The 144,179-nt window shown below is 42.1% G+C and overlaps 3 protein-coding genes and 1 long non-coding RNA gene across 10 annotated transcripts in view; 3 read left to right on the top strand and 1 right to left on the bottom strand.

Moving 5' to 3' along the window:
* The window catches only part of LOC115168983 (TAR DNA-binding protein 43), a 24,288-nt gene extending 24,026 nt beyond the window's left edge, over positions 1-262 (top strand). For both annotated transcript variants that reach the window (XM_029724581.1, XM_029724580.1), the window contains one exon: positions 1-262. This exon is cut by the window's left edge. The gene's annotated coding sequence lies outside the window, so the exon portion shown is untranslated.
* Positions 263-16,417: 16,155 nt separating this feature from the next.
* Positions 16,418-21,535, top strand: LOC115168982 (uncharacterized). Its single transcript, XR_003870784.1, has 2 exons — positions 16,418-16,568; positions 21,020-21,535. It is a non-coding gene; the product is annotated as an uncharacterized LOC115168982 (long non-coding RNA).
* Positions 21,536-45,584: 24,049 nt separating this feature from the next.
* Positions 45,585-132,905, bottom strand: LOC115168980 (ubiquitin conjugation factor E4 B). Of its 6 annotated transcripts, XM_029724573.1 has the most exons (28): positions 132,591-132,905; positions 131,507-131,714; positions 128,105-128,234; positions 114,322-114,412; positions 101,602-101,749; positions 101,123-101,348; positions 95,896-96,037; positions 93,937-94,037; positions 87,390-87,501; positions 87,042-87,125; positions 86,452-86,508; positions 82,012-82,128; positions 81,479-81,577; positions 81,087-81,200; positions 80,557-80,755; positions 68,708-68,846; positions 68,406-68,505; positions 67,811-67,938; positions 65,245-65,343; positions 64,194-64,429; positions 63,862-63,988; positions 63,510-63,654; positions 63,254-63,388; positions 58,772-58,963; positions 50,792-50,966; positions 46,031-46,177; positions 45,745-45,832; positions 45,585-45,648 (listed from the first exon to the last, which is right to left on the bottom strand). In XM_029724573.1, the coding sequence occupies exons 1-27, from the start codon at positions 132,609-132,611 to the stop codon at positions 45,765-45,767; spliced, it is 3,540 nt and encodes a 1,179-aa protein (XP_029580433.1). In that variant the 5' UTR covers positions 132,612-132,905; the 3' UTR covers positions 45,585-45,648; positions 45,745-45,764. The 6 variants fall into 6 exon arrangements, with proteins under 6 accessions (XP_029580433.1, XP_029580432.1, XP_029580434.1 ...); XM_029724572.1 differs by having other exon boundaries at positions 45,587-45,832; XM_029724574.1 differs by lacking the exons at positions 128,105-128,234; positions 131,507-131,714; positions 132,591-132,905 and adding an exon at positions 124,941-124,972 and having other exon boundaries at positions 45,587-45,832.
* Positions 132,906-143,389: 10,484 nt separating this feature from the next.
* The window catches only part of LOC115168981 (transcription initiation factor TFIID subunit 10), a 2,016-nt gene continuing 1,226 nt past the window's right edge, over positions 143,390-144,179 (top strand). Inside the window, exons 1-2 of the mRNA XM_029724579.1 lie at positions 143,390-143,762; positions 144,068-144,179. The exon at positions 144,068-144,179 is cut by the window's right edge and continues 43 nt beyond it. Coding sequence (XP_029580439.1) covers positions 143,633-143,762; positions 144,068-144,179 — 242 coding nt within the window. The 5' untranslated portion in view covers positions 143,390-143,632. The remainder of the gene's footprint in view (positions 143,763-144,067) is intronic.

Genomic DNA, 144,179 nt, shown 5'->3' with positions numbered 1-144,179 from the left:
AAGTAAAGGCTTTTATTTCAAGTATTCCGTAGATTTCTTTTTGATTTGCTTAAAAATGTAAAATTTCAGTCGGATTGACAGGACATTCCTGAATTATTTTACCGCCGTAAAGGGGAATGACTTGTATGACTTGAGTCAATTCTACAGGGTTTTGGATAATTTATGATTGAACTCGCCAGCAGGAATCATATCACTTGTGTACTGATATTGAACTCTTTAATTTTAGTTCTCTAAAATGTAAAATAAAGTTTAACATTTTGAATCATTTGTTGTATTTGTCCATTTAGACAAGCTTTAAAAGTTTATCAGCTGCCAGCACCATATTTAGTGTCTGGTCAGAAATTACTGTTGCCATGTTTACAATTTATTTTCAGTCAGTGTGGCAACCTTATGGCAATATTAGATCAACGTTTTTTATAGATCAACTCCGCAATTTGTTGAATTTAGATTTAGGCTTGTCTCAATTCGTATCGTGGAAGTTAAGTGCGATTGCAATTTAAAGGCAATGTTCTCGCGTTCGCAGCGAATGCGTTCATGGTAAACACTGCATAAATCGTCTCAATCGGAAATTACCTTTACATGTCAATCGCGCTTGAGTCCAGCCCTTTGCCTTGCTGTCACACTCCAATTCTCTCCTTTTAGAATGGGAGCAACTTGCTTATTAGCCGTCTCACAGCCTCGTACCCAATTAACTTCTTTCATACAGCCAACATAACATTTGAACCTCCAGGGGGTGCCAAATCATAATGGAAGGTAAGACCCTGATATAATATAATGCCCACGACTTCATGTGGCACCAGAGGATCATTAATTTCATAGATTAAGAAGTCCTTTTGAATATGCATAAATCATTGAAATATATTTCAAAAGTTGCTAAATATGGTGGATAAATAGATTCAAAAAGCAGTAACTGATAAATGGGTTATTACTATAATTGCCTATGGTTGATTGAAGTTGCTGATTTTAATTTACATTTTGGCCGATGTCCACAAAACCCAATTGCCAAACTGAGTATCATGCTAAAGGTGGTGTTGATTTAATGTAATGGGTACATTTGATAGACACTTGTCTAAATTTAACTGCCCAGGAATTGTTTTAACAGGCTTACAACCAAATTATTATTATACTACTGGTATTATGATTTAATGCCTAAATACCTTTTTTTTTTTTTACTTTCACTCTTTATAATGGCTTCCTAAAAGGGTTTTCTAGGTTGGTAGAAGAACCTTCACTGCATTTATGTCTAAAGTTTTGTTTATATTGGAAGAGCTGGAGGGGCACCAAAATGGCTGAAAGATGCCTTGATGCCCTGATCTCCTAACCCCCTCCCCCTTCATGGAGTAAAGAGCAATGAATTTGTTAGTCTAGGTCAGTGTACCTCTCTTGCCTAACGAGCACCAGTGAACATTGTCATCCCTACCTGTGCTATAACTACTTAATAAGACCACACTTGGGTAAATTGAGTGAAGGAAGTATTGGTTATGACAATATGCACTAAATCAGAGCATAGTTATTGTGAACGATAACAGAAGATATGTAAATTGAATTGTGACTAGTACACTTAACATGCATTGTACATTGATGATCTGTGTGTTACGTTTCCATCCATACTAACCTCTGATGACCTGTCTCCAGAGCTGATAGAAATGGTATCATTGAGGAGGATATTCCTTGATTTCTAGCTGTACTGATGAGGAAGGCTTGTCCCTGAACTGCTTGAAGTGTAGAGTCAATATTACAGCACGCTCTGTAAAAATAATAATACAGAAATCTTGCTCTTCAATGAGGTTCTGCCAATCATGTTGGAAACCATTATCAAGGAAACCTAGTGTAGTTGGAACACTGTAGATAGTAACTTTGTTTGTTGAACACCAGTGATTCGAAGAACAAGAGTATCTTATCTGTAAGACAATGTCTCTATCACAGTTTACCAAGGGTAAGGTAAGGTATATGCTTAATATAGTTTTTTCATAAGTATTAGTTTGTGCATACCTTTTTTGATTTTTCAGTCGACATGTAACAACTTAATATGAAATATAGTTATACCTATGGCTAGTGCCCTTGTTCAAGTCATATCAAGTTGTATTTGTCACATGCACTGAATACAACAGTGAAAATAGTCTGGGTAGCCATTTGATTAGATGTTCAGGAGTCTTATGGCTTGGGGGTAGAAGCAGTTTAGATGCCTCTTGGACCTAGACGTGGCGCTCCGGTACCGCTTGCCGTGCGGTAGCAGAGAGAACAGTCTATGACTAGGTGGCTGGAGTCTGACAATTTTTAGGGCCTTCCTCTGACACCGCCTGGTACAGAGGTCCTGGATGGCAGGAAGCTTTGCCCCGGTGATGTACTGGGCCGTACGCGCTACCATTTGTAGTGCCTTGCGGTCGGAGGCCGAGCAGTTGCCATACCAGGCAGTGATGCAACCCGTCAGGATGCTCTCGATGGTGCAGCTGTAAAACCTTTTGAGGATCTGAGGACCCGTGCCCTCTCCTGAGGGGGAATAGGCGTTGTTGTGCCCTGTTCACGACTGTCTTTGTGTGCTTGGACCATGTTAGTTTGTTGGTGACGTGGACGCCAAGGACCTTGAAGCTCTCAACCTGCTCCACTACAGCCCTGTCGATGAGAATGGGGCCATGCTCGGTCCTCCTTTTCCTGTAATCCACAATCATCTCCTTTGTCTTGATCGCATTGAGGGAGAGGTTGTTGTCCTTGCACCACGCGGCAAGGTCTCTGACCTCCTCCCTATAGGCTGTCTGATCGTTGTCGGTGATCAGGCCTACCACTGTTGTCATTGGCAAACTTAATGATGGTGATGGAGTCGTGCCTGGCCGTGCAGTCATGACTGAACAGGGAGTACAGGAGGGGACTGAGCACGCACCCCTGCGGGCCCCCTGTCAGCGTGGCGGACGTGTTGTTACCTACCCTTACCACCTGGGGCCCGTTAGGAAGTCCAGGATCCAGTTGCAGAGGGAGGTGTTTAGTCCCAGGGTCTTTAGCTTAGTGATGAGCTTTGAGGGCACTATGGTGTTGAACGCTGAGCTGTAGTCAATGAATAGCATTCTCACATAGGTGTTCTTTTTGGTCAGGTGTGAAAGGGCAGTGTGGAGTGCAATAGCGACTGTATCTGTGGATCTGTTGGGGCGGTATGTAAATCGTAGTGGGTCTAGGGTTTCTGGGATAATGGTGTTAATGTGAGCCATGACCAGCCTTTCAAAGCATTTCATGGCTATAGACGTGAGTGCTACGGGTTGGTAGTCATTTAGGCAGGTTACCTTAGTGTTCTTGGGCACAGGGACTATGGTGGTCTGCTTGAAACATGTTGGTGTTACAGACTCGACAGGGAGAGGTAAAAAAATGTCAGTGAAGACACTTGCCAGTTGGTCAGCACATGCACGGAGCACACGTCCTGGTAATCCGTCTGGCCTTGTGGAATGTTGACCTGTTTAAGGGTCTTACTCCCATCGGCTGCAGATAGTGTGATCACACAGTCGTCCAGAATAGCTGATTCTCTCATACATGTTTCAGTGTTACTTGCCTCGAAACGAGCATAGAAGTAATTTAGCTTGTCTGGTAGGCTCGTGTCACTGGGCAGCTCTCGGCTGTGCTTCCCTTTGTAGTCTGTAATAGTTTGCAAGCCCTGCCACAGCCGGTGTAGTACGATTCGATCTTAGTCCTGTATTGACGCTTTTCCTGTTTGATGATTCGTCAGAGGGCATAGCGGGATTTTTTTATTAGCTTCCGGATTAGTCCCGCTCCTTGAAAGCGGCAGCTCTACCCTTTAGCTCAGCGCGGACGTTGCCTGTAATACATGGCTTCTGGTTGGGGTATGTACGTACAGTCACTTGGGGACGAAGTCATTGATGCCCTTATTGATGAAGCCTGTGCCTTATGTGGTGTACTCTTCAATGCCATCGGAAGAATATTCCAATCTGTGGAACATATTCCAGTCTGTGTTAGCAAAACACTCCTGTAGCTTAGCATCTGCTTCATCTGACCACTTTTCTTTTATTGGCCCACACTGGTGCTTCCTGCTTTAATTTTAGCTTGTAAGCAGGAATCAGGAGGGTAGAATTATGGTCAGATTTGGGGGGCAAATGGAGGGCGAGGGAGAGCTTTGTACGCGTCTGAGTGTGTGGAGTAAACCTGGTCATTTTTCTTCTTTTTTTTCACTCCTCGGGTTGCACATTTAACATGCTGGTAGAAATGTGGTAAAAACAGATTTGTTTCCCTGCATTAAAGTCTCAGGCCACTAGGAGCGCTGCCTCTGGATGAGCGTTTTCCTGTTTGCTTATGGCGGTATACAACTCATTGAGTGCGGTCTTAGTGCCAGCTTCGGTCTGTGGTGGTATGTAGACAGCTATGAAAAATACAGATAAACTCTCTAGGTAGATAGTGTGATCTACAGCTTATCATGAGATACTCTACCTCAGGCAAGCAAAACCTTGAGATTTCCTTAGATATCGTGCACCAGCTGTTTACAAATATACATAGGCCCCCACCCCTTGTCTTACCAGAGGCTGCTGTTCTATCCTGCCGATAGTGTATAACCCACCAGCTGTATGCTATTCATGTCATCATTCAGCCACGACTTGGTGGAACATAAGATATTAGTATTTAATGTCCTGTTGGTAGTTTAATCTTGCTGGTAGGTCATCGATTTTATTTTCCAATGATTTCATGTTGGCCAATAGAACGGATTGCAGTGGGGGTTTAATCGTTCGCCTACGAATTCTCAGAAGGCAGCCTAACCTCCGCCCCCTTTTTCTCTGTCTTCTCTTCACTCAAATGACGGGGCTTTGGGCCTGTTCCCGGGAAAGCAGTATATCCATCACGTCGGACTTGTTAAAGGAAAAATCGCCTTCCAGTTCGTGGTGAGTAATCACTGTTCTTATGTCCAGGAGTTATTTTCTGTCATAAGAGACGGTAACAGCAACATTACAAACAACTCAAAAAAAGGAACGAAATAACAGTTGGTTTGGAGCATGTAAAACATTAGTCATCCTATCCGGCGCCATTCTACTTAAGCTAGTGGCATGTCTTTAGTGAAGATTGAAAAAATCAAGGGGCCTAAACAGCTACCCTAGGGAATTCCAGCCTCTACCTGGATTATGTTTGAGATGCTTCTATTAAAGAACACCCTCTGTGTTCTGTTACTTGTCTAACTCTTTGTCCACATTATAGCAGGGGGTGTAAAGCCATAACACACATGTTTTTCCAGCAGCAGGCTATGATCGATAATGTCAAAAGCTGCACTGAAGTCTTAACAAGACAGTCAATTTCTCTCAGCCAATCATCAGTCATTTGTGTATGTGCTGTCCGTGCTTGTTGAGTGTCCTTCCCTATATATTTTTTTATTTTTAATTTCACCTTTATTTAACCAGGTAGGCAAGTTGAGAACAAGTTCTCATTTACAATTGCGACCTGGCCAAGATAAAGCAAAGCAGTTCAACAACATACAAAAACACAGAGTTACACATGGAGTAAAACAACATACAATCAATGATGCAGTAGAAAAAAATAAGACTATATACAATGTGAGCAAATGATGTGAGATAAGGGAGGTAAAGGCAAAAAAGGCCATGGTGGCAAAGTAAATAAAGTACAGCAAGTAAAACACTGGAATGGTAGATTTGTAGTTTGAAGAAAGTTCAAAGATTAAAATATAAATAATATGGTGCAAAGGAGCTAAATAAAATAAATAAATATAGTAGGGGAAGAGGTAGTAGTTTGGGCTAAATTATAGATGGGCTATGTACAGGTGCAGTGATCTGGGAGCTGCTCTGATAGCTGGTGCTTAAAGCTAGTGGAGGGAGATAAGTGTTTCCAGTTTCAGAGATTTTTGTAGTTCGTTCCAGTCATTGGCAGCAGAGAACTGGAAGGAGAGACGACCAAAGGAGGAGTTGGCTTTAGGGGTGACCAGAGAGATATACCTGCTGGAGCGCGTGCTACAGGTGAGTGCTGCTATGGTGACCAGTGAGCGGAGATAAGGGGGGACTTTACCTAGCAGGGTCTTGTAGATGACCTGGAGCCAATGTGTTTGGCGACGATTATGAAGCGAAGGCCAGCCAACGAGAGCGTACAGGTCGCAGTGGTGGGTAGTATATGGTGCTTTGGTGACAAAACGGATGGCACTGTGATAGACTGCATCCAGCTTGTTGAGTAGGGTATTGGAGGCTATTTTGTAAATATGCTTGCTGGAAGTCTGTCAATTTGTTTTCTGTGAAATGGCATTGTTTCTGGTCAAACACAATTTTATCCAGAAGTTTACTAATGGTTGGTAACAGGCTGATTGGTCGGCTATTTGAGCCAATAAAGGGGGCTTTACTATTCTTGGGTAGCGGAATGACTTTAGCTTCCCTCCAGGCCTGAGGGCGCACACTTTCTAGTAGGCTTAAATTGAAGATGTGGCAATATCGTCCCCTATTATCCTCCAGTAATTTTCCATCCAGATTATCAACAATGACAAGTCACCGGGGTATCATAGACAATATTGTCACCTCTTCCACCTCTTTAATTTTGATTTTCCTAGATATGGCTATTATATTGTGATCACTACATCCTATGGATTTGGATACTGCTTTAAAGCAAATTTCTGCAGCATTAGTATGTTGATTTTCATTCCTGAACCAGGTTGCAGGCACTGGTTAGTTTGAAGCTTTTTCTTGAGTGGGCAGCTTGATGAAAGCCAGTCAATATTTAAATCACACAGAAAATGTACTTCTCTGATATCACATACATTATCAAGCATTTCACACATATTATCCAGATACTGACTGTTAGCACTTGGTGGTCTATAGCAGCTTCTCACCAGAATGGGCTTTAGGTGAGGCAGATGAACCTATAGCCATATTACTTCAACAGTATTTAACATGAGATCATCTCTAAGCTTTACTGGAATGTGGTTCTGAATATAGACCGCAACACCGCCCGTCATCTTTTCTGTAAATGTTATAACCATGTATTTCTACCACTGAGTGAGTTTTAGAATATGAATGTTGTCTGTTACAAGCAAGTTATTGGCTTCATGAACCTTGTTTCTCATGCGGCATATGTTAATATGGGCAATTTTTTTGCACTTTTCTGGGTGGCTTGGTTGTTTTACTGGGAAGCTTATCAGAAGTAGACTTGATAGTGCAGGGTAAGCTGCACGAAGTGGACTTCCTACTAGGGCATATACATTGTAGTTATTACCATGAATGATATTCCCACATTGTAGCCTGTACATTGAAAATATCCACTGATCATGTACTCCTCCATGGTAAATAAAGGTGCAGTTCAGGTATGAATCTGAGACATTCTTTTTCAGTCATATCAAACTCCATTCTTTGAATGATGCTGTGTCTGCATGTATGTATTACAATTATACACTTCAACAGTGTTTACCACTCCTGCTCCTGGGACATCAATAATTACACATTGCATAGTTACAATAGACTAGCAATATGATTTAAGTAAAGGCTGATTTGTAATTCATATATACAGAAATATAATTAAAAAAACAGTACACTACATTTCCTATGCATCATGTAAATACTCTAAAACCGGTTCATCTCTGTCTAATGCCCTTCATCTGCATTGATCTGATAAACATAGGATAGGTGTAGTATTTCATCAAATGAGACTTAATTTCAACCAGTAGAGAATGTGTGATGCTTTATTGAAAGAAATTCATTATCCAAGAGTTATAAATAAATATTACATACAAGTTCAATCTGTACTTCAATGCACATCTGGTGTGCATTATAAAAACAGGAATAAAGAGGTGACGAGATGTATGACTACATCGGCCCGAAGGTTATCTTAAGAGCGGGTGAGGTGGCGATGACAGGACTTGGCATCCTCTCTCACAACAAAACATACCTGCAGACGAGAGAGAGAGCATGTTTAAGCGTTGTTTTTTTCTATTCTAACACTCAATCATCAGGAGGTGAAATGCAAAACTGACCTTGGATCATTAACGCTGGGACTACTACATCTCTGTAATAATACTTCCTGTTGACCTGACCAAGTGACCTCTAACCTCTGATCATGCTGTGCCCTCTATGTAGCCAGTTCCGATGCGGGAGGGGTTTACCGTCACAGCTGATATACCTAGAGGATTTAGGGAGAAGGGGAGAGGGGGATGAAGTGAAGGAGAGAGACTGTTATTGAGGAAAATAAGATAGTTAGACTGTTCAACAGGAATCTGTGTGTGTGGCCTCACCTGGTGTCCACACTGTCTGCAGAGTACTTTATGCTGAAAAACATGCACAGACACACGAGGACAAACAATATAGCATTGTTATAGAAATAATGAAGTGTCTTACTCTTCTCTATGGTTGGCCCTCTTGCTTATTTTTTGTAGGTGGAAGGAGCCACAGTTATAAACCTGAGCCTGCTCACGGCACAACACAATCCATCAATCAGATTGATACACGAGTGTGTGGGTGTCTAATTCTTCCAAAAAATAACATAAATAGCCTGTTTTGTTTTTGTACAGACATCCTTACCTAAACAGCACCATCACCTGAGAAGTAGAAATCAAAGGGAGAGAAACTGGGAATTGAATAACTAGTTGACATAGCTAAGTAAATGGAAGAATACTCTTATTGCAATGTAAATGGCTCTTAAATGAGCCTTTGGTTGTGCATAGTGTAGTCTATGGTGTTGCCAGGGAACAGCACCCTCTTTGAAGAAGTAGGTGAAGATCTCCCGCACACGGATTGCCTCTTGCTGCGTTGGTGGACCCCATCCTTGAAACATCCTGCAGAGCTGCAGACTTCTATGGCACACAGCGGCGAGCTGCAGGTCCCCTCCTGGTCCTCGTGTCCATCCTCATTAAGTTATGCAGGACACAGGTAGCCTTCACACACCTGAATTCCCCCAGGAGGCAGTCTCAGATGGCCCTGGTCACCCAACCTTGCAGTGCCCTACACGGTAACTGTAGGCAATCGTTTTTGACGGGATCTCCAGCTACAAGGTATCTTTAGGACTATGGAAGACAATGTAATTATTAGGCTTTTACATCACCAGGTCATTGTGGATTACTAAAGTATAATATCCCTGATAACAAATCATGATAACATTGGATTGACAGATGCATATGCACACGCATGTGTAGCATGTGACATTAGCAGGATCATATCAAGGATAGCATCACAAATTAATACATAAATACTACTTGAAGCTTGATCATTTGAATCAGCTGTGTAGTGCTAGGGCAAAAACAAAAATGTACACCCCTTTGAGTTCCCAGGAATGAGAACCACTGCTCTTCATCTGTCAACAGGCTTGTTTGAATGTTCACAGCTCTCTTTGTCTGAGGACAGAAAACCTCACAAGAAACAGACTTCATTATACAAAAAGTAGACCGCACAGAATATTATGTTACTGTTATCTCTGTCCTCACTTCTAGGGACTGCAACTACACAAAAGTACCTGCCCTATCCAGAATAGCCTACTCTACTACTTTGACAGTTGGAGCGGCGATCCTAACACCCTCCTCCATGGCTGTTAGCTAGCTACTTACAAATGCATTTGGAGTTTGTTTTTTACAGTGATACATACAACAAGATAGCTAGCTAATATGACGTTAGGGAGCTGGTGATATTTAATTCACTTAGCTAGCTATCTATACAGTATTGGAAGTTGGCTAGATAGCTAGCTAACTACGTTAGCAGCTCATTTGAGTTAGCCTGCACTGTAGCTAGTTAGTTTAAAGGCAATGCTATCAAATACTAATTGAGTGTATGTAAACATCTGACGCACTGGGAATGTGATGAAAGAAATACAAGCTGAAATAAATAATTCTCTCTACCATTATTCTGACATTTCACATTCTTAAAATAAAGTGGTGATCCTAACTGACTTAAAACAGCGACTTTTTACTATGATTAAATGTCAGGAATTGTGAAAAACTGAGTTTAAATGTATTTAGCTAAGGTGTATGTAATCTTCTGACTTCAACTATACTTGTCCTCTTGCTCAGTTGTGCACCGGGGCCTCCCACTCTTTCTATTCTGGTTAGAGCCAGTTTGCGCTGTTCTGTGAAGGGAGTAGTACGCAGCGTTTTATGAGATCTTCAGTTTCTTGGCAATTTCTCGCATGGAATAGCCTTCATTTCTCAGAACAAGAATAGACTGACGAATTTAAGAAGAAAGTTCTTTGTTTCTGGCCATTTTGAGCCTGTAATCAAACCCACAAATGCTGATGCTCCAGATACTCAACTAGTCTAAAGAAGGCCAGTTTTATTGCTTCTTTAATCAGGACAACAGTTTTCAGCTGTGCTAACATAACTGCAAAATGGTTTGCTAATGATTGATTAGCACTTCAGTTAGTGCTAAATACGGCTGCTAGAATCCTGACTAGAACCAAAAAATTTGATCATATTACTCCAGTGCTAGCCTCCCTACACTGGCTTCCTGTTAAGGCAAGGGCTGATTTCAAGGTTTTACTGCTAACCTACAAAGCATTACATGGGCTTGCTCCTACCTATCTTTCCGATTTGGTCCTGCCGTACATACCTACACGTACGCTACGGTCACAAGACGCAGGCCTCCTAATTGTCCCTAGAATTTCTAAGCAAACGGCTGGAAGTAGGGCTTTCTCCTATAGAGCTCCATTTTTATGGAATGGTCTGCCTACCCATGTGAGAGACGCAGACTCAGTCTCAACCTTTAAGTCTTTACTGAAGACTTATCTCTTCAGTAGGTCCTATGATTAAGTATAGTCTGGCCCAGGAGTGTGAAGGTGAACGGAAAGGCTGGAGCAACGAACCGCCCTTGCTGTCTCTGCCTTGTCGGTTCCCCTCTTCCCACTGGGATTCTCTGCCTCTAACCCTTTTACAGGGGCTGAGTCACTGACTTACTGGTGTTCTTCCATGCCGTCCATGGGAGGGGTGCGTCACTTGAGTAGGTTGAGCCACTGACGTGGTCTTCCTGTCTGGGTTGGCGCCCCCCCCTTGGGTTGTGCCGTGGCGGAGATCTTTGTGGGCTATACTCGGCCTTGTCTTCGGACGGTAAGTTGGTGGTTGTAGATATCCCTCTAGTGGTGTGGGGGCTGTGCTTTGGCAAAGTGGGTGGGGTTATATCCTGCCTGTTTGGCCCTGTCCGGGGGTATCATCGGATGGGGCCACAGTGTCTTCTGATCCCTCCTGTCTCAGCCTCCAGTATTTATGCTGCAGTAGTTTATGTGTCGGGGGGCTAGGGTCAGTCTGTTACATCTGGAGTATTCTCTTGTCTTATCCGGTGTCCTGTGTGAATGTAAATATGCTCTCTCTAATTCTCTCTTTCTCTCTTTCTTTCTTTCTCTCGGAGGACCTGAGCCCTAGGACCATGCCTCAGGACTACCTGGCATGATGACTCCTTGCTGTCCCCAGTCCACCTGGCCATGCTGCTGCTCCAGCTTCAACTGTTCTGCCTGCGGCTACGGAACCCTGACCTGTTCACCGGACGTGCTTGTTGCACCCTCGACAACTACTATGATTATTATTATTTGACCATGCTGGTCATTTACGAACATTTTAACATCTTGACCATGTTCTGTTATAATATCCACCCGGCACAGCCAGAAGAGGACTGGCCACCCCTCATAGCCTGGTTCCTCTCTAGGTTTCTTCCTAGGTTTTTGGCCTTTCTCAGGAGTTTTTCCTAGGGAGTTTTTCCCAGCCACCGTGCTTCTTTCACATGCATTGCTTGCTGTTTGGGGTTTTAGGCTGGGTTTCTGTACAGCACTTTGAGATTTCTGCTGATGTACGAAGGGCTATATAAATAAATTTGATTTGATTTGATTAGCCGTTTAAAATTATCAACTTGGATTAGCTATCAACGTGCCATTGGAACACAGGAGTGATGGTTGCTGATAATGGGCCTCTGTACACCTATGTAGATATTCCATAAAAAATCTGCCATTTCCAGCAACAATAGTCATTTACAACATTAACAATGTCTACACTGTATTTCGGATCAATTTGATGTTATTTTAATGGATAAAAAAATGTGGTTTTCTTTCAAAAACGAGGAAATTTCTAAGTGACCCCAATCTTTTGAACGGTAGTGCATGTGTTGCCACCCTAGGCTCACACACTGAAGCTCATAAAGCATATTTTGAACTTTTATTCAAAAGCATAAAATACCGTCATACCGTCCAATTTAAATACATGATATTTTGTTGATCCCCCCCCCCCGCCCGCCCTATTGTAGAGCAGCTTTACAGGAACACAGAACATTTAATTTCACGAGGATAGGACTTAGCATTGCTGAGATCTTATTTTCAAGTGATCGGAAAAGGTTAAAAAAAGAGTAACAGACAGGTCAATGATATCCCTTGTCAAAAAGGCACCTAATCACCTGTCTGGATTTGTAGTTTCATTATGTTTTGTCCACTTAAAATAGTGGTTATATTGTTATGCCGTTTTCAGTGATGATGTAGATCACAGATTCAAATAAAAGTAAAATGTTGGAAATTAATACAAATATGCACTGTGCATGGGCTCATCGGAACCTACCTCAAATCATATCAAATTGTATTGGTCACATACACATGGTTAGCAGATGGTAATGCGAGCGTAGCGAAATGCTTGTGCTTCTAGTTCCGACAGTGCAGTAATATCTAACAAGTAATCTAACAATTCCCCAACAACTACACAAAAATCTAAAGGAGTGAATGAGAATATGCACATGTAAGTATATGGATGAGCGATGGCCGAGCGGCATAGACAAGGTGCAATAGATGGTAAAAAAATACAATATATACATGTGATATGAGTAATGTAAGATATGTAATTGTTTAAAGTGACCAGTGATCCATTTATTTAAGTGGCCAGTGATTGGGTCTCAATGTAGGCAGCAGCCTCTCTGAGTTAGTGATTACTGTTTAGCAGTCTGATGGCCTTGAGATTGAAAAACAGCTTCTATCTCTCAGTCCCAGCTTATATGCACCTGTACTGACCTCCCCTTCTGGAAGGTAGCAGTGTGAACAGGCAGTGGCTCGGGTGGTTGTTGTCCTTGATTAACTTTTTGGCCTTCCTGTGTACGCTGAGGAAATTATAACGTTCCACCCTCTCCACTGCTGTCCCTTCGATGTGGATAGAGGGTGCTCCCTCTGCTGTTTCCTGAAGTCCACGATCATCTCCTTTTGTTTTGTTGACGTTGAGTGAGAGGTTGTTTTCCAGACACCACACTCCGAGTGCCCCCACCTCTTCCCTGTAGGCTGTCTCGTCATTGTTGGTAATCAAGCCTGCTACTGTTGTGTCGTCTGCAAACTTGATGATTGAGTTGGAGGAGTGCATGGCCACGCAGTCGTGGGTGAATAGGGAGTACAGGAGAGGGCTGAGCACGCACCCTTGTGGAGCCCCAGTGTTGAGGGTCAACGAAGTGGAGATGTTGTTCCCTACCTTCCCCACCTGGGGGCGGTCCATCAGAAACCCAATTTGCATAGGGCGGGGTTGAGACCCAGGACCTCCAGCTTGATGATGAGCTTTGAGGGTACTGCGGTGTTGAATGCTTAGCTCTAGTCAATGAACTGCATTCTTACATAGGTATTATTTTTGTCCAGATGGGATAGGGCATTGTGCAGTGTTATAGCGATTGCGTCAACTGTGGACCTGTTGGGGCGGTATGCAAACTGAAGTGGGTCTAGGTTTGTCGGTAAGGTGATATGATCCTTGACTAGCCTCTCAAAGCACTTCATGATGACAAGTGAATGATACGGGGCAGAAGTCATTTAGTTCAGTTATCTTTGCCTTCTTGGGTACTTGAATGATGGTTGCCATCTTGAAGCATGTGGGGACAACAGACTGGGATAGGGAGCGATTGAATATGTCCGTAAACACACCAGCCAGCTGGTCTGCGCACGCAGCTAGGAATGCCGTCTGGGCCAGCAGCCTTGCGAGGGTTAACACATTTAAATGTTTTACTCACATCAGCCACTGAGAAGGAGGGGGGGGGGGGCGCAGTCCTTGTTAGCGAGCCGCGATGGTGGCACTGTATTATCCTCAAAGCGGGCAAAGAAGGTGTTTTTCTGGAAGCGTGACGTCGCTGTCCGTGACGTGGCTGGTTTTCTTTTTGTAGTCCGCGATTTCCTGTAGACCCTGCCACATACGTCTTGTGTCTGAGCCGTTGAATTGTGACTCCACCTTGTCCCTGTACCGGCATTTCACTTGTTTGATTGCCTTGCGGAGGGAATAACTACCCTGTTTATATTCAGCCATATTTCCAGACCTCTTTCCATGGTAAATGCTATGGTCCCGCTTTCAGTTTTGCGCGAATGCCGCCATCCATCCACGGTTTCTGGTTAGGGTAGGTTTTAATAGTCACAGTGGGTACAACATCTCCCATGCACTTCTTTATAAACTCACTCACTGAGTCAGTGTATAGGTAGATGTTGTTTTCTGAGAATGACCGGAACATATTCCAGTCTGCATGATCAAAACAATCTTGAAACGTGGCTTCAGATTGGTCAGACCAGTGTTGAATGGTTCTCGTCACTGGTACATCCTGTTTGAGTTTCTGCCTATAAGACGGTAGGAGCAAGATGGCGTCGTGGTCGGATTTGCCGAAGGGAGGGCGGGGTATGGCTTTGTATGCATCGCGGAAGTTAGAGTAGCAGTTGTCGAGAGTATTACCCCTGCGCGTAGTGTAATCAATATGCTGATAGAATTTAGGTAGCCTTGTTCTTAAATTTGCTTTGTTAAAATACCCAGCGACAATAAATGCAGTCTCAGGATATGTGGTTTCCAGTTTACATAGAGCCCAGTGAAGTACCTTGAGGGGGAGTGTATCCAGCTGTGACTATAACTGACGAGACTTCTGGTAGGTAAAATGGCCGACATTTGATTGTAAGGAATTATAGGTCGGATGAGCAGAAAGACTTGAGTTCCTGTATGTTGTTATAATTACACCATGAGTCATTAATCATAAAGCATACACCGCCCTTCTTCTTCCAAGAGAGGTGTTTATCTCTGTTGGCGCGATGCATGGAGAAGCCCGGTGGCTGAACCGATTCCAACAACATATCCCGAGACAGCCATGTTTCCATGAAACAGAGAATGTCACAGTCTCCGATGTCTCTCTGGAAGGCAACCCTTGTCCGAAATTCGTCTACCTTGTTGTCAAGAGACTGGACATAGGCGAGTAGTATACTCGGGAGCGGTTGGTGATAGAATATGTTTTGTAATTGTGTATTTTGTATATTGTTTGTGTTTCATCTGTAAAAGAGACCCTAGTGTCAGTAATACTTCCCTGTCAAAATAAAGGTGAAATAAATAAAATAAATGGACTCCTGACACAACAGGAACCGCTTTCGTCGGACCAGGCGATGTTTTTCCACTCTTCATTTGTCCAGTCTTGGTGATCGCGTGCCCACTGGAGCCGCTTTTGTCGGACCTGGCGATGTTTTTCCACTCTTCATTTGTCCAGTCTTGGTGATCGAGTGCCCACTGGAGCCACTTCTTGTTTTTAGCTGATGGGAGTGGTCATCTGCTGCAATAGTCGAAAAATATTTCCACTTGCCATTGTTCTTTATTGTAGTAACGCTAATGTTAGAGATTGAAGATATTTGCCATGCAATGCAGCTGAAGTAATTTAGCAAACTATTTTCTTGCTTATTGTGTAGTCGTGGAGGATAAGAAGACCTGTATGCCTATGGATGTGTATAGCCATGCCTATGGATGTGTATAGCCATGCCTATGGATGTGTATAGCCATGCCTATGGATGTGTATAGCCAATCTGGACCCTAAAACGTTTGGTATTTATATAGTTCAGAACAGTGGTTTTAATGGTTCTACAATGCTTCCACTGGTTAATCATTAATCCTCAAGAATTCGCTGAAATATTGAAGGAAATGTGACTATTACATGTCAAGCTGCTATTATGGTATGAAAGTCCTGCTTCAAGAGTACTACTCCACATTGAACCACAGCCAGAGGATGGGTACATTACAAGCACATAGTTGTTTTTCTGTTCTCATGTATTCCTCATATGGCACATATTGCATGATAAATATAAGGAAAGCCATTACTAGTGATGGGACGACTGATACCAGAGCTCCGCCACTCCGATGCAGTTTTCAAAGCACTGCTGATTTGATACAACATAGTGATGCTTGTATCAAAGTAACAATACCACGTGATGATGTTTGAAGCTTCAGACGTCACACTACCATCTGACAGGTGACGGAACTGAAAGTGCCGACCTCTGCTGGAAGCTTTTTGTTTTTATCTACATATTTCAACTTAACAGGTGGAAAGATAGCTCAGGGTGTAGAACCAGACGGAATCTATCCTGAAATCATAGCACACTAGTATCAAATCTTGAGAGCGCCTATTATTATAATTTTTTTCTTAAACAATTATTATAAATTAAACTACTCATAGTTATTGGTAATTATCAAATTATGGATCCAAAGTTTTTTGTTTATATGTAAAAGTGAATTTAAAAAGATTCATTCAAACCCAAAGCAAAGTTGACAAGTAGTTACCACGTGATAAATGATCAAAGCTTAATTTGATCACTCAGTCATTGGATCCCGCTGTGGCTTCCAAAACATCGACCTCTACTGGACACTAATTACAGACTTTTGTGCATTTCAGGTAAAATAACAACCCAATGTTTATATCCCAGGACAAATTAGCTAGCAACAGCAAGCTAGATAGCTAAATTGCCATACATGTTTAATGCTTTTCAACCTGTCCCCAAATTAATATAGTTGGTTCAGAGTTCGTTTTGCTATTTCAACCTGCGTGTCCTGATCGAGTCTGGTGTGTGGGGACAAAATCAATACGCGTGAGGATGCATGCGCTGTGTAGTCAGCACATGTGCTCACCGGGAATGATTATTATTTTGGTTGGTTTTGAGCCACTAGTCTGATTTCGCATAGAGAACACTGTAAACAGGAAGAAGTGCATATTTAAACCCGTTTGAGGTGTCGAAAATGGTGAAGTATGCGCTTGGAAAAGTGGAGTCTGTCAGAGTGACCAGGAGTGGTCTTATTTTGATTAATTATATTTCTGAAGAGCAGAGGAAGATTTCAATGAGCCTCAAAAGAATCCGGACAACAGAAGTTTTGAACTTCAGAGTAGAGCACCCGTCAAAGGAGTCATCTCAGGGGTGACGAAGGATTCTCAGGTTCAATCCCTAAAGAGAATTCCTGGTGTGGTTGGTGCCTGGCGTCTGACCTGCTGGGTGACTGAAGGAAAAGAAGAAAGTCTGTTGGTCCTGTTGTTTTTTGATGAAGAGCAAATACCTATGCATGTGAAGCCTGGTTATGTAAGGTACACCGTAAAACTTTCGTCCCCAAACCACTGCAGTGTTAGAATTGTTAAGGATTTGGCCATGTTTCAAGTGTGTGCCGACGAACAGAGTATACTGAAGAAAGGTGTGTAGAAGGACTATGGCGTGGCAATTGTGGGGATCATGATTCTGAGCTCCTGGAGTGCCCTGTAAGGGTGAAGGAGATTGAGGTGGCAAAAGTTAGTGGTCAATCGAATCTCCTATGCGGAGGCGATTTAAAATAATTGAGAAAACAGTTGATACTAGTGAATATATGGTAGTGGATACACCACAGCCTGTAGTAAATGTTTGCTGCCAAACAAAAGACATCCTGTGTGTTAAAAAGGTGGATTTTTTTTGCGTTCATTGCCACAGTTATAAACTGTACAGCACAAGTCTCAAAGAAGTCGAAGAAATTAGTTCCCCTTGAGCCTGTGTAGGGATCAGATCTGTTTTATAAATTTTTTTAACAGAAAAGTTAATTGATGTTTTATTTAGAAAATCCTGTTTCCATCCCGCATAGCAGGTGGCGGGATTCACATTAACTTGTGTGATTGCCAATATACCATAGAAGAGGCACATATTTATTTGCCAAGCAGCAGTCACTGGGTGCAGTCCAAACACTTAAAAGACACACCCTATCACCTCAGCCCTCAAATTAAGTGGACACTTCTGATGACGTATCAGGATGTCTGACGAGTATACTCTTGGGGCGAGGGAGGGAGGGAGGAAGGAATGATTTTTAAATGGACCGCCCTTGGCCGGAAATTCATCACTCGTTCATCCTGTGATGATTGTGTTTTCAGCCATCGGTAGCTTGTGGGTGCTTTATATGCTCTACAGTTAATTATGATTGCATGTCTACTTATATTAACTATATAATTATTCATATATGCCTACTGTTAGGCTGGACAATAGAACGAGTCAAAATTCACCCAAGGCTGAAAAACAGCAAAAGAACGTTGGCTAAGCTGGAACACTAGCACGAGCCCATAGCAAATGAATGAAATCGAACGTTCACAGAGCCTGTTTTGACTGGAGTGAAGCTTAGAATTCCATTTTGCCAAAATGGCACAAAAAAAATGTATCCTTTTTATTTTACCACTCAATCTGTTCGTCGGACGAAACTGGAAAAAAAATACTTGTGTAGAAAGTAAACATCCACACCTTGATGGTGTCAACTGTGCTTATGTCTGCGTAATGAGAAAGTAGGGAAAAAATTAAAACTTTGACTATTTCCGGTCTAGCGATCGATGACAAACGAGCTCGCTTCCCAGACTTACATAATTACAAAGAGGAGATTCTCCTGATTAAAATGGTGCACGACTTGAAAAAAATCTAAATATAACCATTGTGAGATACTTGGCGAAATAGACCGGCATGCCTCTCAATAGGAAAACATTGGGGGGAGCTCAGCGTTCCAAGGGAAAAAAGTATTTTGGGGCTAACATTTGATGACAACCGAGCTCGCTGCCCAGACTTACATAATTAGAAAGAGAAGATTTAGACAGAAATAGACAGACATGCCTATATTTCCCCAATAGGAAACAATAAGGCGACCTCAGAGTTCCATCAGTAAATTTTTGTTGTTGTTTACATTTGAACTATAAACAACGTGAGCAGGTCTCATTGCCAGCAATAGCGAAGCAGGCATTGTGACGTTGAACAATAAGCTCGGAATAGAATGTTCGAAAGGCGAGTTGGTGCCACGGTGCTCAATAGAACTAATAGGAGCTGGCAGGGTGAAAAATGACCTAAAATAAGGCCTGTTTTTTCATGATCACTTCAAAACGACGTCAAGAAGCTGGGAAATATGGTCATATTATGAAACTGGGCTTCACGGCAGATGCAATGAATTAGTTATCAGCAAAAAGCGTTGTTAAAAATGTAACGTGTCCAGCCTACTACTGTATGACAGCTAGCAAATTAATTAGCTAACTAACGTTAGCCTGCCTAGCTACTTCTGAAGAAGGCACATTTCTAAAATTTCCAAAAGCTGATCAAACAAAAACATAATTACTTTTACAAGACGTGTATTAGTAGCACACTTCCTAACTTATTTACATTAGATTTTACTTACACTTTTATGTTGACTCCATGTTGAGGTTTTAAGTTTTAGTGGACTTTTATTAGCGGATATACAATCATCGCGAATTGAATTATGGGGAATTTCAGGCCCCGAAGTGAACATAATTGTACACTCGCAAACTCCATTAAAAACAAGGGCTGAGGGGCTTACGTTGCAAACTTCCCTTGCTTGGCTAATCAATTGGACCGACAACAAATATGGCCGCGGAGATTCCCCCAAGGGCATAAGGCGAGGGTAAGTGTACCAGGGTGTGTCTTTTATGACTTTGAAACGCAGCCACTGAGTTAGCAAACGAGATAGTGTGTCACAGAAATGTACGTTCAGCCTACCGAGGTAAAGACAGTTTCAGGTTGGATATTTGCCTGTAGTTTTCCTTATGTCCACCAACAGCAGTTAAGGACCGTCAACATAGTGACAAATCTAATTTTTGAAATTTCAATAGCTCTTTAACCATTACTCATAAAACTTTCAAAACTGGTTGTAGCTAACCCGATGGCATAGACACACATTGCACATTTTTTTTTTTTTGTCGATTTACATCTCGCACTATTTTAAATGTATTTATTAAAATGTTTGAATTTCAATAGCTTTTTTGTCATATGACCTACTGACTTCAAACAAGGCTCAGAATGTTCTCTCAGGGTGCCTACACATTGCACACCCTTTCATTTATCAATTTTCATCTCACACGTTTTTAGATGAATTTTTCAAACTTTCAAATTTCAATAGCTCCTTGGTCATTTGACCTACTGACTTCAAACAAGGTTCAGACTGTCCACTGACTATCCTTATAGTCAGTGGACCATTGTACTGGATCTAATGCATATTAGCATTTAACGTACATTCAAGTGTAATCATTTTTTATGACATACTGTGAAAAACTGTTAGCTGCTGGCTCTGTCACTTTCAGACATGCGCAGAGCAGACTAAAAGGGGAAGGGTAGCTCTTGACTTGAACCACAGGGGTTCTCTGTAAAGAGAGAGTAATCCAAAAGGCACAGACACACCCCTTGACTTTCAATTGGCACCCTTGACCTGTATGTATTCTCTCCTGATTGGTCTCCGTGGTGCTTACTCAAAGGGAACTCCATTGCCGGCCCCATCATAAAGCTTTTACACAGTCTGGCAGTCTGACTAAAGTGCCAGAGGTATGAGGAGAGACATCCTCTGTATTTATGGGAACAAATATTTCCTAACACTTTGGATCCTATTCTTGGACAGTTAGACGACACAATGCGTCAACGCAACATTTTTTTTGTTTTACTGATTACTGTCCACGAGTAACCTCAACCTTGTGTGTCTGTTGGTGTGTGGGCCAATAAACTGCCAACTCACTTCTACCACTGACTAGGGCAATAGTTTTTCATCTAAACCAGCCCTTTTTTACTAGAGTACACTAACCCCTAATTGGGGCTCTTTTCTTGACACACAGTAGCAGTTAACCAGATAACAAGTCAAGAAGATCAAAAAGTAGATTGTTGTAAGGGTGTATTACGTCCTATGCTGGCCCCATTGTCATATCTATTCTGGATTATGAGTGGTAAAATTATAGCTGAAAAATGCCTCTTTGTATGTGTATACTGTATGTGGGAATGTCTTATGTCCGTCCTACATGTAGAGTTGGTACATGGAATATTCATCAACTGCATTCAAAGTAAATGGCAATTCTTTATTTTTATGCAGTTGTGTGGGACAGCCATATGTTGAGTTCATGCCTATGAGTTCAACAAAGCCAACAACTGCTTCTTGTGTGCCACTGATAAAGAACCTGGATGTGGCCCAAAGACTGACTGGGTTAGTAACTTTATTTAACATGTTTATAATCTTTGGACAACAGAGACTGCATGTAAGACAATTTATGATATAACACAATGGATGGCTAATTCGTCATACTGCATTGATATTTGCTATTATTTATAACGTGTTATGCTTTGTTTTGAATTGAATGTTTTGCATGCCAACGGTAGTTCCATGTGCTGTGCCTAGGAATGAAGACAAAAGAGTTCAACAGAGTGAAGAACACAAACTGGAAGTGCAGTCTTTGTTGTTGAAAATGTATGCTATGCCCCATCCACACTGAAAGAGGCTCTGAAATGTACATCAACCAGGGATAAAGAGAAAGTTAACACTGTGAAATGTTTCATACTTATTTGAAGTGTCTGACATGTTGGAAAAGATTAAAGGTCTACAATTTCTGTTTAATTTGTCAATATTCAATTTTAATTCATTGATTATCTGGCTACCATTATTGTGGTTACATGTTCAGTATATGTATTGACTAGCAAACCCACTGCAGCCTACCTTACTAGCTCACTCTCCATCCCTGCTTTGGACAATAAATAACATGAGTCTCATACTTTGCCCTTTTCTTTTATGGTTGATATTAACGATGAAAGGAGATATTATCTGTCTCTCTCCTATTGTGTACTGCTGTTAAATACTGTGGAAAAATAAAAAAACAGGGAAAATAAGTACTTAGAACTACCAATTATTATAGATAAATATTAAAGAAACGGGTTAACACAACACTGGACTGAACCCCCTAATTGTCAAACTAATATTAATGTACAACAATATAGAAGATACAAGACTAGAGGTCATGCAATATGGGTATATATCCACTGCACGGTTCTTAGGTGTGTAATTGACATGATCAAGGAGCTGTTGAAATTTAAAACTATGAAAAATGTATCTTACACTGCGTGATTTTACAGTACACAAACAAGAGTGTGCAATATAAGGCTAGTCCGTAGACATTCTGAAGTGTGTTTGAGTTCAGTAGGTCACATGACCAAGATGCTATTGAAGTTTGAAAGTTTAAGTAAAACCGTGTGAGACGAAACCTTGTTTGAGTCAAGTAGGTCACATGAACAAGGAGCTATTGAAATGTGTTTACGCTCCCTAACTAATTCAACTAGGAATACAAAATGCTACTCACATTTCCACATTTGTATTAGCTTTGGAAAGCGAATTAATGTCCTGTGCAATTTTTCCAACATCATGACACTCATTTGAATTCTGTGAAAGCGCTAATATCCGTCGAAAACCTAAACTGTTTTTACCTTGGTATTCAGCCTGTTAATTATTTCAGTCCTATTGGACTTATTTTACTAAATCAGCATGGCTTAACAGTTTCTTTCGTTTTTGACCTCGAAATTCTTGCTAGATAGTCTGATCTCTAGCGCTGCTAGCTAGCTAATGCTAACGGCGCTAGCTAACCTCATATGCTATGTGGATGCCTCCATCTTGTTCCCAAGAGCAGCAGACCAATTAGTCAACTTTTCTTTCAAACTTTGTAATCATCTGTAAAGTTGTTTTACATGCAATCATGCAAGCTAGATAGATAGATATTTTGTTTAAAAGCCTGTTGTCATTCATTGGTTGTTTCGTTGGCGCTAGCTAGCTAAGCTATCACTAGCTAACTAGGTGGATAATAATGTGATGTACAGTATGCTAAAGTACCGTTACAGTATTACTGAATGACAACAATATAGCCTTGTCACTACTAGTTGGCTGATATGGGGTGCAGTAGAATACAGTAACATTACAACATTACTCAATTATAACAACGTAGCCTTGTGACCAGCTAGTAGTTGGTTGATATGGGGTGCAGTAGAATACAGTACAACGTAGCCTTGTGACCAGCCAGTAGTTGGTTGATATGGGGTGCAGTAGAATACAGTACAACATTACTAAATGATAACGTAGCCTTGTGACCAGCTAGTAGTTGGTTGATATGGGGTGCAGTAGAATACAGTACAACATTACTAAATTATAACAACGTAGCCTTGTGACCAGCTAGTAGTTGGTTGATATGGAGTGCAGTAGAATACAGTACAACGTAGCCTTGTGACCAGCTAGTAGTTGGTTGATATCCGGTGCAGTAGAATACAGTACAACATTACTAAATGATAACGTAGCCTTGTGACCAGCTAGTAGTTGGTTGATATGGAGTGCAGTAGAATACAGTACAACATTACTAAATTATAACAACGTAGCCTTGTGACCAGCTAGTAGTTGGTTGATATGGGGTGCAGTAGAATACAGTACAACATTACTAAATTATAACAACGTAGCCTTGTGACCAGCTAGTAGTTGGTTGATATGGAGTGCAGTAGAATACAGTACAACATAGCCTTGTGACCAGCTAGTAGTTGGTTGATATGGGGTGCAGTAGAATACAGTACAACATTACTAAATTATAACAACGTAGCCTTGTGACCAGCTAGTAGTTGGTTGATATGGAGTGCAGTAGAATACAGTACAACGTAGCCTTGTGACCAGCTAGTAGTTGGTTGATATGGGGTGCAGTAGAATACAGTACAACATTACTAAATGATAACAACATAGCCTTGTGACCAGCTAGTAGTTGGTTGATATAGAGTGCAGTAGAATACAGTACAACATTACTAAATTATAACAACGTAGCCTTGTGACCAGCTAGTAGTTGGTTGATATGGAGTGCAGTAGAATACAGTACAACGTAGCCTTGTGACCAGCTAGTAGTTGGTTGATATCCGGTGCAGTAGAATACAGTACAACGTAGCCTTGTGACCAGCTAGTAGTTGGTTGATATGGGGTGCAGTAGAATACAGTACAACATTACTAAATTATAACAACGTAGCCTTGTGACCAGCTAGTAGTTGGTTGATATGGGGTGCAGTAGAATACAGTACAACATTACTAAATTATAACAACGTAGCCTTGTCACCAGCTAGTAACGTTAGTTGGTTGAAATGGGGTGCAGTAGTACAACATTGCTAAATGATAACAACATAGCCTTGTGACCAGCCAGTAGTTGGTTGATGGGGTAGGGTACAGTATACACCAACAATAGCCTACCTACTGTTTTGTTGTGTCCCTTGACAAAATGTTATTTTTGCCTTGGTAAAATAAGCTAATGGTTGTGTGCACTCTCACTAGATATAATTGTGTGGTTTGGTGGCAGATTTTCAAAAGAAAATAGACATCGTATATCAACATCAATTCTCAATCAGATGAGATACACAGCTAACCCATATTGAATTTCATTCATAAATGTGGACACTAATTATTGTTAATATTCCAATTTTCTAGGCCCTCCATTCCCTAACCTGAAGCCTCCTGTCCCCAGCAGGAAAGACCAGGAAAAAGTGTTCCCTCAACTTCCTATTGAGGAAATGTAAGATAACTCAATGTCATATTTAGATTTACAGTTACTGACATGAATGGAAGCATATACAAGCAATCAATCAAATGTATTTTATAAAGCCCCTTTTACATCAGCAGTTTTCACAAAGCGCTTATACAGATTCCCAGCCTAAAACCCCAAACAGCAAGCAATGCAGATGTAGAAGCACAGTGGCTAGGAAAAACTCCCTAGAAAGACAGGAACATAGGATGAAACCTAGAGAGGAGCCATACTCTGAGGGGTGACCGGTCTTCTTCTGTCTGTGCTGGTGGAGATTATAAAAGAGTACAGGTATTTAGGCCAGATGGTTCTTCATGACGTTTAAACGTTCATAGATGACCAGCAGGGTCAAATAATAATCAGTGGTTATAGAGGGTGAAATAGTTAAGCATCTCAGGTGTAAATTCCATTTGGCTCTAAATAACTGGGCAATTAGAGATTGAGACAGCAGGGCCGGTAGAGAGAGACAGCATCAAACAGAAGGTCTGGGACAAGATAGAACTTCCGGTGAGTCCTGAGCACGTCAGGGTTCCATAGCCGCAGACAGAAAGAGCAGAGACTGAATCAGCAGCACAACCAGGTGGACTGGGGACAGGGATAGCCAGGAGTCATCAGGCTAGGTAGTCCTGCGGCATGGTCCTATAGCTCAGGTCCTGCATCCTTCATTTAATTTGTGTGGACTAAGCTCTAGAGGTTTTGTAACTTCACATGATTTAGCGTACTTGTCAGTCCATATCTGAATATTTTTACTGTACACTGTTCCCCCCCCCCCCCCCCAAAAGCTCATCGCTGAATGTCCTACTACAAGGATGTGGTCAGGTTGACACACTTCTGAGTCACAATAATACACATCACAGATTGCGAGGGCAAGTACAATGAGCAGTTGGGAAAATTAAGTCTGCTGTGTGATCACCACACACACACACAGACAAAATGTAGGTTAGTGTGTAGTCAAGACATTGTCATTAAATAATATTGTGCCTATCTTTCAGATCTGCCAACCAGGCTCGGTGGGTGACAGGTAACCGTGCTTCCACCAAGTTGTTCAAAGCCTGGAGTGGCATGCCGGAACTTCCAGAGGCTTGTAGACCTAAAGCAGTGTGATGTGATCCAGGTAATTATCACACTCACGTATACACACTCATCCTGTTTTGTTTTATAATTATTTTCACTTAATAAAATTGTGCCTTTCTCTTTTATATCTGACACCCCTATTATCTCAACCCCAGCCCTCACAGCTGCAGTTGTCTGCCCCTGCATCTGCTGCACCTGCTGTGACAGGTAATTATCAAATACATGTATACACACGCCTACTCTCCCTCACTTGGGTCTATTCAATCACATCCGCTTTAGCAGCATAGTGGTTGTTTTGGCAGTGTCTGAGATGGAACTGTGTTAAAGCTGTCAAATCCACATAGTGGTTGTTTTGGTGGAACTGTGTTAGAGCTGTCAAATTCACATAGTGGTTGTTTTGGCGGTGTCTGAGGTGGAACTGTGTTAGAGCTGTCAAATTCACATAGTGGTTGTTTTGGCGGTGTCTGAGGTAGAAATGTGTCAGAGCTGTCAAATCCACATAGTGGTTGTTTTGGTGAAACTGTGTTAGAGCTGTCAAATCCACATAGAGGTTGTTTTGGTGGCGTCTGAGGTGGAACTGTGTCAGAGCTGTCAAATCCACATAGTGGTTGTTTTGGTGAAACTGTGTTAGAGCTGTCAAATCCACATAGTGGTTGTTTTGGTGGAACTGTGTTAGAGCTGTCAAATCCACATAGTGGTTGTTTTGGTGGAACTGTGTCAGAGCTGTCAAATCCACATAGTGGTTGTTTTGGTGGAACTGTGTTAGAGCTGTCAAATCCACATAGTGGTTGTTTTGGTGGAACTGTGTTAGAGCTGTCAAATCCACATAGTGGTTGTTTTGGTGGCGTCTGAGGTGGAACTGTGTTAAAGCTGTCAAATCGGTAAGCAGCTGCTCTTGATCATTGTCATGAAGCTACACCCATCCTACTCACATAAGTTCAGAACGAGAAATTGTGGGCTATATAGAAATAATGACGCTCAAATTGAAAATCATTAAACAAAATAATGAGGATTTCTATCAGTCTAATCAAGGTGTAGATTACATCTCACATTCCAGTGTTTAAACAGGGCTGCATGAGTTTTCTGTTAATGCAACTCTGTGCAGCCAATGGCAATATCTGCTTTAAGTAAAATGCCAGGATCTGCTTGTGGATTTGACAGCTCTAACACAGTTCCACCAAAACAACCACTATGTGGATTTGACAGCTCTAACACAGTTCCACCAAAACAACCACTATGTGGATTTGACAGCTCTAACACAGCTCCACCTCAGACACCACCAAAACAACCACTATGTGGATTTGACAGCTTTAACACAGTTCCACCTCAGACACCACCAAAACAACCACTATGTGGATTAGACAGCTTTAACACAGTTCCACCAAAACAACCACCATGCTTCACTGTGGGGATGGTATTCACGGGATGATGAGAGGTGTTGGGTTTGTGCTAGACATGTCGTTTTCCTTGTTGGCCAAAAAGCAAAATTTTTGTCTCATCTGACCAGAGTACACGTCATGGGCCATAGACCGTTTCCCTGCGGCTCAGCATAATCACAGGACAAATTCCATGACATCCACATCATCCTTGGACATTTTGAGTACATCCAGTGGCGAGATAGGAGTAGCACCACTCTCTTAGCGAACATGGGGCTGGGCCACCTTGAGCTAGACTCCAGCTGTCCTATTATAAAAAACAAAAATATAAAAAAATGGACTGTTAAATTGTGTGATTAAACAGTGAAATGACGGTGGAGAGAGACAGCATCAAACAGAAGGTCTGGGACAAGATAGAACTTCCGGTGAGTCCTGAGCACGTCAGGGTTCCATAGCCGCAGACAGAAAGAGCAGAGACTGAATCAGCAGCACAACCAGGTGGACTGGGGACAGGGATAGCCAGGAGTCATCAGGCTAGGTAGTCCTGCGGCATGGTCCTATAGCTCAGGTCCTGCATCCTTCATTTAATTTGTGTGGACTAAGCTCTAGAGGTTTTGTAACTTCACATGATTTAGCGTACTTGTCAGTCCATATCTGAATATTTAATATCCTTTTTACTGTACACTGTTCCCCCCCCCCCCCAAAAGCTCATCGCTGAATGTTCTACTACAAGGATGTGGTCAGGTTGACACACTTCTGAGTCACAATAATACACATCACAGATTGCGAGGGCAAGTACAATGAGCAGTTGGGAAAATTAAGTCTGCTGTGTGATCACCACACACACACACAGACAAAATGTAGGTTAGTGTGTAGTCAAGACATTGTCATTAAATAATATTGTGCCTATCTTTCAGATCTGCCAACCAGGCTCGGTGGGTGACAGGTAACCGTGCTTCCACCAAGTTGTTCAAAGCCTGGAGTGGCATGCCGGAACTTCCAGAGGCTTGTAGACCTGAAGCAGTGTGATGTGATCCAGGTAATTATCACACTCACGTATACACACTCACTCTGTTTCGTTTTATAATTATTTTCACTTAATAAAATTGTGCCTTTCTCTTTTATATCTGACACCCCTATTATCTCAACCCCAGCCCTCACAGCTGCAGTTGTCTGCCCCTGCATCTGCTGCACCTGCTGTGACAGGTAATTATCAAATACATGTATACACACGCCTACTCTCCCTCACTTGGGTCTATTCAATCACATCCGCTTTAGCCGCATAGTGGTTGTTTTGGCAGTGTCTGAGGTGGAACTGTGTTAAAGCTGTCAAATCCACATAGTGGTTGTTTTGGTGGAACTGTGTTAGAGCTGTCAAATTCACATAGTGGTTGTTTTGGCGGTGTCTGAGGTGGAAATGTGTCAGAGCTGTCATATCCACATAGTGGTTGTTTTGGTGGAACTGTGTTAGAGCTGTCAAATCCACATAGTGGTTGTTTTGGTGGTGTCTGAGGTGGAACTGTGTTAGAGCTGTCAAATTCACATAGTGGTTGTTTTGGCGGTGTCTGAGGTAGAAATGTGTCAGAGCTGTCAAATCCACATAGTGGTTGTTTTGGTGAAACTGTGTTAGAGCTGTCAAATCCACATAGAGGTTGTTTTGGTGGCGTCTGAGGTGGAACTGTGTCAGAGCTGTCAAATCCACATAGTGGTTGTTTTGGTGGAACTGTGTTAGAGCTGTCAAATCCACATAGTGGTTGTTTTGGTGGAACTGTGTTAGAGCTGTCAAATCCACATAGTGGTTGTTTTGGTGGCGTCTGAGGTGGAACTGTGTTAAAGCTGTCAAATCGGTAAGCAGCTGCTCTTGATCATTGTCATGAAGCTACACCCATCCTACTCACATAAGTTCAGAACGAGAAATTGTGGGCTATATAGAAATAATGACGCTCAAATTGAAAATCATTAAACAAAATAATGAGGATTTCTATCAGTCTAATCAAGGTGTAGATTACATCTCACATTCCAGTGTTTAAACAGGGCTGCATGAGTTTTCTGTTAATGCAACTCTGTGCAGCCAATGGCAATATCTGCTTTAAGTAAAATGCCAGGATCTGCTTGTGGATTTGACAGCTCTAACACAGTTCCACCAAAACAACCACTATGTGGATTTGACAGCTCTAACACAGCTCCACCTCAGACACCACCAAAACAACCACTATGTGGATTTGACAGCTTTAACACAGTTCCACCTCAGACACCACCAAAACAACCACTATGTGGATTAGACAGCTTTAACACAGTTCCACCAAAACAACCACCATGCTTCACTGTGGGGATGGTATTCACGGGATGATGAGAGGTGTTGGGTTTGTGCTAGACATGTCGTTTTCCTTGTTGGCCAAAAAGCAAAATTTTTGTCTCATCTGACCAGAGTACACGTCATGGGCCATAGACCGTTTCCCTGCGGCTCAGCATAATCACAGGACAAATTCCATGACATCCACATCATCCTTGGACATTTTGAGTACATCCAGTGGCGAGATAGGAGTAGCACCACTCTCTTAGCGAACATGGGGCTGGGCCACCTTGAGCTAGACTCCAGCTGTCCTATTATAAAAAACAAAAATATAAAAAAATGGACTGTTAAATTGTGTGATTAAACAGTGAAATCACAGTGGAGAGATGCAAATCTGAAAAGACCATTATCAAGGTCACTGGTAGAGTACTTTGGGCTTTTCTCTTTCTGGCCATCTTTGCCCACAAAGAGGCGCCTTTCAAGGCCACTTGTCATCTCTAGGGGAAAAACATGAGGATATATTCCTGTTTATTCAGATGGGCATACAGGAATTCATACAGGTTCATGTGTGTATCTTTTAAAACTTACCCGTCAAAAACTCCTTCCGTAAAGCACTCGAATCCAGCCTCACCAATAAAAGTAAGGCTAAATTTGTTGACGGGGAACCTTTCTTTTGTCTTTGCCACTGTTTGAGTCCCCTTGCTAGGAGATTGGCCCGTGAAAGACAAATGTGGAACTGATTTTCTTCATCCACTCGGTCAGCAAGCAGCCTCAGCACATCATCTTCACTGTGCCGGCGCAAGAGAGAGAGAGCGACACACATTTCTCCTCACATTCATTCATTCATGACAACACTACATTATGTAATTATATAATCATGGAAAGGAAAACTGTTAATATTACCATAACATTACTTTAGAACCCTTCTTGCCTGCTGTATCATCGGTGAGCAAAGAGCTGTACTCGGGGTTCCCAGAAGAGCTGTGCTCTGGGAATTGCACAGGGCTGTAGTTTGCGCAAACCATCAATTTATAAGACAAATAGTCATGGAAAATAAATGTAAGCAATATCACCTGAAATCTAGATTTTTATTGGCAGATTGATTACAAGTTTACACCCTGTGTCCCCTGGACCAGGGTTAACCCATAAAGAATTATCCACAAAGGCTTGCATGCAGTGAAAGTTCTTCCACAGGAAACTTGACCAGACAAAGTGGGCACTGCCAGTCACACTATTAACAAGAGACCAGGGTTAAAATGACAGCAGAAAAACACATCACAGTGATCATCTTAAAGCCACAATCAAGGCTCAGTGATAAACCGCTATGGCCATCCCACCTTTTTGCATAGGGATGGAGTTGGCGTCTAAACCTGGGTTGCACCACTCAGAAAAGCTGTGTCAGTTTCGGCAATCATAGATTGTGGCTTTGACAAATAATTCTGATTCATTTTAGGCTAATGTTACCTCAGTGGGATATGATTCATGTTGTATCTCTTCTAGCTTCATTTCAGAGATTAACATAACTTCGGTCTGCTCCTGCAAAACAGTTGATATCATGTGGCTCTGATCAACAAAGCCCACCCTGAGTAATACATTCAAAACCCCCCACCAAACAGAACAATAACAAGTATATGAAACTACGCTGCTCACCTAGAAGAAATTAAGTCAGTAGATGATAGATGGGCTATATCAAAGTAGTACAATGTTTCTACTTGTGCCTTTATCAAAGAAGCTGGTAAACGCTCCCGTGTGGTGCAGCGGTCCAAGACACTGCATCTCAGCACTAGAGGCGTCACTACAGACCCTGGTTCGATTCCAGGCTGTATCACAACCAGCCGTGATTGGGAGTGGCCGGCGTAGGTTGTCATTGTAAATAAGACAATGGTTTGCCTAGTTAAATAAAGGTTAAATAAATCAAATAAAAACGAAGTACACAAAAGCAACAGAGCAGAGGGTGTTGATGAGGTGATACATTCCATGACATCTGCAACTCTACACTTACATACATTGTATCCAGACACCTCCCACTAATCACACACTTGCATCTCATACCACACACCCTGCTCTTCTCATACTGTTGCATCTCATACCACACACCCTGCTCTTCTCAGACTGTTGCATCTCATACCACACACCCTGCTCTTCTCATTCTGTTGCATCTCATACCACACACCCTGCTCTTCTCATTCTGTTGCATCTCATACCACACACCCTGCTCTTCTCATTCTGTTGCATCTCATACCACACACCCTGCTCTTTTCATACTGTTGCATCTCATACCACACACCCTGCTCTTCTCATACTGTTGCATCTCATACCACACACCCTGCTCTTCTCATTCTGTTGCATCTCATACCACACACCCTGCTCTTTTCATACTGTTGCATCTCATACCACACACCCTGCTCTTCTCATACTGTTGCATCTCATACCACACACCCTGCTCTTCTCATTCTGTTGCATCTCATACCACACACCCTGCTCTTCTCATACTGTTGCATCTCATACCACACACCCTGCTCTTCTCATACTGTTGCATCTCATACCACACACCCTGCTCTTCTCATTCTGTTGCATCTCATACCACACACCCTGCTCTTCTCATACTGTTGCATCTCATACCACACACCCTGCTCTTCTCATACTGTTGCATCTCATACCACACACCCTGCTCTTCTCATACTGTTGCATCTCATACCACACACCCTGCTCTTCTCATACTGTTGCATCTCATACCACACACCCTGCTCTTCTCATACTGTTGCATCTCATACCACACACCCTGCTCTTCTCATACTGTTGCTTTTGTGTCCACAAGCCGAAACATCAGGGCTTGATAACTTTGATATATCAAAATATGTACAAGAGCCTCATCTTAGCATGTATGTGCCCTATCTATCATATGGTGAGTAATAAATCAAACTATTTCACATCTCAAATTACTCAAGAAAAATGCAAAATTACTACAATGCCTCGACACCTCTTTCCTATCTGACCTAAATAACTTGGATGTATACTGATTTGTATGTATGCATGTAACTGATAGATGTTAAATGCATGAAATACCTTTTCATCCAGAGATACATCCATTCTTGCAGACCTGGATATGGAGAGCCAGCACCTGTAATGGCATGCTTTGGTTGCACATATGACATGTTGCTTAGGCATGTTTTTCAAATTCTCTGGCATCTGCAGGAAGAGGATTAAGATCTAGTTCCTCCAATATAGAGGATTGTTTTCCCAGCCCCTGTGGCCGGCTTGACCTGGGATCTTGTGTATCCTTCTGAATCTGGGAAAATCAAAGTGAGACGTCTTTTACCATTTCCCCTGAAAACAAAGATAACATTACCATGAGTTGAACAAACATTTTCTATCTTCTGTGATAATACTTTGAAAACATATTGCCTAAAGAGAGAGTATAAAATAATTTCACCCAATGCCTTATGAAAAAGCCATCCTCCAGTCAACCCCGTCATTTTTGGGAACTAGGTAGACAAGTTAATTAGCAGGTTATGTATTTTCCTTTGAAGACAACATACAGGTGTCTGCCCAATAGATCAAAAAGAACAACAAGGAACAGTGCCACCTTTGGCTGTACTTCTGAATATGTTGTATGATTACAAATTATTGGATGCATTTTTAGATGACATTATTCCGAGTTCTTTAGTCAGAGTTCTTTATCCAAGTCCTCTGCAGGTGAAGGGGTACTGTCTGTGTTTTTATTTAAGAGGTATACACTGAAATAAAATGTTTCCAGGCCTTTGTAGTCTTGCGTGGTGTCCTGGAAGAAGGGTTTAATTTTCTTTTCCCAGAGAAAGACTGCCCCCGGATGAGGTTTTGGAAAGGACCTGCAAGTAAAAGGGAGAAAATTCACATTGATAAATCGAGGTTTTAGTTTATTTAATCTCAAAATTGTAACGAGAAACAGTGTAGGGAAGGGGAATAGAGGTATACGAGAAAGTGACGCACACTTAAAACTATGTATCAGAGAGAGAGAGAGCATGTCTATTCATCTTATTTTGTGTGTGCAAATGTATAAAGTGCCAAACTAAGAAGCACCAACTTTGGATGCATAACAATTTCAAGGTGTGATATGATCATGAGAAAAGTCACACATCATTTACAGATTATTGTCTGAATTAATTAATTGTCAAAACAGTGGGTAGACCTATGATGGGTTGGGTATAGACCGCAAAATGACACATTTATTGTATTCTGGGACCATTGATATGCACCTGACCATCTCCTGGTTACTGGAGGAATGAAGCGGTCTCTGGGTCTGTCACTGCACCTGTCTGCTGATGATGCCCCTGACCATGCATTGATGCATCTGAGTTTGCTGATGCAGTGGCACTGGACTCAGACCCTGATTAATAGTCTGGGTCAGCACAGAGATGAGGCTGTGTGCAGCCGAAACCACCTCTGAATACTCTCTCTGCTGAACACAAAGTAAACATTAGCTGGATATAGGGGAAAAGCGTCAACCGACTTGACCAAATTTGAATGTATCTATCTTAAATAGCCAGCTAGTCCAGAGGGTAATTGAGATACAATCAGATATATTTCAATGTATGCTTTCCGTTAACCAAGTAGCTGTTCATAAAAGGCGAAATGTGATTTCAATCTCATGACGTAAGAGTATCGTTGTGTCATTTACATTTACATTTAAGTCATTTAGCAGACGCTCTTATCCAGAGCGACTTACAAATTGGTGCATTCACCTTATGATATCCAGTGGAACAACCACTTTACAATAGTGCATCTAAATCTTTTAAGGGGGGGGGTTAGAAGGATTACTTTATCCTATCCCAGGTATTCCTTAAAGAGGTGGGGTTTCAGGTGTCTCCGGAAGGTGGTGATTGACTCCACTGTCCTGGTGTCGTGAGGGAGCTTGTTCCACCATTGGGGTGCCAGAGCAGCGAACAGTTTTGACTGGGCTGAGCGGGAACCGTGCTTCCTCAGAGGTAGGGAGGCGAGCAGGCCAGAGATGGATGAACGCAGTGCCCTTGTTTGGGTGTAGGGCCTGATCAGATCCTGTAATATTCATATGTGAATACATACTGAATTATAATTGGATGCATTTTACCGCCGTATCCTACTGTTCAGTGATTGGTTAAGACCACCCAGACGGTTAGGGCATCGTCAGTTGATCGCGGTTGTTGCTAGTTAATAAAGAGTTATGTTAAGAAACATCCTGTAGTTCTGCGTTTTAGTATTTGTAAAGCGTACAAAACAAGACATGGTGTCAGAAGTGGGATGGTCTTAAAAGATGGATTTTTATGGAGTTCCTTCACCTCGAATGGACTGGGAGTCTACAAACTTACCCGATGCATGGCGTAAGTACAAACAGCATGTGGAGCTAATGTTCACGGGTCCTCTGAAGGAAAGAGGAGAAGAGGAAAAATGTAGCTACCTGCTCCTCTGGATCGGTGAAAAAGGGAGATATTTACAACACATGGACACTTACCGAGGCTGAATCAAATGTACTGAAAACATACTACGATCGTTTTGAAGCATATGTTGTGCCGAAGACTAATACAATTTTCGCTAGGTACAAATTCCATGAGAAAGTACAGGGAGCTAGCGAGTCTTTTGAACCGTTTGTGACTGGGCTGCGTCTGCTTGTGAAAGACTGATTATGCAAACAAGGATGAGATGGTCAGGGACCGTATTGTATTTGGAATACACTCACCGCGAGTGAGAGAGAAACTTTTGAATGTTGGGTCTGAGCTAACGCTGGACAAAGCTATCGACATAGCCAGATCTCACGAGCTAGCACAGGCTCAGATGAAAACCATTTCGCGCCGCAGCACGAGCGCATCACGTGAACAAGCAGTGCGCGCAGTCAGGCAGACATCAAAGCACACCTCCGGTGCCCAGAGAGCGCGTTTCAGAACGGAGAGAGACATAACTCCAAAAAAGAGCGACACAGACTCAAAACGCCCCAAAACATGTGGATATTGTGGATACAAAGTGCATGGCGAACAAGGAAATTGCCCAGCTAAAGGCAGACAGTGTACTACATGTGGTAAATGGAATCACTTTGCATAAGTGTGCAGAGCTTACCGTGGATAAACAGTACACACAGTGAGTGAAGATGAAATTTCAATCAAAGAGTCAAATGATGATGAGCTGTTTATTGATTCAGTGACACAAAAAAGTCACATATCAGAGACAGAGCAAGCCTTTGCTGACATTGAGATAGGAACACAAGGCACAAAGCTAAAGTTCAAACTAGACACTGGTGCACAGTCTGCGCACACTAGACACTGGTGCACATTATTCCTCTGAATAAGTACCACAGCTTGACATCTGAGTGCGAGCTACAGCCCACCATGCGCAGACTGACTGGTTATGGTGGTGAACAGCTCCCAGTAAAAGGCACATGCACTTTCAAATGCAAATACAAGGAAAGTGACATGATGTTGGACTTTTACATTGTTGACACTAGAGCACCTGCAGTGCTAGGTCTTAAAGCATGCTTAGACATGGACCTCATCAAGCTAGTTTTATCAGTAACAGCACCAGTAGAGACAGAAAATGTACTGGAGGAGTTTGCTGATGTCTTTACAGGAATAGGATTATTCCCAGGAGAATGTACCATTCACCTTGACCCAGACGCAACCCCTGTGGTCTACCCCCCGAGAAAGATTCCCCTTGCTACTGGGCTATCAAGCTCACAGAAGAGTCATCTAAGCTCACAACATTCAACACACCGTTTGGACGCTACAGGTTCCGTCGCCTGCCTTTTGGGATTATCTCAGCCCAAGACGAGTTTCAGCGAAAGATCGACGAAGTGTACGAAGGCCTCGACGGAGTTGTGGCAATTGTGGATGACATCCTTGTCTATGGTCAAACCAAAGAGGAGCACGACCGAAACCTCCGCGCGATGCTGCAAAGATCCCGCGAGAGAGGAGTCCGGCTCAACCCAGAGAAGAGCACAGTCGGCGCTACAGAGGTCAGCTACTTCGGACATCTTCTCACAGCGAATGGAATCAAGCCAGATCCACAGAAGATCTCAGCCATAAAAGAAATGGAGCCACCAAAAAACCGTGCAGAGCTGGAAACAGTGCTTGGCATGGTCAACTACTTATCCAAGTTCGCACCCAGCCTCTCCAATGCTAATGCACCCCTGCGTCAACTGCTAAAGCAGTCCAGTGAGTTTCTTTGGGACAAGCAACACGACATTGCTTTCCAGAATGTGAAAGACTTGATCACGAGAGAACCAGGACCAATCCTTGCCTACTACGACCCCAACAAAGAGCTCAGACTCCAAGTGGACGCGTCGAAGTATGGACTAGGTGCAGTGCTACTGCAAGAAGGAAAGCCCATCGGCTACGCTTCCAAATCTCTCACAGACTGTGAAATCAACTACGCTCAAATTGAAAAGGAGCTCTATGCCATTCTATTCGGATGTAAACGTTTCCATCAGTACGTATATGGACGACAAGTCATTGTGGAATCCGACCACAAGCCCCTTGAGTCAATCATGAGGAAACCACTAGCTGCAGCCCCGCCAAGGCTACAGAGAATGATCCTTCAACTACAAAAATACGACTTCACAATCACTCACCGTCCAGGCAAAGACATCCCTGTCGCAGACACACTCTCCAGGAAGTTTCTTACCTACAAGGACAGCAGCCTCAGTGAAGGCATGGACATGCAAGTACACACTGTGTACAGCAACTTACCAGTTAGTGACACAAAACTGAAGGAGATCCAAGCAGAAACAGGAAAGGACTCTCAGCTCACACAGCTGAGGGAAGTCATACAGGATGGATGGCCTGAGGAGAGGAGAAAATGCCCTCGGAGCGTCTCAGAATTCTGGAGCCATCGTGATGAACTATCACAGATCAACGGAATCATTTTCAAAGGAGAGAAAATCATTATTCCTACCAGTCTCAGAGAAGAGATTTTGATATCTGACAATGGGCCCTGTTACAAATCAAATGAGTTTGAATCCTTCACAAAAGCATGGGAGTTCACACATGTCACCACAAGCCCACATTACCCTCAAAGTAATGGCCTTGCTGAAAAATCTGTGCAGATTGCTAAATCACTCATGGACAAAGCAAAAGCAGACAAGAGAGACCCCTACCTCAGTTTCCTTGAATACCGCAACACTCCAGTTGACAACTTCAAATCACCAGCCCAGCTGTTGATGAGCCGCAGACTTCGCTCAACCCTTCCCAGCACCAACCAGCAGCTGCAACCTGAGGTCGTCAGCTACAATGAAATGCATGGAAAACGTGCACAGAGACAACAACAACAAAAGCGATACTACGACAGGTCAGCTAGACCACTGCCACCACTGATCGACGGAGAGTCAGTTAGAATCCAGGAGCATGGCCTCTGGAAACCAGCAGTCGTCATCCAGCCAGCTGACACTGAGCGTTCATATCACGTCCGCACAGCAGAAGGAGCAGTGTACCGCCGCAATCGTCGTCACTTACTGAACACAAAAGAACAACACACTGATGAGATGAACTGTTCCCCTGAAAGAGAACGTGATGGACTAAACACACACACAGCACAACATACACCATACTTACCTGCAACACCACAAGAGCTGTTGACTGACACAGAAGCATGCTCAACAGCATATCGCACAAGGTCAGGAAGAGAGGTCAAGCCCAGAGCTGTCCTCGACCTGTGAAATGTCAAAGGGTGTAGGCGGATCGCTGCCCTAAAAGAGTTCCAGACTGTAAACTTGTTATTGAAAGTTCACTTGAAATGCTTTAGTATTGTATTTGTTTGAAATGTTAAGATGTCATTTCTACAGTGAAAGCTGAGTTGCTGAGAATCCCTTGTTCTAAAAGTAACAGTATGTTGGATCATTGTTTCAGAGTCTATGTTGATTCAGTTGGTGTATTATGCAATATAAATGGTTACTTACCTTGAGTTCAAACTACAGAGCATGTATTCAAAAGAAAAGCTTAGAATATGTAAACATTTGTATTTTGTTTTAAAAGAAGGGGGATGTAATATTCATATGTGAATACATACTGAATTATAATTGGATGCATTTTACCGCCGAATCCTACTGTTCAGTGATTGGTTAAGACCACCCAGACGGTTAGGGCATCGTCAGTTGATCGTGGTTGGAGATAGGCGAACATGCGGTTGTAGCTAGTTAATAAAGAGTTACGTTAAGAAACATCCTGTAGTTCTGCGTTTTAGTATTTGTACAAAGCGTACAAAACAAGACAGAGCCTGAAGGTACGGAGGTGCCGTTCCCCTCACAGCTCCGTAGGCAAGCACCATGGTCTTGTAGCGGATGCGAGCTTCAACTGGAAGCCAGTGGAGAGAGCGGAGGAGCGGGGTGACGTGAGAGAACTTGGGGAGGTTGAACACCAGACGGGCTGCGGCGTTCTGGATGAGTTGTAGGGGTTTAATGGCACAGGCAGGGAGCCCAGCCAACAGCGAGTTGCAGTAATCCAGACGGGAGATGACATGGTGGATATATGGAAGCTAGCTAACTGGAGACATTCGTGAGGGTCTAAAATCACAATGGCCTATTTCGACGTGACTTGGTTTAATAAAATCATAAGGACAACCCTACCGCCTGGCAGTGGCTAACTACAGCCTGGTAGCGAGTAGTTACGGGCATGCAGTGTCTTGCGATTCATTCCATTTGGCTAGCTAGTCAGACAACTTAAGCCAGCCGACTAAACTAGTTAAGTAACGTACTTCAAAATTGTAACAGGTCAATATATTAAGCGTATCTTTATACAATACATGTCAGGCAAGATTGAGTCTAGCCTTCATGTATTGTTATGGGAAAAGCCATTAGGGTTTTAGCCGGTTTTTTTTTTCTCTCTCTCTCACACACCTTTCAATACGGCTGGCAGTGGCTAGCTGTAACTTAACGTTACAGGCATGCAGCCTTGCGATTAATTCCATTTACATTTGGCTAGCTAGTCCGACACCGAAGCCAGCCAACTAAGCTAACGTAATTCACAATTGCAAGTCACAGGTAAATAATGTAGGGATATTAGAAGCGTGTCTATCTAATACATTTAATGACAAGCCATCTAACTACTTAAGTTAACATATAAATTACCTGTTGCCCAAAGTTTGGGTAACTGGTTCGCCATGTTTAGAACATGCGGGCACAGGGGGGAAAGATTTGGCAAGTAGTGGTGATGTCAGACCGTCTGGTTAAATAGCCAATAGAAAAAAAGCCTGTCTATCATGTTCATTGATGGGGTTAAGATGAACCGTCACTCCAAAACTAGTGGACCAATAGAGACTCATTGTCTACGCCTCCCTCTAAACATCACCCTTCACGGAAAAATGCCAAAACTCGCAATTGAAAATACTGGCAGTGAAAGCCGGGGCGGCAGGGTAGCCTAGTGGTTAGAGCGTTGGACTAGTAACCGAAAGGTTGCAAGTTCAAATCCCCGAGCTGACAAGGTACAAAGCTGTCGTTCTGCCCCTGAACAGGCAGTTAACCCACTGTTCCTATGCTGTCATTGAAAATACGTTTGTTCTTAACTGACTAGTTAAAAAAAGCAAAGTAACCCTTTTTTTACCAGGTAAATTGACTGAGAACACATTCTCATTTACAGCAACAACCTGGGGAATAGTTACGGTGGGATGAAAGAGCAGCCATGTTTATGATTCGGCAGCAATTTAGCCAGAACACCAGGGGAAAAAACACCTACTCTTACAATAAGTGCCATAGGATCTTTAGCGACCACAGAGAGTCAGGACACCTGTTTAACTTCCCATCCGAAAGACGGCACAGGGCAATGTCCCAAATCACTGACCTGGGGCATTGTGATATCTTTTTAGACTAGAGGAAAAGGGTGCTTTCTACTGGCCCTCCAACACAACTTCCAGCAGCATCTAGTCTCCCATCCATGGACTGACCAGGACCAACCCTGCTTAGCATCAGAAGCAAGCCAGCAGTGGGATGCAGGGTGGTATGTGGCTGGAAATACAAGTAGGGGAACCAAAAGGTAGTAAATGCAGGCAAGAGGGTAAGCAAAAGGTAGTAAATGCAGGCAAGAGGGTAAGCAAAAGGTAGTAAATGCAGGCAAGAGGGTAAGCAAAAGGGATTTAATAGGATTGGTTAGTGGGAAAGTTTAACCAAAAACTATTTTTGTATTTGTTTAAAAATAATATTTCAATAATTTGTCATAGAGTTTTGTTCTCGCTTTAAAATGATTTGCTTGCAAGTTTTGGGGTTTTGCTTTCGATGTCATTATTTTTGTTCACAATTCTATACATTTTGTTTTCAATTGTTTGGTTTTTGATTTCAATATCCATTATTTCACCCGTCCTTGAAAATATCATGTTTACATTTTCAACTTTATTTTTCATGTTTACGATTTATTTTATTTTAAATTCAATGCGTAGCGTGAAATTGACCCCGTAGAGATGCCTTGTTAATTGATCTTTCAAAGGCGTCCAACACGGTTGATCCTTCTGTTTTGCTGAATAAGTTTTCATCAAGAATAGGCCTGGGATATACAGCTTGTTTATGGTTTCAGAATTATCTTAGCGACAGAACTCAGGCCATCTTGACAGATGGGGTTAAATCTGAATTTCTTGAGATTCAAAAAGCTGTTCCTCAGGGTTCAATTTTGGGTCCATTATTGTTCACCTTGTATATTAATGACATAGGAAACACTGTCAATACTTGTAACATTCATCTCTATGCAGATGACAGTTTTGTATCCCTGTGCCACCTCGGTGCAGCAGGCCATTCGTGAACTTCAACATTACTGATTCAATTCAGAAATCACTTAGATCTTAAATTAGTGTTAAATACAAGTAAAATCAAGCTCAGGCTGTTCTCTAGGTCACGAAATGTTGACCCTGAGGACCTGCATATTTGGCCTACAAATGGAGCCCAAATTGAGCTTGTTTCTCAATATAAGTACCTGGGTGTCTGGATTGATGACAAGTTGTTCATCTTAATGCATATAGAAAATCTGACTAAGAAGCTAAGATCCAAGATTGTTTTTTTATATTGAAATAAATCATGCCTCAGTATTGAAAATAGGAGAAAGATTGTTCAAACAACGCTTCTCCCTGTATTGGATTTTAGTAATATTGTTTACATGCATGCGGCAACCTCTGTTTTAAAACCCTTGGACGCGGTCTTCCATTCCACAATACGTTTTATCACAGGGGACAATTTTAGGACTCATCATTGTAGTCTGTATAAAAATGTGGGATGGACCGCTCTCTGTAAGAAGAGCGCTGCATTCTCTTTTATTTATTTACAAAGCAATCTGACAGAAACTCCCTGCATATGTAACTTCATTAAGTTAAGAATCATAACTTACCAAACCCGTTCTCAGGAATGGATAACACCAGGGATCCCTCCAGTCTCCACAGATTTGGGAAAATCTGCGTTTTGTTTTTATGCCCCAAATTTGTGGAACAATCTGCAGAGTTCACTGCAGTTAGATGTGCTGGTGACACTCAGGCAGTTTAAATTATCATTGAGAACCTCTATGTAGTTGAATGTGATTGCTTTTATTAAACATATTTTGGTTTATTGTGTGCTGAATTATATTGTTTTATACACGTGTATCTTGCTTTATTATGTTTTTATTGTAAAATAGATTTTTAATCTCAATGTGACTCCCTGTTTAAATAAAGGTTCAATAAAATAAATACAATTACAACTGTAGCAGGCCAATCCTTCTTCTGGAAGTATGCTGGGTGTGTAGGCTTTTGTTCCAGCCCAACACTAACACACCCGATTCATCTTATCAAACCTAATGAGCTGATAATAATGTGTATAATTGGAACAGAATACCCAGCCAGTAGATCAGGAAGTGGAGCAGGGTTGGCCACCTCTGGCATGGACTTTTTTGTTCATGACCCACTGGGAATGTGACGAAATAAATAATTCTCTCTACTATTATTCTGACATTTCACATTCTTAAAATAAAGTGGTGATCCTAACTGACCTAAGACAGGGAATTTTTACTAGGATTAAATGTTAGGAATTGTGAAAAACTGAGTTTAAATGTATTTGGCTGAGGTGTATGTAAACTTCCGACTTCAACTGTATGTGGATGACTCAAACTATACACTACTGCAGTGACTGAAATGACTGCAACACTTAACAAAGAGCTTCAGTTAGTTTCAGAATGGGTGGCAAGGAATACGTTTGCCCTAAGTATTTCAAAAACTGAAAGCATTGTATTTTGGACAAATCATTCACTAAACCCTAATCCTCAACTAAATCTTGTAATGAATCATGTGGAAATTGAGCAAGTTGATGTGACTAAACTGCTTGGAGTAACCCTGTATTGTAAACTGTCATGGTCAAAACATTTTGATACAACAGTAGCTAAGATGGGGAGAAGTCTGTCCATAATAAAGCGCTGCTCTACCTTCTTAACAACACTATCAACAAGGCAGGTCCTACAGGCCCTAGTTTCTACCTTCTTAACAGCACTATCAACAAGGCAGGTCCTACAGGCCCTCGTTTCTACCTTCTTAACAACACTATCAACAAGGCAGGTCCTACAGGCTCTAGTTTTGTTGCACCTGGACTACTGTTCAGTCATGTGGTCAGGTGCCACAAAGAGGGCTGGCCCTTGGATGTACACAGAGAGCTAATGTTTAATAATATGCATGCAAATCTCTCCTGGCTCAAAGTGGAGGAGAGATTGACTTCATCACTACTTGTATTTGTGAGAGGTACTAACATGTTGAATGCACCGAGCTGTCTGTTTGAACTACTGGCACATAGCTCGGACACCCATGCATACCGCACAAGACATGCCACCAGAGGTCTCTTCACAGTCCCAAGTCCAGAACAGACAATGGGAGGCGCACAGTACTACTTAGAACCATGACTACATGGAACTCTATTCCACATCAAGTAACTCATACAAGCAGAAAGAATAGATTTGATAAATGTAAAAATATACCTTATGGAACAGCGGGAACTGTGAGGCAACACATAGGCACAGACACAGATGCATACAATCACACAATAACATTGTATATATGTGGTAGTAGAGCCGGGGCCTGAGGGCACACACTTAATTTGTGTCCCCTCATGCACATATTAAGAAAGCACTGTTCACTGTTTATCCTCTATCATTTTAAATTGAGAACATATAGCCAGCTCATCAATATGCTAATTATTTAAGTTTAGTTATACTCTGCTTCAGATGTACAATGACAAGGGGCACATTGATTGTACATGCCAGTTAGGCCGTCATACTGTTGGTGTTAACTTGCAAAATTTGTTCACGTGGCTGACATTCTGAGACAGTGATAATCAAATAAAACCGATTGAAGAGCTCACAACTGGATAAAAAGGTAATGTTCATTTGAGAAAGCAACACGGAAACAGACAAATTAGAGACAGATACCCTTCACACCTTTTTATTGCAGAATTGTGATCTGTAATTAATGAACACGGACACTAGTTCATCTTGAATAATGTTTTTAAGTTAACAATTAATACAAGTTTAAATATTTAAATGAATCAACATTGAATGAAAATGTAATTTTTTTAAATGTACAAATAATCAAACTTGTTTGTAAATGTTAGACGTCTTAAGCTGTTATTATTAAATCATAATTTCGGGTGCATGGAGCCCCAGGCCGAGGGAGATTGACAGTTCTTTTGTGTTTCTTCCATTTGCGAATAATCGCACCAACTGTTGTCACCTTCTCACCAAGCTGCTTGGCGATGGTCTTGTAGCCCATTCCAGCCTTGTGTAGGTCTACAATCTTGTCCCTGACATCCTTGGAGAGCTCTTTGGTCTTGGCCATGGTGGAGAGTTTAGAATCTGATTGATTGATTGATTGCTTCTGTGGACAGGTGTCTTTTATACAGGTAACAAGGTGAGATTAGGAGCACTCCCTTTTAAGAGTGTGCTCCTAATCTCAGCTCGTTACCTGTATAAAAGACACCTGAGAGCCAGAAATCTTTCTGATTGAGAGGGGGTCAAATACTTATTTCCCTCATTAAAATGCAAATAAATTTATAACATTTTTTACATGCGTTTTTCTGGATTTGTTTGTTATTCTGTCACTCACTGTTCAAATAAACCTACCATTAAAATTATAGACTGATCATTTCTTTGTCAGTGGGCAAACGTACAAAATCAGCAGGGGATCAAATACTTTTTTCACTCACTGTATGTGGGACTGATACCAGTGTGGAAGAGCTGGTCATGTCTAATAGTTATCTATGGGACTGATACCAGTGTGGAAGAGCTGGTCATGTCTAATAGTTATCTATGGGACTGATACCAGTGTGGAAGAGCTGGTCAGGTCTAATAGTTATCTATGGGACTGATACCAGTGTGGAAGAGCTGGTCATGTCTAATAGTTATCTATGGGACTGATGCCAGTGTGGAAAAGCTGGTCATGTCTAATAGTTATCTATGGGACTGATACCAGTGTGGAAGAGCTGGTCATGTCTAATAGTCATCTATGGGATTGATACCAGTGTGGAAGAGTTGGTCACTTTTAAAGGACTTTGTGAATGATTACCTTAACAATAGGATGATTTAATATTATTGTCTTGCAGACAAGTGAAAGATGTTCGAAATGACTTTCCTTGTGAGTTCCCTCCTAATACAGGATGTGGGTGGCGTTTCCATTTCTGACACAGAGATGCATCAGCAGGATGAGGGACACTCGGGCGTCAATACGTTTCTAGCTCTCCGTTCACACTATGCCACAGTAGTCAATCAAAGTAGTTGTTGGGTTTGTACGTCTGCTCCATTCACATCAAGGGCAGGTATCCGTTAAGGAGTATTCCTTTTAACCAGTGACATGATGGGTATATGGAGAGATGTTAATTGGTATAAGACGATTATTGGTACTAATTGGGTTAAGAATGTTGAGTATCAACATGCGAGTGTACCTACAATTTTTCACAGATTATTTCACTTAAAAAGTGAAAATCTGACAGGGGAGACTGAAGATCTGACTACCAGCACAACATTTAGATTTGTCCTCTCTGAATAAACGTATTTTTCTCCCCCTGACTTGCTTTGGAGTTTGTGTTATTGAAGAATAACATAAATTGCTAACAGTGGCTTGTCATTGTTGATAGACAATCTTTTTTATGAACTGTAACTATGAACTGTTGCGTTTTTATATTTTTGTCCAGTGAAAGTTTTACTACTTAACCAAAATGGATCTCCATTCCCATATCCTAAATGTATCACCCTCCCTACAAAACTCAGATAAAATGAACAATGAATAAGGCGATTGACTGCATTCTGCTGCTAAAACCTGTAGGCTGTGACAACTGCTTATCTTTGCAGCGTTATATGCATTCACTCCGTTAAATATATGCATATGTAGATATATACACACACAGTCATGAGAAAAAATGTTTAAAAGTCGTAATTTTATTATGTTTCATTTTTAGAGCCAAGGGCCTTCAGATGACCATCTGAGAAAATAAGGATAAAGGGAGAAAAATCACATTTCTTTTATTCTATTTTTTCTTGATGGCATTGAATTCAGTCGTGGTGATAACATCCCTTACCCCCGGAGTTGGGGGTGTCACTAGAGGAAACGTCCCTGGCCTTGCTTCTCTCTCATCCATGCCTGGATCCTCTCCTTCAGTTCAGGGACTGTGAATAAAGACACAATGACACAGCAAAACATGACCACAAACCCCTGAGGACCTTAACAGTTAATAAGGTGTGCTAGTAGGACATGTTGCCTAAAAGAAAATAGAAAATAAACAGACTTCAATTGCAGTTAGTGTGCTGTTCCCCATCTTTCATGATCAACTCTTGACTGGAAGACCATGCTGTGTGTGTACATACGTGACTCCAGCATGCTTTCGTTGAGAGGCTGTCTGTTAAAGGGGTCAGTTGGGGAGTTGAGAAGGTGGCGGAGGATGATGGCTCGGTCCATGATGTTCCCAGAGGGCAGTATCACAGGGTCAGTCATTAATGTGTCCATCAGAGGGTCTGTGGACACACACATACAGACAAAAACAAAGATAAAATTACATTTTATCTTCAATTAAAATTAAATTCATAAAATCAACATATATTTTCCTCTCTTCAGACATTGTTATTACGCTCTCTGCAATTATTTTTTCATGCAAGTGTCTATGCTAAAAATAAAGTAGACTATAGAAACGCAAAAATAAATCTTAATTAAGATACGGTAATTATCTTTAAATTAAAAGTTGTGTCCTATATTGAAAGGTTGCTGTACTGTAGTACAGGGCTTTATATGTTACACGTGAGGACTGTCATGACTGGCCTGTTCAGGTCATGTTACCATGGATCACAGTCCTACAGAGACATCTCTCACTGCCGCAGAGGTGGGGGTTTATGACACCGAACGCCCATTGTAAATCTTAAGGCAGCAGACGAATCCTTTGTCCTCTCAGTATGGAGGATGGAATGTGTGAGTGGGCCACATGGAGAACCTACCTCAGGACGGTAACACGCAATAAATGGACTTCGGGACAATATATTCCATCAGCCAAAATGTTGGTAACAACGATAGATGGAATATGAAAATGAATGCCGTTTTTATGTTATTAAAAGTTAAATGACGACGTTATAACGAAAACGTAACTTGAGGAGTTTTCATAATAGGTACCCAATGTTTGCATACTGTGCATTGTGTGGAAAGTCTCCAGATCAAATATAATGTTTTTGGTAAAGATCAAATGAGAAGTTAGTTGTCTAAACCGGATCTGAGTAAAATACAGACCTTGCCTCGTAACTAGATACGCCATAAAGATGGAAACACCCCTTTGTGACCCGGGGGTATAAAACATGTGAGTTAAGAATTTACAAGCAGACTAGGTGACCACGAGCTGCAGCCGAGTTGTCGCAACCCCAAAACTCAACACGAGGTTGAAGTCAGAGGAACCTCAATCAATTCTACGGTTGAGTAGCTGTATCTAAGGTGAATTCAAGCAGGACCACCCGGTTATTCTCTCCAAGGAATTGTGCGTCTACACTGCTTTCATTCCCACGCTGGAACCATCTACACGGCTGACCGTCCTCAGAAGACCCCTCTTACAGAACGAGGGTGAGGAAACAGACCACTAAGAGAAAGGACACTGACATCGTGTGGACAAGCAGAGACTTACACCCGGTAACAAAAGAGGTGCCGCCATCAGAGGAGAAGGCGGAACTCGGTCCATGAAGAGATACCCCAACGGAGACCTTCGACAAGTAATTACATTATATTCTGACCTGTAAGTTGGCAGTTCGGGGCAAGGTGTCAGGGCTAAACCAAGTATAGTTTACAAATGTATCCAAGTGTGCTTTTGTCTCATGCACTCTCTCTCTAAATCCCCATTTTGTGTAACACATGTCATTGTGTTGGCTCGCTAGGGACCTGGTTCATTGTACTATGTTCTAATCAATAACCTAGACTGTGTGTGTGTGTGTGTGTGTGTGTGTGTGTGTGTGGTGTATGTGTGTATATATATATATATATATATATATATATATATATATATATATATATATATCTTATATTATCATTTAGCTCGTTAGTAAATAAATAATCAACTCAATTGGTGTGGTACGGAATGATTTAGTGAGAGCCGGGATTTTGCAGATTTACAAACTATGCGACGTTCAGGACGAGACTGTAGAGGAAATTAATTAATTAGCGACTGCTGTAAAAATCAATATTCTGATACTCTGAGTTAATATGGGAAACGGAAACTCATTAAAACAAACTTTTCCCATGGTGCCCCAGGTTACAGAGTTAATAATTACCTGATTAGTTTAATCACGTAGTTATAAACATAGTTAATTATTGGATAAACAGCAGTCGTCACATTAATGAGACCAACGTTATGATAGGACTCAATCACGATTTATGGCATTGTCTGGATGGCTGACCATACGTTCGCAATCACAAAAGTCAAACACCTTATCCATGGCTTTTTTATGGGAGAGACGTTCCCCATAGAACCCTGGGAGCACGGACACCGTCGGGGGTATGAAGACATGGGTATGAAGACATGTCCAGTTGCGAATTTTGATAGGTTTTATTTTACTGTAAGTGCTATAAATGTATTTTTACAGAGTTACTGTCTTAATCTGTCCGTTGGACGGCAGTCAGTTCAAAGAGGGAGCGACACAGCTGTCCTATAATTTAGATAATTGAGGTTCAAGAATGTGTGTGGTGTTTTTAATCCCTGTTGTTTATTGTTTTGGCCAAACAAAGTGATATTAATTAGACGATGGGAGATAGAGATTTGGCGCTCTGGGAAGAATAAAAGACAGGTGGAAACTCAAGGAGCCATTGTAAACCAATCTCCTGGTGTAGTGTTCCGTTACACAATAGTGTTTTTTATACTTTGAGATATCTTTTGACATTGAAGACTTCTGGTACGTACCGGTAATACATCGGAGTACTTTGAAATGGATACGAACAGTATATTTCTGATTAATATTCCTTGAATTATTATATGATCTAATGGTAAATGTTATTCACATTACACATAGCATATATACAGTGCATTCCGACAGTATTCAGACCTCTTGCCTTTTTCCACATTCTGTTATTGTACAGCCTTATTTTAAAATGGATTAATATTTTTTTTTTACATCAATCTACACACAATACCCCATAATGACAAAGCAAAAACAGGTTTTTAGATTTTTTCTTTTTACAGAAATAAGTATTCAGACCCTGTGCTATGACACTCGAAATTGAGCTCAGGTGCAGTCGGTTTCCGTAGATCATGTTTCTACAACTTGGAGTCCACCTGTGGTATATACAATTGATTGGACATGATTAGGAAAGGCATACACCTGTCTATATAAGGTCTCACAGTTGACAGTGCATGTCAGAGCAAAAACCAAGCCATGAGGTCGACGGAAGTGTCAGTAGAGCTGAGACAGGATTGTGTCGTGGTACATATCTGGGGAAGGGTACCAAAACATTTATGCAGCACTGAAGGTCCCCTAGAACACAGTGGCCTCCATCATTCTTAAATGGAAGTTTGGAACCACCAAGACTCCTCCTAGAGCTGGCCGCCCAGCCAAACTGAACAATCAGGGAGAAGGACCTTGGTACGGCCCAGTACATTACTGGGGCCAAGCTTCCTGCCATTCAGGACTTCTATATCAGGCGGTGTCAGAGGAAGGCCCTAAAAATCGTCAAAGACTCCATCCACCCCCCACCCCCTTTACACTGCTGCTACTCTGTTTATTATTTATGCATATTCACTTTAACTCTACCTACATGTACATGTTACCTCAACTAACCGGTGCCCCCACACATTGACTCTGTACCGGTACTACCTGTATATAGCCTCGCTTGTTATTTTACTGCTGCCGTTTAATTATTTGTAACTTTTATTTTCTATTTTCTGTTTTTTTACTTAACACTTAACAAAAAAAATCTTAACTTCTTAAAGTATGGTTGGTTAAGGACTTGTAAGCAAGCATTTCACTGTAAGCTCTACACCTGTTGTATTCAGCACATGTGACAAATAAAATTTGATGAGTCGGTCAGGGAGGTGACCAAGAACCCGATGGTCACTGACAGAGCTCCAGAGTTCCTCTGTTGAGATGGGAGAACCTTCCAGAAAGACAACCATCTCTGCAGCACTCTACCAATTAGGCCTTTATGGTAGAGTGGCCATGCAGAATCCACTCCTCAGCCCGCTTGGTGTTTACCAAATGGCACCTAAAGGACTTTCAGACCATGAGAAACAAGATTATCTGATGAAACCAAGAATGAACTCATTGGCCTGAATGCCAAGCGTCACATCTGGGGGAAACCTGTCACCATCCCTACGGTGAAGCACGGTGGTGGCAGCATCATGCTGTGGGGATGTTTTTCAGCAGAAGGGACTGAGAGACTGGTCAGGATTGAGGGAAAGATGAATGGAGCAAAGTACAGAGAGATCCTTGATGAAGTCCTGAGCGCTCTGGAGCACGTTTTCAAGACGACCCTAAGCACAGAGCCAAAACAACGCAGGAGGGGCTTCTGGACAAGTCTCTGAATATCTTTGAGTGGGCCAGCAAGAGCTCGGACTTGATCCCGATCGAGCCTCTCTGGAGAGAACTGAAAATAGCTGTGCAGCAACACTCCCCATCCAACCTGACAGAGCTTGAGAGGCTCTGCAGAGAAGAATGGGAGAAATTCCCCAAATATAGGTATAAGATAGCCCAGTCTAAGCGGTCTGTGTGACCCTCATTACTCACAAAATGTCACGTATTTTGCCACGATAGAGGGTCTTCCTTTTACTTGCATGTCCCAATCAAACTGACTTAAAGTCAGCTCATTTGACCGAAGTCGTGGACTCATGAAAAAATCCTACGGACGTTCAGAACATTGCGGACAGATATGTAAGGTACAGAACAGACACGGTGCTGTAGCAGGCCTAATGTGGAATAGAGGACTGTGACCAGTCTTAGTAATTTAAGTCGTACTGTGACGTTGCATCCAAATGAACATGCTGCTGCGGTCAGGGGCAAATACTAACACAATAAATAAAATATGTTTTGTTCCAAAACTTGCCAGTTTGAACACTAGAAAGTGAATTTAAACACTTGCGAGTTTGAACACTGGAAAAGTTGAACACTTGCCTTTAAACTCGTCAGGTGCGTCACTGTAGTCCATTTCGGACTGAGAGTTCCTGGCGACTATCTCCTCCACCTTCTCCGATAACAGCTTGAATTTTTCAATGGTGATGGTGGACTTGATCCCGGCTTTCTTCATCTTGGAAATCACTTCCTCAAAGAGCTCTCGGCTGTATGACCGCTGGAAAGGGGAGAGAAAGAACACCATGTAAGCCTGTGGAGTGTTTATTACTACACACCATAGCAAAATGTTCTGCAACATTAGATCCCTCCACACTTTGGCCTGTTTGGTTCCTAGTGAATACATCCCTGGAAAGGGGGTAAGGGGAGCAAACAAACAGCCTTTCGGGGGAATTTTCCGTGAGAGGCATAAGGATGTAAGTGTGTCATTCTTCCAAATTATAACCAAATTGAGATGTCAGCATGGTCTGTACTGACAGCACAGTCACTAGGACTGCTATTTCTTCCCCAGGCTTTGTATTGTGGCTAACAACTATGTGCCTCGAATTTCATAATTAAGTACTTTACGCAAACCTGGTATAATGACATACACTCCCCTCCATGTACTTGGACAGTGAAGCAACGTTTTTTTACATTTGGCTCTATACTCCAGCATTTTGGATTTGAGATCAAATGTTTCACTCGAGGCAACAATACAGAATGTCACCTTTAATTTCAGGGTATTTTCATACATATCCGTTTTAATGTTTAGAAATGAAAGCACTTTATGTATCCAGTTCTCCCCCAGATGAAGTCTTTGGACAAATTCACGTACTGTATTAGTCAGTCAAAAGATTAGTATTTCGTCCCATACTCCTTGCTTGTGACTACAAACTCGGATGCATTTGTGGTTTGTTTTGGGTTATGTGTTGCCCAATAGTAACAATGGTGAATGGAGTATTTTTTGTTTTAATAAGTGAGTAGATAAGACATTTCTGAACACTTCCAAATGAATCCTGATAATAACATGATTTAAAAAAAATCATCAATAATGACAGATGTCGTTCAAAGGCTACAACAAAACGCGCTAAACTCTCACCATTACCAATAACAGGCGAGAGGTTAGCATTTTTTGGGGGGTATGCTCTTTGTGCCTCTAACTTTCTCACTCATCATTATCCATGTGTTCAGAAATACACTACCGTTCAAAAGTTTGGGGTCACTTAGAAATGTCCTTGTTTTTGAAAGAAAAAAAAGAGCTTTGTCCATTAAAATAACATCAAATTGATCAGAAATACAGTGTAGACATTGTTAATGTTGTAAATGACTATTGTAGCTGGAAACGGCTGATTTTTTATGGAATATCTACATAGGCGTACAGAGGCCCATTATCAGCAACCATCACTCCTGTTTTCCAATGGCACGTTGTGTTAGCTAATCCAAGTTGATCATTTTAAAAAGGCTAATTGACCATTAGAAAATCCTTTTGCAATTATGTTAGCACAGCTGAAAACTGTAGTGCTGATTAAAGAAGCAATAAAACTGGCCTTCTTGAGACTAGTTGAGTATCTGGAGCGTCAGCATTTGTGGGTTCGATTACAGGCTCCAAAATGGCCCGAAACAAATACCTTTCTTCTGAAACTCGTCAGTGTATTCTTGATCTGAGAAATGAAGGCTATTCCATGTGAGAAATTGCCAAGAACCTGAAGATCTCGTACAACTGTGTACTACTCCCTTCACAGAACAGCGCAAACTGGCTCTAACCAGAATAGAAAGAGGAGTGGGAGGCCCTGGTGCACAACTGAGCAAGAGGACAAGTACATTAGTGTCTAGTTTGAGAAACAGACGCCTCCCAAGTCCTTAGCTGGCAGCTTCATTAATAGTACCACAAAACACCAGTCTCAACGTCAACAGTGAAGAGGCAACTCCGGGATGCTGGCCTTCTAGGCGGAGTTCCTCTGTCCAGTGTCTGTGTTCTTTTGTCCATCTTAATCTTTTATTTTTATTGGCCAGTCTGAGATATGGCTTTTTATTTGATGAGTCCAAATTTTTGGTTTTTGGTTCCAACCGCCGTGTCTTTGTGAGATGCAGAGTAGGTGAACGGGTGATCTCCGCAGAAGCATGAGGTGGTGGTGTTATGGTGTGGGGGTGCTTTGCTGGTGACACTGTCTGTGATTTATTTAGAATTCAAGGCACACTTAACCAGCATGGCTTCCACAGCATTCTGCAGCAATACGCCATCCCATCTGGTTTGCGCTTCGTGGGACTATCATTTGTTTTTCAACAGGACATTGACCCAACACACCTCCAGGCTGTGTAAGGGCTATTTGACCAAGAAGTAGAGTGATGGAGTGCTGCATCAGATGACCTGGCCTCCACAATCACCCAACATCAACCCAATAGAGATGGTTTGGGATGAGTTGGACCGCAGAGTGAAGGAAAAGCAGCCAACAAGTGCTCAGCATATGTGGGAACTCCTTCAAGACTGTTGGAAAAGCATTCCAGGTGAAGCTGGTTGAGAGAATGCCAAGAGGGTGCAAAGCTGTCAAGGCAAAGGGTGGCTATTTGAAGAAACTCAAATATAAAATATATTTTTGGTTACTACATGATTCCATATGTGTTATTTCATAGTTTTGATGTTCTCTCTATTATTCTACAATTTTGAAAACAGTAAAAATAAAGAAAAACCCTAAATGAGTATGTGTGTCAAACTTTTCACTGGTACTGTTGTACCCAACATCCTACCGCAGAGCAAGACGTGGAATAGAATCAAATTGTGAAAAGCCACCCACGGAACCCCACCCCAACAACCCTGTATACAGTATCAGTTCTCTATGTCTGACAAGTAGTATGGAGCTGCAGCTTTGAGTATTGTTTCTTTACCCTATGTGATGTACTGCCTTGTGAATCTGGTGATGTTTTTTTTCTGCCTGTTCAGAGAAAATAGCCATTGAAGTTAATTGCATTATTTACCATGAATTAGTGTTAAAGTACCAGGTTTTGCCCACTAACTAGATGCCAATGTTCCTGCTACTGCCATACCCTTTTTATCAATTTAGCTGGTCTAGTGTTTATTAAATGGATCACAATATTTTCTTTGCAACTTTGGGTAGAAAACCAGTAGCTTTTGCTCATGATGAAAATATATTGTGTGGTCATCCTCACATGTCAAGCCAGTCCTTAATGAAAGCAATTCAGTTTGCCCGTTTCTTAAGCTGGGTGTACACTACACGATTTTGGCACCGATTTAGCAGTCCCGACAAGTTTTTGAGATGGGGGACAAAATCCCTGTCTTTGCCTATTCAGGGAGCACGGCCTTCACAGACACTCGTTTAACGTGAGCAGGTCAGAGACGCAAACTGAGGGCTACCGATCTCGTCTTTGAGCTGTCCCAGACGTCCGAATATTTTCATACATTTGATTTTATCAGCACAAAATCTGCAATGCTCTTGTAGTGTGAGATGTGCAACGACAAACTGGTACTGGAGTAAAACGTGCTTTTATAAGCCCAGTCATTGCGCAACAAATAACCATTCTAAATGCAACCACGTGTCAAACATTTGAGGGATGGCCACGATTAAAAATAGCTAGTACTTTTGGTTCTCAATATCAACTTGTAATTCAAGCATCTTAGTCAACAGTAGGCAGGCTAATAGCACATCACCCACTACTTTGCAACGTGAGCTTGAGGCAGTAGAATTGTTTGAAAGCTTAACGTTTTACTTATAAATTTCTTTGCTTCAAAGTAGCCTAGCGAAAATCCAACCATAGAAACGTGGAGGCAATTTCTTTTATAAAGACCCTCATGCCATTAACAATACTTTTTTTTTTAGTTGTCCAGAAGACAAAGCCACAATCCTAGTCATATTAGCAACCCATCCTAGTTGTTGCTATTAGATTCCCCATCTTTTTAAATTCTAATAGAGATTTTCATCTCTCACATATGGAACCACGCGCTGTGCGCTGTTTAGAACTGCGTTTTCCCACGAATTGCCTTTTGGTAAATGTGAAACTTATGTTTTATTAGCTGCTTCATTACAGGAGTTGCATGTTCAACAATTGGCTATAGCCATTTGACTAAGATGACAGGCTTGCTATTGTTGCATGTTTCCATTAAGCTCTTAATTAAAAATGTCAGTTCCTTGTATGCAAGGATAGTAGGCCATTTTCTGTTGGTCACATCATTTTACTGTTCGAAATGTTGTTGTTTGTTGACCAGTTAAGGAGGGTTGGTTAGTCGGCAGCAAATTGACCGACATTTTCATCCCTAATTATAAAGCATTGCATTGCAGTCATTTTTATCAATACAACTATTCTAAAACATAGCGATATGTAGTGTGATTAGTGACATTTACCATTAAACCCAACATTACAAAACACTATATACTGTGAGTGTTTGGGACTTTTACCATTATTCAAGACCATAATATTGAAACCATTAGAACTGCTGTAGCCTAATGATTTGCTTTAAACCACACACAGATGGGCCGTTTCCTGGAGACAGATTAAGCCTAAGAGAAGGACAAACTGCCTTCATGGAGGAATGGCTTGAACTGTCCAGAACAGAATACGGGAGGCGTACAGTGCCTCTTAGAACCATGACTACATGAAGCTCTATTCCACATCAAGTAACTCATGCAGCAGTAAGAAACAGATAAAAGTACACCTTTATGGAACAGCGGGGACTGTGAAGCAACACAAACAAAGGCACAGACACACGCATACAAACACACACTTACACGTGGATTTTGTGTTATAGATATGTGGTAGTAGAGTAGGGGCCTGAGGGCACACACTTAATGTGTTGTGAATGTTTTTAAAATTGTATAAACTGCATTCATTTTGCTGGACCCCGGGAAGAGTAGCTGCTGCCTTGGAAGCAGCTAATGGGGATACATAATAAAACACAAATACAAAAAAACTGAGGATGACCACACAATGCATTTACATCATGAAGAAAAGCAATTGGTTTTCTATCCAAATGTTGTGATCCATTTTAAACACAAGAAACCAGCAAAATGGATAAAAGGATGTGGCAGTAGCAGGAACAGAGGCATTTAGTGGGCAAAACCTGATACTTAAAATTCATTTATGGTAAATAATGCAAGCAACTTCAATGGGAAATGTCTCTGAACAGGGGGGAAAAAACATCACCAGATGCAGAGGGCATACATTACATAGGATGAAGAAGCAATACTCCAAACCTCTGCTCCATACTACGTGTCAGACAGAGAACTGTTACTGTATGCTGTTTGTTGGGGTATCCGTGGGAGGTCTTTGATCATTTTCCTGGATTCCTCATACCTTACTCATTGTTAAGAAGAATTATGGTCCAAATCAGATGTTAGGTACTATAATTATTGAACATTATATTATGAATCCTATAAATTAAAAAAATCAAATTTGGGTGCGATCAATTAGCTTAATCAATTTAAACAAAACAATGTTTCATGAATGTTAATCTTATCTGTTTCTAATTACAGAAACTATTTCCAAAAAATCTGAGATGGTGGGTGTTGAAATCCTGTTTTTTGAGGTGCAATGACCTTTGGGGGATTATATACAGTGCCTTCAGAAAGTATTCATAACCCTTGACTAATTCCATATTTTGTTATGTTACTGCCCAAATGCTAAATTTATCAAATATATTTTCTCACCCATCTACACACAATAACCCCCTAATGACAAAGTGAAAACATGTTCAGACATTTTTGCAAATATATAGAAAATTAAATACACAAATATCAAATTTACATACGTATTCACGCTCCTGAGTCAATACTTTGTAAAAGCACCTTGGCAGCGATAACAGCAGAGTCTTTCTAGGTAAGTCTAAGAGCTTTCCACACCTGGATTGTGCAATATTTGCCCATAATTCTTTAAAAAATTATTCAAGCTTTTTCAAAATCAGTTTGATCATTGCTAGACAACCATGTTCAGGTCTTGACATAGATTTTCAAGTAGATCAAAACTATAACTCAGACACTCAGGAACATTCACTGTCTTCTTGGTAAGCAACTCCAGTGTAGATTTGGCCTTTTGTTTAGGCTATTGTCCTTCCAGTGCCTTGTGGAAAGCAGACTGAACCAAGTTTCCTCTAGGATTTTGCTTGTGCTTAGCTCTATTAAGTTTATTTTTTATCCTGAAAGACTTCCCAGCCCTTAACGATTACAAGCATACCCATAACATGATGCAGCCACCACTATGCTTGAAAATATGGAGAGTGGTACTCAGTAATGTGTTGTATTGGATTTACCCCAAACATACACTTTGTATTCAGGACAAAAAGTAAATTGCATCTTTATAGTGAGTGGGTGTATGGATACACCATCCAAAGTGCAATTTAACTTTACCATGCTCAAAAGGATATTCAATATCAGTTTATTATTTTACCCATCTACCAATAGGTACCCTTATTTGCGAGGCATTGGAAAACCTCCCTGGTCTTTGTGGTTGAATCTGTGTTTGAAATTCTCTGCTCGATTGAGGGACCGTACAGAAAAATGTATATGTGGGATACAGAGATGAGATAGTCAATCAAAAATGTTGTTAAACACTATTATTCCACACCGATTGAGGCCATGCAACTTGTGACTTGTTAAGCACATTTTTACTCAAACGTATTTATGCTACCCATAAAAGGGTTTGAACACTATACATATTAGCTCAAGACAAACTTCTCATTTTTAATTCATTTGTAAACATTTCTAAAAACACAATTCCACTTAGGCATAATGAGGTATTGTGTTTAGGCCAGTGACAAAACATCTCAATTTAATCTATTTTAAATTCCGACTAATACAAAAAAATGTGGAATAAGTCAAAGGGGTATGAATACTTTCTGAAGGCACTGTACATGAAGTGCTTTCATTTCTAAAGTTAATTTAACCTTTATATAACTAGGCAAGTCAGTTATGAACAAGTTCTTATTTGCCTACCCCGACCAAACCCTCCCCTAACCCGGATGACACTGAGCCAATTGTGACTCCCGATAACGTCCGGTTGTGATACAGCACGGGATCGAACCAGGGTCTGTAGTGATGCCTCTAGCACTGAGATGCAGTGCCTTATTCATACACCACATTATGTGTTACATCCTGAATTCTAAATGTTTTACACACAACACACCTAAAATAAACCTAATTTACGTAAGTTTTCACACCCATTTGCTACGACACTACAAATTGTTATTTTTATAAATTTGCAAAAACTTCTAAAAACCTGTTTTTAACTCTGTCATTATGGGGTATTGTGTGTAGATTACTGAGGAGTTTTTATTTATTTAATCCATTTTAGAATAAGGCTGTAACATAACAAAATGTGGAAAAAGTGAAGGGGTCTGAATACTTTCCTTAGGCACTGTACTGTATCTGGGGAAGGGTCTAAAACAATTTCTAGAGTGTTGGAGACCACTGTGCTCTTGGAAACTTCCATCATTGGAACTACCCAGACTCTGCCTAGAGCTAGCCATCCGACCAAACTGAGCAACCAGGCATGAAGGACCTTGGTCAGGAAGCTGACCAAGAACCCAATGACCACTCTGACAGAATTACAGAGTTCATTGGCTGAGATAGGGGAACCTGCCAGAAGGACTACAGTCCTTCACTAATCTGGGCTTTATGGGAGAGTGGCTGTAGTATAGAACCAAATAAAAAAATATATACTTTACTCTGGGAGGGGAGTGTAGGTGTGTAACCATAGAAATTTGAGTCAGTAGAACTGTTTTTACTTCCTGATTCACTGCTATGGGTACACTCAATATACAGTCAGGCTGCTGAGTTATTTTAATGTATAAAGCTCTTTATTTAGCAAGGCTTAGGGTTTAGTTTAGATGAGATTAATGTATTCGTCATAAATGTTAAATCTTTCTGGTCATACATATATACATACAAAGTTATACAGTAGAGCATCCATACAAAAATGTATTGGGGCCTACTTCTACTCAGACATGGGTTCAAATACTTAACATTGTTGCCAGATGGGTGGGGTTTGCAGTTTTGGGACTTTTCTATTTGAAAACTCAGGTATGCGACTACTACAGTTTACCTGGTCGTCGGCGATGGCCTTGGCGAAGCGGGCACAGTCAAGTTGCAGGTAAATGTCAGTAAGCTGGTCTAGGAGCTTTTTGGGCTCAAAACCGTACTTCTCTGGGTTCTCCACCTTCAGGTCCCGGCACTTGGGCCCGCATAGCTGCTGGAGGTTAAAGTTCAGCATGGCCGCCAGACGAGGCCCCAACTCCTGGAACGCACAAAGCAGGAAGTTCAGTCACCAGGGAAAATATTTGTGTATCTACGTCGATGAATAGGAATGGTTTAAGGTTACTATTGAAGTAGGCTTTACACCGTACAGGGCTTGACATTAAGGTAAATTTGCCAGTGGCACACCGGGCCAGTACCAAGTGAAAATCCTGGCCAACACCACAGGAAAGAAAGTTAGTGTCTTAAAATACTTAAACATTTTGTTTTGTTACAGCCTGATTTCAAAATGTATAAAATATTTTTTTCCTAACCCATCTACACACAATAACACCCTAACGACAAAGTGAACACATGTTTCATTAATTAATTGAAAATGAAATACAAAATCAAATTTACATAAGTATTCACACCCTCGAGTCAATACATGTTAGAATCATCTTTGGCAGCAATTACAGCTGTGTCTTTATGGGTAAGTCTCTAAGAGCTTTGCACACCTGAATTGTACAATATTTGCACATTCATTAAAAAAAAAAAATATTCAAGCTCTGTCAAGTTGGTTGTTGATCATTGCTAGAAAGCCATTTAAGTCTTGCTGTAAAATTTCGAGACGATTTAAGTCAAAACTGTAACTAGACCACTCAGGAACATTCAATGTCGTCTTGGTAAGCAACTCCAGTGTAGATTTGGCCTTGTGTTTTAGGTTATTGTCCTGCTGAAAGGTGAATTTGTCACCCAGTGTCGGTTGGAAAGCAGACAACCAGGTTCCCTCTAGGATTTTGCCTGTGCTTAGCACAATTCCGTTTCTTTTTATCCTAAAAAACTCCCTAGTCCTTGCCGATGACAAGCATACCCATAACATGATGCAGCCACCCCCATGCTTGAAAATATGAAGAGTGGTGATTTGTTGGATTTGCTCCAAACATAACGCTTTGTATTCAGGATGTAAAGTTAATTTCTTTGCCGTATTTGCAGTTTTACTTTAGATCCTTACTGCAGGGATGCACTGAAACATGCAAAAAAAATCCCTGCTAGGGGGAAATGCAGGTTTTAACTAAATAAACAACAAAATAATATGATCTACATGATCAGTCTCTGTGTGTACAATAAAAAGTGTTTAATGTGAACCTAACCTAGCTAAAAAATGTAAAGAAAGCAATCCAAAGTTATTTGCTGCCTAGACTTTACAGCAAATGGCACTCAAGTCTAGAGAAAAAAAACAATACACTAATATTAGTTAGCCATGACAGCCTTTATAATAGAACGCTTGTGACCACACACAAATATTGCACTTGGGAAAAAAACTTCTTAAAGTAGAAATAGAATGAAACAGGCATTCTGTTTTTGCTCTACTATAGTGGCCACTATAGACATCGATCAAGTGCACAAAGCTACATGTGAGCAAAAATAACGTTCACTGAGTAAAATAAAAATATATAATCCCCCTTCACTCACACGTTACTGTCAAGTTCAACACAAAAAGTATCTTTGGGCTACACTGCACATTATTACATTGTACACTTTCCGCTTGTGGACATCAGTTCTACAATGTGCACGCAAAAATGAGAAAGAGGGAAAGTGTGTGGTGTTCCTTTCACCTCTATAGAGGCATCCAGTTTAAACCAGGCCCAGCTCCAGCTACACTTGATCCCTGAATCCACTTGTTTAACAAGCAACGCCTCATTTTCACCTAATTCTCTCATTCTGAAAATTAACCACATACTGTAGAGAGAAAACATTAGTCAACAGATAGTGGTTAGTTCGCTAGCTAGTTAACATCTCACACAGATTGCCAGGGTCCAGTAAGCAACTAACGCGTTATAACTTGAGGAATGGCAAGAAGTCGTATGCCAGTTAATACTATAGCGAATTGGTTAGGTGACTAACGTTAGCTCATCTGATGTTGTAACGTTAGCTAGCTAATGTTAGCTGTCTTACTTTATTAGCAAGCTAATTTTTATATCAAACTCAATTATTTGATCAGATAAGTTGGCTAAAGTTGCTCAACATTTCTCTTGCTAGCTACGGAGAATTTGATCCAGCTAGCAAGATAGTTAACAATGATAATACTTGTTCCACCACACTTTCTCCATCACCTCAAAATGGCAGTAGTTTTTGAAGTCCGCTTCATCACCTTCTCACCCCGTCTCCGTGGTCAAGGCCTCTCACCTAACGTTACCACGTCGTTGTCGTTCAGGGACGCGCCGCGGTAACTGCCGCGCTGCCTTTCCAGAGCGTGTGCTGATGCCGGAACTAGGTTGTCTCTTCTTTCTTCAGTCGGGTGCTGCGCTATATTCTGTTGTGTGAACGATAGGCTGAGCCCTGGATACAGCAGCCAGTATTACTCCAAACGCGCATCACTGGTTCGCTTACAGCCAGTAGTGATTCGACCCCCCCCCAAAAAAAACTTTACTCATCGGATCTACACGATTCACGTAGGTCACCAATTTTGGATTCAAAACAGCGAATTACGCAGAAAGGTGACGAGTTTGCATCCCTGTTATTGCGTCAGACATTGGATAGATTGAGAAGGATTAAATACAAATATACTTTTTCTCTGTTTTGGAGTTTGAAAATGTGCTGGCCAAAGGTACCACGTTCATCTGCACAAACAATAGTGCGCAAGTAGAAACACCATGGGACCACGCAGCCGTCATACCGCTCAGGAAGGAGACGCGTTCTGTCTCCTAGAGATGAACGTACTTTGGGGCAATAAGTGCAAATCAATCCCAGAACAACGGCAAAGGACCTTGTGAAGATGCTGGAGGACACAGGTACAAAAGTATCTATATCCACAGTAAAACGAGTCCTATATCGACATAGCCTGAAAGGCCGCTCAGCAAGGAAGAAGCCACTGCTCCAAAACCGCCATAAAAAAAAAAGCCAGACTATGGTTTGCAACTGCACATGGGGACAAAGATTGTACTTTTTGGTGAAATGTCCTCTGGTCTGATGAAACAAAAATAGAACCGTTTGGCCATAATGACCATCGTTATGTTTCGAGGAAAAAGGGGGAGGCTTGCAAGCCGAAGAACACCATCCCAATCGTGAAGCACGGGGGTGGCAGCATCATGTTGTGGGGGTGCTTTGCTGCAGGAGGGTCTGGTGCACTTCACAAAATAGATGGCATCATGAGGAAAGGAAAATGATGTGGATATATTGAAGCAACATCTTAAGACATCAGTCAGGAAATCAAAGCTTGGTCGCAAATTGGTCTTCCAAATGGACAATGACCCCAAGCATACTTCCAAAGTTGTGACAAAATGGCTTAAGGACAACAAAGTCAAGGTATTGGAGTGGCCATCACAAAGCCCTGACCTCAATCCTATAGAAAATATGTGGGCAGAACTGAAAAAGCGTGTGCGAGCAAGGAGGCCTACAAACCTGACTCAGTTACACCAGCTCTGTCAGGAGGAATGGGCCAAAATTGTGGGAAGCTTGTGGAAGGCTAACCGAAACGTTAAACAATTTAAAGGCAATGCTACCAAATACTAATTGAGTGTATGTAAACTTCTGAACCACTGGGAATGTGATGAAAGAAATAAAAGCTGAAATAAGTCACTACTATTATTCTGACATTTCGCATTCTTAAAATAAAGTGGTGATCCTAACTGACCTTAGACAAGACATTTTTACTGGGATTAAATGTCAGGAATTGGTAAAAACTGAGTTTAAATGTATTTGGCTAAGGTGTATGTAAACTTCAGACTTCAACTGTATTTTGTGCTGCTGCACAGCAATGTTCTATTCTCGGAAGAAAAACAAAAAGGGGATGATTTCGACCACTTAGTAAACAAAAAATGTAGACAAATTAATGTTGTGCCTTACTTTTCCCATCACAGCACTCTTGAAGAAAACGGATGAAGGCACATACCAGGCCGAAACACTTTGGCATTTGTTTTTCAGGTTATTTATATTTCTACCGCTAAGACAATAAACACTTTTTAAATCAAGAAGTTATTCCCTGCGTTTTCTTCAAGAGTGCCTTAATTAGTGAAAAGTAAACCACACAATATATTTTTCTACATTTTCCGTTTACTAAGTGGCCATCATCCCCTTTGTTTTTCCGCCAGTCATAGGATACCCTTTTCAAAGAAGCCTTAAAATGTTTCATCCATTCGAGTAGACCAGCACATAGTTTTTCCTTCTCAATGTTCTATTGTTGTTGTCGGCTGCTGTATGTGGCTATGTTGACAGCCAGTAAAAGTCATGCTAACCTCATCTTTGTCAAAAACAACATTTGTAAATGGGGTGCTCTAGAGCCCCTCTCTGTAGCCTGGAAACAGAGCATGATTCAAATGTGTGTTTTTTTCCTGGTCAGAGTGGTACTCACGGGCCGGAGGAAGGGCTTCTGGACCTGCTTGGTGAGGATGTGGAACATGTCGACCGTCTCTGTAGCCAGGGCAAGGTAGGAGCGTGACACCCGCTCATCCTGGGTTAACTGGGACTGACGGCTCTGCTGCTGCTCCTGAGGGAGAAATGGAGGAACACTCAGTGTTTCAGTCTTAAGGCACTACAAATGAACTTCGTAACACATTCATAAGCACTTCACAACACATTTGCTTTTTCCCCAGAAATTCCGTACTGACCCTGGGAAGCTGATCCCACTGCTCCTTGTTTTTAACCTCCTCCTGGACCTCATGGATGCGCTTCAGGGACTCCAGGCTCTCGTCCAGCAGGAAGGTGGTGTCGTTGATCAGCATGTTGATGTAACGCACAAACTGTTTCCCGGAGCTACAGGGGAACAAACAGATGTATTGATTTCCACAGGCCTCCCAGTCAGCCACACAGAAAAACGACTATGATTCTGAACTAGTTCTGGGTACATGTTACACGCAGCATACACCATGACCGGACAGTGGACACCTATTTAGACCAAGCCGTCACCATAAAAGTAATTGTCATGAGATAAACACTAAGCTTTGATTTTAGCCCACTTACTTGAACTCTTCCAGGAAAGTGCCATGGTGGCCCATGTTCTGCCAGAGGCTCTTGAAGATGGTGCTGATGTGGTAGCGGATGGTGAACTTGTCATAGAACTCGCTGGTGGCACCGGTGTGCTCCACGTCTGTGGGAGGGAGGAGTCACTCAGTCAGTTGCCTGTGAGAATCAGTCCACTTAACATTTTCAGACAACTGAGTTGAGCCAAGCCGTACTACACATCACTGTAGTTGATGGAACCAAGACCAATGTGAAAAAGAAAAAAATCCAAGCCAGCACAGTACAGTTTATGTTGGCGCATAAACTGAATCCCCCGCACCAAGTGGTCTCACCAGTGTAGAACTTCATGAGGGCCGGGACCAAATGTTTGACGGACAGTGGGTGGTTCTCCATCATCTCAGAGAAGCACTGGGTGCGCGGCTGCACAGCTGGGTTGGTGACAAACAGAACCTCCACCAGCTTGGCGATCAGGTAGGGGTTCCGGATGTAGTTCTGACTGCAGATGAACACCACCAGGAAGGTGACAATGTTCTGGACGCAGGGCTCATACAGAACCTGAGGGGAATACCTGGCAGGGCATAGAAAATGGATGCTGACTTTCAGTCAAAATCCATTTCTCAGAAGATGCATTATTTTACCTTTTTTAAAAGGTCATTTCTATATGACCCCCATTCAAACACCCCCTTATTTAAAAGTATTCTGCAGATATACCCTTGTTAATTCATAATGTGTAACCAGCAATTTGGGAGGGGTGTTAATTAAAATGTATGTAATTAATCTTTCCTTGATTTCTTCCTTCCTCTCTGCTCACCACCTCCTTATAACGCACTGGAGAAGAAGGTCTGGGGGGAGGGACCTTTGAACTTCTACTGCAATGCGGTTTGAGAAGATGCAGAGAGGATGCGAGCAAATGAGGGGAGACTAACTGAGAAAAAGTCAAACAGAGGAGACTTGTCCAGGGAGGAAGTAGGTCCCTCTCATGCATGTATTAATACAAGGAAAGAGAATGTCCTCTGTATGTCAGGGCCAGGAGTTTCTCTGCTTGGGTTACATCGTTAGGAAATCTTTCTGGCCCTACTCATATCACATCCCTTTGAAGTTACCATTTATACAATACTCCAATAAATGTATAAAAGATAGACTGAAACATTTGCTTCAGGTAAAACAGGGTAAATTAACACGATCAATCCCACTCTGGTGGGCCCCATTGTAGAGTCTGTTGGTCAGGATTGGCTACAGCTCCAATGAGGTTGTTTTAGGAGCCAATCAAAACTAAGAATACAGCAGCCCAAAAACTTTTAACACCCAAGTTTGTAGAAATGTTTTTGTCTTTGTCTGGCTCTGCACTATGTAATAATTATGACCATCGATCTGTCGACTTACTGCACAACAAAAAGCAGGAACTCGGCCACATCTTCAATGTAAAACTCTGGCAGAGCAGCAAAGCTTTTTGGGATCTCAGGATTCAGTGGTAGAGTTACGCTGCAAAAAGAGAAAGAAGGAATATAAGGGTGCGTTATTGACCCACTTAATGCAAGTCACAAACAATAGCTCAATAGCTCAGTTGTGCACGGGGCCTCCCACTCCTCTTTCTATTCTGGTTAGAGCCAGTTCGCGCTGGTTCTGTGAAGGGAGTAGTACACAGCGTTGTACGAGATCTTGGCAAATTCTCGCATGGAATAGCCTTAATTTCTCAGAACAAGAATATACTGACGAGTTTCAGAAGAAAGGTTTTTGTTTCTGGCCATTTTGAGCCTGTAATCAAACCCACAAATGCTGATGCTCCAGATACTCAACAAGTCTCAAGAAGGCCAGTTTTATTGCTTCTTTAAATCAGAACAGTTTTCAGCTGTGCTAACATAATTGCAAAAAGGTTTTCTAATGATCAATTAGCCATTTAAAATGATCAACTTGGATTAGCTAACACAACGTGCCATTGGAACACTGGCGTGATGGTTGCTGATAATAGATATTACTTCTTTTTTTTAAAGTCGTTTCCAGCTACAATAGTTATTTACAATATTAATAATGTCTACACTGTATTTCTGCTCAATTTGATGTTATTTTAAAAATGGACAAAACATTTGCTTTTCTTTCAAAAACAGGGACATTTCTAAGTGACCCCAAACTTTTGAACAGTAGTATGTGTGTGTGTACACACACACACACACACACCAAAAAAAGAAACGTCCTTTCACTGTCAGCTGCGTTTATTTTCAGCAAACTTAACGTGTGTAAATATTTGTATGAACATAAGATTCAACAACTGAGACAAACTGAACAAGTTCCACAGACATGTGACTAACATAAATGGAATAATGTGTCCCTGAACAAGGGGGGGGGGGGGGGGGGGGGTCAAAATCAAAAGTAGTCAATATCTTGTGTGGCCACCAGCTGCATTAAGTACGGCAGTGCATCTCCTCAAGGACTGCACCAGATTTGCCAGTTCTTGCTGTGAGATGTTACCCCAATCTTTCACCAAGGCACCTGCAAGTTCCCGGACATTTCTGGGGAGAATGGCCCTAGCTCTCACCCTCCGATCCAACAGGTCCCAGACATGCTCAATGGGATTGAGATCCGGGCTCTTCGCTGGCCATGGCAGAACACTGACATTCCTGTCTCGCAGGAAATCACGCACAGAACGAGCAGTATGGCTGGTGGCATTGTCATGCTGGAGGGTCATGTCAGGATGAGCCTGCAGGAAGGGTACCACATGAGGGAGGAGGATGTCTTCCCTGTAACGCACAACTTTGAGATTGCCTGCAATGACAACAAGCTCAGTCCGGTGATGCTGTGACACACTGCCCCAGACCATGAGGACCCTCCACCTCCAAATCGATCCCGCTCCAGAGTACCTGCCTCGGTGTAACGCTCATTCCTTCGACGATAAACGCGAATCCAACCATCACCCGTGGTGAGACAAAACCGCGACTCGTCAGTGAAGAGTACTTTTTGCCAGTCCTGTCTGGTCCAGCGATGGTGGGTTTGTGCCCGTAAGCGACGTTCTTGCCGGTGATGTCTGGTGAGGACCTGCCTTACAACAGGCCTACAAGCACTCAGTCCAGCCTCTCTCAGCCTATTGCGGACAGTCAGCACTGATGGAGGGATTGTGCGTTCCTGGTGTAACTCGGGCAGTTGCTGCCATCCTGTACCTGTCCCGCAGGTGTGATGTTCAGATGTACCGATCCTGTGCAGGTGTTGTTACACATGGTTTGCCACTGCGAAGACGATCAGCTGTCCGTCCTGTCTCCCTGTAGCGTGGTCTTAGGCGTCTCACAGTACAGACATTGCAATTTATTGCCCAAGTCCTCATGCCTCCTTGCAGCATGCCCAAGGCACGTACACGCAGATGAGCAGGGACCCAGGGCATCTTTCTTTTGGTGTTTTTCAGAGTCAGTAGAAAGGCCTCTTTAGTGTCCTAAGTTTTCATAACTGTGACCTTAATTGCCTACCTTCTGTAAGCCGTTGGTGTCTTAATGACCGTTCCACAGGTGCATGTTCATTAATTGTTTATGGTTCATTGAACAAGCATGAGAAACAGTGTTTAAACCCTTTACAATGAAGATCTGAAGTTATTTGGATTTTTACGAATTATCTTTGAAAGACAGGATCATGAAAAAGGGACGTTTCTTCTTTTGCTGAGTTTATATCCACACACAGACACACACTATATGGGGAATTGGGATGATGCAGACTATTACATTGATGAAGCCACAATCTATCTGCAATATTAAAGCTGATCTATGAAACAATAAAATACAAACTTACGAAGATGAGGAAGTTGATTCTAATATAAAAATAAACATCTTTGAATTCTTAGGTTAGTAAGAAAGGTGCATTCCTCACTTAGTTCACGTTATTTCATTTCTCCAGGTAGCCTACTTTACTTCGTAATATAACCTTATATTACAGCATTAAAACAGTTCCCGATTGTGGAATAGTAACTTACTGTGGGTAGGCAGGATCCACCATGCGTAGGATGAGCTGAATGACCATACTGTAGAACTGCAGACATCTGCGTAACAGGTTCTCGTCCAGAAGACCCGCATCGGCACAGGCTTTGGAGCGCACCAGTTTCTGTCAGGGCCAAAGATCACAAGATAGAGGGTTTCAACTGAATATTGTCCTTCACTCATTTTATGACAAGTTAAAATGTTGAATTTTCCTGTCTGCAACACAAATTTCAGCATAAAGCATGTAAGAAACTACACAAAATGGAAGAACATTTGGAAAGAAACTATGACGCACTGGAGAAACGTTGCGTTTTCTACTGTTCTCACAATTCAAATTCACCAAAGATGTATCACGTATGACAAGGAGAACACAAGCAGATGGGAGAAAGTTCCATACAACTGAAAACTGAAAAAAAATAAAAATAAAAATATATATTTATTATTATTATTTTTATTTTTTTTCAGTTTTCAGTCGTATGGAACTTTCTCCCATCTGCTTGTGTTCTCCTTGTCATACATCTTTGGTGAATTTGAATTGTGAGAACAGTAGAAAACGCAACGCAATATATATACATTTTTAAGTTAGCAAACCTTGAGCTGGGTTTTGCATCTCTTCAGCATCTCTCGGTGTCGGCTGGCCAGCGGAGAGTCCTTCCACTGGCTCTCACTATTCTTCAGCTCTTCCACCGTCCTGCCACGTCAAACAACAGGGTCATCTTCATTAGGGCACACCATAACAAAACTGATAACGAAAAAAAGCCTTTCTTATTGGACCACTTCAAACTGACTGTGTGTGTGTGTGTGTGTGTGTGTGTGTGTGTGTGTGTGTGTGTGTGTGTGTGTGTGTGTGTGTGTGTGTGTGTGTGTGTGTGTGTGTGTGTGTGTGTGTGTACCTGTTGAGCTCGCGAATGGCTCTCAGTCTGCGGATGTAGCGTCGGCAGCCTGGTAGGATGGACAGGTGGTGGGTGTGCAACGTCAGAAAGAAACACTCTGTGGGGAACTTGGGATCATAGAACTTGGAAGGGTCATCATCTGTCGATAAAAACAATTAGGAGAACATATAGGACAATTTCAGGTAGGTGAATGGCACATCTAGTTAGTAAATTTTGATGGTAATAATAATTATAATGAATCCCAATTAGCAGACACTTCTCCAAAGCGACCTACAGTCATGAGTGCATACATTAACATGGCATATACAGTTGAAGTCGGAAGTTTACATACACCTTAGCCAAATGCATTTAAAAACTCTGTTTTTCACAATTCCTGACATTTAATCCTAGTAAAAATTCCCTGTCTTAGGTCAGCTAGGATCACCACTTGATTTTAATGTGAAATGTCAGAAAAAAAAGAAAAAAAAAGAAAAAAAAAAAGAGTAGAAAGAATCATTTATTTCAGCTTTAATTTCATTCATCACATTCCCAGTGGGTCAGAAGTTTACATACGCTCAATTAGTATTTGGTAGCATTGCCTATAAATTGTTCAACTTGGGTCAAACGTTTTGGGTTGCCTTCCACAATAGGTTGGGTGAATTTTGGCCCATTCCTCCTGACAGAGCTGGTGTAACTTAGTCAGGTTTGTAGGCCTCCTTGCACGCACACACCTTTTCAGTTCTACTCACAAATGTTCTATAGGCTTGAGGTCAGGACTTTGTGATGGCCACTCCAAAACCTTGACTTTGTTGTCCTTAAGCCATTTTGTCACAACTTTGGAGGTATGCTTGAGGTCATTGTCTATTTGGAAGACCAATTTGCGACCAAGCTTTAACTTCCTGACTGATGTCTTGAGATGTTGCTTCAATATATCCACATAATTTTCCTTTCCTCATGATGCAATCTATTTTGTGAAGTGCACCCGTCCCTCCTGCAGCAAAGCACCCCCACAAGATGATGTTGTCACCCCAGTGCTTCACGGTTGGGATGGTGTTCTTCGGCTTGCAAGCATCCCCCTTTTTCCTCCAAACATAACGATGGTCATTATGGCAAAACAGTTATATTTTTGTTTCATCAGACCAGAGGACATTTCTCCAAAAAGTACAATCTTTGTCCCCATGTGCAGTTGCAAACCGTAGTCTGGCTTTTTATGCCGGTTTTGGAGCAGTGGATTCTTCCTTGCCGAGCGGCCTTTCAGGTTATGTCGATATAGGACTCATTTTACTGTGGATATAGATACTTTTGTACCCGTTTCCTCCAGCATCTTCACAAAAGGTCCTTTGCTGTTGTTCTGGGATTGATTTGCACTTTTCGCACCAAAGTACGTTCATCTCTAGGAGACAGAGCGCATCTCCTTCCTAAGCGGTATGACGGCTGCGTGGTCCCATGGTGTTTCTACTTGCGCACTATTGTTTGTGCAGATGAACGTGGTACCTTCAGGTGCTTGGAAATTGCTCCCAAGGATGAACCAGACTTGTGGAGGTCTACAATTTTTTTTCTGAGGTCTACAGGTACACCTCCAATTGACTCAAATGATGTCAATTAGCCTATCAGAAGCTTCTAAAGCCATCATTTTCTGGAATTTTCCAAGCTGTTTGAAGGCACAGTCAACTTAGAGTGTGTAAACTTCTGACCCACTGGAACTGTGATACAGTGAATAATATGTTAAATAATCTGTCTGTAAACAATTGTTGGAAAAATGACTTGTGTCATGCACAAAGAAGAACATGAAATTTGTGGAGTGGTTGAAAAACAAGTTAATGACTCCAACCTAAGTGCATGTAAACTTCTGACTTCAACTGTATATGATACAGGATGACATTTTACTCTTCTTAAAGGAACAATATGTAGAAATCGCTCCATCATTGCCTGGTTGCTAAACTTAGAAAATGATCGAAAACTTCAGTTTGTGACAAAACAAGCAATGTACTATCTAGATCGATGTGAAATGTATTTTCAATAACAAAAAATATTTACTTTGTGTTTTGAAGCTGATGTTCAAAACAAAAAGTAAAAAGAAGCAAAATGAAACTTAAAGATGGAAAGCATAGAAATAGCACACATAGAACGTATCTACCGCTTATCCACTGTCTTAGGTTAGATGGCTTCACTCCTAAGCAATACTCGTCCCTCAACTGATCTGTCTAACTACATGTGGAACTAATCTCATTGACCCCGCAGCAATGTTCCAACATCTAGTGGAAAGCCTTCCCAGAAGAGTGGAGGCTGTTATAGCAGCAAAGGGGGGACCATCTCCATATTAATACCCATGATTTTGGAATTTGATGTTCGATGAGCAGGTGTCCACATACTTTTGGTCATGGGCGGCAGGTAGCCTAGTGCTTAGTCGTTCTGCCCCTGAACAAGGCAGTTAACCCACTGTTCCTAGGCCGTCATTGAAAATAAGAATTTGTTCTTAATGACTTTCCTAGTTAAATAAAGGTACAATTAAAAAAAAAGTTGTATGTGTCTGACTGACAGCTGGCACTTTCATGGCCGCTGGAAATAGGGGTGCCGCGAAACCCCCTGATATATAAAAATTGAATTGGACAAATTTAGAGTACTGTGTAAATATTACTCCGGTCGTTGTGTTTTTTTACACAACATCTCTGATTTAGGCCTTTATTACTACAGCCGACAGCACACTATGAGTCAAGAAAAACATTTTCCTCAGCTCCCTAGGATTACACCCAGAAGTTTAGTCTCAACTTTCTCAATCGTCACATTATTCAATAATAAATCTAAATTAGGGTCAGCATTGAGCGAGTGATTTGTCCCAAAAATTATGCTTTTAGTTAGAGATATTTAGCACCAGCCTATTGCTAGAGTTGCTCTATGTTAAGGGTGTCAGTTATTTATTTTACGGTTGCAGCCGACGTGTATATTGTTGAGTCGTCAGCGTACACACACTTTATTCAAGGTCAGTGGAAGGTATTTAGTAAAAACAAAAAAACAATAAATGTCCCTAGCCTGCTGCCCTGCGGTACACCACACTCAACTGAATTTGCATGCAAGGATTCCATTAACGAAAACGATCTGTTCTATTACTGAACAAAAATATAAACGCATCATGTGAAGTGTTGGTCCCATGTTTCATGAGCTGAAATAAAAGATCCCAGGAATTTTACAAACACAAAAAGCTTATTTCTGAACAAACAAAAATGGCACAACCCTGTTAGTGAGCATTTCTCCTTTGCCAAGATAATCCCTCCACCTGACAGGTGTGTCATATCAAGAAGCTAATTTAAACAGCATGATCATTACACATGTGCAACTCGTGCTGTGGACAATAAAAGGCCACTCAAAAATGTGCATGTTTTATCATACAACACAATGCCACAGATGTCTCAAGTTTTGAGAGTGCAACTGGCATGCTGACTGCAGGAATGTCCACCAGAGCTGTTGCCAGAGAATTTAATGTTATGGCATCTACCATAAGCTTCCTCCAACATCGTTTTAGAGAATTTGGCAGTACATCTAACCGGCCACACAACCTCAGCTCACGCGTAATCACGCCAGCCCAGGACCTCCACATTCGGCTCCTTCACCTGCGGGATGGTCTGACATGAGCCACCAGGACAGCTGAGGAAACTGTGGGTTTGCACAACTGAAAAATGTTGGCAAAAATGTCAGAAACCGTCTCAGGGAAGCTCGTCTGCGTGCTTGTCATCCTCACCAGGGTTTTGACTTGACTGTAGTTCGGCGTCGTAACCGACTTCAGCGGGCAAATGTTCACCTTCGATGGCCACTGGATAAGTGTGCTCTTCACAGATTAATTACGGTTTCAACTGTAACAGGCAGATGGCGTGTATGGCGCCGGGTGGGCGAGCGGTTTGCTGGTGTCAACGTTGTGAGCAGAGTGCCCCATGGTGGCGGTTGGGCTATGGTATGAGCAGGCATAAGCTACGGACAACGAACACAATTGCATTTTATCGATGGCAATTTGAATACACAGAGATACTGTGATGAGATCCTGAGGCCCATTGTCGTGCCATTCATACGTCACCATTGCCTCATGTTTCAGCATGATAATGCACGGCCCCATGTCACAAGGATCTGTTCACAATTCCTGGAAAATGTCTGCATACTCAGACATGTCACCCATTGAGCACGTTTGGGATGCTCTGGATCGACATGAACGACAGCATGTTCGAGTTCCCACCAATATCCAGCAACTTTGCACAGCCATTGAAGAGTGGGAAAACATTCCACAGGCCACAATCAACAGCCTGATCAACTCTATGTGAAGGAGATGTCGCGCTGCATTTGGCAAATGGTGGTCAACAGATAGGAAAAAGGTAGGGGTGTGGATCAGTCTAAAGTATCTGTGACCAACAGATGCATATCTGTATTCCCAGTCATGTGAAATCCATAGATTAGGGCCTAATGAATTTATTCAATAATTACACTACACCCACAATAACATCTGCTAAATGCGTGTATGTGACCATTAACATTTGATTATATGAACTGTAACTCAGTAAAATCTTTTAAATTGTTGCATGTTGCGATTATATTTTTGTTCAGGTCACTCAATCCGGACAGAATTGGCAGAGGTGTTGCCATATTTACAAAGGACAATTTAAATGTTTCTGTATCTCTTGCTACCTTTGCCCCTAAGCAGTTTGATTGTCTTGTTCTTAAATGTAGGCCTTGGTCATAATAGCCAGCTGACACTAGATACTCCCTTGGCTCCCTCATGTGCTCTTGAGAAGGATCTGAATTGCTATGTAAGTACGGTAAATCTGAACTATTAATTATGGCCAATGTTAATATTGATTAGAGGACGTCAATTGTAGCTAGAATGAAAGATACTTGCTCTAAACTGCGCTAAACTGATAACAGCCTACACAGCCGAATCCTAAAGATCCATCGAAATCTACCTTGATTGATCTTATTTTGACAAATACTCCAGATAAATGTTGCTAGTGGGGTTTTCCAGCTGGATTTTAGTGACCATTGCCCAGTTGTGTCAGAGATGTGAAAATGCATAAATCTAAGCTTCATGTCATCACTAAGAGGAATTTTAGTGAAAGCGTTTTTACATTATTTTTATTTTAGTGACCTTGATTGCAACTCAGCTATCCCTGAACCTGATTTAGCTTTAAGCTGTTTAACAAATGTCTTCAATACTATTGTAGATAATTAAGCTCCCTTCAAAAATCAAGAGTTAATAGATTGAATGCCTGGTTCACTCCTAAATTATCTGAAGTCATTCCTAAGAGGCCAGGAACACAAGCTTAGGCCCAGATTGCTTCCTCAGTTGCCTAAAATATTGCCAACGTGTAAGACTGATCAAAAAACCTAATCTGATTATGTAACCACTCTTCCTGATCGTAAAGGGAACCTGGCTAAATTCTGAAAAACTGTCAAAACTCTAAAGGGTTGCACTTCCTTCTCTCTGCCCCATCAAATTAATTCAGACTCTGGCCCCATTAAACAAAAATGCCATCATTGATGCATTTAGTCAGCATTTTATTTCTGCAGGCTCTCTTTTTGAAACAGCGTCAGACCCTTTCCTCTCAAAGAACGGGCAAAATGCTGATTCAGAAATTTTGCAGATTGACTTAGAAAATGGTAGTCAAGTTTTTGCATTTCGGCACTTCACGGAAAAATTTGCTATAGAAACCAAGAAATCCACAGGGGCTGACTAATTTGAGCCAGGTCTGCTCAAGTGTGCTGCCCCCCTCGTTGCTGGCTCATTAACCCATATGTTAAATCTAACATTGTTATAGGGAAATATTCCTAAAGTATGGAACACAGTGATGCCACTCCATAAGGGCAGGGTTAGTGGAATTCTGATGATTATCATCTTCAGGTTTCCATGTCAAGCGAAGATTATCAAATCCTTGGTAAATAAGCAACTTCACTCTATCTGAGCCTGGTATTTTGAATATAAATCAATCTGGGTTTAGGCCAGGGCACAGCACTATCGCAGCAACCACATGAGTTGGTAATGATATTGTCAATGCTTTAGATGCTAAAATGAATTGTGCTGCCTTGTTTGTGAACCTGTCAACAGCATTTGATAATGTTGACCATGTTCATCTATTGAACAAGTTATCCTCGATTGGCCTGGGCTTTGATGCCTGCTCTTGGTTTCATGATCATCTAAGTGACAGAACTTGCCTAGCTAAATTAAGGTTAAATAAAAGAACTCACTCAGGCCATTGTGATTGATGGGGTTAAGACCGAATTTATTGAAGTACATAAAGGTGTTCCGCAGCGGTCGATTCTAGGACCTGTTATTTTCACCATTTATAAAAACACTATTGGTCAATCTGTTAAAAGTTGTACATTTCATCTACTGTATATGCTGTATATCATACTATTATGGACGCTATTGCCCCAACTGTTGACCTCGCTGCGACAAGGATACAGTCAGATTTTGCAGCTGTGCAGGAAACCCTTACTGATATTAAACTTGTGCGTAATACATGAAAAACGAAATACATTCTGTTTTCAAGTTCTCGCAAGATTGCTTCAGATGGATGTCCTCATTCATCGTATGGTTCTATAATTGAATGAGTCTCTGCATACAAATATCCTGTAATTCGGTGTGATTTATTTAGGTAGTTAGCAAATAAATAATTAAGCCAATTTGTGTATTGCTGATTCACAATGTACAGTCGTCGCCAAAAGTTTTGAGAATGACACAAATATTAATTTCCACAAGGTTTGCTGCTTCAGTGTCTTTAGATATTTTTGTAAGATGTTACTATGGAATACTGAAGTATAATTACAAGCATTTCATAAGTGTCAAAGGATTTTTATTGACAATTACAGGAAGTTGATGCAAAGAGTCAATATTTGCAGTGTTGACCCTTCTTTTTCAAGACCTCTGCAATCCGCCCCTGCATGCTGTCAATTAACGTCTGGGCCACATCCTGACTGATGGCAGCCCATTCTAGCATAATCAATGCTTGGAGTTTGTCAGAATTTGTGGGTTTTTGTTTGTCCACCCGCCTCTTGAGGATTGACCACAAGTTCTCAATGGGATTAAGGTCTGGGGAGTTTCCTGGCCATGGACCCAAAATATCTATGTTTTGTTCCCTGAGCCAATTATCACTTTTGCCTTATGGCAAGGTGCTCCATCATGCTGGAAATGGCATTGTTCGTCACCAAACTGCTCCTGGATGGTTGGGAGAAGTTGCTCTCGGAGGATGTGTTGGTACCATTCTTTATTCATGGCTGTGTTCTTAGGCAAAATTGTGAGTGAGCCCACTACCTTGGCTGAGAAGCAACCCCGCACATGAATGGTCTCAGGATGCTTTACTGTTGGCATGACACAGGGCTGATGGTAGCGCTCACCTTGTCTTCTCCGAACAAGCTTTTTTCTGGATGCCCCAAACAATCAGAAAGGGGATTCAGAGAAAATGACTTTACCCCAGTCCTCAGCAGTCCAATCCCTGTACCTTTTGCAGAATATCAGTCTGTCCCTGATGTTTTTCCTGGTGAGAAGTGGCTTCTTTGCTGCCCTTCTTGACACCAGGCCATCCTCCAAAAGTCTTCGCCTCACTGTGCGTGCAGATGCACTCACACCTGCCTGCTGCCATTCCTGAGCGAGCTCTGTACTGGTGGTGCCGCGATCCTGCAGCTGAATAAACTTTAGGAGATGGTCCTGGCAGTTGCTAGACTTTCTTGGGCTCTCTGAAGCCTTCTTCACAACAATTGAACCGCTCTCCTTGAAGTTCTTGATGATCCGATAAATGGTTGATTTAGGTGCAATCTTACTGGCAGCAATATCCTTGCCTGTGAAGCCCTTTTTGTGCAAAGCAATGGTGACAGCTCGTGTTTCCTTGCAGGTAACCATGGTTGACAGAGGAAGAACAATGATTCCAAGCACCACCCTCCTTTTGAAGCATCGTCTGTTATTCGAACTCAATTAGCATGACAGAGTGATCTCCAGCCTTGTCCTCGTCAACACTCACACCTGTGTTAACGAGAGAATCACTGACGTCAGCTGGTCCTTTTGTGGCAGGGCTGAAATGCAGTGGAAATGTTTTTGGGGGATTCAGTTCACTTGCATGGCGAAGAGGGACTTTGCAATTAATTGCAATTGATCTGATCACTCTTCATAACATTCTGGAGTATATGCAAATTGCCATCATACAAACTGAGGCAGCAGACTTTGTGAAAATGTATATTTGTGTCATTCTCAACTTTTGGCCACGACTGTAGACTAGGGTTCGTGCAGATCTTATGACATTCAGATGAGACTGATGGAAGGTAAAGAATAATTAATGACTGATTGATAACTGAAATGTAACAGATCATTAGATCTAAGAGATAATTGGGAAGACGGAACTCCTTAAATAAACTTCTCCGTGGTGCCCCAGGTTGAGTTAATGGTTGCATTATTTTATTCAATCACATAATCAATTAAATGTTAGGTAATCGATTTGATAAAATAGCATGCCATCACATTAATTATACTAAAGACACAACACATCCCAGAATTAGTTTCATATGGATTGATTTGAGACTGGTTCAGCCAGCAAGCAGACATCAGCTAGCTAACGTTTGCTAGCTAATATCCGTGCACATTTCGAATTTCATTAATACTGATTCTACCACTGCTAGATGTACAATTAGGTAGTGAAGACCTGCTCATGAAAAAAACGTCAAATATTAGTTACAGGCTTAGTTTTAAGGTAAGATGAACTCAGACTTGAGGATGTAGGGGGTTCAGTGGACGATGTCATCTTGATTACACTTTGTAATGTTAAGACAGCATATTGTAACCAAAGTTATTTTTAGCTATCCCATGAGTATTTGCAAGCTAGACAGATCAGTGCAGACTGCTGTCGCGCTCTGACATGAGACAATGCCGCTTATTAGACTTAGTTTCAATGAGAAAGAAAGATCTGTAACTCACATTCCTATGTGCATTTGGTTGGGTCGTGAACAAAGCTACATATCGCGCCTTTAAAGATGCATAATTGCATATTGCAGTTAACCACAGAAATACTTTGTTTTCTGCAAACAATAGGCCTATATGCTGCTATTCATGTGTGGAGAGGTGTGCCCCTTTCCCCTATCCATTTAGGAGACCCATGTTGGCTCAAGAGAACCCCTAGAGGGAAACATTCTGTATAGCCATTAGCAGTGTGCCTACAAATCTTCAGTGTTCCTATGCATAATCTCAACCAGACCTGTGTTCAAATGGCATTTGTTTTCTTGCAAATGCTTAGCTGTGTTTGATTGAGCTTGCCTGGCACAACAGAACCAATTGAATAGTTCCAAACCTTTGGTACTCTAGGCCGACTCAATCCAATGCTAAAGCATTTAAAAGGAAACAAATACCAATTGAACCCAGCTGTGATCTCAACAAAATAAATTACACATCATCGTCATGAGGGGCCTCAAATCCTCAAAAAGTTCAGCACTGCCCTCGATCAAATGGCGCTACAGAGGGTGGTGCGGACAGCCCAATACATAATTTGGCTGAGCTCCCTGCCATCCAGGACCTCTATATTAAGCTGTGTGAAAGGAAGACCCGGAAAATCGTTAAAGACTCCAACCACCCAAGCCAGACTGTTCTCTCTGCTTCCGCATCAATTCTGATACCCAACAGGCTCCTGAACAGCTTCTATCCCCAAGCCTTAAGACTGCTAAATAGCAAACAGAATGGCTTCACGCACTATCGGAGTTTACCCTCGTTATATTTTTGCACTGGTCTCTATGCACTCACAGGACTCTACACACACACTCACACTCACACTCACATAATTTATGCTGCTGCTACTCTGTTTATCATATCTTCTGATATAGGGGTAGTCACCTTACCCCTATACATATCTACCTCTATTACTCCAGTATCTCTGTACATTGTTAATATGGTACTGACCCTGTATATAGTCACCTTCCCCCTATACATATCTATCTCCATCACTCCAGTATCCCTGTCCCCTATACATTTTCTACCTCCAGTATCCCTGTCACCTTACCCCTATACATATCTCCCTCTATTACTCCAGTGTCCCTGCACATTGTTAATATGGTATTGGAACTGACCCTGTAAATATTCAGAATGTTTAATAGTCACTGCAGGGTACAATGAAAATCAATAGGGGTAGTAGTGATAGGGGTAGTAGCGGGGGGAACGTCCATAGGGGGAGTAGCGGGGGGGAGCGTCCATAGGGGGAACGTCCATAGGGGGAGTAGCGGGGGGGAGCGTCCATAGGGGGAACGTCCATAGGGGTAGTAGCGGGGGGAAACGTCCATAGGGGGAGTAGCGGGGGGAACGTCCATAGGGGGAGTAGCGGGGGGGAACGTCCATAGGGGGAGTAGCGGGGGGGAACGTCCACAGGGGGAGTAGCGGGGGGGAACGTCCACAGGGGGAGTAGCGGGGGGAAACGTCCACAGGGGGAGTAGCGGGGGGAAACGTCCATAGGGGGAGTAGCGGGGGGAAACGTCCATAGCCATAGGGGGAGTAGCGGGGGGAAACGTCCATAGGGGATGAAGCGGAGGGGAACGTCCATAGGGGATGAAGCGGGGGGGAACATCCATAGGGGATGAAGCGGGGGGGACCGTCCATAGGGGATGAAGCGGGGGGAACGTCCATAGGGGATGAAGCGGGGGGAACGTCCATAGGGGATATAGCTGGGGGAACGTCCATAGGGGATATAGCTGGGGGAACGTCCATAGGGGATATAGCTGGGGGAACGTCCATAGGGGATATAGCTGGGGGAACGTCCATAGGGGATATAGCTGGGGGAACGTCCATAGGGGATATAGCTGGGGGAACGTCCATAGGGGGAGTAGCGTCCATAGGGGGAGTAGCGGGGCGAGGGTGGAGCAGGTAGCCAACTATTCAGCAGTCTAATGGTCTGAGGGTAGAAGCCATTGGACAGGCTCAGTTTTTGCCATGATGTTCCTGTACTACCCGTGTCTAAATGATTGAAGCGAGGGGAACAAGGCATGGCTTGGGTGGCTGATGATCATACTGGCATTTCTGTGACACCTGGTGTTGTCCGTTCGGCTGCACGTATCACCCTCTGGAGTGCATTGCGTGGAGCTGTAGTTGCCGTATCAGGCTGTGATGCAGTCCGACAGTGTTCTCTCCGTGGTGCTCCTGTAGAAGACTGTTTGGGACTTCGGGGACAGGCCAAATTTCTTCAGCATCCTGAGGTTGAAGAGTTGCTGTCGTGTCCGTGTGGTCAGACCATTTCAGCTTCTCCGAGATGTGTACCCCGAGGAATTTGAAGTTATTGACCATCTCCACAGCGGCCCCGTTGATGAGGATCAGTGTCGAGGAGGTAATGTTGCCTACCTTCACCACCTGGGGACGGCCTGTCAGGAAGTTCAGGACCCAGTTGCATAGGGACGACTTCAGACCCAGGGCTGTGAGCTTTTTGTAATGAGCCTATAGGGCACTATGGTACTGAAGGCCGAGCTGTATTTGTTGAACTTACATACGTCCTCAGTGGAGACAGTGTGTAGCCCACGTTGTCATCAGGGGCTCTCCTCGGCAGCTCAGGGTCATTGTGCTCAAATCTTGAGAAAAAGGTGTCCAGCTCGTCTGGTAGGTTGACGTTGGTGACCGTGATTCTCTCGTGTTCTTATTTCTATTTCTTGTGTTTTTGTTCTACCTTGTCATTTTTGTGTTACATTGATTACTACATTGTTGGGTTTGGAGCTTGCAAGAAAGGCATTTCACTGTACACTTGAAACATTATTATGACAACAATGGTGGTGTCCACCTAGATAGAACAGAAAAATGGAGCTGACAAACTGTTCCATTCTGATGCATAGGGAATATGACATCGGCGTATTTACTGTTATATTATCTATGGGTGTCCACTCACGTATCTCGGCCAGCCAGGTCTTGAGCTCTTCCATGGTGGCCTTGAGCCGGGTCTCCTCACGGCTGACCTGCAGGCGGCAGCGGGGGTGGAAAATGTAGTACGGGTCTACCGTCTCCAGCTTGATCTTCATGCTCAGCTGTTGCAGCACCGACAGGAAGTTAATCATGAAGCCGTCCGTGGACACCAGCTTGTCGTCTGTCTGCGAGAGTAGGGGAGGAGGTGGGAGGGAAAGATATTAAATATAATATGAAATAAAGAACTGCTCAATAACTCCCTTATTAGTTCTGTTATTTAAGGAGTGGGGCAGTCCCACTCCTTTCATATGCATTTGTATTTGTTTCCGATAGGACAGTGAAAGAATGACAGCAAAGGTGGAGGGGATAGCAGTGTGTGCTAGAATAGCAGTGGGTCTCTTCAGACTTTTTGGCCAGACATTCTAGCTTGAAATGGTCGCATTAGAAACCATCAATAGAGATGCTTTAAAGATTAAATTAAAATAGGCTAGGATTACTAAGCTTTAAGCCTTTTACCTGCATCTGGGCTTTCTTCACATTGCGGTTGACCAGAGCTGCCATGTAGTTGAGCGCTACCTCTCTTGTCTCTCCATTTAGTAGGATGTTGTGGAGAATTTTAAACAAGTCACCCTGACAAAGAAACATGTAAAAAGTATTATGTCATGCCAACTTGAAGGAAGTATACTAAAAGTCAAAATAAAAGTAATGATAGACCCAGGCAGGGCTCTAAGCGGACCTTTAAGTAAAAAAAAAAAAAAAAAGTAGGCTCACAACAAAACTTAGGAGCACAATGAAAAATATTTGTGTTAATAAAGCTAGATTCCTGAATTGTTCTCGGCACACTGGTGCTCCTAAATAAAAAGTAAAATGGTCGCACTGTACAGCCGTGCCAGGTGGGTGGGACTTACCCGGGCTGACTCCAGGTAGTGCTGCAGGGTTTGGCTACCCACGCGAGTGTTCTCCATGGTGATGGCTGGGCCCGAGAAGTACTTGTCACCCACTTTGGTCTGAGTAGGAAAAGTAATTTTTTTGTTGGTAAAATATAATGGCAACATAATTCTGGAAGCAATATGATATAAACTTGTCATGGTCATTCGTATATCTGTGAGCATTTTTTTTTAAAAAGCATTTTGTGAAGTAAACTTAGGCAATACAACAGGAACCACCAGAAAGATGTAAACAATCAGCAAAATTGGCAAATTCACAAAATTCCAAGGGACAAGCAGTGCTGCTGGGCTACATTCCTTTTCATCTTTTGGCCACATTGCATTGAGTCACACAAGCACACATTCATCTAGCTCCAGGGTGAAATTCCCTCAATGTACAGATTTAGGATCAGCTTCCTCTCCCACAATTCTAACCTTAACCATTAGAGTAGAAAATGCAATACTGACCCAGGATCAGCATCTAGGGGCAACTTCACTCTACCCCTATTACTCACGTCATCCTCTGCAAAGACCGACAGACTGAAGAATGCTCCCAGGAAGGACAGTCTCTGAGCCTCTCGGCCCATCCCCGGGCCCAGAGACTTGGGACACCACAGGGGCAGAGATGTCATCTGGACAGGACACACACGAGACAGGCACAAACTCAGCAAAAAAAGAAACTCACTTTTTCAGGACACTGTCTTTCAAAGATAATTCATAAAAATCAAAATAACTTCACAGATCTTCATTGTAAAGGGTTTAAACACTGTTTCCCATGCTTGTTCAATGAACCATAAACTATTAATGAACATGCACCTGTGGAACGGTCGTTAAGACACTAACAGATTACAGACGGTAGGCAATTAAGGTCACAGTTATGAAAACATAGGACACTAAAGAGGCATTTCTTCTGACTCTGAAAAACACCAAAAGAAAGATGCCCTGGGTCCCTGCTCATCTACGTGAACGTGCTGCAAGGAGGCATGAGTACTGCAGATGTGGCCAGGGCAATAAATTGCAATGTCCGTACTGTGAGACGCCTAAGACAGCGCTACAGGGAGACAGGAAGGACAGCTGATCGTCCTTGCAGTGGCAGACGACGAGTAAAAACACCTGCACAGGACAGGTACATCTGAACATCACACCTGCGGGACAGGTACAGGATGGCATCAACTGCCCGATTTACACCAGGAACGCGCAATCCCTCCATCAGTGCTCAGACTGTTCGCAATAGGCTGAGAGAGGCTGGACTGAGGGCTTGTAGGCCTGTTGTAAGGCAGGTCCACACCAGACATCACCGGCAACAACATCACCTATGGATACAAAACCACCGTCGCTGGACCAGACAGGACTGGCAAAAAGTGCTCTTCACTGAAGAGTCGAGGTTTTGTCTCACCAAGGGTGATGGTTGGATTCGCGTTTATCGTTGAAGGAATGAGCGTTACATCGAGGCCTGTACTTTGGACCTGTTGGTCCCAGACCCTCCAGAAATGTCCGGCAACTTGCAGGTTCCTTGGTGGAAGAGTGGAGTAACATCTCACAGCAAGAACTGGCAAATCTGGTGCAGTCCATGAGGAGGAGATGCACTGCAGTACTTAATGCAGCTGGTGGCCACACCAGATACTGACTGTTACTTTTGATTTTGACCCCCCCTTTGTTCAGGGACACATTATTCCATTTCTATTAGTCACATGTCTGTGGAACTTGTTCAGTTTATGTCTCAGTTGTTGAATCTTGTTAAGTTCATACAAATATGTACACGTTAAGTTTGCAGTTGACAGTGAGAGGACGTTTCTTTTTGTTGCTGAGCTAACACGGTGACTATTACATTTCTAAGCCATACTTGCTTGGTAACGGCAGTCACCAATACCACAACCCTGACAATTCAAATTGCATGTGACCTGTACAACACCCCTTCACAATGTGAAACAATGTTTGTGTTTTCTGCATATTGTAGATCTTTGTAACGCAATCCAGCCCAAGCTCAAAGTAGGATGAGGACACCACCTATGCTTATTTCTCACCAAGGTTCTATTACGAATGGAATTGCCTTACATCATGGTTCGCACTGATTTCAAACTCTGATTGGTACGATTCTAGTGTCGCTAAAAACAGTATAAGCTTACAGTGCCTTCGGAAAGTATTCAGACGCCTTGACTTTTCACTTTTTAGGTTAAAGCCTTAAATTATAATCCCTCAGCAATCTACACACAATAACCCATAATGACAAAGAGAAAACCCGTTTTTAGAAGTGTTTGCAAAAAAAACAAACATATTTACATAAGTTCTCTGACCATTTTCTGTGAGACTCGAAATTGAGCTCAGGTGCATCCTGTTCCCATTGCTCGTACTTGAGCTGTTTCTACAACTTGATTGGAGTCCACCTGTGGTAATTTCAATTGATCTGACATTATTTTGGAAAGGCACACACCTGTCTATATAAGGTCCCACAGTTGACAGTGCATATCAGAGCAAAAACCAAGCCATGAAGTCGAAGGAATTGTCCGTAGAGCTCCGAGACAGGATTGTGAGAAACAAGATTCTCTGGTCTGATGAAACCAAGATTGAACTATTTGGCCTGAATGCCAAGTGTCACATCTGGAGGAAACCTGGCACCATCCCTACAATGAAGCATTGTGGTGGCAGCATCATGCAGTGGGGATGTTTTTCAGCGACAGGAAGACTAGTCAGGATCGAGGAAAAGATGAACGGAGCAAAGTACAGAGAGATCCTTGATGAAAACCTGCTTCAGAGTGCTCAGGATCTCAGACTGGGGCAAAGGTTCACCTTCCAACAGAACAACGAACCTAAGCACACAGCCAAGACAACGCAGGAGTGGCTTCAGGACAAGTCTCTGAATGTCCTTGAGTGGCCCTGCCAGAGCCAGGAGTTTAATGCGATCGAACATCTCTGGAGAGACCTGAAAATAGCTGTGCAGGAACACTACCCATCCAACCTGACAGAGCATGAGAGGATCTGCAGACAAGAATGGGAGAAACTCCACAAATACAGGTGTGCCAAGCTTGTAGCGTCATACCCAAGAAGACTCGAGGCTGTAATCGCTGCCAAAGGTGCTTCAACAAAGTACTGGTAAAGGGTATAAATACCTATGTAAATGTGATATTTCAGTTTATTTTTTATAAATTAGCACAAAAAAAACGTTTTGCTTTGTCATTATGGGGTATTGTGTGTAGATTAATTATGATTTTTTTGTTTTAATACATTTTAGAATAAGGCTGTAACCTAAAAATGTGGAAAAAGTCAAGGGGTCTGAACACTTTCTGAAGGCATATATTCCTTATTTATGCATACGGGGATTTTGTCTATGTCCCAAAGGGCACACAATTTCCTTTATGATGCAATACTTCTGAACACAGCACTATGGGACCTATTGAAAAGTAGTGCACTACAAAGGGAATAGGGTAGGGTTCCATTTGGGACGCAGCCTTTGTCTTCCCATGGGGAAGAAGAGTCAACACCTTGGATTATGAGGTGCTTTGGAGGAGATTGTTAGCTAATTCTAAGGGGTGTAACGGTGAACCTATGGTTCGGGTATGTATTGTGGTTTTGGGGTCACGGTTCGGTTTCGGTACAGCGGAAAAATTAAATGTCAACAGTTATTGTAGTTAACTTATGTTTATTTAAGCAAATACAAAGTGTGGCTCAGTTGGTAGAGCATGGTGTTTGCAACGCCAGGGTTGTGGGTTCGATTCCCACGGGGGACCAGTACGGAGAAAAAAAAAATGTATGAAATGTATGCATTCACTACTGTAAGTCGCTCTGGATAAGAGCGTCTGCTAAATGACTAAAATGTAAAATGTACATGTAATCCTAATTCCATATGGTTATGAGTCATAATGCCTGATGAGAGCACAATCAAGAATACCAACACTTTGGATATTTTTACATGAAAAAACAAACAATTACTCAACACTAAAATAAAGTGCAATATGCATGTGAAATGAATATGTAAACATGGCTATGACATTGTATTGGCCTGTGCTATAATGTTTGCTAACAAAGAAAAATATGCACATTTTCAAAGGGCTGATTCTTTAGCACCGTACTTCTACTTTCCCACTCTGGGGTAATGAGATGTCACTGTTAAGTAGCACTGTAGCCCTGGAGGTCCATCCATCTGTAGTAAGCGCAACACACGGTGCATTGGCCAATTCATTGGCAACTTCGATTTTGCTTGATTATATAGAGCGGGTAGTACCAGTTTGCTGAAATGGGTACGAGAGGGCGAAGTTTGTATCGTGGCTCGCGCACTTTCACGAGGTGCTGAAACCCCCTATTCTTCTCAACCACTGAGAATGGGCGCATATCCACGGCTATAAACATACCTATCGCTCTTGTAATTTCTTTGGCCCGGTCAGAATCAGCTGCAAAGGGCTGCTTAAATGTATGGGGAAGATGTAGTTGTGTGGTGGTTGTTTTGCGTTTCTGTCTTGGTAGGAATACTGGGGTGATGTCGGCGTAAATGTGACATGTTTGAGGTCTCTCTGACCATCGCCGTAGTAATCTACTGGGAAGCCAAAATGTTCCCAAACGGAAGAATTAAACGATGATGGATAATTCTCCTGGTTCATCTACTTCACCACTCGCCATCGTACAGAACAAGTTCCCGGCTGCACCTCACAAAAGGACAGCTTGAAGTGCGACAATTAAGATTTTAATTCCAACGTGCTCATAGGCTCTAGTTGTTTTAACGGAATAGCCTGAAATGTTTTCTCAGATCAGATTTACTCAAGAAGCATACAATGCAGCGAAGGCATAGCCTATAGGCCTAGTGTTTAATTTTTTGATGTATTAATTCATGTTCACAGTGTGGACCTAACCGAGGTCCCTGTACCGAATGGTTTGGTACGAAAAAAAGTACCTTTAAACCCCTACAAATTATGTAATAGATGAAGAGACAAGAAAGATGTCTCAGTCTCTCCGAACATACTCACCAAATTGCAAATGGGGTGAGTCTTCCCAAACTTTATCTCACAGAGCTCAGCTAAGGCCTGTAGAAAACAAAACACGTTGTAAGTGAACGTTCAATAAACACCCAAAACACCCACCCAACATTGACCATTGACTGTTAAATGACCATATTCAAATGTGATCTTCAATTAAGTTTCTGTCCCCTGGTGTAAAAAAACCCCTGATGTCATCTTATGACAGGTGTGACCTGGTGTGTGTAAAAATGTCAAATTATGTTGTTACCCAGCCTTGAGTTTGAGTACTGGGAGCCATAGAAATATAATTACTAGCCCCTCAGACCACGGCAATTTGAATGGAACACACGTGCACACTCAATATGGCAACCGGTCCACCAATAACAGAACCATTGACTTCAATTGGAAAATTCCCATTCTTGAATATATATTTCTATGGTGGGAGCCTAAAAGGTTCGCTCAGGGTTTACTGGCTTGTCACGCTAGCAGAGGTTCAGCCACGCCGGGAACATAATCCTTTTGGCACATCTCAACCCCCCCCATCAGTTAAATAGACAGGCTCTCTCACAGGCTGCACTACTTCTCCGCTGCCACCTTACCATGAGGGGGAATTTAAAGTTGTCACTGTCGAAGGAACATTCTTTCACAGCCAGAGCGAGCCCTTGAAGGACTGGAACAAAGATCTGAAAGACCCATAAGAGCAGGTGAGCAAATGAGGATTGCACAACAGTAAAGATAGCTGAAAATCAACAAGGTGAAATGTACAATAGGGGGAAAAAATCTTCTGCATTTCACATGGTTTTTCTCAAATGTTTGATCGAATTCTCAATTACCAAATGTTTTCTAATTGACCTTTAAATGATCAGTCTTACCTTCTACTAGCTTGGACAACATCACACTAATAAAAGCATAGTCTGTGTGTCATTCGGTCTGTCGGTTGAGCCCACCTGTCTGAAGACCTCCTCCTGGTGGGTCATGCGGGCCAGCTCCTGGATAAAGCCATACGGCAGGTTTCGGCACAGCATGTAGGGCACCAGCAGGGACTGCTGCAGGGGGCTCCTGAGCGGAGGGGCAAGGGGAAGAGGAATGCTTTTACTAAGAAACACAACATACCTGAACCCTGTCACCTGGCCAAATACTATTTTGAGAGCAAATTAGGAGCGTATTTTGAATAAGAAAATGGGCATTGTATTTTTGTTTTCTACCATTTAACAATTGGCAGAACAGGCATTCAAACAAAAGCCTATTTTATACTGTACGTATGTTTGCGCCAAGTTACTAAAAGCGTCGAGTTCCTATACCGAAAAAATTACAAATTTCAAGAGCAGCTTTTTCCATCTTCATAACACCGTAAAAATCTGACACTTTGTAAGAAACTAATCCATGCTTTTGTCACTTCAAGATTAAACCACTGCAATGCTCTACTCTCCAGCTAGCACTAAATAAACTACCGCTAGTGCTAAATACATCTGCTAGAATCTTGACTAGAACCCCAAAATGATCATCTAAATATCATATTACTCCAGGGCTAGCCACTCTACACTGGCTTGATGTTACGGCTGATTAAGGTTTTACTGCTAACCTACAAAGCATTACATTGACAAGCTCTTACCCATCTCTCCGATTTGGTCCTGCCGTACATACCAACATGTATGCTGCAGACAAGACGCAGGCCTCATTGTCCCTAGAATTTCTAAGCAAACAGCTGGAGGCTGGGCTTTCTCCTACAGATCGGCATTTTTATGGAATGGTCTACCTCTATGTGAGAGACGCAGACTCGGTCTTAACCAATAAGTCTTTACCAATGATTGAGCAGTCTGGCCAAAAGGTGCTAAAATGAACGGCAAGGCATTGGAGTGACGAACCACCCTTGCAGTCTTTGCCTGGCCGGCTCCTCCGCTCTCCACTGGGATTCTCTGCCTCTGACCCCATTACGGGGGCTGAGTTACTGGTTTGCTAGTGCTCTCCCATGCCGTCCCTAGAAGGAGTGCATCACGTCTTGCCAGGCTTTTTTCACTATACTCGACTTGAGTGGGTAGTCACTGACATTATCTTCCTGTTCGGTCTCGCGCCCCTCGGGCTCGTGTGGTGGGGGGAGATCATCGAGGGCTGTACGCTGCCTTATCTCAGGGTAGTAAGTTTGTCTGTTGATATCCCTCTGGTGGTGGGAGGCTGTGCTTTGGCAAAGTGGGTGGGGTTATATTCTGCCTGGTTTGTCCTGTCCAGGGAAATTGTCAGAGTGGACCACGGTGTCCCCCCCACCCCTGTCTCAGTCCCCAGTATCTATGCTGCAAAGGTTTACACAATATATACAAAAGTATGTGGACACCCCTTCAAATTAGTGGATTCGGCTATTTCAGCCACACCCATTGCTGACTTTAATGAAATTGAGCAACAACGTGTAGAGCTTAAAAATAGTCTGTCCTCGTTTGCAACACTCACAACGGTGTTCCAAACTGCTTCTGGAAGTAACATCAGCACAATAAATGTTCGCTGGGACATTCATGAAATGGGTTTCTTTGGCCGAGCAGCCGACAGAAAGATAAGATCACCATGCGCAATGCCAAGCATCGGCTGGAGTGGTGTAAAGCTCGCTGCCATTGGACTCTGGAGCAGTAAAAACGCATTCTCTGGAGTGATGAATCACGCATCACCATTTGGCAGTCCGACGGGCGAATCTGGGTTTAGCGGATGCCAGGAGAACGCTACCTGCCCCAATACATAGTGCCAACTGTAAAGTTTGGTGGAGGAGGAATAATGGTCTGGGGGCTGTATTTCAAGGTTCAGGCTAAGCCCCTTAGTTCCAGTGAAGGGAAATTTTAACGCTACAGCATACAATGACATTCTAGATGATTCTGTGCTTACAATTTTGCGGCAACAGTTTAGAGAAGGCCCTTTCCTGTTTCAGCATGACAATGCCCCTGTGCACAAAACAAGGTCCATACAGAAATGGTTTGTCAAGATCGGTGTGGAAGAACTTGATTGGCCTGCACAGAGCCCTGACCTCAACCCCATCAAACACCTTTGGGATGAATAGAAATGCCGACTGTGAGCCAGGCCTAATCACCCAACATCAGTGCCCGACCTCACTAATGCTCGTGGCTGAATGGAAGCAAGTCCCCATAGCAATGTTCCAACATGTAGTGGAAAGCCTTCCCAGAAGAATGGAGGCTGTTATAGCAGCAAAGGGAGGTCCAAATCAATGCACATGATTTTGGAATGAGATGTTCAACGAGCAGGTGACCACATACTTTTGGTCATGTAGTGCATGTGCCGAGGGGCTACGGTCAATCATATGGTCATATCTGATGCATTTCTTCCGTGTGATCTTAAGGTTGCTACCTCGATTTCTACAATCTGAGCCCTAGGACCATACCTCAGAACTACTTGGCCACTCCTGACTGTCTTCGTCCCCAGTCCACCTGGTTGGGCTGCTGATCCAGTTTCTGCTGTTCTGCCTATGGAACCCTGACCTGTTCACCAGATGTGCTACATTATTGTGCTGCTGACCCAGTTTCTGCTGTTCTGACTGCAGCTATGGAACCCTGACCTGCTTCTGCCTCTCACTACACTATGAAACAAAGATAAATTATATAAAGGATGATAGTAAAAAGCATTGGAGCACCTTCAATGAGATTTTGGGCAAAAAGGCAAACTCAGCTCCAACATTCATTGAATCGGATGGCTCATTCGTTACAAAACCCACTGACATTGCCAACTACTTTAATGATTTTTTAATTGGCATGATTAGCAAACTTGGGCATGACATGCCAGCAACAAATGCAGACACTACACAGTACAGTACCAGTCAAAAGCTTGGACACAGCTACTCATTCAAGGGTTTTTCTTTATTTGTATTATTTTCTACACTGTAAAATAGTGAAGACATCAAAACTATGAAATAACAAATAAGTAATCATGTAGTAACCCCAAAAAGTGTTAAATCAAAATATATTTTTGATTCTTCAAAGTAGCCACCCTTCGCCTTGACAGCTTTGCGCACAGTTGGAATTCTTTCAACCAGCTTCACCTGGAATGCTTTTCCAACAGTCTTGAAGGAGTTCCCACATATGCGGAGCACTCCTTTGCTGCTTTTCCTTCACTCTGCGGTCCAACTTACCCCAAACCATCTCAATTGGGTTGAGGTCGGCGGATTGTACAGGCCAGGTCATCTGATGCAGCACTCCATCACTCCCCTTCTTGGTCAAATAGCCCTTACACAGCCTGGAGGTGTGTTGGGTCATTGTCCTGTTGAAAAACAAATGATAGTGGGACTAAACGCAAACCAGACGGGATGGCGTATTGCTGCAGAATGCTGTTGTAGCCATGCTTGTTAAGTATGCCTGAATTTTAAATAAATCAGTGTCACCAGCAAAGCACCCCCACACAATTACATCTCCTCCTCCATGCTTCACGGTGGGAACGACACATTCGGAGATCATCCGTTCACTTACTCTGCGTCTTACAAAGACACGGCGGTGGTAAGCAAAAAGCTCAAATTTTGTATCATCAGACCAAAAGGACATATTTCCACCAGTCTAATGTCCATTGCTCATGTTTCTTGGCACAAGCAAGTCTCTTCTTATTGGTGTCCTTTGGTAGCGGTTTCTTTGCAGCAACTCGACCATGAAGGCCTGATTCATGCAGTCTCCTCTGAACAATGCATGTTGAGATGTGTCTGTTACTTGAACTCTGTGAAGCATTTATTTGGGCTGCAATCTGTGGCTGGTAACTCGAATGAACTTATCCTCTGCAGCAGAGGTAACTCTGGGTCTTCCTTTCCTGTGGCGGTCCTCATGAGAGCCAGTTTCATAGCGCTTGATGGTTTTTGCGACTCCACTTGAAGAAACTTTCAAAGTTCTTGACATTTTCCGGATTGACTGACCTTCATGTCTTAAAATAATGGACTGTCATTTCTCTTTGCTTATTTCAGCTGTTCTTGGTCTTTAACCAAATAGGGCTATCTTCTGTATACCACCCCTACCTTGTCACAACACAACTGATTGGCTCAAACACATTAAGGAAGAAAGAAATTCCACAAACCAACTTTTAACAAGGCACACCTGTTAACTGAAATTCATTCCAGGTGACTCATGAAGCTGGTTGAGAGAATGCTCAGAGTGTGCAAAGCTGTCATCAAGTCAAAGGGTGGCTACTTTGAAGAATCTCAAATATAAAATACATTTTGATTTGTGTAAAACTTTGTTACTACATGATTCCATATGTGCTATTTCATAGTTTTGATGTCTTTACTATTATTCTACAATGTAGAAAATAGTAAAAATAAACCCCTTGAATGAGTAAGTGTGTCCAAACTTCTGACAGGTACTGTATATCTGACCAAATTATTAAAGACATTGTACATTTGAATTCCTTCAAATGAGTTTAGAAGACGTAAAAAAATATTGTTGTCTATCAACTATGACAAGCCACCGGTGTCTGACAACTTGGATGGAAAATTACTGAGCATAATAATGGACAATATTGCCCCTCCTATTTTGCCATATCTTCAATTTAAGTATTCTAGAAAGTGTGTGCCCTCAGGCCTGGAGGGAAGCTAAAGTCATTCCACTAACTAAGAATAGTAAAGCGCACTTTGCTGGCTCAAAAAGCCGACCAATCAGCCTTTTACCAACCGTTACTAAACTTTTGGAAAACATTTTGTCCAACCAGATACAATGCTATTTTACAGTCAACAAACTGACAGACTTTCAGCATGCTTATAGGGAAGGGCATTCAACATGCACAGCACTTACACAAATGACTGATGATTGGCTGAGAGAAATTAATGCTAAAAAGATTGTCGAGGCTGATTTGTTAAGACTTCAGTGTGGTTTTTTGACATTATCGGTCATTGTCTGCTGCTGGAAAAACATGTGTGTTATGGCTTTACACCCCCTGCTATATTGTGGATAAAGAGTTAGCTGTATACCAGAACAAAGAGGGTGCTCTTCAATGGAAGCCTCTCCAACATAATCCAAATAGAATCAGTAATTCACCAGGGAAGCTGTCTTGGCCCATTACTTATTTCAATCTTTACTAACGACATGCCACTGGCTTTGAGTAAAGCCATACACATGTCACCAGAGGTCTCTTCACAGTCCCCAAGTCCAGAACAGACTACGGGAGGCACACAGTACTACATAGAGCCATGACTACATGGAACTCTATTCCACATCAAGTAACTGATGCAGCAGTAAAATTAGATTAAAAAAAAAACAGATAAAATACACCTCATGGAACAGCGGGGACTGTGAAGAGACACATAGGTACAGACAAATCACATACGCACACAGGAGCTAGCACAAAAACTCTACACACACCTACAGTGTAATACTGTTGTATGATGGTATTCTACATTTTGTATTGTAGATATGAAGTGGTATGATGTTTTATCTGTAATTATGTGTTGGATCCCTAATAGATACAAATACTCTGTCTGAATGCTCAGCTATGAAAAGCCTCCTGAGGTGCTGACCTGTTGCACCCTCTACAACCACTGTGATTATTATTTCACCCTGCTGGTCACCTATGAATGTTTCAACATCTTGAAGAACAATCTTCACTGACACAACCAGAAGAAGACTGGCCACTCCTCAGACCCTGACTGCGCCAAGTTTCTTCCTAGGTTTGCGCCTTTCTAGGGAGTTTTTCCTAGCCACCATGCTTCTACATCTGCATTGCTTGCTTTGGTGTTTTAGGCTGGGTTTCTGTATAAGCACTTTGTGACATCTGCTGATGTAAAAAGAGCTTTATAAATAAATTGTACTGATTGACTGCGTCGAGTTACTAAACTGAGGCTACACACACTTGCAGCTATGCAAGCTGGCCATTTTGCATAGCTAATTTTCTTTCTTGCAATGCGTATTGCGTAGGATATTACTTAGGCTTTACTCAGACACACAACATACCTGGAACGAGTCTCCTGGCCAATACTATTTGGAGGAACAAACTTATTTTTGACCAAATCCTTGCATCATATACTTGTATTCTGCCTTTTAACAAGTGGTAGCATGCATGCTAACTAACTTGCTCAGAGAATGGTGAGAGAAAACTCTAGAGTGTGGGAGCAAAGGTGTAAAAGGCATGGCAAAAAAATGTGGATATGTGAACCCAATGATAAATAAATGAGTTGCTATGGTGCTAGAACAGTCGCTCCTGCTAGGGGTGCTGAAATAGCAGACGAACAAAACATGTCTTTTCCATAGTTTAATTTCCAGGCGAAAGCAATATCCAGGCCATCTGGCATCACAATTTTCAATTGACAAGTTAATTGCTGTTTTCTTCCATGTGTCTACGAGTAGATATTTGGGCTTTAAAAAAAATATCTATTTGAAATAAATGGGTCCTCTGAAACTAACAGGCAACAGACCTAGACAGCTAGACACTCCTATTCAATGGCAGGGGTAACACTGATGAACAGAATAATAGAAATGACTATTATGACCACAGTATTGGAAGAGGTCACATGTGACAGGAAGGTGTCAGACTGACCTGGGCTGCGTGAGGGCGCCCTGAAGGACAAGAGTGGTGTGGGAAATGCACTGTGAGCGTATGTTGCTGAGGAGCTGGCTGACCCTGGGGTGGCTGCAAATCTGAGAAGACAAGAGGAGAGAGAAGCACAAGTTCAGTTTGTTTTGACACCATCAGGGCTGCTCATGTCAAGGTGACCCTGTCTCCACATTCTTCTGCAGAATCATAATTTGGTCACAGTGGACTGGCGCTTTCATCGTGAGCGGTATTGTGGTTAGGGCTGTTACGGTGACCGCATTACCACCACACAGGTCACAAGTCATGACCGCAGTCAAATTCCATCTGACCGTTTCGTCATGTAACTAGTGTTAGGTTCTTATTTTTCAGAGTAAATAACTCACGGACACCAGAGAAGCTTAACCAAGTTTAATTCTTTTAACATTTCTCACCATCCCAGTTATATACATCCCACTTTAGGACACTTCTTCTCTCTCCAATCCTTACATCTTATGGTTCAACAGAAAGAAGGTAACCAGATACTAAACCCTGATTACTCCCTTAAGGGGAACTGACCTCAACCCCTCCTTCCCCCAGATGTCCATCTATCTCAACCGTTGCTCTACTCCCTACCACCCAACACAGTCTTCACACAGAGGACCATTAACTTCTGACACCCAACCCAGTCTCTTTCACTCTACCAATTCAAGTCTATCATTTATTTAATATCTCAATGTTTAGCCGATTCCAACACTAGGCTTTTCCAAAACTGTGGTCTGATGCTGCTGCTGGTCATTAGTAGCCTACCAAACCTTCTAACTGCCTGGTATTCAGCCCTCTATTGTCTCTCTAATCACTCTGACATCAATGCAAATGTTTTCGAAAATCTAAATCAAACACTTCATAAGAGCCCATGAGCTCATGTTGCACAACATTTCTATAGGCTATGCAACTGTCTATAGAATGAATTAAAAATCAAAACCTATACCCCAACGTTTGTATCACAACTAAAGTTGCATAAATAACTAAATTAAGCATATAGGAGGACTTGTTTCTTTTCTTTAGACCCATCTAAAATAAATCATGGATTTATTGTGATGGTATAGGCTATATTAAATGAATTTAGACTTTTTAAAATGTAGATGTTCCAAAAGGTCTGCATCAGTGGCTTGTAGGCTGTGCGTGGAAGCCAGGAGATGCTAAATGTGTTTATGTTCATTGAAAAGGTAAATTACCGTGAGACCGGCAGTTATTAGCTTAACAATCACCGGCTGACAAAATGTCATGACCTCCGCAGCCCTAATTGTGGTCAGGCTCTTTGAACTCAACTGGGTATTACCTGATTTGTGTTGCACGAGGGGTTTAGGTTCATGTGTTTTGTCCAGCTCTCTTTGAAATAACACACTTTAATCAGAAAAGAGCGTTGCGATGTGCAAATTTAACTTTGCCTCATCTCAGGACATTTCTGCTACCACCCGAGGTCTTAGGCATAGCACACCACGCATGGCAGAAAAGTAAGTATTGTTTGGGGACACGATCTTAAAATGGTGTTTCCAAATAGTGATGGGGGGGGAGGAAAAATCTATAGAAACCCATCGCTATATTATTTTTGGGACGATGTTACTTTGACTCCATGTATTGATTGGTAAAATACAAAAAAAAAATTGTGCTAAGTAGCGTTAGCTAGCACTCGTGGGCTGTACCTGCGACAATTTTTCATCCTATAGCTTGTTCTACATCTTATTTTTAAATTGTGAACCAACATGTTTTCAGTACTTCCATTTCCATGAGGGGGGGAGGGGGGGGATAAATAAATAAAAAATTAAATCGCAGTATCGAATCGCAATAAATATCGGCACCAAAGTACGGCAATAATATCGTATCGTGAGGTCCCCGGCAATTCCAAAACCCTACTTCCAAATGAGTAGATGGGGTCAACCATAAGGTGGGGAGCCACATATGTTTGGGGTGTTTCCAGTTTACCTTTGGCGCCTTACTTTCCTCCATGCCTACACTGTCGAAGCGCTCGATGAGGTAGTTGAGCATCTCAGTCTCCATGCACGCCTCGATGGAGAAGCAGTCGTTGCAGGATTGCGAGTCCATTCCCCCTGCAGACACACCCAGACTACACAGAGAGATGGAGGGTAAAACAGAGGGAAACAAAGTCATTACATTTAACAGAACGACAGGAGCAGAACCAAGGCACCATAAGAAACAAGGCGCGTAGACAAATGTGGTAAATAAGCGACCTATCAGGTTCTCCTGAAAGAAATGTCAAACGTTAGCTACAGTACTGCAACATTGTGTTTCAGCATTTTTAATTTAACTCTTCGATTTGACAAAATTCCTTCAATAATTTCCCTCAATAGCAGTTTGAAGTTTAAAGCTGGGTCATGTTTAATAGGGCACGCAACAGAAAACCTTTTGCAACCTTTTGTGTTTCTTTTTGTTCAACTCCATGTAGTTGCTTGCTCCCTCCTGGTTTGTTTCAGTCCATTTTCTTCCATTTGGTGCCTAATGAACACAATACAGGTAATGGATTCTACAGATATATCCATTGACCACAAGGGTTCACAGGTGTCTACGCTAATGCATTGCTAGTGGTCTGTTTCAGAAGACAGACCGGTGGGTAACCTGTGAGCATCTTCACATCACCACAAACCTCTGGCTATACCGTTAGTCATGTTATCTACAGTTGCAGACATTAAAAGTTAATTAAAAAATAAATCATTTATACAGGTTTGTGACAAACTATCGCTAGGAAACAGCAGGGCTGCGTTGCACACGTATGGCAAAAACTGTTCTGCCAATACCGCAGAAATTAACTTTTTAGTGACTGCAAGAATTTTGTGGATAATCATTCTGCCAAAGGGTGCTTGACAGATTTCTAGCAGAGATTTGAATGCACAGAACGAAGAACTGATTGTCTTGTGACATTGGTTGAGAACTTGCACTTTCAACCGAGCAGATTGTTTATCCGGGCTGCAGCAAGCAGCACTTGCAGCAACAGACACCATCTGAAGACAAGATCAAACCTGTTGTCGTCTTTGATCTGAATATTGTTTGCAGAAAGATTAAACACCGTCTCCGACATGCACGTCCAAGGCTCATTTGCCTGGTCTTGACAGACAGGTTTAAACTTTTGATCCTTTCAACAAATCACAAATTTGATCCGAGAGCTAGAGAAATTGGCCATCTGAGCTACAGTACATGACAGGCCTAATTCACTGGGAACCTACAATCCTGGTCCAAACTCATGCTGATTATTTCCAAGACCTTCAGGATTCTAGTGCTTGAGTACCTGGTCAGGCTACTAACTGCAGTGCTAGCCAAGTCAATCTTTTTTTTTCTAAGGCTGAGCACCCTGCCTCAATCCGTACAGAAATAAACTAGTTCTAAGGCTGAGCTTCAAATACAGCCGAGGCCCGTAAAATCTGAAAGTGTTTAGAGCCTCTACATTTCTCAACCTGTTCCTGCTGCAGCTGGCCTGCAGTGGTTTAATGCTGGTTACGTCCCAAAGGGCATCCTATTCCCTATATAGTGCACTACATTTGACCAGGGACCTGGGGTTCTGGTGAAAATTAGTGCACTAAGTAGGGAATTGGGTGCCATTTGGGATGCAACCTCAGCGGTTAGTGGCTAGGCTTGTCACACTGCTGAAGCATGACGTTTAAATATTTTATTTACTTAACTAGACAAGTCAGTTAAGAACAAATTCTTATTTACAATGACGGCCTACCAAAAAGGCAAAAGGCCTCCTGTGGGGACGGGGGCTGGGTTTAAAAATAAAAATAATAAAACCTCTCCAGAAAGGAGAGACAGGTTAAAAAGTCTGGTGATAGGATTGGCGATGATATTGGCAGCAACCTTAAAGGGTCTAAACCATCTGACCCAGATGTCTTTTGGGGGTCAAGTTTCAGGAGCTCCTTCAGCACCTTGGACTCAGTAACTGCCTGCAGGGAGAAACTTTGTTGGGGGGCAGGGGGAAAAGAGGGAGAAGCATAGGGGATAGCCGCATTAGAAGGGGTGGGAGATGAGGAAATGTTGGACGAGCAACGAGGCATGGCTGAGTCAAATAGGAATCCTGACTTACAGAACGTCTCCTTAAAGTAACTAACTTTGGCCTTCTGGATAGCCTGAGCGCACTTATTTCTCATTTGCCTGAACTAGAGCCAGTCAGCCTCAGTATGTGTGTGCCGAGCCTATCGCCAAATGCAATTCCTGAGGTGGAGTAACTCTGCAAGATCACGGTCGAACCAGGGGCTGAACCTGTTTTTAATTCTCATGTTCATTATGGGGGCGTGTTAACAATACCACGGAAAAAAAGAAGGTCCACGCGTCTTCGCCATGGGGATCAAGCTGATTCTATACCATTTTACAGAGGCCAGTTCATGAAGGAAGGTTGCTCAACAAAGTTGTTTAGCAAGCGTCTATGACAAATCAGGACAGGTCGTTTCACTGAGCAGCCATTACAAACACAGGCTGTAAAACAGTGATCACTAAGGTCATTACAGAAAACACCAGACTGATACCTGTCAGGATTATTTGTGAGGATAACATTAAGAGTAGCCTTTTCTGGGTGTTTGGAGTCATACCTTGTGGGATTGGTAATAATCTGAGAAAGATTTAGGGAGTCCCATTGCTTTAGGACTCGGTCAGGTGGTTTAATCATGTCCCAGTTTAGGTCACCTAGCAGGACAAATTCAGACTTAATGTAAAGGGCCAGGAGAGAGCTTAGGGCAGGTAGGGTACAGGCCTACCTGCCGGTGAGTCTACTGAACACACAGGCCGTGCAGCGGTGTATACCTGGACCCAAACTGAAACTGCGCAAAATCCTCCTCCTGCTCATCCTCTTCGTCGCTGCTGTCCTGAGACATGTCAGAGAGGGCGAAGAACAGAAAGGAGAGGGGGCTGGCGTGGAGGAAGGAGGGATAAAATAGGTGGTCAGGGTGGAAAAACATGAAGACTAAGATAGGGATTTGATGGACAGTTTAGACACGCAGGTCATATATAAGAGAGGGTGGGGTAGCGTAGGAAGAGGGTAGCACTGAGGAAAGGACGTAGGAAGGAAGTGATATAACTAGCACGCTTTCTCTCGGACTTGAACTGAACCCTGATTGTGATTCACTGTGGAGTAAAACACCAGACTACTCCCCTAGTGCTGACCTTATTCCATGTCCATCAATACATTTTATATGAAGATACAAGGACACATGGGCTCCTACAGCCACCATAGTCAAAGAGTACCAAAGCTATGTTTCACACAAAAAACATGCAGGACAAGCAATGCATTTGCAAGCAAAATAAAGGGTTTTTCTCCTGGTTTCTCAATGACACTGTTCCAGCTCCAAGTTTCTATTCGTCAGAACTGGGCCAATGTCCCAACTCACCAAACACTGAGCATTCCATTTACACATACACACAATTTTTTTATGACAGCGATTGTAAATTGTTCTAATCAGAGAATTGAAGGTTTATGGGTGGAAATTATATGTAAACCTTTACTCTGACTTCTTCCCCAGACACAGATTAAAACTAGCCCTGGACAAAAACGCAATGGAGAAACTCCGTAGAAATTCATTTTTAGTCCAGGACAAGGCTTAATCTCTGTCTGGGAAAACGCCCATATTAATTTATGCAGTAGGCCTACACAAGTAGCCCATCATCATGTAGCAATACACAAGCTAGCTAAACGTGTTTTTCTTACACCAGACATAAGAGGTACGTGCACTCAGGTCAAGTGTTATATTAGTACCAGACGAGATTTGGAAGAATGCCCAACGAGACTAGTATCACCCACGAAACAAAGGCTGCGTCCAAAATGGCACCATACCGTATTCGCTATGGGCCCTGGTCAAAAGTAGGGAACTATATGGTAAATAGGGTGCCAATTGGGACACATCCCAAGTGTCTAGTGGCACATTTCAGGAAGTGGCATGCACCACAAGAGAGTACATTTAAATTGTAACTTGGTGGAAAGGGCTTTACTTCTCATTTCATTTGACAGCATTTGCAACCACCTTTAATCTACAGAGCAAGCTTTTCAGTTCATACCCCAATCCAATCGTGTTAGGAGGGATATATCATGGGCAGCGGAGGCTGGAGGAGGATTAATGTTTTAGTAAGGTAGCTTGTTGCATGTCACTCTGTCACACAGGTGGTTGAGGAGGTACCTAGACGGGATCCGGGCAGCTTGTCGGGCAGCTGCTCTGGGCGAGTTGGGCACCAGAGGGAGGGGCATGGAGCTGGGCGGGCGAGGTCTGGGGGAGGGAAGGAGAACCGACTGGGGGATGGTTGGTAGTCTTGGGGCTGGGGCCTGGGACAGTGCGATGGGCGGTACTGAGAAACATGCAGGGACGGAGGACAACCCAGGGAGGCTAGCCAGAGTGGGGCAAGGGGGGGGGGGTGGAGAACCCCCAGGGAGAGGTGACAGAGTAGGGCCGGTAGCGCTGGGAGACGGGCAGGGGGGCGGAGAGAGAGAGCCTAGAGGGGTTGGCCATGGTAGGGGGACTTGGGGCTACCATTGGATGTGGGGAGGAGGGGGTGGAGGGAGGTAGAGATGGAGAGGTCATCCTGGCTGGGTTCAAAGCCAGTGGGTGTGGACTACACCCGTATAGGCTGTGGACAACATGGCAAAACAAAGGGGTTACATAAAACTTAACGAAGAACGATACCATGACTGTGCCAGTTCAAAAAAAGACAACCCTTCCTACTGAGTAGGCCTCAATTACAAGAAAGGGAACAATTCAATCTCTGTCAATATAGGAATTCCATTAGACCCTATTTTGAATGGATTCCATCAGGGAGTCTGGTACAATTTCTAATCAGAGATTGAGTTAAATGGCACTGGTTGAATTTGAACAACCATATGTGCAAATGGTAAGTTTAGGCTAAACTCCAAATGGCACCCTATTCCCTTTACAGTGTACTACTTTTGACCAGAGCCCTATGGGAGCTAGTCAAAAGTAGGGGAGCTCTACAGTGAGGGGAAAAAGTATTTGATCCCCTGCTGATTTTGTACATTTGCCCACTGACAAATAAATGATCAGTCTATAATTTTAATGGTAGGTTTATTTGAACAGTGAGAGACAGAATAAGAACAAACAAATCCAGAAAAACACATGTCAAAAATGTTATAAATTGATTTGCATTTTAATGAGGACTTTACCCAGGACTGGGGGCTAGTTGTGGGTCATTGGTGCGTACTTGCCTGGACAGAGAGCTGGCCCCAAATGAGCCTGCACAGGTGGCCATGGGACTGCCGCCCTGGCTAGAGGGCTGAACCAGCGTCAGGTGGTGGTCGGGAGATTTAGCAGCAGCAATTGGCTGGGACGTGGCAGTCAGGCTGGCGAAGGGGTTGTGGATGTGCGACATGGTGGACATCATGAGAACCTCCATCAGGATCTGGCCAATCAGGTCTTTGAAGTCAGAGTAGACTGGGAGGAGGATGAGAAATAGCACACACACACACACACACACACACACACTTCATTTGTGATTTGTCATTGCAGTGCAACGTACAATAGTATACATGAGAGAAAAAACTATTTGCATTTCAATTTACCACAAATATTTTCTTGAAATTGCAACAGAAACGTTGGGTTAGCGGAGATATATTTTTTATAGCTATTGCATTCTGATGCCAATATCATAAAGCACTAATCTAACTCTCCTGCATCGTTGCCCTACCGTCTTTGGGGCTGCTCTGGTGGAACTCTGCGGCAAGCGAGGGGAGAAAGATGACATCTCTGTCTTGCTCCTTCCAGGAGACACGCAGGATCTTACAGATGAGCTGCAGAGCCTGCTCTTCAGAGACATCTGAGGTTTCAGCGGATTCCTGGCACACAGGCACACCCATGGAGAGTTAGAAGTACTAGCTAGAGCGGACAATGCTGTTCAAGTGACAGGTGGACCTGCGGTCATGTTGAGTGTACCGATAGGCGGTAAAAATCAACATTTACATACCCTTGGGTAAATGCAGGGGGATCAGGGTTCAATGTGTGAAACGAAGGCCAAGAGGCCGACATGTGAACTTGAAAAAACAAAGTGACGATCAACAGCACCGTTTATTTTTTCCTTCAATTCAAATTAATTTAGAAAAATAAGGCCTGCATTCAGTAAGGTAGTAATAACAAACTACATTACAATTTTTTTAAATCGACAAATAACAGTCAAAGCATTATATTTCTCTATCAACGTTAAGAGATTCAATTAGATTTCATTTTGAAATATAAAGCCGACATTCAATAAGGCAGCACTAAATATCAGACAACTAATTTGGATTAACATCAACCAAGTGACAGTCCATTTATCTTAAATCAAACTATTGGGGTTAGCACAATGGACAGAGCTGTTGTCTGGAAATCACAGTAGGGCAGGGCCTGTCCATGTTCACGTTCAGGACCTTGGACAGAGACTTAATTTAAACATGCCGTTAACTTTTCCATAGATCTTCACCATTTCCACATTTTGTTACAGCCTTATTCTACAATGGATTAAATAAAACATGTTCCTCAATCTACACACAATAAACCATAATGACAAAGCAAAAACAGTTTTTTAGAAATGTTTACAAAGATTATTCAGACCCGTCGCTATCAGACTCGACAGAGATCAGGTGCATCCTGTTTCCTTTGATTATCCTTGAGATTTATTTCTACAACTTCATTGGAGTACACCTGTGGTAAATTAAATTGATCGGACACGATTGGGAAAGGCACACACCTGTCTATATAAGGTCCCACAGTTGACAGTGCATGTCAGATCAAAAACCAAGCCACGAGGTTGAAAGAATTATCCAGAGAGCTCTGAGAATAATTTTGTTGAGGAACAGATCTGGGGAAGGGTACCAAAACATTTCCAAGAACACAGTGGCCTTCAACATTCTTAAATAGAATTAGTTTGGAACCACCAAGACTCTTCCTAGAGCTGGCCGCCCGGCCAAACTAAGCAATCGGGGGAGAAGGGCCTTGGTCAGGGAGGTGACTAAGAACACAATGGTCACTCTGACAGAGATCCAGAGTTCCTCTGTGGAGATGGGAGAACTTTCCAGAAGGACAGCCATCTCAGCAGCACTCCACCAAATCAGGCCTTTATGGTAGAGTGGCCAGAAGGAAGCCACTCCTCAGTAAAAAGACAGTCCTATTTGAGACAAAAAAGACACCTAAAGGACTCTCCGACCATGAAAAACAAGAGTCTCTGGTCTGATGAAACCAAGATTGAACTCTTTGGCCTGAATGCCAAGCGTCACATTTGGAGGAAACCTGGCACCCTCCCTACGGTGAAGCATTGCGGTGGCAGCATCATGCTGTGGGGATGTTTTTCAGCAGCAGGGACTGGGAGGGAAAGATGAAGTCAGGATCGAGGGAAAGATGAACAGAGCAAAGTACAGACCGATCCTTGATGAAAACCTGCTCCAGAGCGCTCAGGACCTCAGACTGGGGTGAAGGTTCATCTTCCAACAGGACAACGAACCTAAGTACACAGCCAAGACAACGCAGGAGTGGCTTCCGGACAAGTCTCTGAATGTCCTTGAGTGGCCCAGCCAGACCGCAGACTTGAACCCGATCAAACATCTCTGGATAGAACCTGAAAATAGCTGTGCAGCAACGCTCCCCATCCAACCTGACAGAGCTTGAGGGAATATGCAGAGAAGAATGGGAGAAACTCCCCAAATACAGTTGTGTCAAGCTTGTAGCGTCATACCCAAGAAGACTTGATGCTGTAATCGCTGCCAAAGATGCTTCAACAAAGTACTGATTAAAGGGTCTGAATACTTATGTAAAATGTGAAATTTCATCCATTTTAGAATAAGGCTGTAACGTAACAAAAGTCAAGAGGTCTGAATACACTGTATATTTTACCAGTTAAGAGATGAGTTCAGCCATCTTACACAATTGAAAGCATGGAAATATGCCTTTGAATTAATTAATTTGAAGTAAAACTCACTCGATGAATGAGCCTGTTTCTGAAGCAAGTTTGGTGAATTTAGGAAATATTTTTGACAGAAAAAAATAGGGCCAGAAAAACATCAGGCCTGGGCCAAAGCAAGGAAAACTGACTGTAGTGGACTGGTAATTTTTCAGACAATTGAGAAACGTATGTACTATCTCAAAAAAAGAAGCTAAATCAAGCTACTGTTTAAGCTCTCTCGGACTGCTGGTGATCCTCTTCTTACCTGCCTAAGCAAGTTCTGTCTGACTCTGGCATAACTGAGAAGGGGATAAGTGACGTTTTAAAATAATTTTCTCTCTGCCGGCTTTTATTTGAGAGAAACGGTGGCTTTTGACAGTCAAATCGACTGCTCTTCCCTCTACCAGCCTCTCAACGGTGAACACGTCAACTCATAGTAAATTGCTGAAATGAAAACATTCACCATCTGCTGTGCTAGATGAAATGCTTGATCCAATTTCTAAATCATTAACCCATATTTTTGAGCTGACGATTATATCTGGTACTATCCCCAGGTTTGGAAGCCGGCCCACTACACCATCACAAAAGTGGTGACCCTTGTGACCCAAATAATACATATTTTTTAAAATATTTTTAAAATATATATATATATATATTTTTTTTAAAATCAGCCTATTTCTAAACTTTCTTGCCGAGCTAAAATATTAGAATCCTTGATTAATTCTCAGCTAAGATCTATCTGATCTTTGAAATGTAATCTAAATGTACATCTATCGGGTTTAGACCAGGACCAGGTCATAGCCTTCCCTGTAGCTCAGTTGGTAGAGCATGGTGTTTGCAACGCCAGGGTTGTGGGTTCGATTCCCACGGGGGGCCAGCACAGAGAAAAAAAAAAAAAAAAAAAAAATGTATGAAATTGTATGAAATGTATGCATTCACTACTGTAAGTCGCTCTGGATAAGAGCGTCTGCTAAATGACTAAAATGTAATGTAAAATAGCACCATCTCTGTGGCACCCTAGTTACAAATGTGGTTAATTGTATGGATAAAAAGCAACATTGTGCTGCCCTCTTCATGGACCTTTTGATACGGTTGATCACGCACTGCTAATTCAGAGGCTTTCCTCAATTGCCCTAGGCCAGGCTGCATGTAACTGGTTAAAAAATTAGATGACAGATATAACTCAATGTGTATCTACTGATGGTGTTAAAAATCAGGATTCCTGGATATTAAGATAGGTGTCCCGCAGGGGTCAATTTTGGGTCCTATATTTTTTACTGTTTACATTAACTTGTCTGTAAAAAAAAAAATTGTAACTCACAATTGTATACCAATGATACTGTTGTGTCTCCCATTTCCCCCACAGTTGACCAGGCTCTATCTGACCTACAGCCTGTCTTCATTGTATTATGATAGTGTTGTGTCTGCTATTAGACCCACGTTTGACCAGGCTCTCTGAACTACAGTCTGCCTTCATTGTACAACAAAATAATTCTACTGACCTGAAATTAGTATTGAATGCAGGTAAAATGAAGTGTTTGTTGTTCTCTAAAGCGCATAAAAATAACTCATGATTTAAGCATATGTACTTTGGTTGGTGTCCATATTGATCGTGTCCCTGCTTACTGGGCATCTGGATCTGGGCATCTGGATAGATGAAAAGGTGTCTTTTAAAAAGCCTATTGAGGAGTTAGTTAAGCTGAGAATAAAAATGGGCTTCTTCTATAGAAATAGGTCCTGCCTCTCGATAAATAGTAGAAAGCTGATTAGGAACTTATTAGGAACTTCGGTCCTAGACTATGGCTACATCCTCTATATGAATGCAGCTTCTACTTCATTAAAGCCGTTAGATGCAGTTTATCATAGTGCACTGCGCTTAATACGGGCAACAGTTTTAGCACTCATTTCGCATTCGCTTCCAGAAAGTTGGTTTGCACTCTGAGGTCACATAGGTTGATACATTGCTATTTATACATTTTTTATAAAGCCCACTTTACCTAACATCATTACTAAACTTTAGACATAGGAGTTACCACACCTGGTCTCAGGGACAGATGACTCTGGAAATTCCTTTGGTCTGTACTGAGTTAGGTAAATCAGCTTTTAGTTGTTTTGCACCTTATTTGTGGAACAATTCAAAATGTAGTGAAATGTGATGTTTTGGTGCCTCTGGGCCAATTCAGAACACTGATTGAGGACCTTTTTACTGATGAATGTGATGTTCTGGTGCCTCTGGGCCAATTCAGAACATTGATTGCGGACCTTTTTACTGATGAATGTCTGTTTATGACTTTCTGATTGCATTTGTATTTTCTGTAACTCATCTGTAAAAGAGACCTTGGTCTCAGTATGACTCCCTGATGAAATAAAGGTTAAATAAAAAGACATTGATCAAGCCATGCTCAAACACAGCAGAGCCAGTTGATCAAGGTCCGGTTGAGGAGCTCATTTCTAAAATGTAGTTTGTTAGAGGGGGAATGAAATAAAAGCCTGCACACCACCCATTAGCTCTTCTGGAGGATGGTTGACCACCCATTAGCTCTTCTGGAGGATGGTTAACCACCCATTAGCTCTTCTGGAGGATGGTTAACCACCCATTAGCTCTTCTGGAGGATGGTTAACCACCCATTAGCTCTTCTGGAGGATGGTTAACCACCCATTAGCTCTTCTGGAGGATGGTTAACCACCCATTAGCTCTTCTGGAGGATGGTTAACCACCCATTAGCTCTTCTGGAGGATGGTTAACCACCCATTAGCTCTTCTGGAGGATGGTTAACCACCCATTAGCTCTTCTGGAGGATGGTTAACCACCCATTAGCTCTTCTGGAGGATGGTTAACCACCCATTAGCTCTTCTGGAGGATGGTTGACCACCCTGGACGTAAAACATTGCAACCAAATACATTATGCCTTTTGAAATAATTCACTATATCAAAGATCAAGTGATTATGGTAAGCTACAAATCTTATTCAAGTGAAGCAAGCCCACAAATGTATCAGGAACTGTATCTTTTCCAAGTTCAGCCATATTTATCTTGCCTACCTTAGAAGTGTTTACTTTGCAGGCTGACTAACATCTAGAGAGTTGCAATGCCCCATACATTAGATGCCCAAATCAACTGGAAGTATCTACAAAACAAGTGTTGAAGCCACGAAAGAAAATAAACAATGTAGCAGGCAAGCGGTAGAAAGAAGGGACCAGGAACACAGGCCGTGGATACGGAGCTACAGCAGGATGCAGTAATTAACCTCTCCAAAAAAAGAGCTTACTGACAGGCAAGTCTGTCTTATCTAAGGGCCTCTCTTTCGTACCTACATGTCCAGACAAACCATTTGATACAAAAGTAGATCTGTTTAAATTCTTTCGCAAGACTAAATTTAAGCACGTGTCCTCAAAACACTGCTTCGGACCTAGAAACCCAACAACGAACTGGTACCAATTTTAAGCCCAAAAGCTAATTCTATCCTATAGTTAACTCCGATTAATACCTATTGTAGGTTAGTCAAAAAAAAAAAATCATGTCAGTATATACGAGAAAAACAAACCACATTTCAGGAGAACCTCACTAGAACAGAAGAACAGGCACCTAATGAACGAGTCAGCGTTGGTTATCAAACCTGCAGACGAGGGATTCTGTGGTCGTTTTAGACTATGAAAAATACAAAGAGATTCAGAGACAACTCAGTAATGAACATTTCTATAGAAAACTGAGTGTTGATCCCACACAGGTGTTCCAAAGGGATATATGCTCTAATCTGGAACAAGCCCTACTAAACAACCTGATCTCAAAACCTGAATATGAATATATTTGCTGCAAATGTGCCATAGGTCCATGCCTGTACATTTTACCAAAATTACACAAACCAAGAACACAAGGCAATTATCCAGGCAGACCAGAGGTTGCTATAGGCTCAATGCTAGAGCCATTGTCGAACTTCGTAGACTCTAATTAAATCTCATGTGCAAGCATTGGCGTCATGTGTGAAAGACTATCGATTTCATAAACAAGAGCTCACCAATAACGGGTTTAACAGAAGACTTGTTTGGTCACAGATCTCAAGTGTCTATATACCAGCATTCCCCATGTGGGGGGGCTAGCAGCCCTAGCTCACTATTTGATAGACCGACATACTAACAAATACCCACCAACAAACTTTATTCTAGAGCTGAATATGTTTTGACGTTTAACTTTCAGGTTTGATGATGAATACTACCTCCGAACGAATGGAACGTCGATGGCCTCCATATTCGCTCCAAGCTATGCAACCTTTATGTGGGTCTTTTTGAAAAACATTTTGTTAATAATAAAAACGAAAATCCATGTTTGAATAAAGTCCTGAAGTGGTATCGATATATTGACGACATTTTTGCATATGGGAATCAACAGGAGAAGAGCCGTCAGACTTTATGGCACTACTCAATGACATTGACCCCAATCTCAAATTCACTATTGAATGTGACACTCAACGTGTTCATTACCTCGATATGTGGATTGAGAAATCAAATGGAACCGTTTACAACTCTGTATAGAAAAGAAACGGACAGAAATACTCTATTACTCGGGGACAGCTTCCATCCTGGGCCATTAAAAAGATGACTTCCAAGAAGCCAGTTTTTCAGACTGCGCCGTATATGCCACTCCACAGAAGACTATCTAGAAAAAGCAGCGGAGATGCGCACTAGGTTTCTAAGAAGCTACTCTCCACAATCTGTGGATGAAGCTCTTCATTTGGCATTGGGAAAAACACGATGAACTGCTACAAAAAAGACCCGCTAAAAGCTAAAGAACACTAATGTTCACCACCACATATACTTTGAACTCGCGAAAAGTGGGAGATGCCGTCAAGAAACACTGGCATGTTTTATCATCGACCCAGCTGGCCGAATTTAAAAATCCACCACTTATTGTGTATAGGAGAGGTCGCAATTTACGCGATAAATTGGTTCATGTCAACCGCCAGCCACAAAACAAAATCAGCCAGGCTCTTTCACGCCCTCTTCCGAATGGTAGCTATAAATGCAGAGGTTGCGCACAGTGTGAATATTTCTGCCACCCACACACAGGAAAACGGTTCCAATTAATGATATTATGTGCTCTACCACCCATGCATCTACATGATTAAATGTCCATGTGGGCTGTGCTATGTAGGTAAAACCTCTAGTTCTCTCAAACAGAGAATTAGTGAACATAAAAGTAAAAATCAGGAGAAACGACAGGGATTATCCAGTCGCAGTACATTTTAATGACCTAAAACATTACATTTCTACCTTCAGATTTTGTGGGATAGAGTAAGTTAAGATATAAATAATACTCTATCACCTCCCCTGTCTGAGAAAAAGAGAATGTTTTTGGATTTTCACCTTCCAGACATTATTTCCTAAAGGTCTTAAAACCTCTTACGGATATCCTACCATAGGGGGCGCCACAGCGCATTTTGGAAAACATTTGTTCCCATTTTCAACGGCCTACTAATCAAACTCAGAAGCTAGGACATGCATATACTTATTTTATATGGATAGAAAACACCCTAAAGTTTCTAAAACTGTTTGAATGGTGTCTGTGAGTATAACAGAACTCATATGGCAGTCAAAACCCCGAGACCGATTGAAACAGGAAGTGGGATTCTGAATTGTGGACTCGACTTCACAGCCTTCCCTGTAATTCACAACGTGAAAAAACGTTCATTGAGCACTTTCTAGTGCTTCCACTAGATGTCCCCAGTCTTTACAAAGTGTTTTGAGCCGTCTACTGTCGAAACTCAGTGTAGGAGACGCTGTGGCAATTGGTCACAGTAGGAGGGCCATCAGCATTGTGACGTCGGCGGCCGTGTCTACCCCCATCTTTGGAAACGTTTTGAAACACAATGAAATCGTCCCACTCGAATCTTATTGGCTCTCTTGTTGAAACAGGCCCTGAAGATTAATGTTATACAACGTTTGACATGTTTGAACGAACCTAAAGGAGGGAAAAAAGTTATTTTTCGTAACCTAAGTCCCGCGCACGGATCAACATTTGGATACAGCCTTCAGACGCGCTAACAACAGCAAGCTAATGGAACATAAAGGATGGACTTTTTCGACCGAAAATACATTTGTCGTGGACCTGGGATTCCTGGAAGTGCTTTCTGATGAAGACAACTAAAGGTGAGGGATTATTGACAATATTATACAAGATCAGATGTGATTTGCGATTGTTCCAAGATGGCGCCGAGCTAGGTTTTCTAGCTCATTTTCTGAGTATCGCATCCCCTTTTATCTCAAAGTGTGATTACCCTGTAAAGTTAATTTAAAATCTGTTATGACGGGTGTTTTCAAGAGATATTCATCTATAAATCTTAGATTGACAATATAAAATAAAAAAATCGTTTTCGAATAGTAATTTATGAAATTGTAGCACTGTTTCCCGGGACGCATTTTATGGGAAAATAGTTAGCCAACGTCAGACGCCGATGTAAAATGCTGTTTTTATATAGAAATATGACCTTTATTGAACAAAAGAATGCATGCTGTGTGTAACATGATGTCCTAGGTGTGTCATCTGATGAAGTTTGTAAAAGGTTAGTGCTGCATTTAGCTGTTTTTTGGTTATTTGTGATGCATGTGCTTGGTCGGAAAATTCAAATTATGCTACTTTTACCATGTACTCCTCTAACATAATCTAATGTTGTGCTTTTCCTGTAAAACCTTTTTGAAATCGGACGACGAGGGTCGATTCAAGAGAGGTGTATCTATAAAACGATATGAGACAGTCCTATATTTGAAAAAAAAAAATATTGAATTTCGTTATGCTAATGTCGCTAGGAGTTTTTCGCTGGAAAATGATCCCGCTAACGGGATGAGACGCTCAAGAGGTTTGATGAAATGCCTAAATGTATGTTATGAACATGAATTATGCCCCCATTTCAGATTACTCTGACATTTCTCTTTCACTGAACACAATGATTTATGAAAGCTTGCTTGGTAGGTCGATGTCCTCATTGTGGTTTTACAGACGTGTTTAATAGGTTATGTACACACCTTATTCTAATATTTATGAAATGCATATTGTGATATTTGGTAGAAATTTTGTTTTCCCTCGACTCCAAACCCATTCGATGTGTGGAACGGATGTGGGTGGGGCTTGGTCTACATAAGGGTGCTAATTTTTTAATAACTCAAAAGCTCTGACGAAGGCCGTGAGACCGATACGTAAAGCTCTGACGAAGGCCGTGAGGCCAATACGTAAAGCTCTGACGAAGGCCGTGAGGCCAATACGTAAAGCTCTGACGAAGGCCGTGAGGCCAATACGTAAAGCTCTGACGAAGGCCGTGAGGCCGATACGTAAAGCTCTGACGAAGGCCGCGAGGCCGATATGTAAAGCTTATTAAAGAGCAGTGATACTATCAAGAGCAGTGTGAGGGTTTCTTATTTTAGTTGACTGTTACCATGCACCTGCAAAAAAGATAGGTCAGATGTGCTCGTGCCTTTTGAATTTTGAAGCCAAAAGAAAGGCTACATCTAAATCCAAAAGAAAGGCTACATCTAAATAAAAAAACATTTCGAAAATACAATGTTCACGATTCACAAATTATTTATATTCAAATGATTCAACTCACCAAATCCCAACAAATATAATGAAGTGAATCGTTAAAATTAATCATATGAAATCAAAAAAGGTAAAAGGTGAAAAATCACTTTGTATGGCCTTATTCATGAGTGTCGGAGGAAAGATTTTTGGGACACGATGAAAGCACATGCTATCAATCACGAAACAGTTCACTAGAGGATACAAAACAGTTGAAGTCGGAAGTTTACATACACTTCGGTTGGAGTCATTAAAACTCGTTTTTCAAACTATAGTTTTCGCAAGCCAATTAGGACATCTAATTTGTGCATGACAAACAATTGTGCAATTGTGACACAAACAATCCAACAATTGTTTACAGGCAGATTATTTCACTTATAATTCACTGTATCACAATTCCAGTGGGTCAGATGTTTACATACACTAAGTTGACTGTGCCTTTAAACAGCTTGGAAAATTCCAGAAAATGGTGTCATGGCTTTAAAAGCTTCTGATAGGCTAATTGACATCATTTCAGTCAATTGGAGGTGTACCTGTGGATGTATTTCAAGGCCTACCTTCAAACTCAGTGCCTCTTTTCTTGACATTATGGGAAAATCAAAAGAACTCAGCCAAGACCTCAGAAAAAAAAAATGTAGACCTCCACATGTCTGGTTCATCCTTGGGAGCAATTTCCAAATGCCTGAAGGTAACACGTTCATCTGTACAAACAATAGTATCTATATCCACAGTGAAACGAGTCCTATATCGACATAACCTGAAAGGCCGCTCAGCAAGGAAGAAGCCACTGCTCCAAAACCGCCACAAAAAAGCCAGGCCACGGTTTGCAACTGCACATAGGGACGAAGATCATTCTTTTTGGAGAAATGTCCTCTGGTCTGATGAAACAAAAATAGAACTGTTTGGCCATAATGACCATTGTTATATTTGGAGGAAAAAGGGGGAGGCTTGCAAGCCGAAGAACACCATCCCAACCGTGAAGCACGGGGGTGGCAGCATCATATTGTGGGGGTGCTTTGCTGCAGGAGGGACTGGTGCAATTCACAAAATAGATGGCATCATGAGGACGGAAAATGATGTGGATATATTGACAGGTTGCATCACTGCCTGGTATGACAACTGCTCGGCCTCCAACCGCAAGGCACCACAGAGGGTAGTGCGTACGGCCCAGTACATCTCCGGGGCCAAGCTTCCTGCCATCCTGGACCTCTATACCAGGCAGTGTCAGAGGAAAGCCCTAAAATTGCCAAAGACTCCAGCCACCCTAGTCATAGACTGTTCTCTCTGCTACTGCACGGAAAGCGTAACCGGAGAGCCAAGACTAGGTCCAAGAGGCTTCTAAACAGCTTCTACCCCCAAGCCATAAGACTCCTGAACAGATAATCAAATGGCTACCCAGACTATTTGCATTTCCACACCTAGAAAGCTAACCGGACGCTTTAACTTGAAATGAAAACGACAGACTAAATTACAAACGTGTAATATCTGAAAATGTAGCTTGCTAGACTATCTTACCCGTATACATGGATGGACGCCACTCCCTCTGTCACAGATGCCATGGTTGCCCTTAGTTTGAAGATGTGTAAAATACCTGTCTCCGTATGTCAATAGTCTTCTGTATGTTCTCTTTCTGACTCCCTCTGCATATTTGCAATCAAAACACCAGAATTTTCTCCATTAGCTATCATACTCTAATTCCACTGGGCATTCCACTGATTTCAAAACTCCATCATCCAGAAAGTGGAGACTGAGGTACTTATTGTTTGAGCCAATGCACAGAGACAATCTAGACACATTTTTTTATTCACGGGCTATAAAGATAAAAACACCAAGTAAAAAACAATTATATTTAAGGTACTGAACGAAATGTATAAAATAATATCACACAATAGGAATGTGACTAAAATAGCTTTTTACCACCTCAGGAACATTGCCAAGGTGCATCAGTTTCTCTTTCTGGCTGAAACAGAGAGAGACTCTTCCATGCTGTTATTACAAGCAGGCTTGACTACTATAATGCTCTGTCTGGCCTACCCAAGAAAGCCATTGGTCAACTGCAAACCATACAGAATGCTGCAGCACAGGTGCTGACCAAGACCAGACAGAGAGCACACATTACACTGGTTTTATGGTCTCCGCACTGTCTGCCAGATTTTCTATTGTTTTTAAAGAAATCCTAGACTGTGCACCCCAATATATGTCAGACATGCTTTTAAGTTATGTACCCAGTAGGTCACTCAGGTCCTCTGGCATTGTCCTTAACTATCCCAAAGCCTAGGACCAAGAGGCATGGAGAGGCAGCCTCTGGAATAGCCTGCCAGAGAACTTGAGGGGTGCCAAAACTGTGGACACATTTAAAAAAGAGATCTTAAAACATTTTTTGCTTTGCTTTCCTTGGGGTGCTTTTAAGTCATTCAGTTTGTCATTTTATATATTTTTTTTTATCGTATTTTTGTTGTGCAGCAAATATTGCAGCTTTAATTTTTGTATTTCCTGTGAACATTGTGTTACATTACATGTTGGAAATGTGCTGTATATATACAGCATAATTTGATATAGCCTCGTTATTGTCATCTATTGTGTCACTAATTTTCTTACCTTTACACTGTTGGTAAAGGGCTCATAAGTAAGCATTCACGGTAAAGCCTACATCTGTTGTATTGACGCGTGACAAACACACATTTATTTGATTTGGAGTACATGAATCCCCAGCTCATTTGGTCCAAAGTATTGATATAATAACTCACAATAAAATAGAAAAAGAGTTATGTTTTCGCCCATTCATTTGGCAGACCCTTTTCATGATAGAGGCTGCGTCTGAAGGCTCTGGTCAAAAGTAGTGCGCAATATAGGGTGCCATTTTGAACACAGCCAAAGAGCGACTGATCAAAGTACATACCGGAAGGAAGAGGGTGGATTGGGAGCCCTGCCTACCTTTTCAGCCAGGTTCCTCCTCTCCCTGCGGTCACTGTCCTCCACCTCCATGTTCTCTATCCCTGAGTCCACATCCACTTGGGATATGATGCTGGGCCACAGAGAGAGAGGGGGGAAAAAGCAACATTGTCAATGAATTCATCCCGGCATCAAATCACAGTAACAGGCTATCTACTGTACTCTACCAACACACACACAGTGGCGAAGAACAATTAAATGCAGCGAGCGGGTGGCCGTCTTATCGCAACACTTGCCATCATTTTCTGTTAACCTCTAAAAGTCTAAACCATTGGGGGGTATATATAGTGCAAAGTATTCACACCCCTTGACTTCCACAAGAATCTGAAATATAAAATATATTTTGATTTATAAAAAATAAAAAAATGTTAATACATGATTCCATGTGTTATTTCATAGTTTTGATGTATTCACAATTATTCTACAATGTAGAAAATAGTAAAAATAAAGAAAAACCCTTTAATGAGTAGGTGTTCTAAAACTTTTGACCGGTACTGTATTTTCCTAAGAATGTGAGAGTAGGGTGATTCCCTTGTAGGCTCTTGACTTAAGGTCCACCAGCACCAATGACGAACGCCCTAACCCAGGGATAATCAACTAGATTGTCCAATCTTGACTGGTACTGAATATTTATACCCCCTCCAAGGAGGCGGAGTCAACTCCCTGCACATCTAGACAGACAATACATCTGTTGTTCGTCAGTATTAAATGGCGCCGGAGAATATTGCTGCCGTTTCATAGGTTCTTAACCAACCGTGCTATTTTGTTATTTTTTCCACATTTTCTTAATGTTGCTGCTACTGTCTCTGATGACCGAAAAGAGCTTGAACCGGATGAAGAATCTCTTTAATGAGTTGGACGAGAGCGATTTACTCCAGACACCCAGAGGCCCTCATCCCAGTCATTCGCTGGAGAAAGAGACGGAAAAGAAATCGCGGAAAGAGATCGGGGTGCGTTGTGAGGACCCGCTGATGAGTGGCTAATTTGCCCTTGCCATCTGTACTACTGGCCAACGCATAATCGCTGGAAAATAAATTGGACGAGCTTAATTCAAGTATATCCTACCATCGGGACAATACCGTAATATCTTGTGTTTCACCGAGTGGTGACTGAACGATGGCGTGATCAACATACAGCTGGCTTGTTACACACTGCATCGGCAGGATAGAACAGCAGCCTCTGGTAAGACAAAGGGTGGCGGTCTACGTATATTTGTAAACAGCTGGTGCACGATATCTAAGGAAGTGTCAAGGTTTTGATCACCTGAGGTAGAATATCTTATGATAAGCTGTAGACCACACTATCTACCTAGAGAGTATCTGTATTTTTTGTAGCCGTCTACATACCACCACAGACCGATGCTGGCACGAAGAATGCACTCAATGAGCTGTATATTGCCATAAGCAAACAGGAAAATGCTCATCCAGAGGCGGCGCTCCTAGTGGCCGGGGACTTTAATGCAGGGAAACTTAAATCCGTTTTACCAAATTCCGATCAGTATGTTAAATGTGCAACCAGAAGGGGAAAAAAATATATATATTTTTTACTCTTGACCACCTTTACTCCACACACAGATGCGTACAAAGCGCTCCCTCTCCTTCCATTTGGCAACTCCGACCATAATTCTATCCTCCTGATTCCTGCTTACAAGCAAAAATTCAATCAGGAAGCACCAGTGACTTGGTCTATAAAAAAAAAAAGTGGTCAGATGAAGCAGATGCTAAGCTACAGGGCTGATTTGCTAGCACAGACTGGAATATGTTCCGGGATTCTTCCGATGAAATCGAGTACACCACATCAGTCACTGGATTCATCAATGATTACATCGTCCACACATTGACTCTCATTCCCCAACCAGAAGCCATGGATTACAGGCAAAATCCGCACTCAGCTAAAGGGTAGAGCTGCTGCTTTCAAGGAGTTGGACTCTGACCTGGAAGCTTAAGAAATCCGCTATGTCCTCCGACGAATAAACAATCAGGCAAAGCGTCAATACAGGAATAAGATCGAATCATACTACACCGGCTCCACCGCTCGTCGGATGTGACAGGGCTTGCTGCCTGGTGACACGAGCCTACCAGACGAGCTAAGTCACTTCCATGCTCGCTTCGAGGCAAGTAACACTGAAAAATGCATGAGAGCACCAGCCGTTCCGGACGACTGTGTGATCACGCTCTCCGCAGCCGATGTGAGTAAGACCTTTAAACAGGTCAACATTCACAAGGCCGCAGGGCCAGATGGATTAACAGGACGTGTACTCCGAGCATGCGCTGAACAACTGGAAAGGGTCTTCACTGACATTTTCAACCTCGCCCTGTCTGAGTGTGTAATACCAACATGTTTCAAGCAGACCACCATAGTCCCTGTGCCCAAGAACACTAAGGAAACCTGCCTAAATGACTACCGACCTGTAACACTCACGTCTGTTGCCATGAAGTGCTTTGAAAAGCTGCACGGCCAGGCACGACTTCAACACCATCATTAAGTTTGCCCGATGACACAACAGTGGTAGGCCTGATCACCGACAACGACGAGACAGCATTTAGGCAGGTCGTCAGAGACCTGGCCGTGTGGTGCCAGGACAACAACCTCTCCCTCAACGTGATCAAGACTAAGGAGATGATTGTGGACTACAGGAAAAGGAGGACCGAGCACGCCTCCATTGTCATTGATGGGGCTGATGAAGAGCAGGTTGGGAGCTTCAAGTTACTTGGTGTCCACATCACCAACAAACTAACATGGTCCAAGGACACCAAGAGTCATGAAGAGGGTACGACAAAACCTATTCCCCCTCAGGAGACTGAAAATATTTGGCATGGGTCCTCAGATCCTCAAAAGGTTCTACAGCTGCACCAGAGAGCATCCTAACTGGTTGCATCACTGCCTGGTATGGCAACTGCTCGGCCTCCGAGCGCAAAGCACTAGAGGGTAGTGCGTAAGGCCCAGCAGATCACTGGGGACAAGCTTCCTGCCATCCAGGACCTCTGTACCAGGCAGTGTCAGAGGAAGGCCCTACCGCACAGCAAGCGTTACCAGAGCGCCAAGTCTAGGTCCGAGAGGCTTCTAAACAGTTTCTACCCCCAAGCCATAAGACTACTGAACATGTAATCAAATGGCTACCCAGACCACTTGCATTGCCCCCCCCCCACGTCGCTGATACTGTTATTGTCCATGCATAAGTCACTTTAATAACTCTACCCACGTGTATACATTACCTGAATTACCTTGACTAACTGGTACCCCATGTATTTAGCGTCGCTATTGTTATTTTACTGCTGCTCTAATTATTTGTTACTTTATTTCTTATTATTTCAGGTATTTTTCTTTAAACTGCATTATTGGTTAAGGGCTTGTAAATAAGCGGTTCACTAAGATCTCCAGCTGTTATATTCAGCACGTGACAAATACAATTTTATTTGGTTCCTCTCACTGGTATAGTCACGGCCCTGCCTCATGCTAGATCCATCGTGGGCATGGAAGTATGTGTGTTTGTGTAGTAGGACAGTTCCTTCTCACTTCATATAACCTGACCTCGGGCCGAATTCCTCACTTCTTCTTAATCCACGGCTGTCCTACCTTCAGGTGACTAAAAGCAGACTGTTGCCTTCTGCCTCCCTCAAGAGTCATGGTATTTAACGTTCATGTTTGACAGAATGTAACATTTCTGCACTCCCTCGTCTCAGTCAGTAACTTTCCATAGTTCATAGCCACACTCCATTGACCCCAAAATATACATTCCTTATACATGTACAGTAATCAGTAAATTCTAGTCTGGTAACATGAATAAGTATATTTCAAGCTAGAATCCAACAGTATGTACTGACATGTAACTGATAGATGCACACGCACGTTTTTAAAATGTACAGTGTATTGGGAAAGTATTCAGACCCCTTCCCTTTTTCCACATTGTTACTGCCTTATTCTAAAATGGATTAAATAAATGTTTTTCTTCAATTTACACACAATGCCCCATAATGACAAAGCAAAAAAACAGGTTTTTAGAAATGTTTGCAAATGTATTCAAATTAAAACAGAAATACCTAATTTACATAAGTATTCAGACCCTTTGCTATGAGACTCGAAATTGAGCTCAGGTGCATCCTGTTTCCATTGATCATCCTTGAGATGTTTCTACAACTTGATTGGAGTCCACCTGTGGTAAATTCAATTGATTGAACATTATTCGGAAAGGCACACACACCTGCCTATATAAAAAGGTCCCACAGTTGACAGTCCATGTCAGAGCATAAGCCATGAGGTTGAAGGAATTGTCCGTAGAGCTCTGAGACAGGATTGTCTGCAGCATTGAAGGTCCCCAAGAACACAGGGGCCTCCCTCATTCTTAAATGGAAGAAGCTTGGAACCACCAAGACACTGCCTAGAGCTGGCCGCCTGGGCAAACTGAGCAATTAGGGGAGAAGGGTCTTGGTCAGGGAGGTGACCAAGAACCCGATGGTCACTCTGACAGAGATCCAGAGTTCCTCTGTGGAGATGGGAGAACCTTCCAGAAGGACAATCATCTCTGCAGCACTCCACCAATCAGGTCTTTATGGTACAGTGGCCAGATGAAAGCCACTCCTCAGTAAAAGGAACATGACAGCCAACTTGGAGTTTGCCAAAAGGCACCTAAAGACTCTTAGACCATGAGAAACAAGACTCTCTGGTCTGATGAAACCAAGATTGGGCTGAAAGCCAAACGTCACACCTGGAAGAAACCTGGCACCATCCCTACGGTGAAGCATGGTGGTGCCAGCATCATGCTATGGGGATGTTTTTTAGCGGCAGGGACTGGGCGACTAGTCAGGATCGAGGGAATGGTTAACTAGAGCAAAGTACAGAGATCCTTATTGAAAAGCGCTCTGGAGCAGGTTAGGACCTCAGACCGGGGCGAAGGTTCACGTTCCAACAGGACAACGACCCTAAGCACAGAACGCAGGAGTGGCTTCGGAACAAGTCTCTGAATGTCCTTGAGTGGCCCAGCCAGAGGCCAGACTTGAACCAAGTCAAACATCTCTGGAGACTTGAAAATAGCTGCGCAGCAACGCTACCCATTCAACCTGTCAGAGCATGAGAAGATCTGCAGAGAAGAATGGGAGAAACTCCACAAATACAGATGTGCAAAGCTTGTAGCATCATACCCAATAAGACTCGCTGCCGAAGGGTCTTCACAAAGCACTGAGTAAAGGGTCTGAATACGTGTGATATTTCAGTTTGTTCTTTTTAATAAATTTGCCACAATTTCTAAAAACCTGTTTTAACTTCGTCATTAGGGGGCATTGTGTGTAGACTGAGGGGGAAAAAAATAATTGAATACATTTTAGAACAAGGCTGTAACGTAACAAAATGTGAAAAAAATTCATAGGGTCCGAATACTTCCCGAATGCACTAAGAGTAAAGTCTTTTGTCTATAATGTTTTCTTCCATTGTGTCGGACCACCGTAAGCTAGCTATCGCCATTTGCGTGCCATTCCGCTCATCTTACACACACAGTATGTAGCCATAGGACTGTCTACACTCGGTTTGTTGTTTTATGAAATAGTTTTCAGTAAATGTTTTTCGTCATAGCTAAAGTTTTTATTGCTACGGATTCCGTGATGCGGTTAGCCTTTACAGCCGGGACTGCAAGTTTGTGTTCTGGATCCCTGTTAAGTAGGAGTTTGCTGCTAGCCGTCATGAAAATGGAGCAGGCTAATGCTAGCAGTGCAAGCCCACCTGTGTTTTTATCCACGGCTGGGCACAAATTATTTAGGTGCAAGCCAATTTCCACACAATCGCAAGATGATCGTACAGGGATTTGTCTGCCATAAATGCACCACCTTAGGGAAGAGATCCTCCGGCTGCTCACTCGACTGCGAGAAAAGCATAACCTTCTTTCTAAGTTCACCGACCTTGCTATAGCCCAGACAAACCGAATCTCAGTTATAGCAAAGCTGTCAATGAGTAAGGCAGCATTGATCTGTCCCAATCCAACAGATGTTCAGCTCAACTCAGATAAGATCCAATCCAGCTATCAAATAGCTTTGCCCCGCTTGAGACGGACGTACCAGCCCCAGGAGACAGCACTGGGAGTATACCACTAGACAGTGCCCGCCTAGTGGCACCCTCTCGAACAGCCACCACAGTTCAGCAGGTGACTCAAGACAGAAGGGTCTCGGGCCATCTTCCAGCTTCCTGGGGTTTCCGAAGCCATACGCTGTTGCAGGTGCAAAGAGTCAGGCTAGCCTGGCTCAAACCCACCATTACATTTACATTTTAGTCATTTAGCAGATGCTCTTATCCAGAGTGCATACATTTCATATTTTTTTATTTTTATTATTCTGGCCCCCGTGGGAATCCAACCCACAACCCTGGCGTTGCAAACACCATGCTCTACCAACTGAGCTACAGGGAAGCCCCCCTGCCTGAGGCAGTCCCATCCCGCTCCCCCTTCCTTCCCCATCAGATTCCATCACGACCACCATCATTGTGGGTAGCTCGATGGTGAGAGATTGTGGCCTGCCTACAGTTTGTGGAAGGAATAAAAAAAGAATTCAACACCCTCGTTTGCAGAGGGAAGAGAATAATTCTCGCTGGCCCCCTCGGTTCGGAACATTTTCCCAGCAACAAACTATTTTAGAGACTGAAGGACAGGGTCTGGTAGTGCTCCAGTCCTCTATGTCAAAATAAGCAACAGAGGAAAGCATATCAACTCCTGTAGAAATGGCACTATGGTTATTGTGAGTAAACTAATTTATGTTCCTCTAACTCCGCCTTCTAGTGAGTTTATACAACATCCTACCATTCTGATAGATAAGAGACTGGTTGTAACATTAATAACTGGGTTGTTAAGAATTTGGCCCACACCTCATTGAATACGGCACTTTTAAATGTTAGAGCAATCACTAATAAATCCATTCTTGTGAATGACCTCATTACTGAGTGCAAAGTTGATCGCATGTTTCTCACTGAAACATGGCTGTCAGACTGTAGTGCCACTCTTATTGAAGCCTCCCCATCAGATTACAGCTTTTCACTCTTCTGTATCAGAAAAAAGGAAAAGCCTTTATTTTTTACTAATATACTCCGCTATAAGACCATCTCCTTTGGGTCTTTGACCATCATGCCATACTGTTTACATGTCAGCCACCAGTGCTGGCTCCATCCCTGTATAGGCCATCAAAGCAATGCCACACTTAACTGATTTGTGGTTGCAGGATTAGAAGATTGTTATATTTATGCACCAAATGGTTGTTTTATGAAATAGAGAAAGGTTCTTAGGACCCATTCTCTCCCTTTCTGAGAGGAGTCTTTTTCTTTGAGAGCAGTCTTTTGAAGCATGGGCTGGCAACTGTTAAAGTTGCAAGCTCCCTGCAGATAGTCTGGGCGTATGGTCAAGGGAAATGTTTTTTTTCTAGAGACAGCTTGAGCTGACAATGGCTTGGTGATAAAAACCTAAAGTTGGCATCCATTGACAAGATGTGGTTTGTGTGACCCGAGAGAGAGATAGCCTGGAAGAGTTTAGAACAATGCCTCATTGTCTCATCTTCCTGGCATCTGGGAAACGAAGCCGGGTTGGGGGTAAAACACCATCCTGTGTAGATAACCAAGGTGGCTTAAGAGAGTTGGAACCAAGTCTGACTAAGCATTTTTAGGTCCTATACAACATCTGTTTTTTTCATTATCAGTTAGGCTCTCGGCCAAACAGTCTTGACTGTTGGGTTGACGGTTTCATTATTGCAATAATTAATCGATATTGGATTAAGATGATTGTTTGATGAAATGACAAAGTCTCTCTCACTTGAATATAATATTCCACCACATTTCTCTGAACTATTGTCCTTGAGAACTAGGATAAAATAATTATGTTGGGCAATTTTAATATTCATGTTGACAAAGAGACTGACTCCAAGGCCATTGAGTTTATGAATCTTTTGAGCTCTATGGACTTTATCCAACATGTTACTAGGCCCAACCCTAACTTCAGCCATACTCTGGAACCGGTTATTACCAAGGAACTTTCTATTGACATATCCTGTATTGTTGATGTTAGTTTATCTGATCACTACGCTGTATTTACTACATTGTTGCCCATAGCCCAAGGTAATACTGAACAAATTATATAGAAACGCTACCGTACCTCTGAAGTACCTAAAGATTTTTTTATTTTATTTTTTTATTGTGTATGAATAATACACCATCACCTGTTCTGCCTTCCTCGTGATGATTTAGTTGATAACTTCAATAACAAATTAAGGGCAACCATTGACGCTATAGCTCCAGTAAGGTTGAAAAAGGACACATCCAAACAGAGAGCCCTGTATAGGACACCAAAGCACTGCCTCACTTAACTGATTTCTCAGAACTATTGTCCATGAGAACTATGATAAAATCAAATTAGTGAGGAAACAAAATCAACTAAAAACGAATTGCAGAAAGGCAGAACGTCAAAGTTGCAGGTCCATTATGATATTCTGAGCAAGGCAACTTGGCATATATAAGGCAATTAGAAATGCCAGATGGGCACATTTTTCTAACTTGAACATTAATAAATCAGAATCATTTGAGTGCACTATTCAACCATAGATGGCCTGAAATCCTACCCCCACAAACCTATGTGAACTTTACTCCACATCTAAATGTGATGAGTTTGCTGCATATTTCAGAGATAAGATAAAACATTAGGCTGGGTACCAGTCAAGCAAGACCTGATGAGAAGTTTGATGTTATGTGACCTAGCCTACCACGCAAAGACACTATGGAGTTACTTTCCCTGTTTGAAAAGTGATTTCACAACTTAAGCCAATAGCTTGCATATCTGAAGAATTACAAGCTATTGTTAATCACTCCCTGCTCACAGGCACTTTCCCCACTGCACTAAAAACTGCTATGGTGAAACCCCTTCTGAAAAAAAGTAAATTGATTATTCAGCTCTTAGCAAGTGTCGGCCAATCTCCAACCTTCCATTCTTAAGATAAATTATGGGGAAATTGGTTTTCAAACAGCCAAATGTATTATTTTTTTTAAATATCCAAATCTGTTTTTTGTGCCCACCACAGCACAGAGAGCCTTAGTTAAAGTTGTAAATGACCTTAGAGCCAACAGATGCCAAACAGCTGTCTGTCCTTGTACTCTTGGAGTTAAGTGCTGCATTCGACACTGTTGACCATGATGTCCTTCTGGACAGACTGGAGAGGTGGGTTGACTTCTCCAGTCCAGTTCTAAATTGGTTTAGGACCTATTTAACCGGTCAAGAGATTTTCCACCCTTGGTGTACATAACTCAGAAAATACATATCACATGGCGTTCCACATGGTTCGGTACAGTTCATTGGCAGCATTAGCAGAAAGCACGGCATTGAGTTTCACTGCTACGCAGATTATACACAACTTTGCATTTGTGTCAGAGGATTTTAGCTCCACAAATAAGACTATTAGTGATTTAAATACTTGAATGGCTCACAACTTCCTCCAGCTAAATCAAGACAAGACCAAGGTACTTATTACTGGAGTCAAAGGACAGAGAAAGAATCTTCACACAGGAATGTGAACAAAATAGCCTTTCAGCACCTGAGGAACATTGCCAAAGTGCGGCCGTTTCTATCTCAGGCTGAAAGAGTCATCCATGCTTTTATTACAAGCAGGCTTGACTACTGTAATGCTCTTCTGTCTGGTCTACTGAAGAAAGCCATTGGTCAACTGCAAAACATACAGAATGCTGCAACACGGATAATGACTTTGACCCGACCGCACACATTACACCGTTTTTAAAGTCTCTGCACTGGCTGCCTGTGAGTTTTTTTAAATATTTGTTTTTAAAGCAATCCACGATTGTACACCCCAATAGATGTGTATTTATTAGGGATCACCATTAGCAGCTACTCTTCCTGGGGTGCAAACACATTAAGGAACTTACATTACATATAAAACAAAGTCTAACAAAACAGCCCCCCCAATGTTAAAAATGTCTCTCAGCCAAGCAGTCATTTGTGTAAGTGCTGTGCTTGCTGAATGTCCTCTACAAACGTGCTGAAAGTCTTGTCAATTTGTTTACTCCAAAAATAGCATCGTATCTGGTGAAACTATTTCTTCCGGAAGTTTACTAAGGGTGGTAACAGGCTGATTACTGGCTCAAATAGCCGACCAACGGGGGCTTTACTATTCTTGGGTAGCGGAATGACTAGCTTCCCTCCAGGCCTGAGGGCACACGCTCTCTAGTAGGCTTAAATTGAAGATATGGCAAATAGGAGCGGCAATACCGTTCACCATTATCCTCAGTAATTTTCCATCCAGATTGTCAGACCCCAGTGGCTTGTCATTGTTGATAGACAATAATAGTTTCACCTCTTCCACACTCACTTTACAGAATTCAAAAGTACAATGCTTGTCTTTCATAATTTGGTCAGATTAACAGTACCTTTCAAATTGACACACCTACTCTTTATATCCTACATTGTAGAATAATAGTGAAGACATCACAACTATGAAATAACACATACGAAATCATGTATTAAGCAACAACAAAAAAAAGTGTTACATCAAAATATATATTTTATATTCTTCAAAGCAGCCACCCTTCGCCTTTGCAGCTTTGCACACTCTTGGCATTCTCTCAAGCAGCTTCACCTGGAATGCTTTTCCAAAAGTCTTGAAGGAGTTCCCACATATGCTGAGCACTTGTTGGCTGCTTTTCCTTCAATCTACGGACCATCTCATCTCAATTGGGTTGAGGTTGAGTGATTGTGGAGGCCAGGTCATCTGATGCAGCACTCCATCACTCTCCTTCTAGGTCAAATAGCCCTTACACAGGCTGGAGGTGTGTTGGGTCATTGTCCTGTTGAAAAACAAAATGATAGTGGGACTAAATGCAAACCAGATGGGATGGCGTATCGCTGCGGAATGCTGTGGTAGCCATGCTGGTTAAGTGTGCCTTGAATTCTAAAATCAGAGAGTGTCACCAGCAAAGCGCCCCCACACCATCACACCTCCTCCACGATGGGAACCACACATGCAGAGATCATCCGTTCACCTACTCTGCATCTCAAAGATATGGCGGTTAGAATCAAAAATCTCAAATTTGGACTCATCAGACCAAATGACAGATTTCTATCGGTATAATGTGCAGTGCTCCTCTTTCTTAGCCCAAGCAAGTCTCTTATTATTGGTGTCCTTTAGTAGTGGTTTCTTTGCAGCAATTTGACCATGAAGGCCTGATTCACAAGCCTCCTCTGAACAGTTGATGTTGAGATGTGTCTGTTACTGTGAAGCATTTATTTGGGCTGGAATTTCTGAGGCTGGTAACTCTAATGAACTTATCCTCTGCAACAGAGGTAACTCTGGATCTTCCTTTCCTGTGGCGGTCCTCATGAGAGCCAGTTTCATCATAGCACTTTATGGTTTTTGCGACTGCACTTGAAGAAACTTTCAAAGTTGTTGATATGTTCCGTATTGACTGACCTTCATGTCTTAAAGTAATGGACTATCGTTTCTCGTAGCTTATTTGAGCTGTTCTTGGTATTTTACTGCATACAACCGCTACCTTGACACAAATGCATTAAGGAAAGAAGTTGCACAAAATGTACTTTTAACAAGGCACACCTGTTAATTGAAATGCATTCCTCATGAAGCTGGTTGAGAGAATGCCAAGAGTGTGCAAAGCTGTTATCAAGGCAAAGGGTGACTACGTTGAAGAATCTCATATATATTTTGATTTGATTAACACTTTTTTGGTTACAACATGATTCCATATGTGTTATTTCATAGTTGATGTCTTCACTATTATTCTACAATGTAGAACATAGTAAAAATAAAGAAAAGCCCTGGAATGAGTAGGCTTGTCCTCTACTTGGATGTGTAGTGTCAGCATGTGTTCCTGGCATGTCATTACTAGGTTTGCTAATGAAGAAAATATATAATTAAAGTAGTTGGCAATATCCGTGGGTTGTGTGATGAATGAGCCATCTGATTCAATGAATGGAGCAAAGTTTGTGTTTCTTCCCCAAAATGCCATTTAAAAAGGTCCAAAGCTTGTTGCTATCATTCTTTAAAGGATTTATTTGTTTCATAGTATAGTCATTTATATTTATTTTAGACACATGATTTCTCAATTTGCAATACGTTTGCCAATGGGTTGTGCTGCCAGACTTATTTGCCATATCTTTTGCTTCATTCCTCTCAACCATACAATTGTTAAATTCCTTATTAATCCAAGGGGTTTTAACACAGTCATTTTCTTAATGGGTGCATGGTTAATCATTGGAATAATCAATTTCATAAAATGTGTCAAGCGCAGCATCTGGTTGTTCCTCATTACACACCACAGACCAGTAATATGTTTTACATTATCAACATAAGATTCACTACAAAACATGTCAGACATGCTTTTGAGTTATGTACCCAGTTTGTCCCTCAGATCCTCTGGCATTGGCATTTTAACTATCCCAAAGCCTAGGATCAAGAAGCATGGAGGCAAGCCTTACTAAGCCCCGAGCCTCTGGAAAAGTCTACCAGAGAACCTGAGGGGGGGACTGGACATATTTAAATGGAGATCTTAAAACACCTTTTTAGCTTTTGAAAAGCTTGTCTTTTCCTGATGGCAGCCCAGGATGACTGAATGAATAAATTCAGTCATCCTGGGCTCGTCTAAGGTTGTTGTTTTGTTATTGGCATGCATACGTCAAGTGCAGTCTGCAAAGGTGGAGACGTTCGACTCCTGCATTCATCGATGCTCTCCATACCTCATATGGCAGACCAGTCAGTACTGGAAATACATCATGCAAAGGCCTCCTTTCTGTTCTGGGTTACCAGACGTCCTTTTTTCCTCTGCACCTCGCTGATTAAAGTCTCCACACAGGATGAGACCCATTTGGGGATAGGACATCCTGATCACATCAACAGTGTTGATGAGATAATCCACAGTGTTCTGCTATAGTGTTTTCTTACTTGCCCATGGTGGATTGCAGAGTACTCCCATTACCAGAGTTGAAACTGAGCTGGGGAGTCATTTAAAACAGAGTTGAAGCCACACACTCAAATTCCTCTTTCTCTAGGTCAGTTCTTCTCTCTGCCTGCATACTGTGGTTCACATACATAGTCACACCTGCTCCTCTCATCCCCTCTGGACCTGTCAATTCTGAACAGCTGACAGTCTTGTATGAAAAGAGATTCATCTGGGATATTTTCGTGGGCCCAAGTTTCAGTGACATCAAATGTCTGCATTTTCTGATGGAAAAAGCAGTTCAAATTCATCCACTTTGTTTATCAATGATCTTGAATAACAAACGAGCACAGTGTCAGTCTCTGGGGCATTTCTGGATGTATTTGTGACATCACATAATTCAGTTAGAACTCTGTATTCACGTGAGAGATTGTGTTTTTGATGTATTTTAGGTCTGTTACCTTCTATTGTCAGTATTTTCCTGTCTGCCCTTACCAGCTGTAATCCCTCTCACCCGGCTTCTTGCGCACATTATCCCGAAGATGCGGTGCCAGTGTAGGTGCATGTTTTTTGTATATCCACAGAAAATGTGAGTATTGAGAATTCAACAACTTTTGTACAATTCATTGGTATCAAAGCCATGAAGTATGCAGTGTGACTAAAAAACTCAAAACTTTTCAAACATGAGAGGTGGATGTTGATCCCTCACACTTTCTGTATGATTGGCAATAGCATGATATCTTTTTGAGTCTCTATATTGCTTCCACATCCTACCTAATCCACTCAGAACTGATCGGCTTGGCAGTAAAAGGGCTAAGGGTTGGTTTTGAAAAGACCGATCCGAGTTGCTCACCTCTTTTCACAGGAGGCAGTGTCGATGTCCATGCTCTGAGATCTGGACAGACTCTGGGTCTCCAGGCTGTTGGAGGGAGAGCTGGAGAGGGAGCTCACACCCTCGCTGCTCTGACTGCAGTACGCCACACCTGAGACAGAAACGACAGGAAGAAAAAAACAAAATAAGCAAGGGCAACAGAATGAGAACATTATTTTTCATTTTTTTCAAATGGCACCCAATTCCCTGTATAATATAGGCCGTGGTCAAAAGTAGCACACTACAGTGCATACAGACCCTTACTCAGTCCTTTGTTGAAGCACCTTTGGCAGGGATTACAGCCTCGAGTCTTCTTGGGTGTGACCCTACAACCTTAGCACACCTGTATTTGGGGAGTTTCTCCCATTCTTCTCTGCAGAACCTCTCAAGCTCTGTCAGGTTGGATGGGAAATGTCGCTTCACAGCTATTTTCAGGTCTCTCCAGAGATGTTCGATCGGGTTCAAGTCAGGGGTCTGGCTGGGCCACTCAAGGACATTGAGAGACTTGTCCTGAAGCCACTCCAGCGTTGTCTTGGCTGTGTGCTTAGGGTCGTTGTCCTGTTGAAAGGTGAACTTTCATACCAAGCCTAGCCTACGGTCGTAAGCCTAGCCTACGATACCACCCAAGCCTAGCCTACGGTCAAGTTAACAGGTTGTTAGCTAGTTAGGTAACATAACTGAACAACGTTTGTTATCAAACCGGGATTATTATTTTTTATTTTATTATTATTTATTTTTTTAAAAGGTCAACGACTTGTTTTGTGAAATTATATAAAATGGGTACAAATAACAATAGAAAGAAAAAAAGCTCTCCAGTAATGAGTCCTTTTTTAAATGTTTAAGCTAGAGCCAAGCTGTTTTTGCTGTAAAGCTGCAAGCATGCCTTTGCTCCATTTCCACCCTTGCAAAGTCTACTCAGACTGGTTATAACAGGCGATGCAATTATACAATGTATCAACTTCGCTCGCTCTGCTCCAATGTAACAAATGTACAAATCTAACAAAGGCTCATCAGGGTCTGCATACCTACCCGCCAGTATGGCTAAATTGTATTATAAAAACTGATGAAGAAATATATGCGCAGGAAGAGCAGACGGAGAGAAGCAGGTGAGTGAAGCCGGGTAGTGGATGCAGCTGGTTGATTACAGCTGCCAAATGTGATACGCGCATGAAATTGAAGTGGATATTATTGGACCGGCACATTCAAGAGACTGTTGCTTCAATTCAACTGAATTTCTAAACAAAACTGACTAGGGCAGTTTTGTAGGGCAGAAAAAAAAGAAAACAAAATGGATAGTATCATATGAAACGGTACAACGTTGTTCTAAAATGTTGGTATTAAAAGTATCATGTTGTTTTGGTACCGTGATTTTACTGTGGTACCGGTATAACACTAGTGGAAAGTACACATTTGTATATAAGCATGTTCACTCAATACAACACGGCTAAGAAGTGAAGTATTTTGTTCTAAGTGGTGCTTTTTACTAGCCAGTGATGTCTGTGAACTTGACCTTTTTTCCTAATTATGGCTGACAACAAAAACACAGGCATTCTCTGCATGTAGAAGGCTGAGGCTGAAACATCCATATAGGGCAAATAAAGGAATTTTATTGAAGTTTAGCCTCATGTGTGCTGTCCATTTCATTCACTATTTAGCATACACCAATGCCTTTATACCAAGAAATAGCAGTCTGACAAAACTTGTTTGGCTTCCAACGTAGGAGATTGTGTGAAAGCTAGCTAAATAACGCACTATAGAAATTCACCCAAAAGACTGAGGCTTTGCTGAATGTTTTGATCAATTGTAGACGTTTTTAAAAGGGATAGCGCTGTCCTGGTAATGAGGCCCTTTTTTCTACTTCCCAGAGTCAGATGAACTCATGGATAACATCTTTATGTCTCTGAGTGCAGTTTGAAGGAACTTGTGTGGGAACAGCTAGAAAGTTAGCAATGGCTCATGAAACGACCTTCAACTTCCTTCAAGCTAAACGCAGAGACAAACAAATGGTATCCGTGGGTGCATGACAAGTGTTTCTGGGGTTAGCCCTAAGATCTGGAAAACGGCACAAGTCCTCCCTCTACACAAAGGCGGCGATCCTTCCGACTTGAATAACTACTGTCCAATTTACAAGCAATCTTGCCTTGCCAAAATGTTTGAGTGCCTGGCCAACTCTCAGCTTAGAACTATAACTCATAAAATTCTTACCGCTTCAGCGGCTACACTTGTCTTGGATGTGCTATATTGTTTAGACCATAAAGAACATTGTGCTGCCTTATTTATTGACCTGTTGAAGGAGTTTGATACAGTTGGCCTTACTTGTCTGAAATGGGCCTAGATCAGGCATCTTGCAATTGGTTCAAGAACTAACAGACAGTTTCCTCAATATTATGAAAGGTGTGCCGCTGGGGTCGATTTTGGGCCCTGTTCTCTTCACTATTTAAATAAATAATATTGGTCTCTGTTAAAACCTGTAACATTCATCTCTACGGGCTGATAGTTATTTACTCCTGTGCCTCCTCAGTACAGCATGCCATTCATTACCTTTAACATAGACTCAATTCAATCCCGAGGACATACACATTGGCACATTAAAAGGTGACCAAATTGAGCAATATCCCCATTATTAATACTTGGGTATTCTGATTTACGATAAGCTCTTCTAAAGCACACTGAAAAACAGGGGGGGGCCCCGAATTAAGATAAATCCTATTTCAATAAATGAAACAAGCCTCACTTTGAAAAGTAGAAGGAAGATTGTTCAAGCAACACCTCTCCCAGCACTTCATTATGGTGATATAATCTACATGCATGCGGCAGCCTCCGTTTTAGACTCAATCTATTACTCAGCATTGAGTTTTATCACTGGGGACAATTTTCATACACATCACTGCATTTTATCTAGTTCTATTGGCTTGGAGTCTCTGACTAACAGAATGGCCCAGCATTGGATACTTTTTGTTATATAATGCAGTTCTTTTCAGACCCGCTCTCTGGACTGGCTGGTTCTAGCGGTACCACGGGTCTCCACTGAGCTGGGGGGGAAATGCTTTTAGTTTTCAGGCCACCAGCTCGTGGAATAGCCTTCAGGCCACCTTAAAGCTGAACTTGCTGGTCTCCATTGGACAGTTTAGATACATTTTGAGGGATGTAATAGTTTGTTTCGAGTCATATTTTGTATTTATTGCATTGATGTTGAATTGTGTGTTCATGTTCACAGAGCTCCCTTGAGAATGAGACCCTGGTCTCAATGGTGACCCCTCTTCTAAATAAAAGTTAAATAAAAAAAAATTTAAACATTGGACTCTGGGTAAGTAGAAAAAAGGCATAATTGCCAAAATCTCACACTATCCCGTTAAACATACTCTGTCTAAGATGTGCTCATACCAGAGGCGCCCATAGGAGAGGTGGCGGGGGTGACACTCTGGACATTGAGTCCCAGTGTGTGTGAGGCAGCTGGTGGAAAGAGCTGGGGTGTGTTCCCCGAGGTCCCAGGAAGGGGCCCAGGGGGGGTCTCTCTCTGTGGGGATGTCAGGGGAGTGCTGGGCTGGGATGTTTGTCCTCCTGCCAGTCTGGCCAGTCTCCTCCTGCGGATCTGCAATGAACAGAAGAAAGTTAGTTAGACTGAATAATCGTTAACTATTTACCGGTATAACAGACCAGATATGATCGACACGCACACTGATTTAATCATTATGGTTTAAAAAAAAAAGTCCCTGATACATATTTAGTATACATAAAACATGTGGATTAAAATCATGGGTAACGTTACAGTATTAATACTAACGAATAGCTAGCTGGATAGGGAATTGTAATATTGACGTTTGTAATATTGGCATAACTAGCTAGCCAGCTAGATTGAAATGAATACGGTTTATGCGGCTAGCGAGCAGCTAACTGGCTATGACACCGGCTAGCAGGTAAAACGGTCATATAAATCTAGCCGCCACTGATATTGACGATAACATTTATTTTGGTATTGTTGGTCTACAACATCTGTTGGAAGAATAAAATGGCATCTAGCTAGTTACAGAACTAGTTAGAAACCTAATCGGCACGCAGCTGAACTGGCTTGATTGGGTTGCACATGGTGGCCTTCTGTGTTAGTTACTGTTAGTTAATATATTAGCTAGCTAGATTAGGTGGGCTAACTAGCTAAATATCCAGTATTACGATGGTATGTCCCATTAATAGACGTCAAGGTATCCAAACCCTTATCATTATCGAAAAGTCTCGTGTCATACGAAGATGCGTGTCGTTAGCTAACAATTACATCTGCGGCTCCTTAATGCGTAACGTTACAGACTCAGCTAGTTCGCCAAGCTAATATCAGCTAGTTAGCTGACGTTAGTCTTTGAAAAGATAACGACATGGACTTGCACAGATAATCACGACCACAAGCAGTAACTTTAGTTGACACATATTGGATCAAACTAATTGTGGTTTTAACAACATTTAGACGTTACCTTACCTCGTCGGCACTTAACTCCATCGTTTTTCCTTTACTTTCAGCTAGCTTTAGCTTACCTATTGTGCCAGCCAACTAGCTAGCTTTCTGTTTAAGATACACAAATGTGCATAGTCTAACTCGTATAACAAATAGCAGTTTGTATTGATTGTCATAAAGTTAAAGGGGGGGGGAAAAGAGTTTCCTACAAAATGTTTGTTATCTATTCAAATTCTACGAAGAATGAAACAAACATAAAAGTATTATTAATCAAAACACGAAGGTGGCCATTTTTATCAGGTGTCACATGACTGGGGACTCAACACAGAGGAAGAGGCAAAGCAAGAGGGTGTACTCCGCCCAAAAGCTGTCCACTAAAATAAGACCACGAGGTGAGGAATCAATGAGTGTCGAATTTGATCAACACATTTGTTTACTTCACATTTTCTACGTGAGGCTTATTTGATCGAATAGACGTTTCATAATGTTTAGGTTGTTATGAATGCACTGATATAAGTGAACGCACGTGGCATTTCGGCAACAACAAAAAAACGACTTTGTATCGGAGTTGTGCCTGTTCTTCACTGTGAGAATCTGCCCGCTCATTGGCAAGAACGGTCCCAACTGATCTCGCCTCCTATCTTTGAGGACATGTTTTTTTATTGTTAGAGTGGTTACTCGACTATCTTGTCAATATAATAAATAATCTTTGGTCACACTGAATAATCACTGTCACACTGAATTGTGAAAACTGTAATTATGGGGGTTGAATTATATTTTGCAAATTGTATTTGGGCGACTGGTAGCCTAGAGGTTAGAGAGGCGGGTCAGCAATTCAGGTCGCCGGTTCGAATCCCTAAGGAGCTTCAGTTCACCTCTAAAATTTCTCCATGTGTGCCTTTGCTTTAACCTCTGTGTAAGGCCTATGCATTTTTTTCCGGAGGGGATGGGACAAAGCACAACACAAGTTTCCATTTGTGTACATTGGAAAATAAAGTAATCTTCCTCTAATCTTGACATCCTGCCCTGTTTTGGGATTCAAATAAAGTGGGATAGAGGCAGGTAGGGATACAGGCTGTGCGTGCCCCTCATGCTCTACAAACTGCATGCCCCTCATGATCTACAAACTAATATACTATATAATTACTGGTAATTAACGCAGGCCTTGTATTGCCAAATCTAAGATGACTGCAGATGTGAATGAGCTGTTAGCTAACTGGTGCAACTCAGTCACTTTTCACTTCAAAAAATGTATGTTTTTGTTGTATATTGTCCCTGTCCAAATAAACTAAATAAATGACTGCTGCTAATACAACCACCAGTCCTGGCAGTCCACTTTCCATATTCTCATCCATCCTGGTCATGGTCAGTGGTACAGTGGTTTGAGACAAAAGTGATAGCAGACTGGTCTGGGCTACAGGTAGCACTGATCACCTGCAGGAAGAACATTTTCAGAGAATGCATACACTCAAACATAAACCTTGTTTATACCTGGTGCTGACATGGGTCTTTTTTCCTGATCTTGTTTACATTCTGATTGGGCCCACGTTTCCAGAAATGTGTCTACACATGGTATTAAAATATGTCTGTCTTCCATCTACGGTGTCTGCATTGTGACCAGATTTCCTAGTCCCTTCCTTTATGCAAATTACATCACAGTTATTCTTTCAAAATAATATTTATTTATTGTAAGGTAGATTCATTTATACCTGGCGCTCCAAAACCCATTTGTCCTGATCTTGTCCACATTCTGATTGTGCCCACATTCTCAGAAATGCGTCTACACATGGTATTAAAATGTGTCTCATATCCATCCACTGTGTCCTCATTGTGAGCAGATTTCCTGGTCCCTCCATGTATGCAAAATATTGAACAGCAATTCTTTCAAAATAATTATTTATTTATTTTAAGACAAATATTGATGACATAATTCAGGAATGGGCAACTCCTCGGGGGCCTGATTAGTGTCATAATTTTGCCCCAGTCCCAGCTAACACACCTGACTTCAATAATCAACTAATCATGATCTTCAGTTTAGAATGCAATTAGTTTAACCAGCTGTGTTTGCTAGGGATGGGTAAAAAGTGTGTCAGCACCCCAGCCTCCGAGGGCTGGAGTTGCCCATCCCTGCCAGAAGTCACCATCTACACACAATGCGATTCTGACGACCTCCGGAGGTGGGCAGGATGATCTGATCACAATCGGATCAAAATGTGTATTTTGACTGTCTACACCTGTCTAAAAATGTGGGCACAATCAGAATGTGGATAAGATCAGGACAAAGGACGTAAATTAGAACCAGATATTAACAGGGCTATAGACACCAAAATCTTTGGCTGCTGCTATTCAACACTATTGATCATAGGCTACACATGAGCTCATGCTCACAATGCAGTCGAAAGTGTGAGTATTTTAAGTGCATTATAAAAATACATATTTTAGACATCAAAGATGTTGACAGTTTAGGTGCTGAATGAAAGGTAAATAATATGTATTTTTCTGTAACTAATTCTATGGCCGAATTTCAACTGCTATATATTCTAAATTAAGTTAACTGGATAGAAGAGCCAACTGAAAATTACAACAAAATATGTATTATTGCTCCCATTTAGCAAAACCACTTTACTAAAGCTTTAAAACCGGCAGCAATTATGTTTAAATTAATACAACATGTAGAGGAGACCAACAGGCCACTTCGACTTCAATAACATTCTGAGTAACGGATACAGAATTATTTTTCTTATTTGACTGTGATATGTTGTTGTTGTTTATCTAACTTAGTTGAATGCACTGACTGTAAGTCACTCTCGATAAGAGCGTCTGCTGAATGAACAAAATGTAAATGTTGAAAAATACACACTTGCCAAGCATGCTGGGTATTATGCTAATGAGCTCTGCCCTCAAACAAGTACACATTTGGTGGGTGCGGACCAGATCCAAATTTGAACGAATCATAGGTGTGAACATCACAGTACAGTACAGCACAATTTAGTACAGTAGAGCACAGTATAACAGAAGAGTACAGTACAATATGGTACGTTATGGTATGGTACAGGACAGTAGAGTTTTATTCAGTAGAGTACAGTAAGTACATTTCAGTACAGAATGGTACAGTACAGTACATAGCCTTTAATTCATTAAAGTAGAGTACAGTAAAGTAGTGTACAGTAAAGTATAGTTTAATTCAGTAGAGTACGGTATAGTATGGTACAGTAGAGTTTAATTCAGTAGAGTCGTGTACAATAGAGTACAGTACAATAGAGTAAAGTAGGGTACAATACAATACACTTTACTGTAGTCTGGTGTGCTCTACTGTATTGTACTATACTCTACTTTTCTTTACTATGTACTGTAATGTACTCTGATGTGCTCTACTGTAGTGTACTGTGCTGTCCAAACTTGTGAAACATAGATGTCAATGACCAAATCCGGTCTGGACCAAATCTGAAACTATAGATGCCTGTGTCTGGGCTAAATCAAGTCCGGACCAAATCTGAACGTCTATGATTGTGCCAAATATAGGCTGGTCCGGACCCGATGTCTCTGGACGTCTATGATTGGTTCAGATTTGGTCCGGACCAAAGAAAGACGTCCCAAAGACGTCGCCTGACGTCAAATGCTTAGTGGGGTATGATTTATGGAGAGTCAAACTAATTGACAGTGATCAATTTTCACATTTGTATTATTTTTTTTCAGAATGTAAAAAATCATACTCCATATTATATAGACGATTTGTTGAATCTTATTCACAATTTAGAACTGATTTTTGCAGCAAGACAAATGACTTCGGACAAATCAAATCCAGTTGTGTATACATTATTCTTAGATCCACACAATGCCTCGTGGCAACCCCATGTTGCCTCATGGCAAGACACAGGACAGAGGACAAAAAAGAACACAATAGGATTTAGAGGAGTCCAAGTACTGGTAATACTGCAGCAGTCCACTTCAGCTATTGATTGATAGCTGCTGAGATTTCCTAAACCTGTAAAATGTGGAATTTAATTTACTCAAACATCCAAATTATTTACAATTATTAATTCAGGTGAGAATTCTCCTCTTAATGTCAACCAAGCTCTGCCGTGTTTGTCTCTTCACAGTATTTACTGTACACAATTTGATAACAGTAATCCAATGGTACCCTCTAATGGTAATAAAATGTAACGTTTTTCATTTGGAATTTTTTTTTTATTTAACTATTGACAATACCCCTATGCTTATGAGCACACATAACAAAACAATAAATGTAACTAGGCAAGTCAGTTAAGAACAAATTCTTATTTACAATGACGGCCAACCCCGGGCCAAACCCTCCCCTAACCCGGACGACGCTGGGCCAATTGTGCACCGCCCTATGGGACTCCCAATCACAGCCGGTTGTGATACAGCCTGGGATCGAACCAGGGTCTGTAGTGATGTCTCTAGCACTTCATTTCAGTGCCTTAGACCACTGCACCACTCGAGAACCTTCACTTGAAAATAAAGAGTCAAGTCATTATCCCAGGCAATGCCAGACAACTAACAACTCTTGGACCTGGATTTCTTTACCCATGCTTAGGGTTCAAAGTGGCAGTAAACACAATTGGTGTACATCATGGACCATCTTATCTTCTTCAAGAAAAACAAATCTCAGGGCTCTATTCAATCCACATCACGGAAGTTCAGCTTTACAGGGTGATGTAAATTTGAAGGCAATTTCCCAGTTTCAGTGGAGACAGCATGCCCGCTAAACGCTGCATACTTCGGCTCAATCAGGAATTACCTTTACATTTCTATCGCGGAATCTGTAACAGTTTAGGCAAGTCAGTTAAGAACAAATTCTTATTTTCAATGACGGCCTAGGAACAGTGGGTTAACTACCTTGTTCAGGGGCAGAACGACAGATTTGTACCTTGTCAGCTCGGGGATTTGAGCTTGCAACCTTTCGGTTACTAGTCCAACGCTCTAACCACTAGGCTACTGAATGTTGTGTTGTCAGTGATGATGTGGTGTTGCAGTTGTCGTAAACATATGCTGTTGTTTGAAATGACCATATTCACTATGTGTTGTTCCTGCTCTGCTGTGAACAGACGGTTTCTTACTCTATTGAAGGGACGTCTAGCAATTCTGCAAAAACATGATGTGAATGGTTAGGGTGCAAGATTTTTCAGTATTAAATGAAATGTTACTGTAGTGTTGTAAGTGCTGCAGTGCTGTAAGTACAGGAGCATGGTATAGAGGGTAGGTTTACTTACCTGTTCTCATTTCGAAATGTCCAGATGGCACTTGCTGCAGTGTAGCGGCTCAAGTTAGGCTGGACCCTGTGCCCAGCCTCCCTGAAACTCAAACCATGGATGACCACATGGTCAACCAAAGTGGCCTGGATCTCATCTGTGATTGTTCTCCTTCCTTGTCCCACTCCTCGTCCTCTTCCTATCAGGATAAAGGTAAGACCCAGATGCAGACCATGACAAAGTAACAATGTTTATTACAGCAACAGGGGCAAAGATACAGGACAGCAGGCAAGCTCAGGGTCAGGTCAGGCAGAGGTTGGTAATCCAGAGGTGGGGCAAAGGTACAGGACAGCAGGCAGGCTCAGGTTAGGCAGAGGTTGGTAATCCAGAGGTGGGGCAAAGGTACAGGACGGCAGGCAGAGTGGTCAGGCGGGCAGGTTCAGGACAGGCAATGGTCAAAAACCAGGGTGATGAGAAAAGAGAGACTGCGGAAAGCAGGCTGATACAAAATGCTGGTTGACTTGACAAACAAGAAGAACTGGCAACAGACAAACAGAGAACACAGGTATAAATACACAGGGGATAATGAGGAAGATGGGCGACACCTGGAGGGGGGTGGAGACAATCACAAAGACAGGTGAAACAGATCAGGGTGTGACACTTCCCCCTCCTCGTTCTTGTCCTCCTCATTGTCCTCGTCCCCCTCTTACTCTCACTCCTCTTCCTCTAACTCTCTCTCCAAAATTGGCCTCCATTTGTTGTCCAAACCAAGAAAACCAACCTGAAGCCTATTTACAGTGCTCAAGCTCTGATTTCTAAGTGAAGAAATTAGTTGTAAGTGTTTTCACACGTGAACACTGGGTGTAGGTAATCGGTAAATGAGTGCGGCATTTGGAATGGCAGTATTTCCAAATGAAACACAAGACCTGTTAGTTTTGAATGATGTGTCTAATGTAGAGACCTGTGTTTAGTGTTTTGCAGAAAGTGTGTTTTACAATTGCAAACTGAGTGTAAAGCAGATAATGTGCTTGCAGTTTTGCAGACGTGGTCTGGAGATTAGGTACATGAGTTAATGGTTTCACTGTGTGCCTCAAGTACCACTTTTAGTGTCTAAGCGATTGTAAAAAACTGTAATAACAAACTCGTATGCCACCTGTAAATACAAATACAATTGTTAAATTACGAGCCTAGTTGGTTTAGCCACAGAAAAAGACAGCAACCTTCCCGCTAGACATGATCGGCTGAGATAATGAGTGGGCTGGACATGCCGAGAGATGAATTCGGATTGGTCTGCAATGTAGCATGCTTCTATCTATAACATGATCTGGTCAGCATGTGTAGGTAAACCTTTCCAACGCAGCTTTTTTGAACGATATCACGTAGTTGAACTGCATAAGTGTTGCTCTCCACTTTCTGGAGGACCGAGTTTTGAAATCAGTGGAATTAGAGTATGATCACTTAGGAGATGGAGAAAATGCTGGCGTTTTGATTGCAAATATGCAGATGGAGTCAAAAAGAGGACACACAGAAGGCTGTTGTATAAAACACCTGGCTCCGGAATAAAACGTCAAACTAAATGCAACCATGGCCTCTGTGACAGAGAGGGAGAAGCATCCATCCATGTATACGGGTAAGATAGTCTAGCTAGCTAAATTTTCAGATGTTACACATTTCTAATTTTGTCAGAAAGTAGTTTTGATTTCAAGGTAAAGTGTATTGTTAACTAGCTAGCTAACGTCACGTGTAGGATATGTGTAGTTATATTGTTTGTATCTTAGAGCCATTTGCATTGCTAGTTGAACCTGGTTGGTTAGCTACCTGCAGATTCATGCAGGGTAGTAACGTTATCAGTTGGGATTATGGTTCATTGTTTAGCTAGCATGTCTAAACAAAAGACTCCACTATGCAAGTAACCATTTCAATAGAATGTTCATAATGTCATTGCGACAACTGTCGATAGACGTAGCTGGTAAATTCGCTCTGGCTATCTGCTCCGATTTCAGAGCACTCATCTGAGTGTGCCAAAGCTCAGAATAATTTATGAATTTACGAGCGCTCAACACCCATTGTCTATGGCCGGTGTCAGTAAACGTTGGCAAAAAAACGTAATTCAATTGTGACTGACCTCCTGGATTCGGTCTTATATAGCAAAATTTGAAATTGTGTTATTTACATTGGATAAAAGCAGAGACACAGAGCAACAAAATGGTATATCATACACTGCATTTGAGGAACAATGGGAAAGTTATTCTGCTTTGAAAGTTGATAAACTTGTATCCTGACTTTGAGAAAATGGCCTTTTAATGTTTTGGTACCTACTGGAGAGCTCTTCTTCGTCTACACCCATTCAGCATGGTTCAAACCATCTCAAGCTTTAGCCCCACCAAAACCCTCACCATTTTACTATGCCCTAGCAGAGCTGGATAGGCTGTTTTCATGTTATCCAGAGCGTTGGTGACTAACTTTGCTGCTGGCAACAATTTAATTATGCTTTTTGGCCGACGTTTACTGATACCAGCCATATTCAACGGGTGTTGAGCGTTTGTAAATTCATCAGTTATTCCGCGCTCTGGCACTCAGATGAGAGTGCTCTGAAATCAGAGTAGATGGTCAGACTGAATTTACTAAGTTCTTGTATTTGTTTGTAAGTGTCTTTTTATAAATCTTGTTTGATTAATATGTATCGAGTCTGGTAGGACTGTTGCCATTCTGTTGCTTATGAGTTTTGTTATTATTTTATTGTACAATTTATTAAATGTATGGTTCTGCAGGGGACTCTCCAGATTTTCTTGGTTTTAATATAACTTAAATAGCTCTTTGATACATGGAACTCGGAAGGACTGAATTGAATGACATGTGTGTCGTCATTTGAGTAAATAGGGGTGCTACTTTGTCCCAGACTGTCAAATAAACTTTTATGGGAAAGACATCCATACATGCTGCTTTTCTCCGCGCAAATGTTATAACAGTGTCTAATATTCTATTTCTATTTGTGTGATTCTTTTTTGTCTGCTGATAGTTGTTTAGGGTTATTGAGTCTAAGAAGGCTGTAGGATCAGTACAACTGTTTAATTCTGATTTATATACATTTTCATACAAGCTTTTAAAAATGGTATTAATAGTATTGTTGTTTCTAATTAAAGCATTTGTAACCTTTTAAAATGAAAACTGGTTTGGCGTTATTGAGTCTATTCATTTTGTGAGGGCTGCAAGCTATTTATCAGGTTTATTTTACATTAAATAGTATCCTTTATTTGAGTTTAATCTGTAGGTGTTGGCTCTCTTCAAAAGTAAAATATAATATTCTTGCTTAAGTTCAGACATTTTATTTTCTTCTTTACTTTGTAAAGACGTATTATGGGCTTTTTCTAAAATAGTAATTTATTTAAATTTCTAATTCAGATTTTACTTTTGCCGAGTATGAGCTTATCATTCCCGTATACGCGGACTGGGATCTGCGTTTTAGGAGGGGAATATTGATGTGACTGTGAATCTCTGTCCCAGCTCTCTTGAGAGAACGTACTGAAGCCCTCATCCAAGTTATGTGTTGGAGACCTAGGTTGTGGTGAGTATTGATCCCTGGGCTCATCGTACATGATTGGCTTTAGCAGTCCACCTCTTCTGTGTGGAAAACTTGGTGGTGTGGTGGTGGCAGTGGTATTTCCTGCTGGTCATCCCAGTTATCTGTTTTAGACCTAGGTCCTGGTGAGGACGAGTATTAATGCCTGGGCTGGCCGTACATCATAGTCTGCAGTCCACCTCTTCAATGCGGAGCACTGAAGAGCCATGGTGCAGGATGTGGCAGAGGTGTTGCCTGCTGGTCATCCCACTTTACAATCAATGATAGTAGTTGCACCTTCAGACGTCCCTTGTTTCATCCTGTTTTCTTCAGCTCTGGCACAAGGCTGTGCACAAATGCCTCATCTTCATCCTCTGAGGTAGCAGCAGAAGGGATTGGTTTCCTGACAAACGCAAGCAGCTCTTCATCCATATCTTGATGGTTGACCTTCTGTTTCTTTTTCTTAGCTGCCGGTCTTGAGCCGTGTCTGTAGTGGTTGGTCTTGACTGTTCAGGCATCTGAAGCACAGGGTCATGGCTCGGGGAGCCCACGTCATCTTCAGTGTCATCAGGCTCCACAAGTTGTGACTGAGGCAAATCAGCATTTGCAAGACTGAGGTTGCATCGAGTGGAAAATAGGTCAACATAAAAATAAAAAGTAAAATGTGTTTAAGTAAACTTTATAAACCTCAGCTCAGGCTCAATTAATCATATTTCTCAAATCTGGGCCACAATGTCTAACACTGCTTGTTTTCATAATTCCTCCATAATAAGGGACTGATTCCTAATCTATAGGCCTATATAATCACTAATTCAGAAATGGGACATCAGTTGACATTAATCAGTCAAGTAGGTAGGAAATAAGGCCAGCAATACTGCAGACCTTTAGGTTTGGAATTCAGTGCAATCAATTCAAAGGTATATTATAACTTACCGTCTTGGCTGGACGTAAGGTATCAAGAATGATAACATTTTCATTTATTTCCATTCTTTCTGATTGTTCCCCCTTACAGAAAAAGATTGCCGTTTTGAAACAGCAGTAAAAGTGCAGTAACTGCAGTCGACTGTAGTATTTTGGACAAAGCAATTGCAGAATAACTACAGTGAACTGCAGTTATACTGCAAAATTACTGCAGTAAAAAAAAGCATACTGCAGTTATATTGCAGTGTACTGCTGTTATACTACACTCTGACTGCAATCTTTTTTAATAAATGGTGCCTTCCGTAGATGTCTTAAAAAAGTGTCACAGAGGAACTTCCATCTGGTTTTGCGCAGTTCAACATCTATGAAGAGTAAAATATGCATGGTTTGTCATTACAGGTACTTGGCATCTGGAGACTCTATTTGCAACCTGGCCTTTACCTATCGTCTTGGATTCCAGACAGTGTCTCAGTGCATTATGGAGACCTGTGAGGCCATATAAAGGAGGATGCTGGCAACCTATCTGTCACGACCCACTGAGGAAACCTGTATCACATCCAGCCGTCCATAGGGCCGCACACAATGGGCCCAGCATCGTCTGGGTTTGGCCGGGGTAGGCCATCAGCATAAATAACAATGTGTTCTTAACTGACTTGTTAAATGAAGGTTAAATAAAGAGACAAACTTCTCAAGAGTTTAGTATTTACTTTATTGCTACTATTCTTACTCACAAGTAAGCATTTAACGGCAATGTCTACACCTGTTGTATTCGGCGCATGTGACAAATAAAATGTGATTTGAGAGGTACATCATTTTAAAGGACTAGTAACTGTCGAGCTCTAATAGGTCGTTTCATCGTACGACTCAATATCGCCACCTACCGGCCTTTGGGTTACATGCCAGTGAGAGTTTATCTTTGTTCATAAAACGTGAAAATCAGAAAGATCTTGATCTATATATTTATTCTAGAAACGTTTGCATACAATATAAGCTACAGTAGATAAACTGATAGACGACCTACCTTGACCACCTCACACATGTGGTGGTGTCTTCTTCAGTGTGTCCAATCGATTGGCCATGGTGGATGAAAATCTGCGCAGATTTTCCTGGGGGGAACAATTAGAAGCACAAGACATGTTTACGCCGGACTTTGAAATCGACGCACACGGAACGCGAAAAAAATAAGAAAAACAGTTTCGCAGGCTAACACGGTTATAGTGGATGAATGATCTTAATTTTTTTTTATTTGACCATAAACTATCGTAAAATTTTATTTTTGGCACTCAATTGAACCCTTTCACTTCAGCTAGCAAACTTCGTTTTGTTACTTTGGCTATTTTACCAAGCGAACTGCGGTGCAGCCAGCAACAAACATGAACGTTGATACTCCACAGCCAGTCATAACAGGGGGCTCTTCAAATTCCTCGACATCCAATAATTGCCTCACTAACAACAATGCAGCAATTAACGTCAGCAGCATACCCTCGGTTGCCATAAGTAATTGTAAGTATTCAGACGAGTTTTGAGGTTATGAACAGCTTTATGAACTGGCTTAATACATGGTTACACTAATTAATGGTCTGCTATCTACTGTAGCTAGGTTAGAACTTTTGTCGAAATTCTTTAAGTGCAGTAGCCCACACCATATAGCACTGTGCAGAACTTGAGAACCATCTTAGAGCTAGCCCTATACATTGCTTGCTGTTTTGTGAAAGAACGGCTTAGACCACTGCTGGACCTTGGCTATCAAAATCTTAGCTACATTTAGAAAGATAATAAACCATGTATTTATCTTTTTTTTGTTTCAGCCCCAACCACAGCTGCCATGGCCACACCATCTGGCACATCCGTGTCCAACGGCGTGTATGTGCCTAGTGGCATTGCCAACGGCGATGTGAAGCCTGTAATCACAACCACACC

The sequence above is a fragment of the Salmo trutta genome, chromosome 30, assembly GCF_901001165.1.
Source record: "Salmo trutta chromosome 30, fSalTru1.1, whole genome shotgun sequence".
NCBI lineage: Eukaryota > Metazoa > Chordata > Actinopteri > Salmoniformes > Salmonidae > Salmo > Salmo trutta.
The sequence above is the reverse complement of the archived record's forward strand: the minus strand, read 5'-3'. Positions and strand labels throughout refer to the sequence as shown.

What these genes read in the sequence shown, in the direction of transcription:
- LOC115168980 (XM_029724573.1), bottom strand. Translation starts at nt 132,611, where the DNA reads ATGGAGTTAAGTGCCGACGAG. An exon ending in CTCTCCTATGGGCGCCTCTG is followed by an intron (nt 128,235 to 131,506) that starts GTATGAGCACAT and finishes TTTCTGTCTCAG; the next exon opens with GTGTGGCGTACTGCAGTCAG. An exon ending in CTCACCCCATTTGCAATTTG is followed by an intron (nt 82,129 to 86,451) that starts GTGAGTATGTTC and finishes TGTCCTGTCCAG; the next exon opens with ATGACATCTCTGCCCCTGTG.